The 144179-nt window shown below is 48.4% G+C and overlaps 1 protein-coding gene and 1 long non-coding RNA gene across 2 annotated transcripts; one reads left to right on the top strand and one right to left on the bottom strand.

The window, feature by feature from the left end:
- The first annotated feature begins 26597 nt into the window (after positions 1-26597).
- PARD6G (par-6 family cell polarity regulator gamma) lies at positions 26598-117763 on the top strand. The gene is made up of 3 exons (XM_027069255.2): positions 26598-26834; positions 52380-52602; positions 115042-117763. The coding sequence occupies exons 1-3, from the start codon at positions 26763-26765 to the stop codon at positions 115836-115838; spliced, it is 1092 nt and encodes a 363-aa protein (XP_026925056.1). The 5' UTR covers positions 26598-26762; the 3' UTR covers positions 115839-117763.
- A 15177-nt stretch (positions 117764-132940) lies between these two features.
- On the bottom strand, positions 132941-142494 carry LOC128312408 (uncharacterized). The gene is made up of 3 exons (XR_008291717.1): positions 141187-142494; positions 140341-140392; positions 132941-134502 (listed from the first exon to the last, which is right to left on the bottom strand). It is a non-coding gene; the product is annotated as an uncharacterized LOC128312408 (long non-coding RNA).
- Positions 142495-144179: the final 1685 nt, after the last annotated feature.

Genomic DNA, 144179 nt, shown 5'->3' with positions numbered 1-144179 from the left:
GACCAGTGGCTCATAGTGTTGTCTTCACTGGGAAACCAAACACTAATCCTGAACGGCACCGTCCCTTGTGCACTCAACTCAGCTTTTTGGGGAATCAGCTGGACATGTGTGTGTTCAGCGCCTGGAGCCTTGTGGGGCCTAACCCTAACCCTATCCTAGCTAAGGCTCTCTCCCCATAGAGATACAATAAGAAAGTCTGGCAACACCATGTGCCTGGGTTTAAAAAGTGGTGCAGGATCACTCAGCATAGAAACTGGAACCTCACCATGTTGTTTCCAAGGCCCAGCTGCGGCAGCCTGAAAAGATTCCTGAGGCCTACCTGACCAGTGCCTGATAGAGTTGTCTTACCTTGGACACAAAGACTGATCCTGACCAGCACCCTCCCTTGTGCCCTCCACACAGTCCCTCGGGGAGATAACTGCACTGCTCTGGGTTCAGCGTCTGGAGCTTCCTGGGACCTAACACTAACCCTAACAAGAACCCTCCACCGAACCCTAACCCTATCTCAACCCCTAAACTTACACGTGACCCGCACCAACACATGGGCCCTCACGTCAGCCCAAGAGGGAAAAGACGAGATGAGTCACTTCATACCTGGCGACGTCCCTGGTCCGAACACCAACCCTACATAAGTCTCTCTCCCCACGGGAACCCAACACCAGATTCTAACAACACCAGGAGCCTGGGGAGCAGAAGAAGTGGAGGATCACTCGACATAGAACCTGGAACATTACAATGTCATTTCCAAGGCGCGCCTTCACTGCCGGAAGAATTCCTGAGGCCTCCCAACCAGTGGCCCATACACTTGTCTTGCCTTGGAACCAAAAGACTAATCCTAATTGGCACCGTCCTTATACACTCAACTCAGCCCTTCAGGGAGACAACTGTACTACTGTGGGTTCAGTGCCAGGAGCCTCCTTGGTCATAACCCTAACCCTAACCCTAAAACTAACCCTAACCCTTACCCTAACACACGAGGACATGTTCTGAGAGAAGGTGCACTGATTAGCTGTCATTACCTGTGGAAGTGGGTTTTGGCAACAGCAGGTGTGAGTTTGTTGCTTTTAATTTTACTGTGTATGCTTTGTATCATCTGAATTCTTTTTCAAATGAAGAATATCGCTTTTTCTCTGATGTCCGAAGCCTAGGTATTTAGATTGCTTGTCCTCCTGAGGACAGCTAGAAAGGATGAGAAAACATAAAAGGTAGGCTCGGGCAGCACAAACAAACAGGTTGGGGAGCATCTGGATGGAGCTAGGCCCCTAGAAAACTGCCTGCAGCGCTGGGCTCAGCTTTTCCACTAGGCTCTGTGGCCCCTGGAGGCAACATATCCCAGGTGGGCAAATGTGGATGGGGAGCAGCATAGCCCAAATTTTGGATGGGACCCTCCTGGCCTGTCTGGTGCCCCTCTACACCTGTAGCCCAGCTCCCAGTACATCTCAGAGCCCCACAGATCATCCCGATCCCTGGAACTGAAATTACACCAGTAGTAGTAGTAGATACATCCTCTCTGCAGGAAACTGGTGTCATTCTTTTTGAGATTGTTGGAAATAGAGTTTCCAAATAAAGAATTCAGGCCACAGGCTCAGTAGGCATCAGGGGGAGGGAGGGAAAGTCCCCAAAGGAATGGGCAGGGGCTATAGCACCAGGTGAGGCTGTGTGCCCACTGGACTCACAGGAGAACACTCTCCACGCTGGGCTATGGAGTGTGGGGGGTCATGTAGGGTGGTTAGCTGGCCCAGAGCTTCCCAATGACTGGAAAACCTCATTCCCAACTCCTAGTCAATCACGTGCCCCTTACTTTTATCTGCACAGGTGACCAGAGGAAACCACTTTAGTCCACTAATGCATTAGCATCTTCAGGATGAGAAAAGTCAAGGGTTACAGTGAGAACAATAGCTGTGTTCCTACAAATCCTCAAGACAGTGTATTGATGAGCAAACACCTCACATGTGGGTGTGGTCAGTTCCTGCTGACCACACTGACTGTGAGCGCTCTCTAGAGCTGTGGGACAGGACTGAGGCTGTGCCCAGTGTCAGCCAGGCTCACAGTACCTAGGGCACATTACTATATTAACTACTGGGAAGAAGAGGTGGGGGACCCTCCTTGCCAATGCAGGAGCAGGTGCCACAGCCTGGCTCTGCCCACGACCCCTGCCCTTCCTGCTTCCTTCTCCCTCCAACCCAGTCCCATCTCTCAGTCCCTCTCTGTAACACCTGTACTGGCTCTTGCCCTGGCATGCACAGAATGCATGGCCAGTCAAGTCTGTGCCTCATGTAAGAGGCAGTCAGTATTGTTAAGGAGACAATGCAGGGTGCAGGGTACACCCCTAAGTGGGAAGGGTCCTCCACTGTTTTTGCTTCCTGGCAATTTCTAACCCCTTGAGCAGTACCAGGCTCACAGTGAGGGCTTAAAGAATTTTGTCGAATAGGTGAATGAATTATTAGATCAATTTACCTGGGTCATCAGCTCAGATGACATAAATTTACTAATTTTCATTTATATTTACTAATTAAACATTTGTTAATTAAAAATTACTACCCAAACCTTATTATCTCTTCACGTTGGAGTTTTAAACCCTCATGACATACTCCCAGTATTCAAAATAGTAACATCTGATTTGTGGACTTGAAATAGACTAGGAAATTCGATCCAATCTTTCTGCTGAAGACAAGTGGAAAAGCAGGGCCAATTATTTTTAAAGGCTGTCTGAAGGTATCAGAGAAGTGAGCAATTATGAGACAGATTCAAGAGGAAACAGACTAGCAGGGACATGAGCTTGGATTGGGGCACTTGTGGCCCGTACATGCTAAGTGGGTTAGCAGTGCCTCTGATGTCCTGGGGGATATGGGAGGGGAATATGGGGTGCCATCACCCAGGGGAACCCATGGTGATCTCCTGCATTTGGATTGGAACCCTGGGAGTAACATGAATTAGAGGTAAATGGGGGGAAAAAGCAAAGACAACCGAGCAGACTGCAGCCGGTGCTGAGACATCTGGGGGCTTAGAGATTCACAGTTTCTGAAGATAGAATTAGGTAATTTCCATTGTTAGTCAGCAAGGAGCTTCAAATTATTTCTAGAGGTAATTTTTAAGGCAATGTGTAGCCTGACATTCAAATCTAGCCTGACATGGGAGGAGACCAGATAACATTAACAAGAACCAGTAGAAAGAACCAACAATAGAAATGGGCTCACAGGGGATCAGAGATTAGAATTAGAATATGCAGGGATGCCTGGGTGGCTCAGTCAAATATGTGATTCTCGATTTTGGTTCAGGGCATGATCTAATGCTTGAGAGATCAAGACCCACAATTGTTACACAGTGAGTACACCACTGAATACACAATTTTCACACATTCAGTAACACACCCTAGCAGTGAGTGGTTGTGATAACCAGAAATTTTGCAGTGGGAATGAGCTGCCCGGTGTTTTTAGATGCAACATGAAGACATCTGTGATTCCTGCCAGGGGCAGGCCACAGGTCCTACTAATGTCACTGGGTTCTGTTGCCTGCACTGACACTTGAAGGAAATGCTTAATTTCAGTTAGAGGTTAGTGGGGGAGGGATGGTAATATATAGCTCTTTCTCCCCCATCCATTATATCTGGATAGACACTCCAAAGTCTCTCCAAATTAAGAATTGCTATTTTAGGGATGCCTTGGTGGCTCAGTCAGTTAAGCATCTGAATCCTGATTTTGGCTCAAGATTGGCTCTTTATCATGGGATCAAGCCCCACATCAAGCTCTGTGCTGAGCATGGAACCTGCTTGGATTCTTTCCCTCCCTCTGAACCTCTCTCCGGCTCACACTCTCTCTTTCTCAAAATAAATACACATTTTTAAAAAAGGAATTACCATTTTAAAGGGTATCTCCAGCCCTTATATACCCACTTAGCACAATGCTTATACAAAATCACTCCCAAACGTGTTTATTTTTTTATTATTGAAGAAGATGGGACTCTTAGTTGCAGGTGACAGAAGTTCAGCTCACAATCTCGGATCACTTACATCTAAAGGTGCTGCAGGTACAGCTAGATCCAGGGGCGAGATACCATTGTCAGGCTTCTTCCTCCCCTCTCTCTGATTGCCTCTGGTTCTGCTGGGGTGTTGGTCTCCCACTCCTGCCACAATCCACAATAATGACAAAAACTCTCTCTCACCATGCTGAGAGTCTCATGGAAGGACCACGGTTGGGTCTCATGTCCAACCCTTGAAATTATAACCCTGAACAAGATGGGGAGCCACAAACAGAACTGGGCCACCTAACTAAGCCTGTGGCAAGGTGTAGGAGCAGCACCCTGGCAAACAGATGGTTCCAGGCTGACAGAACCAGCACAGGTCCCACTGTGTTAAAGCCAGAGGACGAATGTTTAATCACAGTGCATTCCTTTAGTGACATGGTAATAAAGAGACCTGAAATACAGTGGCTTAATGAAGCTGGACATCTATTTATTTCTAATACAACATTGCCAGAGGTGGACAGGCAGACCATTGGAAGCATGACATCTGCAGGGAATAAGGGCATGCTCACAGATTCAGTGGGACAGGAAGTGGCACGCATCAGCTCTGCCACATACCATTGACCAGAAGTTAGTCATGGGGCCACTTGCAGCTGCCAGGGAGGCTGGGACATTCAATCATTAGCTGAGTGACCGGGAGCCCAGCTACAAGTAACTACACTAAGGAAGGGGAAATAGATCCGAGTGCACAATTAGGAACTGCCCCATACACACTTTAGTGTAATTAGTGCTGTAATAAACATACATGGAAAACTATGCGCCCACTAGAATTCTAGAGTTGACAATACCCCGTGCTGGCGAGGATGTGGAGCAGCTGGTGGGGGCGTGAAACGGCACGGCTGCTTTGGAAATCATTTCAGCAGCACCATTCGAGGCAGACAGGCCCATGCCCTCTAATCTGGAAGTCCCTCTTCCAGGTGTTTACCCACAAAACTGAGGGCACATGTTCACCAAAAGGCGTGTGCAAGAATGCTCGTAGCAGCTTTGTTGTAACCTCAAATTAAGAACCATCCAAGTGGACAACAGTAGAAAGACAAAGGAATCCCAGTGCATTCACATGGTGGACTACTACTCAGCAGCAGAAAAATGAAGGGCCCTGCAGATTGTGGAGGCTTCCTGCAAGCAGGAGAGGATCTGGCCGGCAGCCGTGTCCTGGGACAGGGGTGGGACTGCGACACGGCCAGCCTCTTCTTGGGTCCCCCACAGCTCCCCAGATGGACTCTATGGTCCATGGGACTCCTAAGGCTCCCATGGAGGAGGCCATGCAGCTGTGCCCACTTCTCTTGGGACACCCGCTCAGGTAGTGTCCATGTGACAAGCTGGATTCTGAAGGCACCCAGCAGAGGGACCACACAGGGAGATAGAGACAGAGACTGAGACTGAGAGAGAGAAACAGAGACAGGGCCTGACCTGAGTGCAGCCGGTTATTCAGAGGCCACGTTCCAGTCTCTGCAGCCTGGTCTTGGCCTATGGGCTGAGGGGCCTTGAGCTGAATCCCTGCAGAGTAGGGTGGCTGCCCCTGATGACCAGGGACACTGTGTTGTGTCTCGGGGGTCTGTTGGGGTGGCTGCACAGAGAATCATCTCAGATTGCTGGCGGTCCAGGGGCTGGTGCAGCAAAGAGAGCAGACCCATTGCCCAGCCCTCCACCCTCAGTCTGACTTCCCAGCATCTAGAAGCTTCTCTAGGGAGGGCAGGGCTGGCAAGAGAGCCGGAGGGATGGATGCTGCCAAGGGCAGCTGAGCTCAACCACTGAACTGGACTCGGCTGGAATCACCCACCGCTTCACCCAAACCACCAAAATGCCCAGATGAAAGCAACAGGCATGTATTGTTTTGCATGATTCTATATGTGGTAAGTGGGATCTGCTTATTTCCCTGGGCCCCAGCAGGCCTGAGTGGGGATGTCAGGGGCTCAGAACATGCCAGGATGTCCCCAGGCTCTCCCTGCAAGGGGTCTTGAATTCCAAGCTTCTCCACCCACTGGGGTCTCAGGCGGGTTCCCCTCCTCCCCATCTGAGGAGGTCAGTGTAGAGACCAGCACAAATGATGAACCTGCTGAGGCAGAATCTGCAACACATCTGGTTCACATCTGGTTTACCACAAGCGGATCTCCTGGATGGATGGGATGGGGGTACCCCTTCCTTCCCATCACCCACAGCTTAGCAGACAGAGGCTCACAGGTGGCTTCAGTCCTAGGAGGTGACAGTCCTGCCTCTTCTGTTGACCAACATCTACCTGGCTTGAAGTCCCTGGAGGGCAGGCAATAGCACATTTTGTACAGGACATCTTAAGTATAGAAGTGAGCACTGGAGACATTCTCAGGGGCCTGATGTTTGGACTTGGCACCTGTGCCCCTAAAATCTCCACAGAGATGATTGTTTTATTTTACTTGTTTTTAATTTTTTTAATGTTTACTTATTTTTGAGAGAGAGAGAGAGAGAGAGAGAGAGAATGCAAGCAGAAGAGGGGCAGAGAGAGAGGAAGACACAGAATCTGAAGCAGGCTCCAGGCTCTGAGCTATCAGCACAGAGCCCCATGCAGGGCTCAAAACCACAAACTGAGAGATCATGACCTGAGCCAAAGCCAGACGCTTAACCGACTGAGCCACCCAGCACCCCTGTTTTATTTTACTTTTAAAACTTAAAACATTTTAGTTAGAAATGCATTTATTTAGGGTGCCAGCACAGTGATGTGAGGCACACGTACCAGTGACATGATGGCTGGGGTCAAGCTCCGGACCTACCTTCTCTCTACTTGGCTACCTTTTGTGTGGGGTGACAGCACCTGAGGTCATGCACACTCAGTATAGGGCTGTCAGCTGGTTACCATACCAGGTGCCAGGTCTTTGGGCTTCCTCCTACATCACTGTCACTGTGTGCCCTGAGATCCACATGCCCCACCCCACACCATTCTGTGCTCAGCTTCTGCCTGTTCTTCAGATTCCACACTTAAGTGAGACCACACGGCCTTTTCTTTGTGTGTCTGGCTTATTTCACTCAGCATAACATCCTCCAGATCTGCCCATTCTTTTTTACAGCTGAGTAATATTCCTTTGTATATGCATCACTCATTGGATGGACACTTAACCTGCTTCGATGACTGGCCATTGTGAACAATGCTGCATGAACATGGATATGCAGAGATCTCTTCCAGACAGTGATTTCCTTTCCTTTAGGTAAATCCCCAGGAGTGGGATTACTGGACGATAGGGTGGTTCTACTTTTAACTTTTTTGAGGAAACTCCATACTGTTTTCCACAGTGGCTGCCCAGTTTGCATTTCCGCCAAGAGCACAGGGGGGTTCCTTTTTCTCCACATTCTCACCAATACTTGCTATTTTAAAACAATGGAGATTTAAACAGTGCCCTCATTGCCAGCAAAGAGCCAGGATGCACCCAGGGAGCTGGGTAGTGTTTAGGCCTGGGGGGGGGGCAGAATGTCCTGAAATTCATTGAGTGTGGCAAGCCTCTCCTGGCCACCTGCTTTCCCCAGAACTGAACAGCTGGATTGTAGGAATACTCAGCAGGAAGTTAGGGACAGGGGATGGAAAGGACGATGGAAAGGGAGGAAAGACACAGAGACAGGAAGTTGCTGGAGACCAGGTGCTGTGCAGAGGGGGGGACAACCAGGCTGGAAATAGGTCCCTGCAAGCTAGGCTGCCCCCAGAAAGTGGGTCAGAGACATGCTATCACAGTGCATTGGGTAAGAGCAGCACCTTCCCAACCACTGTGAACCTTTATGGGCAGTGGGGCCATTTGACATGTTGGAGTGTCTCAGGAGGACCCGCTCCAGGCCCTGAAACTGCAGACACTGTGATTGTTAGTAATGATTAATGCCAACAGCCTTTTGGTGTCCATGGGCATTTCCTCTGGCTACATGCACAGTAGCAATCACGTGTCCATCAGGTCTGACAGTCCCAAGCACATAAGGGGATGCAGCCCTCTGCTTGTCTCATGGACACCAGGAGAAAGGAGGAGGAGATCAGAGCAGGGACACCACTGAGGGCAGAGCAGCGCCTGCCTGGAGCCCCACAGCTGCCTACAGCCATGTGGAAGAATCATCTTGTCACCCATGCAGACCGTTCCTCCAGGGACATTAAGGGACAAGTCAGAAGTTCCACTCGTGGGCTCTTCCTGAGATAAACCTCCAGCAACATAGGATCCGAATCCAGAAAGATCCCAAGGGAAACTCTCTTCTTCATGTTTAACTTGGATGAGAGCTTCCCTGGCTTCTGTCGTGCAATGCAACCTCTCAGGCACGTCAGGACCTCAGCCACACCTGCTGCAGGCCTGGGTGCCCCTTCTTCCTCCCTGGGAGGGGGTGCCTGGGGTCCTTCCCTGAAAGAGCACTGGATCTCCCCATGAGCGCTAGGCTTGTCTCTTCCCTCCAACTGCAGCACCCTGTGACCGGGGACAAGGGGGTGCAAGACCACCCATCTCTAAGGGCACCCAACAGACCGGGTGGGGCCACTCAATGATGACAGAATCCAAAGGCAGAGAGAGGAGTGAAAGTGACACAAGAAAGTAATTCATTTCAGTGACGACAACACCAGGAAGATAGCAGACCGACATCTCAGAGACTATTTCCCAAGAGCTGAAAGCACATCCAGGTTGATGTAAAGAAAATATGAAACAGAGGCCCCAGGGTGCATGCAGGGGGTAGTGAAGGCAGGTGGGTGTGTGCAAGGAAGCAGTGGGCACATGCAGAGGGACAAGTGAGTGTGTGCAGGAAAGCCCGTGGGTGTGTGCAGGAGGGCAGGGGTGTGTGTGCAGTGGGGCAGTTGGGTGCATGCAGGAGGACAGGCGGGTGCATGTAGGTGGAGTAAAGGCAGCAGAGCGCATGCAGGGAGTAAGGGGGGCATCAGGAAGACAGGGGGTGTGTGGGTCCATGCAAGGGGGCAGGGGGTGCATGCAAGAGGGCAGGTGAGGGCATGCAGGGTGGCAAGGGGGCTGGCTGGGGGATGCAGGAAGAGTGGTGAGTGTGTACATGCAAAGGGACAGTGGAGCAAATGGATGCATGCGGGGGAACAAGTAGGTGCATGCAGAAAGTCAGGGGGCTGCGCACAGGTGGCAGGTGGGTGTGTACATAGGGTCAGGGGAACAGGTGGGTGTGTGCAGGTGGGCAGGGGTCAAGTGGGTGCATTCAGGGGGCAGGTGGATGAAGGCAGAGGGGCAGGGGGCAAGTCAGTTCATGCAGGGGCCAGTGGAGATGTATAGGGAGGCAGGGGGCAGATGATTGTGTGCAGGGGTGCAGGGGCATGTGGCTGTGTGCAGGTGGAGTGAAGGCAGGTGAGTGCATGCAGGGGGAATGAGGGCAGGTGGGTTCCTACATGAAGAGTGAAGGTGGGTGGGTGTGTGCTGGGAGACAGGTGGGTGTACGGTGGGGGGTAAGTGGGTGAATGCAGGGAGGCAGGGGGCCCGTGGGTGTGTGCAGAGAGGCATTTAGGTGCATGCAGGGGGGGCAGGGGGCAGGGGTGTGCGTGCAGGTGGAGTGAAGGCAGGTGAGTGCATGCACAGGGTCAGATGGGTATGTGCAGGGGGATAGGCAGGTGCATGCAGGGCATCAGTGGGTGCATGCACGGGAAGATGTGTGTGTGTACAGGGGGCACCAGGTGCATGCAGGGGGCCAGTGAGGCTGGTGGGTGCATGTATTGGGGAGTGAAGGCTGGTGGGTGTGTGTAGGGGGGCACTGAGGTCAGGCCCATCATTGTCCTGGGGTCTGTCCCAGGTGGGGTCTTGCTGGTTCAGGGCAGTCCTTGCTACTTGAGGGTGTAGTGTGGGTTCCAGCAGGGGATGCTTTGCCTGTGGGGTCTCTTGCCAGAGTTCAGAGGTGGCTGGGACAAATAATGAGTCAATTAGAGTACAGATCCCAGTCAGAGTGGAGGCAGTAAAATCCCCTCTGTTCTTCTTGGCATCTTCACTGTTGACACTCTACCCACCATGATGCCCCTTTGGGAAGGTAGTGTGGCAGTTTGTGTACCTGAATTGTGCAGGTGCAGGCCCGTGACTGAGCCTGTGTTGAATCATCCCTGAAAACACATGCAAGGATCCTCATAGAATGTGCACAGCCACTGTGAGCCACAGAGATATAAATAACAGTGGACATCTTCATGTGGTCCACAGGGACCAGTCCGCAGTGTGGCACCACCTCCCAGGGACACACAAGCCTTTCAAGGAGAACAGTGCAAATGTGCCCAGACACAGGAAGACACTGGCGTCAGTGATCCTGGCACATGACAACATTAAGGGGACTGGGCAGCTGGGAAAAAGGCACCTTTACTATCTCACAGTGTCCATGGGTGGGAGTCCTGGTGAGGCTGAGCTGGGTACCCTGAGACAAAGATGTGAGCTGGGGCTGCTGTCCCATCTGAACCCCCCACCAAGAGGCAGAACCTGTCTCCTTATTTAGGACTTTTCCACCTCTTATGTCTGAGGAAAGAATGGATTTGGGGCCCATGACCTGTTCAGAATAATTTATGAGGAACTCAGAAGTTCACCGTGATATTTTCAGGGCTGGGATGGTCCTGCAGAAGTGGATCCTGAGGACAAACCTAACCCTGGCCCACACAATCATCTGGCCCCTGAACCCAAACCCTAAGCCTGACACACACTGAATCATCACTCTCAATTCAGCCCTCCAGGGAGATCATTGCACTGCTGGCAGTTGAGTACCTGCTGCCTCCTGGGACCTAACCCAAACCCCAGCCATGGCTATTGCCCTAAGAGGGATCAGTCTGAGGTCTGAGATAAGAATGAAAGTGGGGACAAAGACCAGTGCAGAACATTTCAGCCAGGAACCCAGAATTTCACCATGACATTTTCAGAGACTGGATGGAGCTGCAGTAGTGGATCCTAAGCCCAAACCTACCCTGGTCCATCCCATCATCTGGCTCCTGAACCCAAACCCTAGGCCTGACCCACACCCTAACACCCACCCTCAACTCAACCCACCAGGGAAATCACTGCAGTGCTGGGAATTTGACTCCTGAAACCTCCTGAGACCTAAACTTAACCCTAGCTACACATAGCTCTGGCCCTCAGGAGACCCATCTCCTAGGTCTGAGAAAAGAATGGATAGGTGGACCATGAGTGGCCAAGGATTATTCAGCATGGAACCCAGAAAATCACCATGACATTTCCACAGTAGGGATAGAGCTGCACAAGGGGGATCCTGAGCCCAAACCTAACCCTGGCCTACCCATCATCTGACTCCTGAATCCAAAGCTTAAGCCTGACCTGTACCATCAACTCAACCCTCCAGGGAGATCACTGCACTGCTGGTGGTTCAGCCCCTGACATCTCCTGGGACCTAACCCTAACCCTGACCATGACTCAGGCCCTAGGGAGGCCAACCTCCTGGATCTGAGAAAAGAACAGATTTGGGACCCAAGAATGTCACAGAACTACTCAGCGTGGAATCCAGAAAGTTGCCAAAACATTTCAACAGCGGGGATGGAGCTGCACAAGGGTGATCCTGAACCAAAACCTAACCCTGGCCCACACAATCTTTTGGCTCCTGAACCCAAACCCTAAGCATGACCTGTACCCTACCATGTGCCCACAACTCAGCTCTCCAGGGAGATCACTGCACTGCTGGTGGTTCTGTTCCTGCCACCGCCTGGGACTTACCCTTAACCCTAGCCATGATCCTGGCCCTAAGAGAGCCCACCTCCTAGATCTGAGGAAGGACCAGATTTGTGGTCCATGACTGGTGCAGAAGTATTCAGCAAGCAACCCAGAAAATCACCATGCATTTCCACAGCAGGGATGGAGATGCACAAGGGGATCCTGAGCCAAAACCTAATCCAGGCCCACACCATCAGCTGGCCCTTGAACCCAAGCCTAAGCATGACCTGCACCCTAACAGGCGCCCTCAACACAACCCTTTGAGGAGATCACGGCCCACTTGGCCATTGGCCCCTGCCACCTTCTGGGACCTAACCCTAACCCCAGCCAAGGCTTGGCCCTAAGGGAGTTCCACCTCCTAGGTCTGGGGAAAGAATAGATTTGGGGACCATGATCTGCACAAAATTATTCAGTGAGGAACTCAGAAGTTCAACATGTCATTTTAATGGCCAAGATGGAGGTGCAGAAGGACATCCTGAGCCAAAACCAAACCCTGGTCCACAGAAGTGACTGGCCCCTGAACCCAATGCCTAAGCCTGACCCCCACCTTAACACCAAGTTCTAAACTTAACCCTCCAGGGAGATCATGGCACTACTGGTGGTTAGGCCCTTGCCACCTCCTGGGAACTAGCCCTAACCCTACCCATGGCTCTTGTCCTACAGAGGCCCATCTTATAGATCTAAAAAGTGATTTGGGGCCAATTACAGTCACAGCATATTTCAGCAAGGAACGCAGGATTTAACCATGACACTTCAAAGGCCAGGATGGAGCTGCAGTAGTGAATTCTGAGCCAAAACCCAACCCTAGCCCACAGGATTATCTGGCTCCTGAACCCAAACCATAAGCCTGACCTGCACACTGAAACGTACCTCAACTCAGCACTCCACGGAGATCACTGCAGTACTGGTTGTTCCACCTCTGACACCTTCTAGGACCTAGCCCTAATCCTCACCTTGGCTCTGACCCTAAGGGGACCGACCTCCTAGGTCTGAGAAAAGAATGGATTTGGAGCCGGTGGCCAACCCTGCCTTATTCAGCAAGGAAGCCAGGAGGTTGACATGACATTTCCAGGTTTGGACTGGAGCTGCTGAAGGGGATCCTGAGTCAAAACCTCACCCTGGAACACACCATCACCCTGAACCCTAACCCTAACCCCTAACTCCTAACCCCTAAACCCTACCTAACCCCAACTCTATTCCTAATCCCAATCGAATCTTTAATCTTAACCCCTCACCTCTTAGTCTAACTCTAACCTTAAACCCTAATCCCTAGCCCTAACCCTTGCCCTAAACCTACATCACACTTCTTCAATCCTCAAGGCTCCCAAGTGTCTCTTATAAAAGGATCATAAGGCCAGTCAATCAAGCTGTATCCTGGCAAGGCTCTCCTCTGTCCTCCAACTCAGCCTTTAAGGGAAACATGTATATATTTGTGTTGGTTCAGGCTTGGAAATGGGTAGATTCCATGTATCCACAACAGCCTGCTCCTGAGACCAGTCTTCTCCTGAACTTTTCTCTGTACAGATTCCCTGGGTAAATCCAACTGTGTGGGGTGTGCATGCACAGTACACACTGATCAGCCAGCCTTGTGCATCCAGGGCCCAACAAGCCAGTGGAGTTCAGGCTGTCCCCAACAAAGTGTATAAACATTTGAAAGGAGGGAGTTCACCCCCCAAAATCATTCCACAGTGGCAGATTTAAACTGGCATCAGTCAGTCCATATCCAGACTGACTGCATGCTGGGGATTCTGACTTCCACAGCAATCAGTGCTCCCAGTGTTTTATCAGAAACCCCAGCAAGTCTGTGGAGCCTGACACTCACAAGGCAGTGTAGCTTCCTCCAGCTCTGCCTTCGGGGGGAATATGTGCATTTGAGTAGGATAAGTCTAGGAATTGGGCAGATAGCAGGTGCCCCAAATAGACTACTGGAACACAGCCTCTCCCTACAGCTGCCCTGTCCCAGGTCCCTAGCTCTTTGGATCTGCCCACCTTTCATATGCACACTATAAACTGCCTCAGCCCAGTAAGGGCAGTCATAACCCTGTAGGTGTGTGGAACCAAGGCTAGTCTTGAACCACCTGCAGAGCCTCCTGGCTAAAGGTATACACCCCAGAATATTTTTCTCAGGCAGCAACTTTAGACAATAGTCAGACCCAATTTGGACTGGCTGCCTGATGGGGTTCCCAGCTGCCACAGCAATCAAGGACCCCAGGTGTCTCTTAGAAGAAAGCTAGGATTCCCTATCCCTAACCCTTAACCACATTTTGTTTATGCATTCACCATTGATGGGATTTTACACAGTTTCTACATTTTGGCTGTTATTAACATTGTTAAGTGTTCAAAGCTTGAGGCTTGGGTTCAGGGGTGGCATTGGGGGTTCTGGTTTCTGGTTCAAGGTTCAGGGCTAGGGGTTCAGACTGGGGTTTGGGTTCTGGATCCAGGGTTCAGGTTAGGGTCTAAATCTGAAATCTGTTTACTCTGTGTGTCATGAACTGGTTCAGAGTTAGGGTCCCAATAACTGCCCCCCGACAGTGTTCTGATGCTAGAGTCAGCCAGCTGCACAGAGGCTACCCTTTGTCTCAAACACACCCTTTGCAGAGAGGGATGAACCAGTGGCAAATTCAGGATCATTGTGTGATTCATAAAGGTGTGAAACGAAAACCAGGACTCGTGAAATATGAAACAAGAGACAACTCATGGACTCCATATTCTTCCACAATAACAAAACTAAGTCTGGCTCCCAATAGAATCTGGTAATGTTCCCCAGGAAGGACTATGGAACTCACTACAGGTAGCAAAAGAGGGCCCCCTCCCCTGGTTTAAATGATTTGTGGGGGAGTTGCCAACCTTCTTCATATGCAAATACTCATTAATATGCTGATAAAATGCAGGCAACATTGTAACACTTTGGAATACCTCTCATTGGAACACCAACTACAAGGAAGGCTAATAGAAGTAATAATAATATATCTACTATTAAACTCAACAAAGCACCCTTTATGGGCACTTTATGAGGATACCTATCCGTAAGACCTAACATCTCACCATAAGGAATCTACCCATTAAAATCTTCAGTGACAGGGCACCTGGGTGGCTCAGTTGGTTGAGGATCCCACTCTTGATCTCAGCTCAGGTCATGATCCCATAGTTGGTGGGATCAAACCCCACATCTGGCTCTGTGCGGACAGCTTGAAGCCTGCTTAGGATTCTCTCTCCCTCTCTCTCTGCCCCTCCCCTGCTCACGCTCTCCCCTTTTCTCTCTCTTAAAATAAAGAAATAAACTTTGAAATTTTAAAATCATCAGTGACAACAGCCTGCTGGCCCCTGTAACCACCCTATCTCTTACCTAGAGGCTTGTAATACACATTCCAACCGCTAGAGACACACTTCCCAGAAACTGAGAGGGATTTGCCCACTCCCCAGGGCTGAACAGGGACCTATGTCTTACAATCAGGATCCTAGGAAATTAACAACCCATAAAACAAAGTCACAGAAACCATGCCCATGCTTAATAAAAAGGGCAGACATCTCATCAGTCAGATGCTGCAGATAACTACCACTCTCAAGAAGTAACTCAAACGGTGGACACTAGATCTGTCCTCTTCCCAAGGTTGCAAGGTACACCATAGTCCAATACTCCATCCTTAGAACAATTCCTTTTATTGTCCTAGTCAGTCCTGCTTGCAGGCTCAAAAAGTGAGCCCTGCAAAAGCCAGGCACCTTCTTGAGAGCACTCAGCCTGTCATGTCTATTGAGGTTCGCAGATCCTTTCAGATGGATGGTGCCCTCTCCCTGACTTCTCTACCAGCAACAAAATACTTGGAACAAATCTGGCCATACTCCACTCAAGAGGCATATTCTTCATCTGTGAAATTATTTTTTATATTTATTTATTTTTTTTAATTTACATCCAAGTTGGTTAGCATATAGTGCAATCATGATTTCAGGAGTAGAATCCAGTGATTCATCCCCTACATGTAACACCCAGGGCTCATCCCAACAAGTGTCTTCCTTAATGCCATATTTAGCTCATCCCTCCACCTACAACCCCTCCAGCAACCCTCAGTTTGTTCTCTATGTTTAAGAGTCTCTTATGTTTGTCCCCCTCCCTGTTTTAATATAATTTTTGCTTCCCTTCCTTCTGTTCATTTGTTTTGTATCTTAAATTCCACATGAGTGAAGTCATATGGTATTTGTCTTTCTCTGACTAATTTCATTTAGCATAATATGTTCTATATGTTCTAGTTACAGCCATGCTGTTGCAAATGGCAAGACTTCATTCTTTTCGATTGCTGAGTAATACTCCATTGTGTGTGTGTGTGTGTGTGTGTGTGTGTGTGTGTGTCACATTCTATTTATCCATCATCCGTGAAACTGTTGACAGTGAAACACCACCGACCCTTCTGAATCTAGGTAAATTAGAGATCCAGGTTGGCCAGGGCTGTGAACCCCACCCCCTATTCTGCACAACCCTCTACCTGTGTGTTCCAGACCAATTTCCACTTTTTAATTCTCAGCCATTATCTCTATAGAATAGTTAATACTAAGCCAGCACCTTGGACCTACTCAATACCACAAATTAATATGCATTGCATCAACTGTGATGTATCCCCAAGCCATTATCACCATGGCAATGGGAAATGCCATCCCCACCGGCAAAGGTTCCTCTGAACAAGAGCCCTGTGAAGGCGCGCTCTATGCAGTGCAAAGGAAATATGCTACTCCCAGATTCTCCTGACATTTCTCAAGGAAAGGGTTTTTAGTGGTATTTCAACTCTAACTTGCCTTGTAATGGCACGTCCACATGTCTGCAACCCAATGGGAATTCACTTGCTTACACAGCGATGATGCTTAGAAATGGAGCTGTAAATGTGAATGTGTGAGTGTGAACATGTGTTTACTCTTTGTTAGCCACAGTATTCACATAGAATACAACACAATAGAACAACTTCTGTCTCACAGTAATGGCCACGTTATGTGGCTACATAATGAACATCAGAAGGAATCCACTTTCACAGAACAAACTTCATCTGGAAGAACTCCCAAATCCAAGACCCAGTGTCCAGGGCACTGAGGCTGAGGACACACAGAGGGACAGAGGCTCACCCTGCCCAGCAGGGTTTCCAAGTACACCTGCTATTCAGGAACAACAGATCCAGAATCCATTCATCCACCCATCATCCAGCCAGGCAGCCATGAAGGATATCTACCTGTACCAGAAAGAACAGAGAGATAACAAATGACAGCATGGTGTGGCATGTGTTACTACAGGGGACACTCAGGAGGACCAGGGTGTGCAGGGTCGGCCAGACCAGGGGTGGAGATTGGGAATGTTCCAGGAAGATGGGCAGTGCATGGCTACATGTGGCACTGTGACTGCGCATTCACCAGAAGATGACCAGGCTGGGGTGGTGGGCTGAGGGGATGACCAGGCACCAGGAAAAAGCAGGTGCTGCCCCAGCCCAAGACATTCAGGCAGCACCTCAGGCTCACCCAGGCCTGTACTGGCCCTCTGTTCCCCTGTCCTACCATCTGCCATGATGGCTCTGGGAAAACTGTCTCCTCATCCAACCCCCCTCCCTCACCTCACCCACCTCGGACCTTGCTGGACTCAGAGCACCAGAGAAGCCCAGAGAAGTCTTTGCAGTCAGAGGACCAAAGGCTACAATCTGCTCCCAGAGCTGGCCAGCCCTCTGGGGTCCCCAACACACCCCTGATGTTCCCTGATGGTATTGACAGAGATGCAGCTGGTGTCTGAGCTGTAGAGTCTGTTCATCTCACCTTCACTGAGAAGGGCTCTACCCATGATGCACACTTCGATTTATACTCTTTAAGAAACATTTTCCTAGAGACTTTTATCCCAAGGTGTCTTCAGTAAGGCAAAAGTTCAGTAATGAGACTTCTTTCAGCACCATTTCCTTTTACGTGACTCCTTAGATGAGTCCTTAAAGCAGGTTGTGCATAAAACGAGATGTGTAGTTTGCCATTTCTTTCAAGTTTGAGGCACCAAGGGCAAAGCACGCCTGATAGTTATTATTGTTGCTTTCACAGAATGCTGAGTTTTCCCGCCTTTATCTCCAGGCCCAAGGAGCGAAAAAAGGCCGGATGAATCTGCACACTTTGAAATGTGTGCAGGAATCTGAAAACCCAGGTTCCCACAGAAGTGAGCTAAATAAAGTTTAGGGACCTGGGTGACCAAAATGGGGGGAAGATAGCAAGTAACCAAAACAAAGTGTCACGGTGTCTGCAACCTTCTCTACCTGTTCAGAGTGAGCCACAGCTGATAGGAGGAAGCCACAGTGAACCTGGCTCCTCTTTTTGGGCTGTGCTCAGGCATAGCAGAAGCAGTGCTGAGCCAGTGCTGAGCCACTACTGAGTCAAGGGGAGAGGGAGCAGCCAGCCACAGGCAACACCTGCCAAGAACCTGTGGGATCAACTCCCGGCCCTCACCTGTGGTTTAACAATAGTTACAATTATTTGTGTTTTTACTGTGACCAGTCATGTGCTCAGTGCTTTGATTATATTCTCTCTTATTTGATTTTCTAAGCCACTTTATGGAGGTATGACTGACATACAAAAAGTGCTACGTAACAAATGTATGCAATAGACAAATACCATAAACATATCCATCACCTCCAAAAGTTTCCACTTGCACTATTTATTTATCATCATCGTCTCCACCATCATCTTCATCATTTGTGTATGTGGTACGAACACTTAACATATGATCCATCCTCTGAGAACATTTTAATTTTGCAACACATCCTCGTTAACTACAGCAACCATGCGGTACAGATCTCCAGGACTCATTCATCTTGCACACCGGACAACTTTGACAGGCACCTCTCCCTTTCCGTGGGAGTCTGGGACTGGGGGTTGGGGGTGAGGCAGGGAATAGTGTTTCAGGTCTTTACAGCTCCGATGTAGCAGAGGATTGGTGTCTTCCTAGTCTGTACAGATCCTCTGCACCTGGCCACGCCCCCTTGATGACACACCCTAAATCTCAGCCTGTCCCCCAGGCCCACCCATGGGTTGCAGAAAACCTTATTTCATGGACCTAAGAATACCCTACATATTCTCTTCTCCCTTCTTCCAATGACCCTCCTTGCTTCCCCACTGAAAAAGAGCTGGTGGATCCATTTCTGGGTTCTCTTTTCTGTTTCATTGATCTATGTGTCTGTTTTTGTGCCAATACTGTACTGGGCTCCCCTTCCTCCATATCCTTGTCAACATCTCTTGTTTCCTGAGTTGTTAATTTTAGCCACTCTGACCAGTGTGAGGTGGTATCTCAATGTGACTTTGATTTGTATTTCCCTGTTGATGAGTGATGTTGAACATCTTTTCATGTGTCTGTTGGCCATCTGGATGTCTTCTTTTGAAAAGTGTCTCTTCATGTCTTTTGCCCATTTCTTCACTGGATTTTTTTTTCGGGTGTTAAGTTTGGTAAGTTCTTTACAGATTTTTTATACTAATGCTTTATCCAATGTCATTTGCAAATATCTTCTCCCATTCCGTTGGTTGCCTTTTAGTTTTGTTGATTATTTCCTTTGCTATACAGAAGCTTTTTATCTTGATGAGATCCCAATAGTTCATTTTTGCTTTTATTTCCCTTGTCTTTGGAGACATGTCAAGTAAGAAGTTGTTGCAGCTGAAGTCAAAGAGCTTGTTGCCTATGCTCTCCTCAAGGATTTTGATGGTTTCCTGTCTCATATTTAGGTCTTCTATCCATTTTGAATTTATTTTTCTGTATGGTGTAAGAAAATGGTCCAGTTTCATTCTTTTGTATGTTGCTGTCCAGTTCTCCCAGGAACATTTGCTAAAGAGACTTTTTTTCCACTGGATACTCTTTCCTGCTTTGTCAAAGATCAGTTGGCCATACATTTGTGGGTCCATTAACAACTCAGGGAACAACAGATGTTGGTGAGGATGTGGAGAAAGGGGAACCCTCTCACACTGTTGGTGGGAAAGCAACTGGTGCAGCCACTCTGGAAAACAGTATGGAGGTTCCTCAAAAAATTAAAAATAGCACCCTACTATCCAGCAATAGCACTACTAGGAATCTATCCAAAGGATACAGGAGTGACGATGTGTAGGGGCACATGTACCCCAATATTTATAGCAGTGCTATCAACAATAGCCAAATTATGGCAACAGCCCAAATGTCCATCAACTGATTAATGGATCAAGATGTGGTATATGTGTATGTGTACACACACACACACACACACACACACACACACACAACAGAATACTACTCGGCGATGAAAAAGAATGAAATGTTGCGATTTGCAACAACATGGATGGAACTGGAGGGTATTATGCTAAGTGAACTAAGTCAGTCAGAAAAAGACATATATCGTATGTTTTCACTAGTATGTGGAATTTGAGACACTTAACAGAAGACCATAGGGGAAGGGAAGGAAACATAAATTACAGAGAGGGAGGCAAACCGTAAGAGACTCCGAAATACAGAGAACAAACTGAGGGTTGGTGAGATGGGGGCGGGGAAGTAGGGAAAATAGGAGATGGGCATTGAGGAGGGCACCTGTTGGGATGAGCACTGAGTGTTGTATGTCCGTGATGAATGACAGGAATCTACTCCTGAAGCCAAGACTACACTGTACACACGGTATGTTAGCTAACTTGACAATAAATTATTTAAAATTATTTAATTAATTAAATTTAAAAAGAAAGAAAGAGCTGGTGGAGAAAAGGTGAAGTCAGGCTATGCTAATAACGACACACATGTGGGGCCTCCTGCTTCAAGGAGGGCTGTTGACAGTGCTTACTACTTCACACATTTATTTATTCCTCATAACAACCTCAGGTAAGCAAGGGTCGCTATTACCTTCATTTCACACATGAGAGAGCCGAGGCAGAGTGCTGGAATAAAGTACCCAGCCTCACACACGATGAGTGGTCAGAGATGCAATACAACCCAGATGTTTTTAACCTGGGCCTCACCTAAAAGGAAGGTTCTGGTTCCAGCCCCCCATGAAATGTAGCCCCATCCCACCTCAGGTTTTAGGAGACACTGCTGGATCCTCATCTTAAATCCCTTCAAGATCAACAGGCTCTCAAATAATCTAAGTTGTCAAGTTACTTCAACCTCAGGCTACAAATCTGAAACACTGAAGACAGATTGGGAGAGCCCAGGACACAGAAGAGGAGGAAGCAGCCACCCAGCTGGAGAAGAGGGAGGGCTTGGGGAAGTGGGACACATGTAGCCAGGAAGGAAGAGCTTGTGGACCCTCTCGCTGCCCTGCCTCCACTCAAGCACAGACTCTTACCAAGTCCAAGGCTGCATCAGGACTCTCCTCAACAAATGTCTGCATAAGAAAAGAAACAAAATGCATAGTTCTGTTGTGAGTCAGAGAGACTGAGCTATGAGAGGCAGACACAAGCATCACCTGCACTCTGTCCAGCACATGCACATGCCCAGAGGTAGGTTCTCCACAAGTCATTTCAGGCATTTGTGGACAGTATCTGCTCTTCCCCAAGCCGAGGAAACTGAGACTCACAGAACTCAAGTCTCTGGACCAGGATCACATGCAGTCTGCAGACAGAAGGTGGGAAACACCAGTGTTCTGGGAGGTCCCCATTACTGATGGAGCCATGGCTGAACACGCTGGTCAAGAGCCAGACAGGATCCTTTTGCAAAGCTGCGAACCTGCACTGGGCTGCCACTCTATTAGGTGACTTATTACAAATATGCATACTCGTGGCAGACACTTCAAAAGTGCAAAAGAGAGAAAATAAAACTCCCCCGTGATTCCATCCCAAGATATACCCCACCATTAATCTACTGATGGGCCTCCTTCAGCCTCAGGCTGAGCTGCTCCGACCTGGAGTTTGGTCTGGAGTGGATGCCACATGCCACACACTATTCCTGGATCTCCTGGTGCACAGCTGAACAACACGCTGAGAGCCTAAGGGTGGGTGCCTGTGGCCGGGAGAGCCTTGGGAGGGTGTTGACTGGGAAAGGTCCTGGGCTTGGAGCATGGGTGTGAGTGTGTGTCTTCATCAGACCTCTGCTACTCGTCAGCCTCGCTGCTCAAGGATGGTCCACAGAGCAGCTGCTGCCTCACCGCTAATTGGCCTGATTTGTCTCTTTCTAGCCCAAACACCACAGCCCGCATTACCAGTGGGACTGACACCAAAGCTGCCAACACTAAAGTCAACAGCCACCTGCCCCAGCTTTTTAGACCCTGCCCCAGGGCAGAGAAGGAAGGGGTGGGGTGGAGGTACTGGGGTGGTCACTCAGAGAGTTAGGGAACTAATGAGCCCTCTATTCCTGACTTCTAAGGATGGGGCACCAGATCACCCAACATTGGTGGACAACAGAAGGTCCTCAAACTTGACCAAGCTAAAGGAGAGGATGGCCTGGGTTGGGGGATGGAAAAGGGATGGTCCAGGATCCTGAGCTTCTCCTGGAGGCCAGCATTACCACACACCCATGTTTGTCACTTTGGCACCATTGACATTCTGGGAAGGATCACAGGATCACAGTGGGGGATTTGCAGTGGGGGTTGTTCTATGCGTTGTAGGGTGTTTAGCTGCATCCTGGCCTCTACCTGCCATCAGCACACCCTCCAGACATTGCAAAGTACCCTTGCAGAGAGAGAGGGTAGGAATTCTGTTTAGAAACCCCTGAACTTATCCTGCTGCACAAACCCAGGCTCTGGGCAGCTCTTACGCCAGCCATGCATGCAGGACTCCCCTCCTAGCCTGGCACTCCAGGAGGTGAAGCAGGGTGGGTGGCCCTGGCTGGTTCTCTACTGCTTCACAGACTCTTCTCCATCACACTTGGAATTGACAAGATGTGTGGACAGCTGATTTAGTGACTCACACAAGGTTGACATTTCTCTCTTTGTTATCAGGGCCTTAAAAATAATTTATCACTGTGTGTTCCATTATTAAATACTAATGATTTTTCTGATGATGGTACCTTTAGTACTCAACTATTTAGAAGTTTGAGATTTGAGGGCCACCTGAGAGGCTCAGTTGTTTGAGCATCCAACTCTTGATTTTGGCTCAGGTCATGATCTCAGGGTTGTGAGATCGAGCCCCGCATCAGGCTCTGTGCTGAGTGTAGAGTCTGCTTAAGATTTTCTCTCTCTCCTGGGGCACCTGGGTGGCTCAGTGGGTTAGGTGTCCAACTTCAGCTCAGGTCATGATCTCATGGCCCCTGAGTTTAAGCCCCACATCGAGGTCGCTGCTGTCAGTACAGAGCCCGCTTCGGATCTTCTGTCCCCCTCTCTCACTCTGCCCCTCCCCTGCTTGCACTCTCTCTCTCAAAAATAAATAAATCTTAAGAAAAAAAAAAATTTTCTCTCCCCCCCCCCCCCGGCTGGTGTCTCCCTCTCTCTCTCTCTAAAAAGAAAAAAAAAAAAAAAAAAAAAAAAGGAAGAAATTTGAGATTTTTTAACTTTATTACTCATTCCATTGTGGATGCTAATGACTGCAAGGTCAGGCCTAGGGCTTTGGGGAACATATTTTCCTGGGTCTACAATGTTTCCTTTTTGATACTGGGGGACTTGGTCACCATTTTGGATGGATTGTCTGAAGCCAAACACGTGAGGAGGATTAGGCCCCTAGCTCTCCCACTTTTCTTTCTCAGCCTCTGTCTGAAACCAGCTGCTCACCCTGTACAAATGGTAAGGGTGTATCTCTGTGATCCAGGCTTCTGCCTCGGCCATGAGCTTCTCTCATGGCTGATACACTCACTCCTGGCACCGACTCTGCTCCAGGCCAGGCGGGAGACCCCTCGGAGCACTTGTATTGGCAGAGCACTTTTCAAGATTTCACAGTGGGACCCATCTGCCCCATTATGATACCAGGATACTGCCAGGAAGCTGCCAAGGCACCCGCTTCACATATAAAGAAACCTGAGGCCCAGGTAAGTGACATGCTCAAGTTCAGGTCCTTTGTGAGATGCCTGCACAACACACAGCGTAAAGACAAGGCCTACCGAAATTTCCAACACCTTTGCTGAGAGTCTCAATTAACTTCACCTAACTCTCTGAACACTTTACTGAGGCAGCTAGCTCCACGATCACAAACAGAACAGCAATTAGGAGTGTGCGTCCGGCCTGTGACTGGGGCATAGCACGAACCGTTTGGAGCCCACCTGCCCCAGCTAGAGAGAGCCCAACAATAGGGCTGCCCGCTGCTCCTGGGCTCCTGTGGTTGTGTGTCAGGCCAGGATCTGTGGGGAGATTTGCAATCATGCTGCTGGATTAAGAAGCTTTTCCATCTGAAGGTTTGGCCCAGCCACTTGGTTTTGACTATACCCGACCCACACACAGGCTTGAAGCCCAAAAGAATCACCTTCAAGTCCCCCCTGGAGACTCAGGCTCCGTCCACATACATGTCCTCCTGCTGACCATGCCCCTCAAGAACTGACAGAGCAATAGAAAACTACAAACAAGGACACACAAACCAGCAGAGGATCTTGTTCAAGTGCAGATTCTGCTTCAGTGGGGCTGAGGGGGGTATTGATGAGAAGCACCAGATGGGACAAATGTAGCTGGGCCACAGGCATGACAGAAATGATCTCACTTCCATCAAGGATGGAATTTTGTAGCTTCCAGCCCTCTCCCCATCTCCGAGCCCTGAGTAGGCCAGTTGGTGCCCTGAACCTGCCCACATCACCTAGAATGCTGCCCAACTCCTTCACCCCTTGTCCCCACTTCTTAAGAAATCTACGGGGTGCTCTCCCCCCAGCAAGATCACTGTTTGCTGACAGTGATGACCATTCTCGACAATCAGCAATGGCCACAGACCCACATTGCCATTTAGGGGATTTCTCTTAGAAAGTCAGCACCTCTGTGCACAGTTTGCTCTCTCAGCTGGCAGAGTGTGTATCTCTTTGGAATTCAACTTGGAATTTATTAAAATTTGAATTGATAACAAACCATTATATCAGGTCCTTTGTAGTTTTCACACCAGTGGACATCCTCAAACTTTTTTCTGGAATAGTCTTTTCCTCTTGGCATTTCTGCCTTAATTTGGAATCCTGTCTACATGACTGGACCCCTGGCCAGATTGGTGTCTTTTTTAAAAAGCAGGAACTATAACTCTATGCCTCTGCAATGTCCCTGTAATGCCCCTGGCATGTATGTAACAGGAGATCTTAGTGAAAGGAAGTAAAAATTAAATTCTAAGCGATACAGTTTGCCAATCTGTGTTAAAGGATTTAGATATATGTGTGCTCCGTGACATAGTCATTCCATTTTTTTGTAGTCAGTTCTAATGAAATAATTAGAAGTAAGTGAATTCAAGAAACACAGTATGTTATAAAAGCTAAACATTGAGAACATCTTGAATATCCAATAATGTAATGATTAAAAATTATGTCTATAGGGGCGCCTGGGGGGCTCAGTTGGTTAGGCATCTGAATCTTGATTTCGGCTCAGGTATGATCTCCCAGTTTATGGGATCGAGCCCCACTTCGGGCTCTGTGTTGGCAGCATTGAGCTTGCTTGGGATTCTCTCTCTCCCCCTCTCTCTGTCCCTCCCCTGCTCGAGCCCTCTCTCTCTCTCTCAAAAGAAATAAACATTTTTTAAAAATTATGTCTATATTTATATATGCAGCTCTTAAAAACCTTATTTAAGAACATTTAATGAATGTGTTTCTTACATAACATGAGGTGAAAAAAACAGGTTGCAAAACTGGTTAAACATCATGATCACAATTTTATAAAATATATAAATATATATTCAGAAAAAAACCCATAAATAATATATACCAAAAGGTTAATAGAATTGATTGCTGACCAGTATAATTGTAGGTGACCGTATTTTTTTTCTTTCAATTCTTGTATTCTCCAGATTTATTTTATAGTAATTTATAGTAATTTCATAATTGCATAACTTATAAATTACGATTATTTATGGTATACCATAATATAATAATATTTAACCTTATTTGTCCCGTTTTCTTAGCTCCATCACAAATTCCTGAAGGATGAGGATTTTGGTTTCCCGCTTCCAGAGGGAAGCTTCCAGCTCCTCTTCCAGAGCCCTCTAGAAAATAAGTACACAGTGACGGTGCTAACAACCGATTCCGTCTTTCTCCTAAGATACCCTTTTTTCCACTGGCCTTACGGAAGACTTCCTTTCCATCGGATAGGCCTAGAGGTGCTTCTGACCCTCTCCTTGCTTCTACCTGTGCTAAGTACGCCTTAGGAGTTTGCCTCCTTGCAGAACTTTCGCCTGGACCCATCTACTACCTGGCAGCTAGTACCGACAGGTGTGGCCCGAGGGAGTCAGTCAAGCCTCCACTGGTTCGCGCATCACCCAAGAAAATGACAAAAACCAACCCAAATCAACCCCTTTCCCTGGCCGCCCAGTGAAGGTAAACAGAATCATGGTGGAGGGGAGATGAAGGAGAAGTTGCGGGCGCCCAGGTGGGAGTGAGGCGCCCCGAGTTGGTCCAAGCTTCTTTTTCCTGCTCCGGTCGCTGCCACCTCCCGCGGAGCAGCGGCTTTGGGGGCTGGCCGCGGGGGCAGGTCCTCGGGGCGCCGGGCGGGACCAGGTTCCTCGGGACTCGTGGGGCGGGTCCTCGGGGAATGGGGCGGGGATTGGGGGGCGGGCCCTCGGGGCACGGGGCGGCACTAGGGTCCTTGAGAGTCGTGGGGCGGGTCTTCGGGGCGCGGGGTGGGCACGGGGGGGCGGGTCCTCGCGGCGCGTGGCGGGACGTGGGTCCTCGGGACTCGCGGAACGGGCCCTCGGGGGCGGGTCCTCTGGGCGCGGGTGAGACTGGGGCCCCCGGAGCTTTGGGGGCGGGCCCTGGGTGGGCGTGGGGTGGGGGGGAGTTGGCGGCTCCTCGGGAAGCGGGGCGGGCCCTCGGGGCTCGCGGGGCGGAGATTGGGGGCGGGTCCTCGGGGCGGCGCGCGCCGGCGTCCCCCCCGCTCCTCCCGCGCGCGGCCCCTGGAGTCCCGAGGCGCGCGGCCAGCCCAGCTCCGGCCGCCGCACTGAGAGCTGCGGGGCGGCCGAGCGCGCGCGGGCCGGGGCCGGGGCCGGGGCCGGGGCGGGGGGCGCCGCCCCCAGCGTCCTCTGCAGCCCCGGGAGCGAGGAGCCGAGGCGAGGACGAGGCTGAGTGGGGCCGGAACCATGAACCGGAGCTTCCACAAGTCTCAGACCCTGCGCTTCTACGACTGCAGCGCCGTGGAAGTCAAGAGCAAGGTAAGCCGGGCCCCCCTGCGAATGAATGGGCGCCCCCGGGGGGACTGGACGCTGCGGGAGGTACCGGGGCAGGCGACAACTTTGGAGTGCGGGGGTCCAGCCGCCTTTCCCGCCGCTGCACGGACACAAAGCCCGGCCGCCCGGCGGGTGCAGCTGGAGCCCGGCGGTAGGAGGGCCGCGCGGGCTCCGGACCCCCGCGGGAGCGGCTCTTTTGTTCCACGAGCGGGAGGCGACCCGGCGCGCCACACGGTGGAGGGGCGGCGTTTCCGGGGCGACCCGGGGGCTGCTCGGAGTGGGGTCGTGGGGGGGGGGGGGAGGTGCTGGGGGGCCCGGGCCGGGGGAGGGCCTGGCCGCGCCGCCTCCTTCGCTGCGGAGGAGGCTCGGGACTAACGAGGGGAGAGCGGCAGTGGGCCGGGAGAGAGCGGCAGTGGGCCGGGACCCCCCCCGCCCCTGGCCCAGGCTCTCTGGGCGCGCCCGGCCGGTGGCCCCTCCCGCTGTCCGCGCCCCGGCCCGAGCGTGCCCCAACTTGAGGGCTGCTGTGCGCGTTCGGGTAATTGGCTGATAGGATCTGGCGCTTCTGCCCTCTGCGGGGGCGGCTCATTCGCGGCTGACGCTTTTGTCTACGAGGGTCTTGTTGCAGTTGCTCAGGGTCCCGGAGGAGGGGGCTCCTCGGGCCCTAAGCTGCTGCCGCCTGGGGGTCGGCCCTCTCGCCCTTCCTCCACGCCTCCCCCCTCCTGTAAAGCGAGGCGGAGCAGCTTGACCGGTGGGAGAGGGGCAGGGCCGGAGGGTGGGCTCAGACCCCCATCTCCACACACACTTGGGCGCCGGGCGTTCGTGTCTAAGGAGCCGAGTCCAGTGCCCCCACTGTCCAGGCCGCCCCTGACCGCCAAGGGCGGAGGGGGTCCTTTGGTAAAGGGTTTACAGGGCGTCCGCCGAGGATGGGGGGCGGCTTCTCCGCAGTGAGCCAATGGAGTTTCGGGATTTCGTTTTCATCTTGAGGAGACTGTCTTTTTATGAACCCCTCACTTCTGTTAAGGTCGCACCCTTCCCCCGAATGCTAACTCTGTGACCCTCGCCCGGAACTCATCCCCTCTTTAGCCCAGGACTACCCCCAGCCTCCCAAATCAAGTGTGCCTGCTGCGGGGTGTGTGAGGGAAGAACCCACAGGCATGAGTGGGAGCTCCAAACAGTTGTGGGTTTCTTTAACTGGGTGGAGACAGCTGATTGGAGCTCCTGGACCACTACCATAGGCATTGAGCACATGTAGTGGTTCCTTTTTTTTTTTTTTTAAACTTTTTATTTTGAGATTATTTTGGATTCACAGGCAGTTGTGGGAGAGAATACAGACTCCCAAGAGGGTCACTTGTAGTGGCACAGTGTCATATCCAGGACCTGGTCATGTACCTCTGCTCTGTGCACGTCCCTGGGATTACCAGCAAGCACAGACAAGCCACAGAACACTTCCATCAAGGGTCCCTCCGGCTGCCCTTTTAGGGTGTTTGATTTCAGGTGTAAACTGACTAACACTAAACGCTTTTCCTAAATCACACGAGCCACATTTCCCATGCTCAGTAGCCATGTGCGCCTCACAGCTGCCTGATGACAAGCACAGCTCCAGAGGACCGATCTAGAAGGACAGATCTGGAGGAGAGGCCCTCACCAGGCCTTATCACACAGTTCTGGACTGCTGGTACAGGGCAGGCTACTGGGGGCCTGCCTTTGCCTCTCCTCCAGGACAGGAGTGAGAGGCTATGGGGGCTCTGGCTGCCCAGCCAGCTGTGTCAGACTGCCCTACCCCTTCTGGCTCCCCAGTTGCTGGCCCGTGCTCCAAGCTTGGGTTCAGGTTCAGATTCAGTGAATGTTCCCCTGGAGGTGAGTGGCAGAGCTGGAGTTTGGGTTGGATTTGGGAGCACCCCTGAAAGGGCCACACCAACCTGGGTGCAGGGAGTGCCTGCTGAGCTGGCTGTTGGACACACACACGTTCCATTTTGGATGACGTGGCTTGCCTTCTTGTCTGTCCAGAGAGTACACCTGGCTCTTCCTTCCGCGTATACCCTCCCACTGCCCCCCTTAGTGGTTAATACTTGATACCATGGCGCCCATCTCCGCAGGGAGCCTTTACTCCAGCTGCTCTTGTCAAAATACAGGAAGCAAAACTTGATGACAATGATGTCTTTATTCAGGTTAAACGTAGCGCCATAGCATCTCGGTTTGCGTGTGGGGAAAATGGTGCCGGGGCCTGAGTCCAGCTAGGTCTGCTACCTACTTCTCTTTTGAACTTTCAGGAAAGTCATTTAAACTTTCAGAGCCTTGGTTATTTCATCTGTAAAATGGGCATTGTTCCTGTTCTGCTTACTTCCCAGGACAAAAATGAGGTAATGAATGTGAAAGCACTTTGAAGACTTGAGGAGTTCCTGCAGTTGTAAATGTCAGTTCCTGCAGTTCAGAATACTGGGTATGAAATTGTGTGGCATTTCAGGATATTGGGTCTGAAATTCACCTCTCACCCTCTCAGAATTTTGGGCCATGTGCTACAGCTAGTCAATTCCCAAAGCCTTGACCTGGTGGCTCTCCCCCATCACAAACATTTCCACATACTTGTGATTGATCTGTTCCTCCCCAACCAACAGAATGTACTTCCTACTCCCCAGCCCTGGCAGTGGGACTGCCTTTTTGCCACTTGCTTTGACTTTTGCCTCTCCTCCCATGAGACCTGCAGTGTGGAGGGAGGAACTGTGCACAGGTCTGGGGGAGCATGTTCAGGCCCAAGGGAGCACATCTTGGAGCCTCGTAGGGGTAGCAAGAAGGCCAGTGTCTAGGGGAGGTGTCTGCAAGGGGCATAGGAGTTAGAGGATGTCTGAAGGAGCACAGTCACCCTCTGTCAGCAGTGTGCTCCCCCCGCACAAGCCCCTGCCTTCTAGTTGAAGACCCTGGTGCTAAAGGAGGCCCATCATTGTCCAGATACCCAGTCCCAGTCGGGCCTCGTTCACATTCTCTTAACCTGGTGGCCTGTCTGCCATGGTTATGTAGCTTTCCCCCACCTGAAGTGCTCTCTGAGAATCCACCCTGTGCACCAGCCCTTTCCTACAAAGCCCATCCAATGCCTTCACCGGGCCAAGCCCCCTCCAACTCCTGACCCCTTCTCATCTTATGGCCCTTGTCACAGTGTGGCACAAGGCGGTTGTTCACAATAGAGACCAAAGACTGTGTTTACAACTCAGGGGCATGTCATGTCCATTGTGTTTGGCGGAGATTCACTGCTAAGGGTTTTAATCCAGTGTTTGCTGCTTTGTTTAAATCATGTTGGAGATGGGGCGCCTGGGTGGCTCAGTCGGTTAAGCGTCCGACTTCGGCTCAGGTCACGATCTTGCAGTCCGTGAGTTTGAGCCCCGCATCGGGCTCTGGGCTGATGGCTCAGAGCCTGGAGCCTGCTTCCGATTCTGTGTCTCCCTCTCTCTCTGCCCCTCCCATTCATGCTCTGTCTCTCTCTGTCTCAAAAATAAATAAACGTTAAAAAAAAAAAATTAAAAAATAAAAAATTAAAAAAAAATCACGTTGGAGGCTTTTCTGGATTGTAAACAAATATGTTGTCATTATAGAAAATTTAAAAACTGTATCAGGCACAAAATGGGATAAGTCTCCCATCCAGAAATGAGCCACTGTTCAGTGTTGCTGTGTGTCTTCTTGACCCTTTATATGCATATGTAGCATCTTTATGCTACAGAATCAGGATCATATTTTACAGGCATGTCATTCTATAGCCTGCTTTCCCCCGTCAGTTTAACAGTGTGTTTTCTCGTGTCATTAGAATTTTCTTAAAAACATTCTTAAAACATATTTTAAAATTACTACTTAGTATTTATTTTATGTGTAAACCATAATTAATTTAACCAGTATCCTATTTGGGTCATTTCCAGTTGTTTTCTGTAATAAACGATGCCGTGAATAACATATATATTTAAAGTCTAAATAAACATTACCTACAGAGTATGTATAGATATGCTACATAAAAGGTATAAAGAACTGCTGATTTATTAAGTCTTATTGTTTCTTCAGGACAGATTCCTAGAGTGCAGTTGTTATGTTAAAAATATGCACATTTATAAGACTTTGAATATATATATGTATATATTGCTAAATTTTCTTGCAGAAAGTCTCTTCTGCAGATTTATATACTGTTTCACATCTGCCCACCCATCTCTGTCACCCCTCCCTCCCTCTAGCACTGGTATTTCCTCTTTTCTTTTCTTTCTTTCTTGCTTTTAGTTTATTTATTTATTTTGAGAGAGAGAGAGCACGAGTGGGAGAGGGAGACAGAGAGCTGAAATCCAGAGTTGGATACTTACCCGGCTAAGCCACCCAGGTGCCCCTGCCCCTAGCACTGGGCATTATTCTTTCCCAGGTAGATAAGTGGAACCCCATCCCATTGTTTTAATTTGTATCTTTGAATTATTGGTGAATTGAACGGTTTTATATTTGTGGGCTATTTGTCTATTTTTAGCTGCCTCTTTCTTTCCTACATGCTTTTTTTTTTTTCTGTTAGTCCTTATTCTTTATTGAATTATGGGAGCTGCTTGACAACAGATTTTCCCACCTGTGCTGAGGTAACAGTGTTTCGGCCCACAAGTTCCCTGGTCCCCAGACCTTATCTCTGGCTGAGGTTGTTGGCTGCCCGGTGCTGCAGGAACATGTCTTTCCATCTGGTGGGCTGGGGGCTGGGCCAGGCCCTCCCCATGGGGTGATTGGGCACTTGCCTGCAGCCAGCCAGTTAAGAACTGCCTGACACAGTTTGACTCACCTGTGTGTGTCAGCTACACCCTTTTAAGATTCCAGCTTTGTATGTGTGCACGTCTGTGTTCAAACAGGTTCGGTGACTTGATGTGGGAAGCTGCATCTGGAGGAGACTCTCACCAGGGACCCAGGTAGCAGATGTCAGTCTAGTGGGTGCCAGTGGTGTCCATGCCAACCTTTTGTGGGTCTCAGAGCCCTGTGAACTCTCCCAGAGGGTACTCCAACTAGTCAGGAGTTTGAGCCTTTTTCTAGGACCCATGGCATTTCAGATGGAGGGTTCTCCCAGTTTCAGGGAAGGAGTGTCAAGAATTGGAAGGTGCAGCTATTCAGGGTATCAGAAGCTCAAAGGTTTCTGAGTCATGTTTAAAATCAGTGAAAAAGGAGAGGCACCCCGACCCTTTCCCATGAAGGTGCTCCCCGGACCTTTAGAGGCAAGCAAGGAATGAGCTAGGAACGATGGCAGCAGAAGCCACCATGACAGTAGTCATTTAACAAGGGAGCATCAAGAGTTAGTGTAAGACTTGTTCAGCTGGCCGAGTACGTGTTTACTGGCTCACCACTTCCTCTTGGCAAATCTCTAGTCTTCTGTGAGCCTGGGGAGTGATGGGAGGTACTGTGAGCCTTTTTAGACCCTGCAGCTTTCCTCTGAAGCTACCCCTGGACACAGTAGGGGTATACAGATGGTCCAGGCTGGACACTCCCCTCTGTGTACAGGGTGCACTCAGAAGTATTTCTTCAAATTTGTTTAACTGCAGATACACACGCCAGACACTGTTCTAAATACACAATTGCCAATAATAGTTCCTTAAGTCCCATCACAGCCCTGCAAGATGGGTTCCGTTATCACCACCAGTATGTAAGAGAGAACACTGAGGCCCAGGGAGTTCCATGAAGCTGCCCAAGGTCAGAGACCCCCAGCAGTCTGGCTCCAGAGTGCATGCTCTTTGCCATGAACTGTCAGTGGCCACTGGGGGAGGAGGGGTCCTGATTTCTCTTCCTCTGACAAGCCCTGAAATCCAGGTCTGGGTATTGATGCAGGTGTTCCTAGCATGCCCTGTGCAGAATGAGACAGACCCCCTTGGGCTGTCTGGATCTAGAGCTTGTAAGGGTAAGCTCTTGTGCTTTTAGGGCAAGAAGTTCTATTTTTCTTACATCACCATTACAGGTTCTTATGGGATGGTCTCAAGGGAAGTTTTCTACTCAGTAGTTGTTCTGGAAAGTCTGATTCCACAATGTGTTGATATTTTATTTTATTTTATTTTATTTTATTTTATTTTATTTTATTTACTGAGCAACCACTATGTGCCAAGCATAGGGCTCATGATGGGCGTACAAAGATAGCTAAGACAAATGTTATCTCCTCCTTATAAAACTATGCTCCAGGGACGCCTGGGTGGCTCAGTAGGTTGAGCGTCCGACTTCGGCTCAGGTCAAGATCTCACAGTTCGGGAGTTCGAGCCCTGCGTTGGACTCTGTGCTGACAGCTCAGAGCCTGGAGGCTGCTTCAGATTCTGTCTCCCTCTCTCTCTGTTCCTCCCCCACTTGCACTCTGTCTCTCTCAAAAATAAATAAAGATTAAAAAAGAAAGAAAGAAAGAAAACTATGGTCCAATGAAGGTTTGGTCTGGCACGTGGGAAGATTAGGGTGGGGGTGGGGTGGAGGTCCTTCATTCTGATATCCCAAGTGTCACCAAATCACCACTTCCCATTTCCTTGAGCTCAGAGGCTTCCAGCGCATCCCAGCTGGCCTGTCAGCCCACCAACACCAGTCATGGTGGTCAGCCTCCAGGAACCACCCGCCTGCTTTCTAGCAGCAGCAGCAGCGTCAAAGTCTGCTATGGTTGCTTCGAGATAAGTCAGACCACCTTCTCCCTTCATTGCTTCCAGAAGCAGCTGGGCTCTGGCCTCCACTTTTCCTCATCTGGGGGCTCTCCTCTGCACTAGACCAGGAGGCCAGCTCCAAAAACTAGCTGCATTTCTCAGTGATCTGCTCCAAGGAGAAACTCGGCATCTAAAGTGTGAAAAGCAGTGTTTTGCACACAGGAGGTGCCCAAAAAATGTTGGCTGAGTTGAATTCAGATAAGGAACAGCTGGATTTTCCTGTTGGCTACTAGTCCAGAAGTTGTTAGGATACTTTAGAAAAGAACTACTTTTTGAGGTAGGTGACCAAAACTTGGCTCACTGATGGGATTATTCTCCGGGCACCTCTGAGAGGAACCTTGTCCCCTCCCTGCCAGTGCTGCAGGGGACAGCGTGGACAGAAGCGGGGAGAGGATGAGCTAAACAGAAAAGAGAAACTTTGAGAGTTGAAAGGAAATTGTTTTAAAAGTCCATGTTGATATTTCTGCTGTGTTGGTGTCTGCTAATTTCCTTAGTGTTTGATCACAGGCCGAGAGCCCCAGGGGGTGCAGCCCGTGGGCCCCTTTTCAGAGCCAGCTCTGTGTGCGTCTCCAGGAGCCAAGCTCATAGCCCTTCCTTGCAAGCTCCATTGGCCCTACATGCTTCCTCCTCCGGAGCTGCCGCGGGCAGCCCTGAGTTACCTACAGGTAGGGGTAACAGGCCCAGGACACTCTCTGTTACAGCTGTGACATCAGTTACCTTTGATGCCTTTTTTCCATGTCCCCTCATTTCAGTTCTTCCCAGGTTCTCAGGGTCCAGGGATGTGTGTCCCACACCCCATCACCCATCGCTCTGTCTCCTCCCAAGGCCGTGTTCCTCATTGGGGCTCTGAGCAGATGCTTGCCAGCAGGCTCCACTCCTCATCCCCAACCAGAGCACCTGCTCTGTATTTTAGGGTATGTGTGTTGCATTTTACTTGGGGGTAGAAAAAAAGCTTTTGCTGCTCACAGAGTTTGAAAACCACCCAGAGCCTCATGCATGGCCCAGCCCTGTTAAATTCTTGGTTTGTCTCCTCCCCCTGCTCCACAGGCTGACCTTCTTACAACCCGATCCCTTCCCACTCTTGCCCAGGCTTGAGGCTGAAATAGCTGCCTTTTCAGTTGGCTGTTCCAGACCTACTTAATGCGGCAGACTCTCTCCTTGTGACACTAAAATACACTAATCTCAGGCGTGCAGCTTAATGAAAGTTTGCATGCTTACACACCCAGGTGACCACTATGCAGATCACAATGTGGAACATTCCAGTATCCAGGAAGCTTCCCTCATACCCTGTCTAGTCAGCACCCACCCCCAGTGTAACCACCATCAGGGGCTCGGTCACTAACGATGAGTGTTCTGGTCCTGTGACGTAATGATACACTCCTGTATCCAGAGGGTACGTTGTGTGCATCAGTGGAGATTTTTTATGGGTGCCAAGTGTTGTGCTTCTGCCTGTGTTGATGGTGCCCAGAGCCGCGTGCATGTCCTTTGGTGGCTGTGTGCATGAGTGCCTCTTCAGTGCACTCATGCTCTCTGCTGGCCTTCGCGATACTGCTATGCTCGGTGCGGTGGGACACTGAGCTGCCCTGGTGGTCCTGCTGAGTCTAACCCACCACGCAGTGCGACTGTTCTCAGCTCTGGCCCTGGACTAGACTGGATTTAGGGGAGTGGCTGCTGTGGGACGTCTGAGCATTTGAGAGTCCCAAAGGCCTTGAACCACAACTTATTAAGTGTGTGTTGATTAATAAATTAAAATAAATCAGGAAGAGATTCTTTGTCGCAGAATTTATGTTTCTACCGCTGACTGGTGAAGGGACTCTGATACTTCTCCATGTGATTCTGTGGTTCCTTTTGCTGTTCTCATGCCTTTCTTGCCTTTCCTTCAGTCCACACCAGCTTCCATGGGCCCCTCGGTGGACCTGGCATTGTGCAAGAAGCTGAGACTCTGGGCGAACAAGGATGGGCCTGCGGGCTGCTCGACAGGTCACAGGGCATCTCATGCACAGGCTCTTCAGTGAGATGCATTGTCTCCTTTTTGAATAGTGTCTGATCTTCATGTGTAGAATGAAAACCCCACAAGCAGCCTCAGCTTGGTGGGCTGTGGACACCTGTGCAGGTCAGCGCTTTCAACCACCTTCACCCTGGGAGGTTTGCTGTGTTACCCGGAAGCTCTCCCTGATACACACCTGTGGATGTCGACAGATCACAGTGCAGCCACCGGTGGGGCTTTGTCTGCTCCTCCTAAAAGTCCTGCCCAGTGAGCAGGTGTATCTGTTCTCCGTGTTATCACATCGGTGTGCTTGCCGAAAGCTGGGTTAGGCGTCAGTGTACCAGGCAGGCCTCTCTTGGTATCTTTGCTTCTGAGGCAAGGTGAGGACAGACAGGGCACCCCTTTTGGGGGACGTGTGCTTTGTGGAAGGACCCCAAGGTCCCTGGGTAAGGGCTGTGGAAGAGAGAATTGTGAGGGACAGCTGAGAAAGGTGCCATGCTGGAAGGATGTGGAGGATAAAGTAACATCCATATCCTGTTTTCCACGGCACGGGGGCCTGAGCCACTGGCTCCCCACCCACAAGTCCTGACCTGACTTCCCCTGTTGGCCTGGGATAATGATGGGGTGTTGCTATGGGACAAAACAAACTTCTGTGCCTGTAGGATGTTCCCTCACGTGGGGCCGCAGGTGGCCCCAGCCTCAGGCCCATCAGCAGCTGTCCAGACCCAGGGGCACAGGCCCAAACCTCATAGGAACATGCTCCTGTCGACGGCAGGTGAGGCAGGGGCTCTGCTTCTCTGGGCAGATGCTGGCAGCACCGTCAGGGAGACACTCCCGGGTGAAACAGCATGTTGAGGAACACCCTTCGCTGTTCACGAGGTGCGGTGAGCTGCCCTGGGGTCCCCCTCACCACGCTTGGAGGCGCCTGTCCCATCCCCCATCTCCCAGGGGCGTGGCCCCATTGCCAGTCTGTCAGTGGTGCCTCTTCCCAGCCAAGGTGGCCGAGGACTCTCGTCATGGCGTTGCCAGAGATGAGCACGTGGCCATGAGAGTGGCCAAGGCTGTGCCGTTGAGGGTGCTGTGCATGTCCCCTCAGCTGGGTTTCTGGGAGGCACACAGTCTCTGGGCCCCCTCCCTGCACCAGGAGCCTGGCCAGCCTGGTGGGAGCATCTGCTGCTCAGGTCACATCACCTGGAGAGTCTAGGTGGCTATGACCCTCTCTGTTCAGTTGTGGCTTCCTTTCTTGAAGCATCAGCTGTGTGCTGTGCTTTCTGTCAGGGCTCCCGCTAGGTCTTCGACATAGATGTTTTCCTCAAAGCTCATGACACGGTTGCATGAACTGTCGTGGGGAGCACCCTTGGGGCTTGACCAACCTATTAAGTCAACTAAGCAAGGCCCGGGTATAAGTGGCAAAACCAGACCCTAAACCCTCAGTTGCTTCCCATCTGTTTCACATTGTTTCCTGATTCTATCTGCTGGAAAATAGACAACAGCGACCTGCCCGGATGTAGTCTGAAGTCACATCCTCTATCTCTCCACCTCCCTCCCCAGCACCTCCTGGACCCTGGCTCAGGGCTGTACTGCTTCCTGTGTGTCCCTCACGGGTCCTGTGAAACCCCCTCTCCCAACAGCCCCATGTCTGTTTGGTGCAGGGATAAACCTGATCCCACTTCCTCCTCTGGTACCCCATGGGATCTTCGCAGCTGTGGTCAGAGTAGTTGGTGACCACCCCAGTCCCTGGCGCACCTGAAGTGCCACAAAGCGGATGCCCCTTGAATTGCATGGCTAAGGGTGCACAGTGCCCACTGGGCTCTGAGCCTCCACCTGGAGCTGCGGGGTTCAGGTCATGCTCATGAGCACAGCTTTTCTCATACAGAATTATAAGGAGAGTGTTTCATCTGAAACATGGACCTGAGAGATAAGTGCCAGCCAGGGATGGAAGGGACAGGGCTGAGGAAGGTGGCTCCTCAGGAACTGGGAAGGTGGCTCAGCTGAGGAAGGATGTGTTGCTCTCAGTGGCCCACAGCATGTTTGGGTCTCTGAGAAGGGCTCCCCAGGATCAGCTGTGCGGGAACGCTATGCACCTTCTCCAGGCAACCTGGCCAATAGCAGCCGTTGGCTGGGATCACACTCTCAGGACAGCCCATGTATTTGTATTTGAGTCTCACAAAAACCCTATGAAGAATATATTTTTGTCCCTTTTTCACAAAGGAGGAAATATGCTCAGGGAAGTTTACATTATCCAGAGTCACACAGCCAGGAAACGTGAGTTGGGAATTTGAACCTGCAGAGCCTTGAACTTAATGACTCTGCCCTCCTGTCTGTTGTTGGACACATGGCCCAGATCTGGTGCCATCGCAACCCATCCCCATCCCTGGAAACTGCCCCTTTTTTGTGCATCGTGAGTTCATGTTGGGCTATGACTCTGCTTCCCTAGGGGGCCAGGGACCCAGGTCTCTGCCTGGGTGGCTCTCTGCTTCTGGTCCCAGAAAGGCAGGGTCAGATGGCCTCCACATCCTGCATGCTGTGGCCTAGGCAGACCTTCCAGTCGGCGGGCTCCCCCTTGCATAGCAGCCGGGGCAGCCTAGCTCTCTATCATGCTGCTCCGCCTGCAAGAGCCCCTCCTCATCCACACACTCAGTGGTTCAGGCATCCCTTCCCACTTGCGGGTCTGCTCCCAGTGCCCGAGCTTCCACATGGGGTTCTCACCACACCACTGGAGCTCTCTGGCTCTTTTCTGCATTCCCTCTGGTATTAGCCTCAGTTTCTCCATTTACTGGGCTCATGACTGAGGGCAGGGATTGAGTCCTTCCAGGTCTCAGTGTCCTGGCCTTTAAAAGGGGACTAATGACACCTCTGGATTTCTGTTAGGATTAAAAAGAGCTTGCACACAATGTGTGGCACTGATCATACCTCGTCTACCGTACTGGAAATCCCTGCCAGACAGAAACCATAGACCACGTTCCTAAATTTCTGTGTTCTCCACTCCTAGGCCCACCCTACACCTACATTTACCAGTGCCGGGTCCCTGGATGCAGATGGCACATGTGACCTGGAGATTATGTATGTGAGCAGAGGAGTGCATGCAACACCTGCAGCGCGCACACACACACACACACACACACACTCACTGAGGTGACCCAGGTACGCTGGGCTCTTGGTCCCCAGCAGCCTCACACAGGATGTGGTGCCTGTCTGAGCAGTTCTGCAGCTACTAGTGGCTGGGACGTCATTGCTCTGGATCAAGATGGGTGCATGGGGCACAGGAAGGGGCCTTGCTCCGCTGCCGGCTCCACCCCGTCTGACTCACAGGTCTGTGGCCTGATTTTAAACTGCCCTAACATGCCAGCCCAGGAAGTCATCCCATGGTGGGGTCCCACATTCTGACAGATGCCACATGAGGATAATGACCTGTGCTTCCTGATCATTTCCAAAAGGGGGGTCTTCCCACAGATTTCCATATGGCCTGCACGTGCATTCGTGCTCCTTGGCCCTGTCCCCAAATGGTCCAAGGTGTTGTCATTACCTTATGAAAGTATGCCGCTGAGATCCTTCACACCTGGGCTGCCTGGCTCCTTCAGTCTGTGCAGCAGGTGACCTGTTCCTATCCTCTCTTTACCTGAATGTTTCCTTTCCTCAAACACAGAGTTTCAATCAGGGCCTGTGTCCTACAGTTTCTTTGTTTGCATTTCCCAGTTTGTAATTACACATTTGCATGTGTGATTACTGTCCAACATCAGGCTTTCAAACAGCCATCAACCCAATGAAGACGCTCAACACTAGCACGGGGCGCCACCCATGTCCGGCATTCAGCAAAATTTTGTTCAGTGAACGAATATGTAAACAGATACCAAAACCCAGCACATAGCAGTGACTAGCAAGATGCTTACTGGGATGTTTGCAACCGTGCTTTTCACACTCGTGTGCACAGGAGTCGTCGCTGGGGGTCTAGTTAGAATTCAGGTTGTGACTCCCTAAGCCTGGGGCCTGAGTTGAAGGTCCCAGGTGACAGTCAGTGATGCTGCTCCTTCAAGGAACACACTTTCAGGAGTTTCTGAGCTCTGGATCCCTGGGCCCAGCCCCAGAGATGCTGGCTTCCTGGCCTCAGGTGTGCCAGACGTGCACAGCTCCCTGGGCTCTTCTGTTCACAGCCCTGGGCTGGGCCTTGCTGCCTTGTTTGTGCTGCGCCCCTAGGATCACACTAGATTCGGCTTTGCGTCGTTTTCTTTCACTGCCCACGTGGTTAAGGCTTCCTTGAGTCATTAAACCCACTAATACAGCATGTATCTGTTGGCTTAATTATATTTCATCCTGGGGATGTACTTTGTTTGGTGAACTTTTACAGTTAACATTTTATACTACTGTAAATATTTTTAAATGTTAATTTATTTTTGAGAGACAGAGTGCGAACAGGGAGAGAGAGAGGGAGAGACAGAGACAGACAGAATCTGAAGTAGGCTCCATGCTCAGAGCTGTCAGCACAGAGCCCCAGTGGGGCCCGAACCCACCCGAACCGTGAGATCATGACCTGAGCCCAAGTCGGATGCCCAACCGACTGAGCCACCCAAGCGCCCCCAAAACTACTGTATTTTGATGAACGTTTTCCTTGAAAATCTCTGTTTCTGATGACTTCCTGCGATTGCTCTCACCTGAGAGGCCTGGAGGCGGGGCCTCACTGGGAGGGGTTCAGGGGGTGCGGTCTCAGAGCCTGGTGGGCGGGGCCCGAGCTGGAGGCGGGGCGTCGGTGGAGCCCTGCAGTGACGCCTCGGAGGGAGCGGGCCTGGGACGCAGGGCCCCTAACGCTGGGCCGGGGGAGGCTCCGGGAGCTGCAGCGATAACCAGGGTAAAGTGAGTGTGGCATTTTAGGTCTGGGTTTGTCGTGCGTGAAAGGACAGAGTAGCCCCCCTGGATGCCCCTCGGGAGTATCTTTTATCCAAGATAAGTAACATCTTACGCTAGGAGTCCCGGGTGGGTCGGCCCCACGCCCCCGTCCTTGCATGTCCGAATGAGATTTAGTGGCTAGGACCCTCCGTGGCCCCTCAAGGTTAGGGCAGTTTCGAGATAACTGAGGAGTCTAGCCCTGAAGAATTTTTTTTAAGTAAAATACTGTTCTGTGGTAGTTGTATTAATACAGTGACCAGGAGTAGAAGCGGCAGCGGCAGGAGGGAACCTGCTCTGTGCTGGAGCTCAGAGAGGATGGGGGGCTTGTCCCAAGTCCTCTAGTCCAGGGCAGGAGGAGCAGGGGCCAACCCAGCCCGGACTTGGGGAAGAGACCCAGGTGGCCCTTGTGCCCTGATGGTCTGCACTCCTACATAACTCCCAGCAAATTGGAGAGCACACGTGGCCTTCTTAGCTTATTCTGGCCTTTCGCCCGTGGCACTTACCAACTTCTAACATATTCTATGACTTAGGCGCTCGTTATTTTTAGTTTGCTACCTGTCTTCCCTGCTGGAATTTAAGTTTCATAAGGACAGGCATTTCTTCTGTTTGGTCACTCCCTTCCCCAGTGTGTAGAAGTGCCTGTTGCGTAGAACCACTCCATACATTTTCACTGGATGATAAAAGCAGGGGCCATACATTACACTAGTTATTCAGTAAATGTATTTTGTACGACTACCGTATGCCAGGATGGGGGGTGGGGCAGGGGATGAAATGGAGACCATATTTTTCTTTTACAACTGTAAAGACCAGCACAGGAAAATATTTGCTTGGTGAATAAGTTCCTATTTGGTATTTTGGAGGAGTGAGTTCAAATAAAAGACACATGTCCCTTAGTATGACACTTTTGGAGAAGTATCCTGGTGATTTGGTGGTTCTTGGGGTCGCTGTCTGGTGAAAGGAAGCAGTGAAAGCTAATGATGCTTCTCAGACGTACTTCTCTTTTAGAGTCAGTTCTGCCCAAGGAAGGGGTATGAGCTGGGAAGCAGGTGGGACATGGCCGCAGAGCCTCGTGGGAGAGTGCGTCTGCCTGCAGCAAGTGTGTGGTGGGTGATGCATGGTCACTAGCGGAAGGCACAGCCTGGTGTCCACGAACCAAGGGCTCCCACCCAGGTTTATCCAGAGCGGAGGGCATGTGGTCAGAGAAACTGACTACCCTTCCTTCCTGGGAAAGTAATTTGGAAACCAGGCCTTTCTTTAAGAAACAGCTTCAGGCAGCCCTTGGGTGTGATTGAGACCCCATGACCTTTCCTGCCTTTAAAACTGGCCGTTATCATTGAGCCATCTGAAGCAGGGTCACAACCTGATTACCACAGAGAGTGTGTGTTACGTGGCTAAAGACCCCTCAGTTTGCCTGTTTACTCACCTGTTTGCAAATAGTCATTGGGACATTGTCTCCTTGGTTTTGACGGTGAAAACCTCACCCTTGTGTTGGGAGGGTTGGGGGGGACTGGCATTTGTCTTCAAATCTAACATACATGGGACAGGGCTGATGTGTGACATGGGACATGGTTTGTGACTTCATGCTTGTATCTCCTACTGCGTTCCTGTTTTGAGACTGTCAGTCAATGTCCACTTAAATTAAAATTCTAGAATTTTATTTTAAAACCAGTTGACAGAAGTTTAATTCATTAATTCAATGAAAATTTGTGTGTCTACTGTATATTAGGGACTCTACTAGTCTAGAACAAGCAGACCCCATGCTCCTGGGCTCGTACTCTAGTGTGAGCTATGGCAGTTTGCTGCCCTAACTCATATGGTAATTGCAAATTTGTAAAATAAATAACCAAATTTGTGGCTCCCTGGGGTTTGGGAGGTGCCTTAGAAGTGACCCAGTTACTAAGCAAATTTTAACTGGTAAAAACTCTACCTTAACACCTGGCTCCTGTGACCTTCCCTGGTGAGTCTGACGATACCCTGTCACGTCCCTGTCTGTGGGTACCTTACAAACCAGGAGCCAAGTGACTTAACCTTTCTCAGTTCAGGGGCATCTGAGAGTTAGAGATTCCTCCCTTACAAGACCATGAGCATCCAGAAAAAGAATGTTTTCAAAATATAGAAGATAAGTGGGGAAAAAAAAAAACCCTCCAGAGTTGACCAGTGTGGATAGCATGCTACCATTTATTTAGAAAAGAAGGAATATAGATATAGTTCACATGTGCCTTCACATGCAGAAAACACCTTTTGAAGGGCGCATACAACTGAAATCACCAGCTCCAGTGGGGGAGGGGCAGGGTGGCTGGGAGACTTTTTACTGAATACCTTTTGACTTTTGAGCTGTGTGATTCTACCCCTATTCAAACCATAAAGAAAAACACACCAAACAGTGTGTAGTTCGAGTTTTGTTCTGTTTTTTTTTTTTTAAGCATACATGTTGGAGAGGCCTCCACGAACATCCTGTCACACACTGCACAGATGTCTCAGTGCAGTGTCCCTGCATGTGACCCTCGTGAGCCAGCCCAGGTACTGAACTGACCCCAGAACTCTGGGCTCCACATGGCACCTCAAGTGTCATACCAGAAACTAGACCTCGATTTTCCTCTTTGCTAGGCTTGAGATTAAAAATGGTGAATGTGCATCTCCTGCCCCCACAAAACTGTTAGAAATACAAACGTGTGAGCTTTTAATCCTCAAGTGATAGAAACAGTGATTAATTGCCTCCCCTACAATCTTCGCAGCATGTGGGGACATCACATGGGGTTCAAGCCCTGAGTGCCCTCTTTAGCTAGAAAGACACTGTGTGAAGCGGCCTAGATGAGAAGAAAGTGCTAGGTTTGATTTCCTCCTCTTCTCTTTGACTTTAGCCCTCACAGAGGGGATGACCTTGTGCCACCTTGTGCCAGAGCTGCTTCTTAATCATCAGAAATGTGCCATCTTAGGGGCACCTGGGGGGCTCAGTCGGTTAAGTGTCAGACTCTTGGGTTTCAGCTCAGGCCATGTTCTCACACCTTTGTGAGTCCAAGTGCACTGAAAGTGCAGAGCCTACTTAGGGTTCTCTCTCTTTCCCTCTGTCTCTGCCTCTCCCCTGCTCACAGTCTCCTCTCTCTTCCTCTCTCTCTCTGAAAATAAATAAATAACTTAAAAAACATTTTTTTAATGTGACATTTTAGAGTTTTTACGTAAATGTTACCTGAGTGAGTGTAAGAGGAAATCTGGGAACCATGTTTTCAGTGGTAGGAAGAATGGTTTTTTCGGTTAGCTTGGAGTGGCAGCAGCTTAGCACTGCCCATGTAGAAAGGGATCAGAGTCAAGAAATGGAGTCTTATTTCCAACCTGGAACCAAGGATTTGTGTGGCCTTGGGCAAATCTCTCACCTTCTCTGAGACCCTCAGTGTGAACTCTTGGAAGGGCACTTCCCATGGGGAAGCTTAGGACTTAATTGTGTGCATGAAGACAGCTAACCCAAACAAGCCTTTTGTGCCCTGCAGTGTCCTACACAAAATAGATTTTTTTTTAAACATACGGGTAAGTGTAGAAAGACCTCATTAGGTATCAAGAAAATTTTTTTTACATTTTTAATATTTTTAACTTGGAAAATAAGAAATAATCATGTTAGTGGTAACAGATTATCCTTGGAGTCACATGACATTGGTTGATGAAAATAGATTTGTATTGCCAGAGCCTTGGGACTCCAAAAATATTATTCATATAAAGTTTTAGTTTCTGAATTGGACAAGAGGGACTGAGAGCCTTTTGCAGTTTGGGGCCAGGGTGGAGATGGGTGTGAGGGAAGGCAAGTTCTACCCTGCTCAGAGTGCCTGCCCTCTGTCCTTACCAATTCAACACTGTGGACCAACTTGAACTGGAAAAGCTTGCCCTACCAGCTTGGACTAAGTCTCAGGACCCAGCAGTAATGACAGGTGGCGGGGGGGGGGGGTGTCCCTGGGGGGTTCCCTGAGTTCTTAAGTTTTTATCTTCTAAATTGATGTGTGCTGACAACAGATGCTTGGACACTTGGTCCTTTAGCGTTTCCTGTATGCCTAGAGCAAAAGCAGAGCCTCCATTGTACTTGGCCAGTGTCACTCTCTGGGGTTTCCAAGTTTCTGAATACAGCTTCCAATCAGTCTTCAGTCGGCTATTTTAGAAAATTATTCTTTGAGGTGAAACCTTTTTAAAAAATAACAGCTCTGTAAGCTATAATTCATGTGAAATAAAATTCACAACTTTAAAGTACACATTCAGTGGTTTTTAGTATATTCACAGACTTGTGCAATCATTACCACTACCTAATTTTAAAGTATTTTCTTCACTCCAAAAATAAACCTCCTACCTCTTAGCAGCCATTCTCAATTCCTTCCTGTCCCCAGTCCCTGGTAACCACTAGTCTGTTTTCTCTGTGAATCTGCCTATTCCATACATTTCATACAAATACATCATACAGTACGTGGTCTTGTGTATCTGGCATCCTTCACTTAGCATGTTTTCAAGGTTCATCTTTGTTGTAGCATGTATCAATACTTCATTCTGGGGGACAACACAGGCCCGTTCCACTCACAAGAGCTTGGCACTATCCAGGGAAAGCCAGAGGCCCCACACACAGTGTTGCCACTTTGGACCTTAGTCTGGCTATGGGGTCAGTGAGCCTGATGGAGACCAAGTACACGCTGCCAGCAACTACAAATGTTGGAAGCAGGAAAATAAGCTGCCTCTGTAGTTGTCTCTTAATCAGAAGAAACAAATTACAAACAGGCAAAAGTATACTTTTCTGCCATTTACATATACCTCTGTAGTCACATTTAACAGTACTATTTATTCCAGTTAATATATAGTGGTCTTTTATTTCAGCCTCAAGGATAGCTTTAATATTTCTTGTAAGGCAGGCCTGCTGGTAACAGTTCTCCCAGTTTTTGTTTATTTTGGACTGTCTTGTTTCTCCTTCATTTTTTGAAGGGTAGTTGTGCTGGATATAGAATTTTCAGTTGGCATTGTGCCCCCAAACATGTTACCCCACAGCATTTTAGCCCCCGTGATTTCAGATGAGAAGTCAGTTATTCATATCATTGCAGATCTTTTATATAGGATGAATTGTTTTTCTTCTTTTAAGATTCTCTCTTTGTATTTGGGTTTTACAGTTTGACTAGAATGCATCTAGTTGTGTATCTCATTGAGTTTATGCTAATTGTAGTTTGTTGAACTTTTGGATATGTAGTTAAATTCATTACATTTGGGAAGTTTATACACATTGTTTCTCCAAATATTCTTTCTGCTTTTTTCTCTCTCCTGCTCTGGGACTTCCAGCTGTGTTTCTTTGGATGCATGGTAATACGCCACAGGTCTCTGAGGCTCTGCTTATTTTTCTTCATTCTTTTTTCTTTCTGCTCCCTAGACTATACAGTCTCAATTGATCTATCCTCATATTTTCTGATTCTTTCTTTAACCACCTCTGATTTTCTGTTGAGTCCCTCTAGGACATTTTTACTGTAGTTATTATATTCTTCAACTCTAGAATCTCAATCTGATTCTTTTTTTAAAAATGATTTCCAGGGCGCCTGGGTGGCTCAGTCAGTTGAGTGTCCGACTTCGGCTCAGGTCACGATCTCACGGTTCCTGGGTTCGAACCCCACATCAGGCTCTGTGCTAACAGCTCGGAACCTAAAGCCTGCTTCGGATTCTGTGTCTCCCTCTCTCTCTGCCCCTCCCCCACTCACGTTCTATCTCCCTCTCTCTCTCTCAAAAATAAGTAAACATTAAAAAAAAATTTTTTTAATGATCCCCATCTCTTTGTTTTTATTCTGTGTTTGGTTAGACATTGCTTTCATGATTTCCTTCAGATCTTTAGACTTGGTTTCCTTCACTTATTTGAACATAATTATAATAGCTGATCTAAAATCTTTGTCTCGTAAGTGCAGCATCTGGGCCCTTCATTGGCTGCTTACTTTCCTCTGCATGGAGGCCATTTTTTTTTCTGTTTCTTGATATATCTCATAAATTTGCTGAAAACTAGACATTTTAATTTTTTTTAATGTTTATTTCTTTGCTGCTTTTTGTTTGTTTAGTGACTTTCCTGGACAAATTCTGTAAAGTGTATTATTTGTTATGTGCGACCACTGTTAGCTTCATGGTCATCTGGTGATTGCACAGAGGTTTCCTTACGTGAGCTCAACCAGTAGGTCCCCCAGCCTCTGCTCGAGGCTCTGTGTGTGTGTCAGTTCCAGCTGCTTGTGCTCCACTTTAGCCTTCACTTCCTGACTCACAGAATCCCAGGTCAACCAGATAGAGATTCTATAGCCTTCTTGGGTCTCTCCTGATCATGCACACAGCACTGCATGTGTGTGTGGCCTTCTGTGTTTGTAGGAATTTCAGAGCTTTTCCCAGCCTCCTGTAGGTATCTTATTCCCCTCCATTTCTTTCACTGTGGTAAAATACACATGACATAAAATTTGCCACTTAACCATTTTACGTGTGCTCTTCAGTGTCACTAAGTACATTCACACGGTTGTGCAGCCGCCGCCTCCCCCCCCCCCCACCTCCATATCCAGAACTCTTTTCATCTTGTAAAACCAAAAGTCTGTCAGTTAAGCAATAACTTCCCAGTTCCTTGCAACTACCACCTGCTTTCTGTCTCCATGATCTGATGGCTCCCGGGACCTCCTACAAGTGGGACCACACAGCCTTCACCCTTCTGTTGCTGGCTCATTTCACACAGCACAGTCCTCCAGCTTCGTGCATGTTGCAGCAGGTGAAAGAACACCCTTCCGTTTTAAGGCTGAATGACACTCCATTGTATGGATATATACCAGTTGTACTTAGGAGTTCTCTGTGTATTCTGAGTATTATCCCTTTTTGCAGGCTGTTGTACTCTGTGGATAGTGTCTTCTGATGCGCAAAAGGTAGTTTTCATTAAGTCCAGTGTCTGTTTTTTCTTTTGTTACCTGTGCCTTTGGTGTCATATCCAGTAAATCACTACCAAACCCAGTGTCCTGAAGCTTTTGCACTATGTTTTTATTTAAGAATTCTGTAGTTTCAGGTTTTATATTTAGGTCATTTATCCATTTTGAGTGACTTTGGTAATGGTGTTGTTACATAAGAATCCAACTTCAGTATGATAAAAGCATTTTATTTAAATATATATATATATTAGCATGGGGTACTGACTTTATATTTTTACTTCCCTTTATATCAGGTTAAACAAGTTTCCTCTAAATGCAGACACGATTCGTTGGCATATAATTCTTGGTGTACTTACCAGAAATTGAAAAAGTGGTTCCAAGGATTGGGCAGTAAATATTGCAAGTCCAGTGGTTTCCAAGACTTTGCTTTCAACAGCGTTGAAAATTGTCCTAATTGTCAGCTAATAGATTATTAAAAATATTGTTAATGATAGACCACTCTATGATTATTTATTTTTGGCACATTACTTGGTAAGAGTCACAGAGCTGAGGTCTGGCATGCCTTCTGAGCCCTCAGTCCCATCAACTTACATTCACAGGGAGGAGAAGGAGCAAAAGAGCCAATGTTACTCTGACCTCATTTAGCAAAAACACTCCTCATGAAAGATTTTTTAGGTGTTTACTTAGGATGGTTAATAATTATTTATGAAAATGTGTAACTGTTTCAATCATGATTTAATCATTGTGATGACTTAGGCTACAAACTTTCTACTGTAAAAAATCTATTTATTTTATGTTACTGTATAGTTTTGGTCCATAACCCAGGCATTAAGTTCACCATCATAGCCAGTTTCTGAGCACACAGTTCACAGTATACAGTTTACATTCACACCGTTGTGCATACCGTCCAGTACTCTTTCCATCTTGCAAAATTAAAACTCCATACCACTGACACCAATATAGAAATATTCTCCACAAATAGAGCCTTGTGGCCATGTGAAAAAGAATGTTTAATTCAATTTATCTGATTTTCTTGCATAGAAGAGTGGCAGGGTACTCCAGCATAAATTATTATGATAAAATACTAGGCTTCAGTCCTCTTGGAGCAGTGTGATAGAAACAAGGGACCAAACAGAAAAAAAGCCCATGTGGAATTTCTGATTGTTATAACAGAGTTGGTTATTCTATTTTAAAATGCATGATGGTAACATCATATCACTATGGCATTTAGCTTTCATTGACTGTATTTAAAAGATCATCTGATAAAATATTTATTTTTAAAAGAAATACAGTATGCTGGAAATTATATCCCTTGCAACTATTTATTTTTGTTATGAAAAATTTAGATGCTAACTTAAAAATATGTTATCCTTTTTATAGTGGTAGTTTTTCAGAATTCCTCAGGAGGTATGTGACATTTGAAGACCACTGCATTAGTACATAGGGATCCCTATGCAAATGCCTGAACCAACTTTAAAGTTTTCTGGAGACCAGCCTGAAATGCCAAGCCTCGCTATAGGAGTTTGTTCCCGCGGCAAGGCTCATGACAAGGTAGTGACGGTTGAGCGTCAGACACTCACCTGCTGTCCCACATTCAAACCTGCAGAACTCCACAAAGGGAGGTGTCTGTTCGGGAGGCCGTCTCCTCAGTCCAGAACAGGTACAACTTCAAAGCTAAGTGCTCACTAAGGAAAGTTTTAAGAAAAACTGACATTATGGCACCTGCCCTAGGTTGGCAGGCAAGTTAGACAGCAGCCTCAATCTACTTTTTCCTCCTGTGCCCTGCTCACAGCCATAACATTTCCCCTTAGAAGGACCCAGATCCACAGAGTAAAGCAATCCACAGAGTAAAGCAACCCACAGAATGAGAGTGTTTCAAATTATATATTTGATCAGGGGAATGAGCCAGTTACAGAAAGACAAAAACGGATGATTCCACTCATATGAAGTACTTAGAGGAGTCATATTCATACAGACGGGCAGGTAGGTGGTGTCACCAGGGACTGGGGGAGGGGCTGGGAGTCCGTGTTTAATGGGGACGGACTCAGTTGCACAAGATACGAAGACACATGGATGGGGACAGCTACTCAGCAGTGTAAACTTTAGGGGCACCTGGGTGGCTGAGTCCGTCAAGCATCTGACTTCGACTCAGGCCACGATCTCATGGTTTGTGAGGTGGAGCCCCACATCCAGCTCTGTGCTGACAGCTCAGAGCCTGGAGTCTGCTTCGGATTCTGTGTCTCTCTTGTTGTCTGCCCTTCCCCTGCTTGCACTCTGTCTCTCTCTCTCTCTCAAAAATAAAAAAACATTAAAAAACATTTTTTTAATGGTAAACTTTATGTTATGTGTATTTTGCCATAATAAAAAAAATTAGGAAAAATGCTAATATCCCATTTCATACCTCTTTTTGCCAAACTTTGGGACTCATTCAACGTAAGAAGCATTGTTCACCATACTGCTGGATGGATTAACAAAGTCAGCCTCATTGTCAAATACAAATCAGACTTGCTTTCTGTCAGGAAGCAGTCTGGATTCATTTTCGTTTCCAATGCACACGTTAAGACGTATTTTGAAGAAGGGGCACCTGGGTGGCTCAGGTCATGATCCCAGGGTCCTGTTCATGAGCCCCGTGTCGGGCTCCATGTGGAGCCTGCTTAAGATTCTCTCTCAGTCTCCCTCTGCCCTCTCCTCTGCTCACTCACTCTTTCTCTCTCTCTAAAAAAAAGTTAAAAAAAAATTATAAAGACGTATTTTGAAGAAAACCACTAAAAGATTGGAGAAACAAATTAGACTAACCTTAGATTGACTGCCAAATGCAGGAGGGACGTGGCCCAGCATGGGCTGTTTCTCACTGCTCACCTAGGATGTGGCCTACTCCAGGGGGAGTGAGTCAGGAGAGGCAGCCGGTGTCCCTTAAATCAGAGTGAGTGCGTGGTGTCCAGTTTGGGGGAAGAATCAAGAACCGCACATGAAACTCAGAGGCATACGCTGATTTCATTGGACACCATTGAACTCTCCTTATGTGCTTAATGAAAAGAGGGTGCATACTGATAAGAACTAATTGCTCTGGAAGTTAGCTTGTATTAGATCTGAGATGGGAGAGATGACGGCTATTGTTGAAATGAAATGAATATTCATGATGTGACGACATAACCGAATCTGAAAAAAGATCACATTAAACTAATGTAGGCTTGAACTCTTGTGTCTTCAAAAGTTTTGTGGCCCCAGGATGTAAGCCTGTGTGTGAGAGATTGTGTGCTGCTCACCCTGGGCCAGCCAATGGTGCATGCTGGGATAAATATGGAGAAGAGGAGGAATGCTGACCTCTCAGCAATGCGGGAGGGATTTCTCGGTTTGCTGTGCTGTGTTCACAGGCCCCATCTCAAGATGGTCACCTCTGACAGCAGCAGAGTGGCGGGGGAGAGCCTTGCCTCGTGGCCCTCTGGGCTGAGCCCGGAGCCCCTCCTCCCCTGACCCAGTACGTGGGAGGAGGCCTTAGGGGTTGTGCTTGCCCATCGAAGGTGGCTTTTCTCGAACCAGTATTTCGGAATGTCCCACTGTCCTGCGTGCTGAAGTATTTTATTCCTGGGGCAATGTGGGATGGATGAGAGGTTTGTTTTGTTTTTTAAAAAGGGAAATGGAACAGCAGACTCTGGTTTTCAGAGATCTGTGGCCACGGAGATTTGGAGACTGATTCCCTTAAAACCAGTGGTTTTATGGTGTGGTCCCCAACCCAAGGGCATCAGCTTCTCCTGGGAACTTGTTAAAAATGCAAATTATGGGGCCCGCTCTCCAGATCAGCCCAGTCCAGACCTCTAGGGGCCTCCAGGTGATTCTGATGCCTGCCCACTTTGAGAACCACACAAACCCATATGGTTTGAGTTGATTTGCCCTTGACTAGCTGACATAATGTCTAGATGATGTAATGACTCGTATTGTATAAACATTAGACATTTCATTTTTGTGTATTTTGGAACCACTATAATTAGTTTTCAGTTGTGTTGAAGAGCACTGAATCTGTGCTGCCTGATGAATAAAGGTCTGTATTGCCAAGCGAGGGACAACAGCATGTCCTAATCCAGAAACCCTTAGGCCAAACAGAGGTGGTGTCCTCGGATCCCAGGATGGTTCAGCCCGTGGGAGGTGACCTAGGGTCCTTTCCTGGTAGAGAACTGTGCCAGGGCCAGGGTCTGTCAGGAAAGTTGGGCCCTGGGCATCTCCCAGAGCAGGCGGAGTGAGTACCGTCTTTTGAGAGAGAAACCTGCTCTGTGTTTTGGGCGGGACCAGGGCCCACGTTCGTGTCTCCCTGAGATTTGTGAAGCCTTCTTTTTACCACAGTCCTTCCTTCTTTCACTTTTGCTTCCACTTTTGATCCTTTGGTCTTTTAAAAATACAAGTCAGAGGCCCCTAGGTGGCTCAGTCCGTCAAGCATCTGACTCTTGATTTTTGCTCAGGTCATGATCTCGCGTGGGGCTCTGCACTGACAGCACAGAGCCTGCCTGGGATTCCCTCTCTCTTCCGCTCTCTCTGTCTGCCCCCCTGTCGCTCCTACGTTTGCTTTCTCTCATTCCCTCTGTCTCTCAGTAAATACATAATTTTCTTTTTTAAAAATCAAATGCAAATCATATCAAATCAGTTCCTTGCTTAAAATTGAAACTGTTCCAGGACCACCCATTGCCCTCAGGAAACATACAGAGCGTTCAGCTGGCCTTGCTTCCCTCCTGCCTATGAGTGTTTGCCCCTGTCTCGGGGCTGTGTGGACACCGCAAGCTGAGCCTGGACAGCCACCCCAAGTGAAGGCCCTCACTAAGCACAGGCTCCTGTTTCAATCTCGTCCACCATACTCATAATACTTTTTGACCTTGCTTTTTCTTCAGTAGCCTGAGCTCCAGCACCTGTCCTGTCCTCAGGACACAGGTCAGCGTTGAGTGAACTGATCCCCCACACTCCTGTCTCCCCTTTCCTTGTGTGTTTGCAGAAGCTCTATGAGGACAGGGACACAGTTCACCGCTGTGTCCGGGCCTCACGGAGGCTCAGGACGTGCTTGGCATGACGTGAACAAGCCTTATTTCGCGTCCTTTCCCTGCTACTTATGTCCCCCCTGTCTCTTGCATTGTAGTTTGGGGCTGAGTTCCGGAGATTTTCCTTAGACCGTCAAAAGCCAGGGAAGTTTGAAGACTTCTACAACCTGGTGGTTCACACGCACCACATCTCCAACACAGACGTGACCATTGGCTATGCAGATGTGCACGGCGACCTGCTGCCCATCAACAACGATGACAACTTCTGCAAGGCGGTCTCGAGCGCCAACCCCCTGCTCAGGGTCTTCATCCAGAAACGAGGTACCGGGGGCCGCTGCACCCATTTCAAACATGCAGTTTTCGGTTTTGTCTGTTGCTACAGAGCCATGCGATTCTCTTTTCTAGCCTGTGGTAGAAAAGAAGGTAACGTGTGTTTGGTCAACACCAGTTTATTAGAAGGTCTTCAAAATTTTAAATGCATTTTCAGTCTTAAAGAGTGTTGACTTCTGATTTTTAAAGACTGAGGAAGAAATACTATTGATGCTTTCATATTTTAATTGGATGCGAGTTCGCTAACAAAACGGCATTAGCCAGTAACCCAGGAATGAAACTTGTGGTTGCTAGTGTGTGTTTTCCACTGTCTTTTTAGGATTGGAAACTTATGCTAGCTTTAAATTATAACTTTGGCTAACTTTTAGCTCTGAGGGTCTAGCTTTGCTGTAACAGTATCATTTTATGGGAAAACCGGCTGCTAACGTAGGTTAATGGTTGGGAGGGCGTGTGCCCCGCTGTTGAGTCGAAGCTGGGCCTCGTGCTGGTCTCATCTCTACACTTGGGAGAATCTTCCCATTTCCAAATAAGATACTGAAGGAAAGAGACACCTGCAGGGAGGCATTTCCTGGCTGACTTGGTCGTGACTGGAACTTCTGTGCCCACAGCGAGCGCACAGACCGCCCGCAGGGGACACTTGCAGGGTGACTGCCGTGGCTCGCTGTGTTGGCTGCAGTGGCCTCAGTGGGGGCAGGAGAGCTGAGCAGAGACCGGGAGCGGCAGCCACAGTGTTCGGAACAGAAGGAGGCCGGGACGCTGGAGGCCGAGGCATATAGCCGGGCGCCTGGTTCTGAGGGCAGGCGGTGCCTCAGTCCCTGCTGCGGCATCACGTTGTCCCGAGGGGAGAAGGCGCACGTGCGGAGAGCTCAGGGTGTGCTGGCCGCTCTTCTTGTTTGTGCTGCTGGAAGGGAACAGCGGCGGACCCGCTGACCTCACCTTCTGCCTGGTTCTCTGGCACGAGATCAGACAGCTCTGCGTCTTCAGTCCCTGCTGAGCCTGGCTGTCCCGCTGATGGCACTGTCACTTCCTCGTAGTGGCTTTTGCTTCGTCCCCAGCCCTGCAGCGTTGCTCCGCTGCCTCCACGTGACCCCGGGCTCTGCCGCGTCCTCCTGCCGGCTGCTCTGGCCGCACCTGCGCCCGGCTGCCCCCCGCCTGGAGCCGCCCTCTGAGAGAGGCCCGCCCTCAGACCGCGCTACCCAGTCACCTCGTGTCCCCTCGGCCCGTTCTCTGCCCTGTTACTCTGCTTCTCTGTGCCTTACTTAGCGGCCGTTCTCAGGGCTCCTTGCTGGCCATCGGGGCCACGTCCCGCCGCTCCGCCCTGGCCATCCCGGGTCACAGTGCTTGCTCTCAGGGTGCGGGAGGGTGAGCAGTGGGTGCGGAGCACCGTGTAAACCGGAGATCTGCACGCGGGCTTTGTCATCCATCGGTCACAGAGGGAACGAGTGTTGTCTGTGCAGAGCTGAACTGGAGGTGCCACCGAGGGCGCACCTTTCCCTCAAAGTGCTGCTGACACCTGGCACCCCGTGCTGTGGACCCTCTGAAGCTGAGGTGACACAGGAAGCTCCGAGGTCTGTGTGCCCACGAGTGTGTCCACTTCCCAGGGGCGGCTCTGGCGGCGCTGCCTCTTTTCAGCTTGCTGGCTGAGGCCCTGTGTCCTGTCTTCATTGTTTACTTTCCCTCTGCCACTGCCCTGAGAGAAATAGCTCAAAGTTTAATTGGCTGGCTTAGGGTTTCTTCCCCCGCCCCGTAGTGTGTCACCTGCAACCCGTGCCTTTCTCTGTCACATGACAGAGACCTCTGTCAGGGACCCCAGTTCAGACCCTGCCTCTAGCACCTTCTCACTGACTCTGACCAGCTGATCCTTAATGTTCTTTCTGGTCTATAAAATGGGAGAGCAGCGCCTACCTCAGATAGTTGTCCTACTTGGGGCACCCGGGTGGCTCCGTCGGTTAAGCATTTGACTTCAGCTCGGGTCGACATCTCACAGTTCATGGGTTCGAGCCCTGCGTCGGACTCTGTGCTGACAGCTCGGAGCCTGGAGCCTGCTTCGGATTGTGTCTCCCTCTCTCTCTGCCCCTCCCCGACTCACACTCTGTCTGTCTGTCTCTCTCCCTCTCTCTCTCTCTCTCTCTTTCAAAAATAAATAAACATAAAAAATTAAAAACAAACAAATTATAGTTGCCATACTTAAATAGGAAAGGGCTCCTGGGGTGCCTGGGTGGCTCAGTCAGCTAAGCATCCAACTCTCTTTCAGCTCAGGTCATGATCTCCCGGTTTGTGAGTTCGAGCCCCACGGTGGGCTCTGTGCTGACAGCTCAGAGCCTGCCTGGGATTCATTCTCTCTCCCTCTCTCTCTGTCCCTGCTGTGTGCTCTCTCTCTCTGAAAATAAATAAAAGAAAAAAAGAAAGTACTCCTAATATTCACAGAGCTCAGCGCCTCGATTCCATCACTGGGGAAACGGGCTCTGCTCTCGCCATGCTCAGTGGACTCTTGCTGTAAATACTGCGTCCAGGTGGGAGAGGCGGGACAACTGTGTTGCTGTGGATGGTAGGAAGCAGGAGTCGTCCTGACACCCTCCATGTTCAGGACAGACTTGCTAACTGTGTGAAAGGCAGTGCCCATCTGCAGGCAGGGCATCGCTGAGGCTACCCTGGGAGGTGACACTCGGATCCCACGTTCTTTTCCTACAGCAGGTGTTCCGAGATGTCAGTCACAGTAATACTGTTTTCATGATTTTACTGCAGCCACCCTCACTCTGTCACTTACCTAATAACTTTCTATACCGTGGTGTATATTTTAGGAGAAATCTGTACTCCTATCACAAGTGAAGAGCCATCAGCCTTCTAACAGATGTTGAAGTAAACCCACAGTTATGTTTAGGAAACATACTTTGTCTGCCACTCATTAATCTCTTACCCCAAACCACACATGCACATCACAATGAAACTTCAGGCCAACCTCCCTTGTGAATACAGATGTGGAAACGCTTTGACAAAAATACCAGGATGTGGGAGTCCTATTCCCACACAGGAACTTATGCGTGACTGTTGACTGCCACGGTGTCCATGATGGCCAAAGGGTGCAAACGCCCCAGTGTGCGCAGACCGCGAGTGCACACAAGACGTGCGGTGGGACAGGGCTCAGTCGTAGACGGGACTGAGGGGACACAGCTCGCGGGAACCCTGGAAGGAGGGGCAGGTGAGAGTAGCCGGGTGTGCGGGCCGCTGTCGGAGGCGTGCGTTCAGTCTGTGCTCTGAGGTGCAGAGTCTGTGTCTGCAGAGTCGCTAAAACTTATTTGTTGCCCCAAAGCGATGCTCAACGCTCGGCGGCCACTTGCAGACGCGCGGGGCAGTGGAGGGTCGGCCACCAGTGCAGCGGGGTCCGCCTTCTCGCATCAGGTCTTCCGGCACACATGTGTCCTTGCCACAGTCTATTTACTGCCATGTTTCCCACTTTTGTGTGCTTATTCTTTTTTAATAATTGTGGCAAAATACATACAACGAAGCTTGCCACCGCTGTATACCCATCCGTCTCCACGATGCTTCTCATCCTGAAAAACCGAGCCATTCTGTCTTTTAGACCCTATGTCCCCGTTCTGCCCTCCCTCCAGCCCCTGGTGCCCACCACCCTACTTTCTACCTGTGTGACTGTGACCCCTCTAGGAGCCTCCTGGAAGTGGATTCCTGCAGTATTTGTGACTGGTTCACTTCACTGAGCGTTATGTCCTCAAGGTTCTTCTCAGGGGAGAGACTGCCAGCATTTCCTTCCTTTTCCAGGTTGAATGATACTCCATTTGAATAGGCCACATTTTGTTCATCATTCACCCATCAGTGGACATCTGGGTTTCTTCCATGTTTTAGCTGCTGTTAACATGAGACAAATATCTCTTTGAGACCCTGTTTTCAATTCTTTTGGGTATAGACTCTGTAGTGTAAATATTGCTGCTTCACATGGTCGTTCTACTCTTAAGTGTTTGAGAAACCGTCATACTGTTTTCCACAGCAGCTGCACCATTTTGCATTCCCACCAACAGCGCACAGGGTCCCAGTTTTTCCACACCCTCACCAGCACCTGTTGTTTTCTGGTTCTTTAAAAGTAGCCATCACAATGGGTGTGAGGTGGGATCTCGTACTCTTGATTTGCAGGTCCCTAATCATTAGTGATGTTGGTGTTTGCAGTGCTTCATGGGCACTTGTACGTCTTCTTTGGAGAGACATCCGTTCGGGTCCTTTGCCCATTTTTGCACAAGATTGCCTTTGGTTGTTGAGTTTCAGGGGCTCTTTTTGTTCTGGATGTTAATCCCTTGTCAGATATGGACTCACAAATATTTTCTCTCATTCTGTAGGTTGCCTTTATACTCTGCACATTGTCTTTTGATGTACAAAATTTCTAATTTGGAACAAAGTCAAATTTGTCTATTTTTTCTTTTGTGAACTGTGCCTTTTTATAACTGGCCGTGTGCTGGCCTGCCCTGAGACCTTAGTTCTCACACGGCCTCTAGTGACTGTCTCCTGTCCTGTCCTTGCATCTGCCCTACTCCCGGGAACAAGCAGCTCTTGCAGAAAAGGTCGGTGGTCCCCACCTCCCACAGCATTTGTCTGTCTGGGAACGTCTTGATCTCCCTCTTGCTTTGCGGCACAGTCTTGCTGGATATAGGAGTCACACGTGACAGGCCTGTCTTCATACACTGTTTTGAATGTGTTGTGCACTTTCTCTGAAACCCAAAGTTTCTGGTGAAAAATCTGCAGATAAGCTTACTGAGGGCCCCTTGGGTGTGATGATTCCCCTCTCTCTTGGTGCTTTCAAGATTCTTGGTCTTTTGAAAGTTTGGTTACAACTTGTCTCAGAGTGGGTCTGTCTGAGTTCATCTTATTTGGAGTTTGCTGAGCGTCTTGGATTTTATATTCATGTCTTTCTTAAAGTTAGGAAGATTTATAGCCATTGTTTCTTCAAATATTCTCTCTGCCCCTCTTTTCCTTTTGAGACTCCCACAGTGTGTGTGTCGGTCCTCTTGACAATGTCCTATGGGTCCCTCGGTCTCCGTTTTCTTCATTTACTTTCTATTCCACAGTGTTGATGATTTCCACTGTCGTGTCTTCAAGTTCACTGGCATTTCTTCTGTTTGTTCAAATCTGTTTTGAATCCCTCTAATCAATTTTTCATTTCAGTTATTGTACTTTTCAGCTCCAGAATTTCTTTGGGGTTTCTTTGCTGGTTTTCTCCTTCTTTACTGATATTTCCATTTTGTTCATACTTTTTTTTCATGATTTTATCCACATCTTCTAGTTCTTTCAGCATCTTTAAGACAGTTGCTTTAAAATCTCTCTAGTAGATCTGACACCGGGTCCTTTTTAGGGACAGATTCTGTTGAATTATCTTTTTCCTTTCAATGGGCCGAAGTCCCCTCTTTCTTTGTGTGCCTCGTGATTTGCTGAGCGCTGGACATTTGAATCTCATGATGCGGTTACTCTGGAAATCAGATTCTCCCCCTTCCCCAAGGTTTGCTGTTTCGTTGTTGTCGTTCTTTTCTTGATTGCAGGCTCTGTGCCGGGGGTCAACCTGAGGAGTCCATTTAATATCTTCCCCGGTCTTTTCTGAGCCTTTCCTTGGACATGTGCCGTCACTTCCTAATTTCCCCCAAATAGGCAGCTGTTTTTCAATGTCCTAGGCTTTAACGTGTGGCTCCCAAAAGGGGAAAAGTGGAAAACAAAAGGGGGATAAGAGGGCACTTATCCCCTTGAAGTCACTCGAGCTGGAGCTGGAGGGGTGACAGCAATGGCCGCCAGCCTCTGAGTCCGCACCTGTGTGGTCAGAGCATGGCCTCCTGCCGTTTGGGGGACAGGGTCCTTTTCGTCCACCTGGCTTCTGCGGGCTGCTCCAGAAACACGTGCCCGGCTGCCTGCCCCATGGCTGGGGCGCGGGACGGGTAGGTGCTGCTGTGCTACGAGCTGGAATGGACCAAAATCGACGACTTCTCCTGGACACGTGGCAGGCCTCGGGCAGAGTCCAGAGTTCCAAAGCAGTCCCATCACACAGGTTCCGCCCCTGCTGTTGTCATCTGGGGGGGAGAGATTCCCGGGGCCCCTGCTCTGCCATCTTCCCAGAATCCTCCTGTGCTTTTCTTGTGATTTCACTGTTGAAAATGACTCCATGCCTAGTGCAGGAGTGCTACTGAGTTTTCCTAAGTGCAAGAGGGATGTGATGTGCTGTACATAGAAAGTGCTCTTAGCTATGAGTTCAACATTAAGAATCAATAATATATACTAAATACATGTCTTTTTTTAATGTTTATTTATTTTTGAGAGAGAGAGAGTGGGGCGGGGGGGGGGGGGGACAGAGAGAGAGGGAGTCGGGATCTGAAGTGGCCCCTCTACTGACAGTCTCTGTGGGACTGAGTCACGAGCCATGAGATCATGACCTGAGCCAAAGTCAGATGCTTAACTGACTGAGCCCCTCAAGCACCCCACTAAATATATATCTTTAAATAGAAACACATATAGCAGAAGGTTTTATGTTGCTCAGTGGATGAAAACGTTGGTCAGAGGCTCACAGGAACCTAACCGTGTATTTTCCAAATAGCCATGTTTCAGTATTCAATAATTCAATGTTCACAGAGACTTTATAGAATATAACTACCATGTATAATGAGAGTCAACTGTATGAGAAGTCCATAGAGACAGAAACAGATTCGTGGTTGCTAGGGAGAAGGGAGTATTGGGAGGTTAGGGTTTCTTAACTGGACACTGAAATATTCTGTAATTCAATAGTGGTGTTGATTGCAGGCCTTTGTAAATATACTCATAACCATTGAATTGTAGTCCTTAAATGGGTGAACATTATGGTATGTAAGTTATTTTTCAATAAATTATATCTCAGTATCTCTCTTACAAAATTAAAAAGTATAAGACTCAAACCAGAGTCTCCTGAGTCTGAGCCTTGACCTTGGGTGACGTCATCTGGGCTCATCTTTAGCCTCTATTTCCAAAATTCAGCCATTTTCAATATGTGTAAAAACTTGGAGTTTTTAATTAATTTATTTACCATCAAAACTCCAGGCAGTGCTCAGGAACCTGCAGCTGGCCTCTATTTGGGGTCCGTTGGTAAACTTATGAGGTATGTAACTGGTCCTGCACAGCAGGGGTAGCAGGGCCTGCAACTTTGTTACAATAGAAATCATGGATATTCTCATATTGTGTGTTCATGTGCTTATTGTAGCCAGATATTTTGAATGTTACTTACTGTAAGCACTATTTTATTTTTTTTTTAAGTGTATTCACTCATTTTGGGAGAGAGAGGGAGGGAGTAGCAGAGAGAGAGAGAGAGAGAGAGAGGAGAGAGAGAGAGAGAGAGAATCCCAAGCAGGCTCTGGGCTGTCACTACAGAGTGCAATGCAGGGCTTGATCCCACAAACCTCGAGATCATGATCTGAGCCAAAACCAAGAGTTGGGCACTCAACTGACTGAGCTACCCAGGTGCCCTGTAATCGTTATTTGAAAACACTGGTATGGATTGTTATTCATTGTGTTAGTAAGAAAGCACATACAGTGTTATATCACATATTGGCTGTAGTATTTTGATCACTGTCTTCAAAGTAACTGATTTCCTTTATAAATACACGTATTTTACTTGATGCCTTTAAGAACATTATCCTGAGCAGCCATTTCCCAGCACCATCTCGCCGAGGGCCCTTGGAGCGTGCAGGGTTAGGAAGCCAGTTATGGAGAGTCTGCATTTGAGAGCTCAGATGACAGGCCAGGAATGACTTGGATTTTGTCCTCCCGGGACCCAGCCGGGGACATCTTCCTTAGGATGTTAGATGGCATTTCTGCCCAGGGGGACAAAGGACCATGCCTTTGGCCTTCACACATACAGGCTTCTCTCCTTCCGCGTTTAGTAGACTTCTGTAGTCCTCTGTCCAGCGCCGGACCCCTGCTAAACACTGCGGGGTCTCCCCTTGTATGCACAACAGACATCATCAGGCCTTTCACTTGAATGCTGTGCCCACTTAAGTAAGTTGCTGGAATCGAATTGTCCCAGGATCTGCGTACGTGGGCCACACACCCAGCCAGTGCTGGGGAGCCGATCTTCCCTGTCCCCTGCTCACTCCCCTGGTCATCCCCAAGGATGCAGGAACATTTCAGAAAGCTGGCCCAAACCAGAGAGAATACAGGACAAGACCAGCAAAGATACTCAGAGTATCTCTTTCTATTTTTAGCAGAATAAACAGGAAATGCAAACACTAACTTTTCACCACATATCCTTCAATAAATCCCTCCAACACCAGCTTCCCAGCCCTCTTGTTATTTAAGAGATGGGCCTTTTTGCCTCCCAGGCCCCAGCCTAGAACTGGAGGTGGAATCCTGATTGAGTATCCGTGGCTCTTCTGTCCCCAGGGTGAGGGGCCTCAGGGTGGCCTCAGGGTGTCACAGGGGGCTTGAGAAGACTTAATTATACCACAAGATTTTCAGCACAATTAGAATGCTCTGAAGTGTTTACTTGTAAAAGAAACATAAATACTGTGCGCTTCCCCGTATCTGTTCGCTGTTCTTGGTGTCGTGGTGTCCTTCTCAGTGCCTCGAATGAACAAGAGACATATGTTTGATTTATCACAAGTTGTGTGACTGGGGAGGGGGAGGGAGGGAGTTACCAGAAAAAGTAATTACGGGATGTTCTTCAAAGTAAAACATATAGAATCGCTGACAATTTGGTTACATGCACTGGAAGAATCTTAAAGTGTCAGGCTGTGTAAATCCTGCTTATAATTGCTTTTCTCAGATACTTCATTAAGTCCCAGAAGTTGTGTTCGGTTTTTAGGTTGGGGGTTCACTGCTTAGCAGGAAGCACTCAGGGTCTCTGATGTTTTAGGGTGCTACAATTCTCTTTCCTGAGACACTGCCCCGGGTCGGAGGCTGTGTGTGTTGAGGGCAGGGAAAAGCCTAGTTGTGCTGAAGTAACCTTGTCTGTGTCCCTGTGCTTGTAGGAACAGATGTAACACCCTCTGCTGTGGGAGCTTTTTCATGAGACATATTTGCTTCTTTAACTGCCACTGATTCCTGGAAGTTTGCATATTTGGAGAATTTCCTTTTTTTTTTTTTTTTTTTAATTGAAAGAAAAGGCAAACACTCTCCCGTGGCTCCACCGTGGGAACATTCAGAAAACAAAATGCCTGAAGCCCGCATTCACCCCTGGAGTGGGAGTGGAAGGGGGGAGAGAATGTGCTGATGTAGCTCATTAAAAAGAAAACAAAGCCAGAGCCACCCACCATCCAGAAGAATCCAGGGGCTGGTCCTGGGCAAACTAGCCATCTGTGCAGGCAGTCAGAAACCACGAGGTCATCGGCATCTCCTGGACACAGCTTGGTGCACCTGTGCCCCGGGGCTGCCCCTGCCCCCCAGCTGAGCCTGCGGGAAGGCGGGAAAGTGCCCCAGCCCAGTGAGCACCTTGAACATGGTGGTGACATGGAGGTGGGTTTGACCTTTTCTTGTTTGTTCCCTGGTCACATGTTTTTTTTTTTTTACATATTCAAGCCCAGGGTGTGTTTATAATTTGGACTCGTGCTGTTTAAAGTCCTAATATTATCATAAATATATCCTGTCATTAAACTCTTTGCAAGACTTTTTGTTTTTATTTTTTTTTTAATTTATTTTTTGCCTTTTCTTTTTATTTACTTTGAGAGAGACAGGGAAAGGGAGAATCCCGAGCAGGCTCTGTGCTGACTGTGCGGAGCCCGATGTGGGGTTCAATCTTACGAAACCATGAGATCATGACCCGAACCATAGTCAAGAGTCGGACTGAGCCGCCCAGTCACCCGTGTAAGACTGTTTTTAAAAGTCTTTTCGGGGCGCCTGGGTGGCGCAGTCGGTTAAGCGTCCGACTTCAGCCAGGTCACGATCTTGCGGTCCGTGAGTTCGAGCCCCGCGTCAGGCTCTGAGCTGATGGCTCAGAGCCTGGAGCCTGTTTCCGATATTGTGTCTCCCTCTCTCTCTGCCCCTCCCCCGTTCATGATCTGTCTTTCTCTGTCCCAAAAATAAATAAACGTTGAAAAAAAAATTTAAAAAAAAAGAAAATTGTTACCATTTAAAAAAAAAAGTCTTTTCTGCTTATAACATATTTGTAAAAGAAAATTCAAACAATGTGGAAATAAACAACTCCACCACCCCCAAGGTAACCACCGTTAGCATTTTGGTGACCCCTCCCAGATCACGTGGTATAGGTAAATAAGTTGGACATAGTTTTACATAAATAGGATCATAATAAACATACACTTTTAAATTAGTTTTAACTCACAGACATTGTTTTAAGCTAGTATTGTATTTTTTACTTTTTGTAGATGTATGTAGACACAAACTATCTTTTAATGGAGATGTATAAATGTATATATAAGTGTTATATCAATGTAACAAAACGTAACCAACCCCTTATTTTATATTTAAAACTTTTCCAAATTTTCATTCTTACAAACTGTGTTATGCGTTTTTACCTGTGTGTCCATCTGTCTCTTCCGGGAAAATTAGCCGAAATGTCTTGCTAGGTTAAAAAGCATATGTATTTTGAGCTAAGACACTGCCAGTGGAATTCTTTTTAGGAGGGCATTAGAATGACATTTGAATGGAATCTTCTTAAACACATCTTGGAAGACTGTCCTTGTGTGGCAGGAAGACTCATGAGCCTTGAATTTGCCCTCCTGAATGCTGCAGTGAAGGCCAGTGAGGGTCTCCCTAGAAGTGGGCTGTGGGCTGCTCTCCTGTTAGGACAGCAGCCGGCTTTGGACCCTGCAAGTCTGGGACCTCAGCTGCCGCCTTGTGGGCCTCTTATCCTGCTCTAAACAGCTGATATCTTACGTCCTGTGTGTAGGGAGCTCCTCTCAGCCTGGCCTTGCTGGGTGCAAGCTGCAGACCCCAGGGCTAAAGTTTAGGGTAGAGGCTGTGGTTTTTGCATGGGGACATGGTTCCTGCCGAAGCTTCCACAGAGGCCAGAGTACTGTTTGTCTGGAGGTGACCATCTCACTGTTTCTTTTCTGTCAGGGCAGAGTGGCTGGTCATATGATGAGTAACATGTTTATTTAAGCCAGTTCTCAAAGAGGACGAGGTCAGGGATTCCAGTTTGATGGGAAATAAGGCCAAGCATGGAGGCACAGCATGGGGCTTTCTTTCAACATTGAAGCCGACAGTCCTGAGCCAAGTGATTGGTTGTGAGGCTGCCTGTGTTAGCAGGATTTCTCTTTGAAACAAATCTTTTTAAACAAAAAGCAGCATACTCCTCAGATAATGTAACAGGGCTGTGTTTCTGTTTCCAGGGTGGGTTAGGGTTGTGTACCTTCACCTATTTTTAGAAGAAAGGGATTCGTCGGCCCTTTGGATGGCCTGCCTGGTAAGCCCCACACCCTACAGCCTGCACCTCCTGCGAGTGCCTGACTGTTTAGAAGCTGCTCAGAGCTGGGCGATCAGGTACTTCCCGTGGGAGGTGGAGCCCTGGTGCCCACCTGACCACACAGGCCTGCAGACTGGTCATTCCTTCCTGGATTCTCTAAACCCCACGCCTTCCTCAAGCACTGTGGCGAGCAAATTGGATAACGTTCCTGCCATTTGAGTCAGGTGTCTCCTGGGGGCGTGTAGGGGTATGTAGCAGAGCCCCAGAGATGGGCCTGGCCCCGCAGGGCCGTGCAGATGGAGTTGGGTGATGGAGAGCCATGGGCAGGGTTAGCAGGGTCTCTGTGGGACCTGACGGAAGTGTCGCTACAGGAGTTGGTTCGTGGGAAACCTGCCGCGCTGCCTTCCCTGAAGCCTGGTGGTAACTGCGCACCCCTGCGTGTCCTAGACCACATGCTCTGGGAGGCAGGGCCCCACCTGTTCGTCTTTGGAAGCGTCTCCCACAGTCAGGACCCAGGTTCAGTCAGGACCTGGTAGTCTGGAGTGGATGCTACTGTTTTGTTCAACATTGCCAAAGGCAGGCAGAATGAGAAATGCCAGCCCCCTTTGGGGTTGAGCTTTCTGGCCCTTGTTGGGGATGGGCAGACACAGGTGTCAGCATGGGGATTTTAGAGGGATGATCTAGCTTCTAGTACCTTCTGAAAGTCAGGTCCTTGCCAGTCCCTTTTGATCCTATTGATGGTACCTGGGGAGGTCAGCCAGCCCTATCTTGGCACCATAAATTATGGAGCCCTCCCCTGGGGATTCACTCATAATGGCTACAGAATTACCAGCTCTTTGCTAGTTTCCTCGTTCAGCTAAGACGATGTCTCAATAGGCCTCATCCCAGTTTGTGGTTGTGCTTCTGCTCCTCCATTTAGCACCCCGTTACTGAGCACCCACAGGTTGGACAGTTACAGGCTCACCTCACATACGGGCTCCTGCCCTCGAGGGACTGGGGAAGACAGTGACCACCCAGGTGAGTGTGCTGTGGGAGCCAGAACGGAAGGTCCCGGAGGTTTTTCATGAGGAGATGGCACCAGGCTAAGCACAATGGGCAGACTGAAAAGCGTGTGTGAGTTCATGGGAGAAGCAACAGGTTGTGGGGCTCAGTCTCGAAGCACCAGGCCGAAGTGAGCCTGGGAAGAGATGGTAGGAGAGGACCAGGGGGCCAGCGAGCACCAAGACGGTCTGTGATTGTTCCCTTGCCTGCCAACAGTGGGTGTGCACTAATGAGCTGGGACTAGAGTAGGAAGCCCCTGGCAGAGGACGCCGTCGGCTAAGAGACCCCACAGGACTGGCAGACAGGAGAAGACATGTAGGGAAAACGCCTAGAGTGATGTACAAGCTCTGTGACCAGTTGCACGTCTCAGATGACCTCAAGTTGAGATGGGTCTTAGCACGTGGCTGATTAAAACATCTTCTGTAGGTAAGGAGTAGTTGATAGGTATTAATCTTAAATTGTGCTCTCTTAAGCATCTTGCATTCGAACCATCTTTGCTGGAAAAGGGCACCGGGATCTGAACACATTGAAATTCTTCCTCTTAGCCACAGGCTAGCCCACTGAGTCTACACCTAAGTTGTGGTCTTAGTGTAACAAAGCTGGGGGCACTATTTATGTTCCTATTGTTAGTCATGTTGAACCCATCGAATGTCATTCCATCTGGAGGAAAATCTTTTTAGGAAGGAGTGAAGTTACTTAAGAGAGCCTACAGTTACCTTCGACCCTGGAGGGCCCAAGAGGCAAGGACGCCCCTGGGACAGGCTCTACCCGCTCTGTGTAGCCGTGTCTGTTTAAAAGGTTTTCTTGTTCCAGAGGGCAGGTGTGGGAGGCCAGGAGCCAGTGGAAGTCCAGGTGGACTCTCAAAAGCCCACGCTCCAGCTGAATCTGGCCTCAGCAGAATTCACAGGGAACAGAAGGGAGTCATCCCGCATGGGCAGCTGGACAGGAAAGGGGATGGTCTGTTTTAGAAAAATGGTTTCCAAAGCCCTGTGTGAAATTACTGTGGTGCCCCTCCATCCCAGGCCCTTGGACTCACAGCTCTGGAGATGTTTGCCTTTTCATTTGTTCCTTTTTTACTTTTCTTTCTCCATCACTTCCCAGACTTCACCGTTATGCCAGCCTCACCCCCTTCTCTGTGTCTGTGTGACTCCACTGGGTGGCCGTGCTGGAGAGAACACAGATGATTTACCTGCACTAGCTTGGAGTCCAGAGATATAAAAATTTCCACTGTGAACTTTTCTCTCCCAGAAGCGTAAGCAAGATTTGGATTTCCTCCTGCACAGTGGTCTGTCTTCCTGTTTTTGCCGGTATCTCTATTTTCCACCCTGTCCTGTGGGAAAATGATTCAGCACGGAGGCCACCGGCCACAGCACATCCCCTGGCACCCCAGGTCTTCTCCCGAGCCGTTGCGTAGCAGCCAACACATGCAGACAGAACTGGGACGAGGCTGACAGCTGGACTGGGGAACGCAGGCAGGATGCGGCCCCTGGCCCGCCAGCCCCACCACCAGGCTGGGAGACCGTGCAGGGGAGCATCACTACAGTGTGTATTAACCACTGATAGTGGAAAAACCTCCGTAACATAAAACTTACCATTTTAACAATTTTAAGTGTACAGTTCGGTAGGGTCAGGTGCGTTCCCACTGGTGCACGGTCGCCAGCCGTCTCCTGAACTTACATCCTCCACACTGAAACTGTACCCATTAAACCTGATGTGTTGGGTGAGTTCAGGTCAAGCTCCGGTCGGATACTTTCCCAGAACATATCCATGTATATCTGATGTACGTCTGTCATCTTGTTAAAAATTTCAAATCAGAGGGTAAGGAATTATACTTTTTCCAAAAGCACATTGTCACTTGCTGATGGGAATCACCACATCCCTGCAGAGAACCAGGCCTTCCCTGGGGGCTGCGTCTGTGGCCCAACCCTTCTCCCTCTGGCTGCTGGTGACCGCACCGGGACCCGGGGCTGGCAGGGATGGCCGTGCATGTTGTAAGTCTCAAGTTAAATTACCCCAGGAGGAAGCGCCTTCCAGACACTCTGGACATAGCAGGGCATGAGCCATGACTCAGAACAGTCGGTCACCCCATTCCTGTCTTCCGCTTGCTGGGGACCCTCTGACCTGTGGGGAGTCCAGGTTGGGAAGTCATCCCACGATGGCAGCCTCTGTGCTGCCTTTATGTGCTGGGACAGGAGACCGCTGATGGCCTGGGGCTTCTCTGTCAGTCCAGCAACAAAGAGCTGCAGATGTGCTTTCTCCTGGACATCTCTCATTCCGTGTCCCAGACACTGGGGCGGGGGGGGGGGGGGGGGGGTACATCGTGACAGCCCAGCTACACAGCTCCCTCCCTCCCTGTGGCTGATAAGCCTGGAGGCTCCACTGACAGACCTAAGAGCAGGAAGATGGTGAGGTTTGGGGCGGTGCCGCTGCTTTTCCAGACCCAAGTGCTGCTGCTCTAACCATCCTGCCTCCGCCCTGCCTTCCCCGGCATCACCAGACTGCCTGTGGCACCCCCTCCCTGGGTGTCGCCGGACCGCATGCGGCACCCCCTCCCTGGGTGTCTCTGGACTGTGTGCAGGGCCCCCAGGTGTCGCCGGGCCGCGTGCAGGGCCCCCTCCCCGGGTGTCGCTGGACCTCGTGCGGGGCCCCCGGGTGTCGCCAGACCACATGTGGGGCCGCCGGGTGTCGCCGGAACGCATGCAGGCCCCTGGGTGTTGCCAGACCGCGTGCGGCACACACCCCCCCCCCCCCCCCCCCGGCGTCGCTGGACTGCGTGCAGGGCCCCCGGCACAGCCTACCCTTCAGTGCATCCCAACAGCCGGCCCTCAGAGCAGTCTCCCCTCAGCCTTGGCCCGCCCTGGGCTGCAGTTGGGGTGGACATTTGGTTGAGGCCTCTCGGGGGGGGGGTCCCTGCCCATCCCCATGTGACTTCAGTGGAGAGGTCGGCCTCAGTGACCCCAAGAGAATAATTATCGATGCCGCTTATCTGCAGGAGCACGTGCCCTGCCACAGGACACTTTTTGTGTTGGTGTCTCCTGTAGAGTGCCCTCTCACCTTTGACCTGAGCACCACCCAGGGTTTTCCAGCTTCCCTCGGTGGTTGCACAGAGGTTCTTTGTGTGGTTAACACGGAGAATATAAAGCACACATTTTCGATGTTCAGGATCACCAGTGGGCGGAGTCAGAGGATTCGGGGTCTGGGAGACAGGTTGTCTGGGTGAAGAGGGGAACCCCCATGTGGGGGAAGTGTAACCTGGACTGTGTCTCTAAGGAACGAGTCTTCGGGGCGCCGCCGCCGCCCCCCCCCCCACCCCGGCCATTGCCCAGTGCACAGGCACGAAGGGTAGCAAACGCTAACAGAGCCTCCTGCTCCGTCGGGATCACAGGAATTTGAGGTTGCTGTAACGCTAAGGGGTTGTGTAGTCCAGCCCCATGACCTACAGGTGAGGACACGGGCCCTGCACGTGGTGCTGCAGATCTAAGGGGCTGCCGATTCCACAGGAGGCGTTGCTGGGGTTCCTGCTGACTGCCAGGTGCCTCTGAAGTTAAATCTGCCCTAAACCCTCACTGCTTTGCAGTCTTCATGCCCGGTGCTGCAGACCCAGATAATGCTCCCGTGCCCCCCTGCTGCCAGGGCTGTTCTCCAGATGCTTTGCCTGGCCTGGCCAGTGACTGCTGAGCATTCCTAGGACGGGTGTGGGTGGGGCGGAGGGGGGTGACAGGCTGCACACATGGTGTGTGTTTCACAGGCGTTTCTGAGTCTGTGTTACAGACAGGCACTCGTGAGCCCTATTTTCTGCACGTGGGCAGTGATTTTCTTGTGTGGGCTGCAGGGGCCAGTGAGGGTCCAGGGGCTGTGCGGTCATCACGGACGAATCAGGGCACCCTCGCCCACAGACCCCACAGCACCCTTCCCCCTGCCCACCACTCCCCCAGCCCGTAATGTGGGGCTGGGCTGTCTCTTTCACAAAGGAGAACCTGAGCCCCAGAGAGCTGCCAGGGTCCAACCTGTGCCTGGATCTGCCTGTCCAAAGCCTGTGCTCTTGTGTCTCCTCCCACGGCTGTAGTTGCGAAGAAAGCAAGCCCTGGGCACACGTACTGCCCGGCACATGGGTTAGAGTCTCCGTTTGCCTGAGGGGGAACGTCAGGAAATGGCCTAGGATGGCAAATTCCTTGGACGACAGCATCTGGAGGGTGAGCCAGCGTGCAGTGTGGCTCTCTGTCTGCCCACCAGGCGTGACCCCAGCCAGGACTTTCCTGGCCCAGATGGTTGTTGCTGCACTGGGCAGCTTCTTAGAAATGCCAGGAAGATGACGCGTTCCAGGGGTTTCAAGACATATTAAGTGGACAACACAGAGTTCAAAACTGCGTGTGCTACATTGCCCTCCGTAATGGAAGGCGACGGTAAGAATCTCTGTTCATATTTGCTTACATTTGCATAAATAGACTGCAGATAAATAAGCTAAATAAACTGCAAAAATCACAACGTTGGGTGGGGGTGGAGAGTGGCTCTGGGTTTGGGGGTTCTCTTTGGGTGATGAAATGTTCCGGAATCAGTTACATGGCTCTGTGAAGCACCAGAAACTTGATTTGCACACATTCAGCAGTGAACCCTGGTAGATAAATCACATACCGTGTGATGTCTCGGTCCAGCTGCTTAAAACATCTTCCTGAAGCAGCACCGCGTTTGGCTCGGAGCCTCCATCCAGTTATTTGACACTAGCTGAATTCTTGGCGTTTCGCCCCTTCGCTCCAGAAGGAGATGGAGGGGGGAGGGGCTCCCGTGAACCCTCGTGGCCCCAGGAAGGACTGGGGGCAGGGGCTGCACCCCGAGCATGGTGAGGAGGCGCCTCGCGTGTGCTGCTACAGCTCTCGCTGGTGTCCGTGCGCAGGAGATGTTAGTGCAGGAGCAGAAGACGGCAGAAGTTGGCGGTCTCCTTGGTGGGCTCAGAGGAACAGAGCCGTTGGCCCAGTGGCCCTCCCCTTAGGACGGGCTGCTCCTGCGGGACTGGGCCTTGGTGGAGTCAGGAACGGCCTCTCTGGGGCTTCTGCCATCCCCTCGGAGAGGAAGGAGGGTGGTCGGTCCAGCGCGCCAGCCAGGCCTGGGCTGTTAACGCCGGCGTGAGAACCACTGAAGGAGGTCCACTCTAAGTACAGGCTTTCCTGCCAGCGGTTATTTTCGGCTGTTTCGATTACAGTTGTCCTCTCCGGTAACTGCCATGATGTCCCATAAACACAGGCTGAAGCACAACGTGGCTGCAGGGCCAGGGCTGGGCGGGCAGACACGTGGATGGTCCCGCTCCTCCTGGAGGTGACAGTGACCCTGTGAGGCTTCAAGTAGAGACTCAGAGATTGAGCCAGTGAGTGGCAGCCATGGCCTCTGACTCGGTGGATGCTGTCACCGATGCACCCTCTGTGGGCACCTGAAACTGCTCTGCGAACTGGGGACGCGCAGCTGCAGCCAATCACCCAGCCCAGGCTCTCCGGGCCCCACCAGGCTTGACCGTAGGTTAGGCAAGCTGGCTTTCCCGAAATACCCACTGTCCATTGTGCCCTGGCAACTGCAGCGCAGAGCAACTGGCATGGATGCCGTCCTGCTTCTGAGACAGGCTCCCGAGAAGCTACGGGAAGTCAGTCGACGATTTTGTTGGGAATTGGGAGGGGTTCTCGTTTCTGCTTTCCCATCTCCTTTCTCCTACGCCACAAACAAGGCTTCAGTGTCCGGTGTGGAAGACAGAGGGCGCTTCTCCTTGGGAAGGGGAGGGGAGGGGACAGGACCCGAGTCTCTTTGGCCACCAGCAAGGTTGGGTGGGCCTGCTGAGGCGAGACCTGCTCCTGGTTGTTATTCACCACTGGGGATGCCAAGTGCAGACCGCGGGCCAGGACAGGCCAGTGTTCTTTGTCCCTGGTTGGAACGGAGGGTGCACAAACCATCGCTTCTGGGTCTCAGAAGGTGGCCCCAGAGGCCTGGGGGACACCAGCTCCATGTCCTGGTGCCCCCTCACTGTGCCGGTAATAGCTGGGCCCCTGGAGCCATGGGAGCACTCGTGCCCACTTCCCAGTGGTTCCTCAGTCCAGTTTGGGGACACAGGACGAAGCGGCGTCTGACTGCTTTACAGCAAAGACTTGGGAGGAGCAGGAACCCTCTAGAGTGCAAAGGGTTGACTGAGTCCACTTCTGGCTTGTGAAGTCTATTGTCTGAGATCAGCTCTGTGTTTCTGTTAGTCTCGCTCCCTTGGAAACACCCCTGTCCTCCACTTCCTGGGTTAGCCTTCGCCCTTCAAGGGGACCACAAGGAGAGTGAGCCCCAGCTTCTCAGCTCACCGGCCACGCCGCCCTGGGCAGTCCCCTTCATCTCTCTTGTAACCCAGCGTCCTTCCTGTCAGACTCAGAAATGTTCCTGGCATATCAGCTCCAGCTGCTGCCACCCTCCTTCCCCTTCCTGTGGCCCCTGGAGCAGGTGTGTGGAGCTGTGGGTGCAGGAGGTGGGGCACAGGTACCCCAGGACCTCCCTGAGAATGAGCTGCACCCCTCATCAAAGCTGGTCTTTGGGCCCCCCGTGTGCATGGTCCTCACACTGCCCATCACATGTGTTCTGTCTGCAGGACGACGTTCCTTCCACTCCGGAGCGAAACTTAAGAACCAGGCTTCACTGTTCTTAAGTTTCGCTCTGGAGTGGAAGGAACGTCGTCCTGCAGACAGAACGGTTCCATATTGAGCTCTCAGTGGGAGACACCTGCTGTGCAGAGCTGTGGGGACTGCCTACGTCCATGGGGGATACCATGAGAACTCTTTTTTTATTATTATTTAAATTCAAGTTAGTTAACATACAGTGCAATATTGGTTGCAGGAGTAGAATTTAGTGATTAATCACTTGCATACAGCACCCAGTGCTCATCACAAGTACCCTCCTTAATACCCGTCCCCTATCTAGCCCATCCCCCACCCACCTCCCTCCATCAACCCTCAGTTTGTTCTCTGTCATTAGCAGTCTCTTGTAATTTGTTTCTCTCTCCTCTTGTTTCCTCCCTTCCCATATGTTCATCTCTTTTCTTTCTTAAATTCCACACATGAGTGAAATCATATGGTATTGGTCTTTCTCTGATTGACTTATTTCACACAGTATAATACATTCTAACTCCATCCATGCCATTGCAAATAGCAAGATTTCATTCTTTTTATGGCTGAGTAGTATTCCAGTGTGTGTGTGTGTGTGTACGTGTGTGTACGTGTGTGTGTGTGTGTGTGTGTGTGTGTGTGTGTGTGTGTGTGTGTAAACACCACATCTTCATTATCCGTTCATCAGTCAATGGACATTTGGGCTCTCTCCATAGTTTGGCTATTGTTGATAATGCTGCTATACACATTGGGGTGCATATATCCCTTTAAGTCTGTATTTTTGTATCCTTTGGGTAAATACCTATAGTGCAATTGCAGGATCATAGGGTAGTCCTATTTTTAGTTTCTTGAGGAACCTCCATGCTGTTCTCCAGAGGGGCTGCCCCAGTTTGCATCCCTACCAAGAGTGAAGAAGTTTCCCCTTTCTCCTCATCCCCACCAACATCTGTTGTTCCTTGTGTTGTTAATTTTAGCCATTCTGACAGGTGTGAGGTGGTATCTCAATGTGGTTTTGATTTGTATTTCCCAGATGATGAGTGATGTTGAGCATCTTTTCATGTGCCTGTTAGCCATCTGGATGTCTTCTTTGGAAAAAAAGTCTATTTGTGTCTTCTGCCCATTTCTTAAATGGGTTACTTGCTTTTTGGGTGTTGAGTATAATAAGTTTTTATAGCTTTTGGATACTAACCCTTTGTCAGATATGTCATTTGCAAATATCTTCTCCCATTCTTAGGCTGCCTTTTAGTTGTGTTAATGTCTCCTTCATGGAGATAAAAGGCTCCTGTGCAGAAGTTTTTTATCTTGATGAGGTCCCAGTAGTTCATTTTTGTTTTGGTTTCTCCTGCCTCTGTCGATGTGTGTAGTAAGAAGTTGCTCAGGCTGAGGTCAAACAGGTTTTTGTCTGTGTTCTCCTCTAGGATTTTGATGGTTTCCTGTCCCACTTTTAAGACAAAATTCATCCATTTTGAATTTATTTTTGTGTATGGTGTAAGAAAGTGGTCCAGTGTCATTCTTCTGCACGTCACTATCCAGTCTTCCCAACACCATTTATTGAAGAGACTTTTTTCCATTGAATATTCTTTCTTGCTTTGTCAAAAATTAGTTGACCATCCAGTTGTGGGTCCATTTCTGGGTTTTCTATTCTGTTCCATTGATCTATGTGTCTGTTTTTGTGCAGGTGCCATACTGTCTTGATGACTACAGCTTGTGATATAGCTTGAAATCCGGAATCATGATGCCTCCAGTGTTGTTTTTCTTTTGAAGATTGCTCTGGCTATTCAAGGTTTTTTGTGGTTCTATACAAAATTTAAGATTGTTCTAGCTCTGCAAAAAATGCTTGTGCTATTTTGATAGGGATTGCATTAAATGTGTGTATTGCTTTGGGTAGTATTGGATGTATAGAATTTATAGTATTGAAGTATAGAATGCTTTCCCATGTCTTTGTGTCTTCTTCAATTTCTTGTATAAGTGTTCTATAGTTTTCAGAGTATAGATCTTTTACCTCTTTAGTTAGGCTTATTTATTCCTAGGTATCTTACTGGTTTTGGTGCAACTGCAAATAGGATTGATTCCTTAATATCTTTTTCTGCTGCTTCGTTATTAGTGTATAGAAATGCAAGATTTTTGCAGGTTGATTGTATATCCTGCAACTTTGCTGAATTCATGTATTAGGTCTAGCAATTTTTTGGTGGTGTCTTTCAGGTTTTCTACATAGAGCATCATGTCACCTGCAAATGGTGAAAGATTGACTTCTTCCTAGCCAGTTTGGATGCCTTTTACTTCTTTTTGTTGTCTGATTGCTAAAGCTAAGCCTTCCAGTACTGTGTTAAATAGTAATGGTAAGAATTGACATCCTTGTCTTATTCCTGACCATAAGGGAAAGGCTCTTAGTTTTTCCCCATCGAGGATGATACTAGCTGTTGATCTTTCAGATATGACCTTTATGATGTTGAGGTATGTCCCATCTATCCCTGCTTTGTTGACGGTTTTTATCAAGAAAGGAGGCTGTATTTTGCCAAATGCTTTTTCTGCATCTATTGACAGGATCAGATGGGTCTTATTATCCTTTCTTGTATTAATGTGGTGTATCACATTGATTGATTGATTTGTGAATAGTGAACCAGCCCTGCAGCCCAGGAATAAATCCCACTGAATCATGGAGAATTATTATTTTAATGTGCTCTTCAATTCGATTTGCTCCAATCTCGTTGAGAAATTTTGCATCCACGTCCAGGGGTATTGGCCTATAGTTCTCCTTTTGAGTGGGGTATTTGTCTGGTTTTGGAATCACGGTAATACTGGCTTCATAGAGTGAGTTTGGAAGCTTTCCTTCCATTTCTTTTTTTGGGACAGTTTGAGAAGAATAGGTATTAACTCTTCTTTAAATGTTTGGTAGAATTCCCCTGGGAAGCCATCTGGCCCAGGACTCCCGTTTTTTGGGAGACTTTTGATAACTGATTCCATTTCTTTGCTGCTTACGGGCCTGTTCAAATTTTGTATTTCTTCCTGTTTCAATTCTGGTAGTTTATATGTTTCTAGGAATTTGTCCATTTCTTCCTGATTGCCAAATTTGTTGACACATAATTTTACATAGTATATTCTTGTAATTGTATTTCTGTGGTTATAATCTCTCTTCTTTCATTCATGATTTTATCTATTTGAGTCCTTTCTCTTTTCTTTTTGATAAGTCTGGCCAGGCGTTTATTAATTTTGTTAATTCTTTCAAAGAACCAGCTCACAGCTTCATTGATCTGTTCTACTGGGTTTTGTTTGTTTGTGTGTTTTGTTTCTATATCATTTTTTTCTGCTCTAATCTTTATTATTCCCCTTCTTCTGCTGGCTTTAGGCATTATTTGCTGCTCCTTTTCTAGCTCCTTTAGGTTTAGAGCACAACTCTTAATTGGATTCCTGCTCAATTTCTTACGTTGGTTCTAAGACCAGAAAAGATAAGACATTGACCATGAGGTAGATTTTAGGGACTGGGGGTGAAATGCTTGTTAGCGCTCAATTACAGATGAGACTGAGCAGCTACCTGGGGTTAGAGGGTGAGTGTGCATGAGTGTGTGTGTCCTACTATAACCCAGAGTCTTTGGTTATGTGCCTGGAGTGATTTTGCTTCGGGATGGCATGACGTTCAGGTAACTTTGGCTCCAAATTTAGGGAGATAGGAAAGACAAAGTTAATTTACTTTCATTAATGTTAGTTTTTAATCCCTTCTACCTAATGTGTTAAAAGTCAAAACACCTTCTGAGGACATAATTGGCCATTCAAAATGGATTTGTAAGTAGATACCCAGTGGCTTAGGCACCTGTGTGCACCAGGGAATTCATTGCTCATACCAGCCAAGTGAATCAGCACTCACTAGACTTTTACTAGTTGAGGTAAATTACTGGCAAATATCCAGGCTGCCCACCTAAAGTGTACAGGACCTTCCAGATCATCATAGACTACGATTTTCTTTTCTTTCATTTAAAAAAAATTTTTTTTAATGTTTATTTATTTTTGAGAGAGAGAGAGCACGCGCAAGCAGGGGAGGAGCAGAGAGAGGAGGAGATACAGAATCTGAAGCAGGCTCCAGGCTTGGAGCTGTCAGCACAGAGCCTGACGTGGGGCTTGAACTCACGAACCGTGAGACCATGACCTGAGCCGAAGTCGGACACTCAACCAACTGAGCCCCCCAGGGGCCCCTACGATTTTCTAATAGTACTCCAGAAAGAACAGTTTCCTTGAGTCCAGAGCAGGACCTGGGAGGATAAGAGGGCCTGATGTAGATGCGTGCTCAGCCCTGTGTTGGATCCTGAGTGTCGGCAGGGCACTGGGAGGCACCGCATCCAAGCACAGATGATGAGGGGAAGCCCCAGAAAACAAGCCCAGACACCTGCTCCAGGTTTATCTCCGGGCTTGGCCTCTCTCCTCACCGTGCTGGAGATGGCTTGTCTGCTGAGGTCTTGGTTGTGCCTTTGCCAACTCAGAGGACTGGACGGGGGTCTTCCCCACCCAGGGGAGCGAGGCCCCCTGTCCACAGGTCGCAGGGAGGGAGGGTCTCGTCAGCCGAGTGAGGAAGGCGCAGGCTCTCAGGGCTGCCCGAGGTGGTGGCCGTCACTAAAGTGGTGGCTTGAGGGTGAAGGAGGCGCTTTCCTCGTTCCAGACTGGTGTCATCTGTCACCGTGGCACCTGAATCTCTGCCTCCATCCTGCCTCTCAGTTGCTTATCTGGTAAAGGTGCCATTACAGCTCATGAAACAATGTTGATGAAGTGCTGAGGCTCCTTGGTTCGTGTGAAGCATCACCGAAGCCACGCGAACACGGGCTTCGTTTCACCACTCTCCTCCCTTCCACGGACTGAAACCAACGGCAGATGTTTGTCACCACCCTGGGAATGCTGCTGCCTCTTCTGCAAAGCCCGAGGCTTCACTGCTGTTGCCTCCGAGACCTTCCCAGAAGCTGGGATAGAACTGTCTAGAATGGCCAAAAGTTCCAAGTTTGGACAAAGTAGGAGGAAAAGAGCCTTCCGCACAGTGGATGGCCGCCGTGGTCAGAAATGCACTACAAACCAGCACGGCTGTGATCACGGCACCTCAGAGGACTGGGGGTGGGTGGGGGAGGTCTGCAGTCGGCCAGGGCTTCCCAGGTGTGGCAGCCCCTGTCCCCCGCCATGAGACCCGCAGCCTGGGGACAGGCGTGGAAACGGAGATGTGAACACATCCAAGAAAGCGAGGCAGGCACTGGGTCGTGTGGTTTAATTCCCTGGCAGTGATTTTAGTCCACTTGGGAAGGAGAATAGATTAAAAGTCAGGAGACGGTTAGGATCTCTCACAACTCTTTTCCTTAGGAGGCGTTCTGAGACTGCAGCACCAGGGAAGCGTGTGCTGGTGGCCGGTGAGACCGAGTGCTTCTTGTTTCCTCCAGAGCTGGAAGGAACCATTTTATTTTGTAATGAAGTTTTTTGAACAAAGACTTTATTGAGATATAATTTATATATCACATAATTCACCCATTTCAAATGTGCAGTTCAGTGGTTTTTAAGGTGTTCACAAAATTGTGCCACCATGAACAAAATCAGCTTTAGAGTCTTTTCGTCACCCCAAAAAGAAAGTCTGCACCCATTAAGTTCTTTCTCCCCCAGCCACTGGGCTGGTCTCCATCTCTGTGGATCTGCCTGTCCTGGACATTTCACATAAGTGAACTCGTGCAGTACGTGGTGGTCCGTGACTGGCGTCTTTCACTCCACACCGTGTTCCCCAAAGGTAACCATGAATGACACTCCATCGTGTGGATGGGCCACGGTCCGTTCCATTCCTTCACTGATGGACACTTGAGTTGTTTCCCCTTTTGGCTGCTGTGAACATTTGTGTACAAGTCTCTGCACGCAGGGTTCCATTCAGTCTGGGGGTTCCTCGAAAGCATGAACAGGGAGTCACCACGTGACCCAGCAGCTCGCCTTGGGGGTGTCTCCCCCCTGGGCACCTCCCACGTCCTTTTCTCAGCTAAGTGCCCTGACTAGAACCTCCAGGGCAGCATCCCGTCCAGGAGCGGACGTCCTCGCCCTGCTCCTGACCTTCCTGATGGAGGCTTCACCTTTCACCATCCCCGTGACTATTGCCGTGGGCTCTTCGTGAATGCCTTCTATTGGGTTGAAGGTCTAATGTTTCTTTCTTACATCAGGGGTCAAATGCATCTGGGGAGGGTTCTTAATTTCATCTTGTTTGAGAAATAAAACGGACCAAGGAAAACAGAGCTACTGAGCACTAACATATTCACACACACACAAAAAAAAATCTATAAAATCAGGGTTTGAAGCTCTTTCTGTAGCGTCAACCTTCACTGAACACGCATCCCTGGAGTTAGAGTTTAGGTCTGTGTCTGTACAAGTGGCTTCTTTAACTGCTCGGCGCAGACGAGGATGTGTGAGTGGATCTCCTGACTTGGAGAATTTTAACTTCATGCCACAGCCTTTTGTACAGGATACTCTTTTCTCCCCATCCCACTTTTTCTTTTTTTTTTTTTTTTTCCTTCTTTCTTAAAAGAAGTGTAAGAAGTCATTGAGGTTGGTTTTGATATGGAAAGATCGTGCTGACTGGTTTACTAAATTCAGCTTTTGTGGCCTGAGGGCTGGTGGGGAGCTAAAGCCAAAGGAATGTCTGTAGAAGGAAGGAGGTTTTTCCCCCCGTTATTCATAGCACAGGGATGGAAACAAAGGATGAAACCATTCAAGGCCACACTGGAGGCCCTGCGGGAGCCAGGCCTGCGGCGTATGCCCTCGGGGACCAGTGAGAATTGTCTCAAGGGTGCTGGCAGTCTGTCAGTTGGTTGTTTTAGTTTTTACAAGAACCATTGGGAAGACCAGCATATTTTCCCCCCTCTGCTCTTTGTGTCTTTGCCCAGTGCTCAGTCATGGCTAGTTTCACTGAAGCTCCTCAGGTCTGGAGGTTCTCATTTCTTCGATGCCTCCTTCCGACAGTGAACTTGCGGGAGGATGCGGGCATGTGGGCCGGTCTCCAGGGAGGACCTCTGAGCCTCCCCTCTGCGCTGATGGCCGCTGGCTGGCCCCCAGGCTCGGGGGATCTCTGACCCATGGCTGGCGTGCTGCTCCAGCTTTCTGGCATGTGGTGCCCTCGACTACTGCACAATAGACTAAGGCTGTTTATCACCTCCCAGGTGATTTCAGGGTAATTGAGAAAAGTGTTGGATTAGCGCCCGTTTTTCCAGTGAAAGCTGTCTTTATGCAGTTTGTGTTCGTTCTGAGAACACATTGGCCAAAAACATTAATACCTTAGAGTGTGAATTAACTTTTAGTATGTATTTTCAGATATTATTAGAAATAAGTTTAGAGTTGAGGTATCAAAATGTGTCAAGATTGATCCCTCGGCCATTAACAAATAAACGTGTTTATTGTCAGTAGAAGCTGAGTTCTCTAAGATGGTTCCAGAGCCCAGAGCCACACGCAGCACCTGTCCTGGCTCCTTCAGGCCTTCCTTGAGTGCGACTGGGAACGGAAAGCAGGGCTGCTACTTGTCTGAGCCACCCAGCAGAGTGGCCAGGCGTTTTGGGAGAGGGACTCCGCAGTTCAGGGTCAAAGGCAATGTCACAATGTGGATGCAGGAGGACCTCGAGTACTTTGGGTGACGTAGCCAGTGTTATGCCCAGAATTCGTGATCCCCAAAGACCACTAGGGAGCCGAGTCCGATGCAAAAGCAAAGAGCCTTTATTCAAGCTAGCTCGAGCTCAATCCCCTACCTGCACCAACGCAGTGGTGAGATACCAGGGAAAGAGAGCGAGTTTCAAAAGGACAAAGGTTTTATTGGGGCCTGGGGGCAGTTGGTGAGGTAATGGCTATGGCCTCAGCCGATTGGCTGGGGAAGGGTCCGAGTCCTGTTAGGCAGGTGAGGGGGGTTACTCAAGGGGAGGAGGTGTGGTCAAGGTGAAGGACACAGAACAAGATGGAGTCGGCTGGCGTAGGCCCGCCCTTTCAGCCAGCAGATGGCAGAACACCCAGCCTCAGTTTCCCTCCTAGCACAGGTGAGGAGCAGAGAGGCAGATACAGGTGTGTGAGAGCTCTGGCTCACAGGGGCTTCCCACCGGCGATATGCACGTGGTCCCAGGATCTTGTTAGGGTGCAGGTTCCATCGAGCCAGGCCAGCTCTGATTTTGCTCGTCTCGCTCCCTGGGCAGCTTCACAGACCAGCCTGCACAGCAAGACCCTGCAGCGGCTCACACAGGGCCGGCTTGGTTCCACTGGGAGGGGTGACACCAGACCCCGTCAGAAAGGCCAGGAGTAGAAGACGGGTCCCAGTAGGGGCCACACTGTCATGAGAATGGCCCAGCCCTCCCCTGCCGGCCTCCCGTCCCAGCCTGCCATAGGCCCGGACCCAGACTACACGCCTTGTGTGGACGCTGGGGTAAGAGAAGGGTCACTTCTGCAGGCAGCTGTGTGGGCGCTCCGTGTCCCGAGTCAGAACCCAGGATGGCTGGGGGTGAGTTCCCACGGAGGCCCGGGCTCAGGTGTTCTGAAGGCTGCTTCCTACACCACCCCATGTGTTCCCGTGTACGCACTGCAGCTCCCAGAGACCCGGCCGGGGCAAGGACAGCCACATGCCCGTCACCTGCCCTCCCGGGGCTCCTCCATTGTGGGGATGTCATGCCTGCTCCCGCCCCAGGACCTGGTTTCTCCTGCTGACCGTAGCCTGGTCTTCTGGCCCGTTCCCTGTGTGTGGTCCACAATCCCTTCCAAGCCTGAGAAAGGCTCCCAAGTGCCAGGCTCTTGGGCAGTGGACAGACAAGCCCTCCTGAGGCTGCAGCCAGGAGACAGGAGCGCAGGTGGCCGCAGGGAGTAAGGGAGGGGGGCTGTCCAGATGTGGTTTAGGTCAGGGGCCCACCTGCACTGCACCCTCACAGTGGCCTAACCACACACAGACACCACAGGGCCACACTGGTTCTCTCGTTCGACCCATGTTTTCACACAGTGACTGTTACTCAGTTTCAGGCCTCTGGGCAGCCGGACTCTGCAGGGGGCCACCTGCCACGTGCTGGACATGTGTGCACATCAGGGGTTGTACCTCGGCACTGCCGACACCCCAGCCGCCTAACTCTGCTGTGGGGGCATCCTGCATGTGTGGCGTGCTTATCAGCACCCCAGCCCCCTCCCGCATGATGCCAGTAGCACCCCCAGTTATGACACCACGTGTCCCTTGGGGTCAGGAACCTCTGGGGTAAGTCATGACTGTTCCCTGGGTGTCCTTTTTGGTGCTGTGATGAGGAAGGGGCTGGGCTTACAGGCTGAGCGTCTTGCTTCCCCAGGAAAGGCCAGCCCCCCGCCCCCGACCCCGACCCCCCTGGCTCTCAGGCATGTGGAGCATGTGCTGACGTAATAGGCTGGAGCTAGACCAGTCTTGCTTCTTACAGAGATCAAGAGTTCCCACCATGCTGACTACCCCATCACTCTGGCATCATAGAGACAAATAGTTGTTGTTTTTCTTAATGTTTACTTATTTTTGAGAGAGAGAGAGACAGAGATAGAGATAGCATGAGTGGGGGAATGGGGAGGGGCAGAGAGAGAGGGGGACACAGAATCGGAAGCAGGCTCCAGGCTCCGAGCTGTCAGCACAGAGCCCGACGCGGGGCTCGAACTCACGAGCTGTGAGATCATGACCTGAGCCCAAGTCAGCCGCTTAACCGACTGAGCCACCCAGGCGCCCCAAGACAAGGAGTTTTAAAAATGAGCCGGTCCTTCCGGAAACTTCCAGGGGCCATTTGCATGCCCCAGCCCCTGGGGTGGTTTCCAGCTCTGCTGCAGGTTAGCATCACAGGGGAACTTTAGGAGAATAAGGACACCAAGTCCTGGGCCCACCCAGGGGCTGGCTCATGCCCACGATCGTGTTCATGATCAGTCAGGAGGGCCCAGCGTCCCTGCCTACTGTCCTGTCCCACACCCTACCGGGAACCTCCCTGCACAGGAGCAGGTCAGCAGGTCTGCCCAGGACTGTACCTCCCAGAGCAGAGCAGACTCAGAGCCTTGACTCTGGGGCCACCAAACTTGACTGTCCCTTGTCTTGAACATGACTTTGGACCCTGCCAGAGTCACGGCGTGCAGTCTGGTCAGACTTCTGCCTCCGTCCACAGGGAGGGGCCTGGTGGGCGCAGCTCTGCCAGCCAGGCCCCCACCTACTGCTGCTGTCTCATCAGTCTCTCCCAGAGTCCTTAGCTGGCTGCCAGGAAACCCGCCTGCACATCGGAGGCTTTGGCACAGCCTCACAGGTCGCAGACCATGGGAACATCCGTGTTAGAGCCTCACCCCTAACTGATGCGTGCGATCAGTAGGATCGTTTGGGATCTGTGTTGCCCCAATCATTTGCTCTCATGGGACGGCACTCCCCGTGGTAGCGATGACCACCAGGCTTCAGGGGTAGCCACGGACTATTCGGGGTAAGCCCTAGCATTGTTCTCTGCCCCGGCGCTCACTTATCCAATGAGAAGGTGCAGCCTTGGGGGTGAAGCGGCTGTGCCAAGCCCCAAGCACTGGGGGCACCCGTGCCCGTCTGCTGGCTGTCCCACGGCCAGCACAGGCCCCACTCCCAGCTGCTGGCTGGCCTTTCCCCCTTGGATCTGGCCGACGCCAGAAGCGCAGCCAGCCCAGCAGCTGAGACTGCATGCGGGGAGGCTCAGGGGCAGGAGGAGGCTCCAGGGCAGGGGAGGGGAAGCGTGGCATCGTTGGGGGACTCCACTCCCGTCCGCCCGCTGCAGTGGTGTTGGGGGGCCAGGACACAGCCCTGGCGGGGGAAGGAATTTCCCTGCACCGGCTGAGTGGGCAGGGGCGTGTTGCTGCAGTTCGAGGCATGTGGCCTCATTGTGAGGGATGATATCATCTTGCCCTGGCCTAGCTGTGTGTCTGAGGCTGCCCCTCTGAGACACACCTGAGTGATTTCAGCTCCCAGCGATTACCCAGTAAAAATGTTCCCCTCTAGTTACACAAATATGGCCGCGGTCATGCTTCCAGGCCCTCCCTTTAGAGGCTCGTGGGCTTGGTGCCGGGAGGTTTGGCGAGGAGTCCTCCTCCGGCTCCTGTGGGCTTGAGGCAGGAACGGCAAGTCCCAACTGGGGCTTTGTAATCAGCGCCCCCCCCCCCCCCACCGTCTCTGTGGCTTCCGCAAAAATGTAGGAAATCGGGTGGTTGATTCTTTCCCTTGACTCTGCACGTTCTTGATGAGTGGTCGGCCCAGATTGGATTTTCCTTCTCCCTTCTCGTTCTTCCCCTCCTTCCCAGCAGGAGGGGTAAGTGGCATAAACCCTTAAGGCTGTTTGGGAGTTAGGCAGGGTCGGGGCCAAGGTCAAGGGGAGAATTCGCTGCCCAGTGACTGGCCAGGCTCAGGGAAAGACACCTAAGGAAATCACGTTGAGTGCCCAGAGGCCCGGACACAGTGCCCCCCTCACCCCCTCACCCCTTTTGTCGTAGATCCACATCCTGTTTGAGCAGCACAGAAAAGTTAGCCCCCAGCATCATCCCACAGACCCTTGTCCGTGACTGACCTTTGCTCTCTGCCATGCGTGTTCTGCAGATGCAGACTCCCTTTGGTTTTCCAGGTGGGCGTGACCAGAGCTGTGCTGAAGGCGTTGCTCCTTCAGACTCTGAAAGCCCTCCCCCCGCACCTCCCACCCCCACAGTTCTGCTGCCCACCCCCCCTCCCTGGGGCGGCCCCAGAGCAGAGACAGCCCAGGAGTCTGTGTGCCTGTCGTGGGCAGGGTGAGGGCTGGCCACTAGGACACATGAGGAATCAGGCTGTTGGCTTGTCAGTTTCCCAGAAGACAGAGGCTCTGGAGAAGTCTTCCTGCCTTGAGTGCAGCCCTCAGGCCACAGCCGCGGTGACCACAGAGCTCACAGAGGACCAGAGTGGCTTGAGAGGCGGGAGTGCTGGTCCTTAGCCCTGGGCTGGCCTGGCATGCTCTGCTGGGTGGGGTTTTGTTGAGATGGCCGCAGTTGCTGGAGATCACGCAGAGATCCTGTGTACGCGGCCCGCATTCCCCGATGGCGACACTTTACACTGTGTGGCAAAATGTCACACGTTGACACGATCCGCCCATCCTGTTCAGGTCTCCCCGGCTTCCCACACGCAGTCACTTGTGTGCACTCATGCAGTTTTTAAGGGCAAATCTCAGCACTGCGATACCTGGTAAAATCAAACACACAAGGAAGCGTCCGTATTTACTGTCTATGGCAATATGTGCTGTTTCATGGGACTGATTTCCCCTGTGCTTGTTTCCTGTGTTTTTTAGGGCTCAGCGAAGGGCTCCTTACTTAAGCAGTGGCTCACCTGCGGCCTGTGTCTGACACCTGTCAGTACTTGCCCTTGCCTTGTGGCCAGGCCCTTAGGGCTGGGCAGTGTATGAGATTTGCATTCCCAAGGCAGGTGGGCCCCAGGGGAAGCCTGCAAGGCTGACTTGTGTTTTTATTTGTTCCCGTTTTTACGTCCGTCTCCACTCCCTTCTCCCGCTGCCCCGGCCGCAGTAACGGGCCCTTCCCTGAGTCCCAGAGCAGCCGCTTCCTCTATGGTCTGGGGCTTTGGGGGGTTTTGTTTTCGGTTTTGATGGGAGTAGGAAATATACTTTAAAAGTACGATAACTGGCTCTAAAAAACACTTCCATTTTCTAAATCCAGACTTAGGGTTAGCATGTGTCCAGGAGTCTCTTCTCACTGTGCTGGACTTTTCCAGGTGGAGACATCAGGAAAAATGTCTCCTCCTTGCACACACACTTGAAGTCTGGTCGAGCACCTGCTCTGATGTACTGCCTTTCCCGTCCCGCAGCACTGCTCCCTCCTGTTGGCCGTACTTCTGTTACTGATGCTTTCCAGGTAAAACATGAGTTCCACCAGCTTTAAGAAGGTGTCCCTTGGGTCCCACACATCCCTCCTGACCTGTCCCGACCTCTGTCTTCATTGTGACTCTTCTCCATTTTCTGGGCCATTCCTCCCCACGACCCTCAGAGTAAAACCACAAGCCTGCCCTTCCAAAGCATCTCCTCCAGGAAGCCTGTCAGGATTTACTGTTCTCTAGTCAGAGGACACAGTAGGTTGCTGGGGCTGCTGGGCAGTGGGGCCACTGGGTTCAGAGATGCTGCCTGTGGAGCCTTCGTACAAACAGGCTGACGAGGAGCTCGTCGTGTGTGTTGGCTCAAAGCTCAGCACCCTCACTTCCAGGTACACGTGGGTGTTCACTGGAGAGCGGTTTTGGGGGATCAGATGTTAAAATAGGGGCACATCCTTCCTGAGAGCCCTCGAACTTAGAGACAGCAGATTGCAGGAACAGGCTGTGAGCCGAGTGCACGTGCTGTGGACCGCATCGTTGACTGCAGATCTGCACAGTGAAGCCTCAACCCCAATGTGAGTGTCGTGAGGAGGCAATTAGGGTTAAATGAGGTCATGGGCGGGGCCTGGTCATCACAGAAGAGGAGGAGCACGGTCTTCCCCACCAGAGCTCCTCTGCTGGGCAGCAGGTCCACAAGGAATGGCATAAACCACCCAGCACGCCGTGTTTTGTTACCGCGGCTGGAGCTTACTAACAATGTGTTTCCAGTTCTGCAACAAAACAGTTATTAAGGTGTTACTTTATGTATTATCTGTATGCCATACTGTGATGGTTGATTTTATGTGTCAGCTTGAGCCTGAGGGATGCCAGGGTAGCCGGTAAAACATCACTTCTGGTGCATCTGTAAGGGCGTCTCCAGAGCAGACCAGCCGACTCTCTCTCTCTCTCCTTGAGCTGGAGCGACTTCTCCTGCCTCAGCCAGCCGAGCTCCTGGCTCTCTGGCTGGCCCTCCATAACGTCCTGAGCCAGTTCCTGTAGCAAAGCTCTTCTTCCACACGTGCTGTGCACGCCCCATCGGTTCTGAGAGCCCTGACTAGTGCACACATGTTTCCTTGCACGAAATGGTCTGGGGAAGCGTGTGCCAGACTGTGATCAGGAGGGGCAGGATTACCCGGGCGTTTTCCTTCTGTTTTGTGTATTTAATCCACTCGAGGTAGTCTGCCCCCAACACATGGAGTTGAATGTGCTGTCTGCATATTGTTTAGAGGAATGAACGCGTGAGAAACAAGGGAGCAGAGGGTAACGGGGGCTTTGCAGTGACACCTTCACTTCAGCAGAGGAGCAGTGCCCCCGGGTCTTCCTCTGCGTCCCACGTGGTGCAGCCACGGGAGCACCTGGGTGGCCCCATTACTTGGCGCTGTTGAAGGAAGCTGTCATTGGCCCCGAGGGCCAGAGGACCAAGGAGGAGACGGGTGGGAAGCTCTTGTCTGGGCCCCGCTTCCAGGAAGGGGTATTCTCAGCCAACTTGGCTTCTCGGGGCCTCAGGAAAGTCCCCTGGGAGTGGCTGTCTGGCCCACTGCGTCTGCCCCTAGTCTATGGACCTCAGGGATGCCAGGCTTGAGGGCTGGGCCCCAGCACACGGCTGCGCAGCCGCAGCAGGTCGGAGGATGGTTCAGGTGGTGAACTTCCAGCAGGCCTCTTTGGGTTTCGTGCTCCGGATCCCTGGGAGATGTGGGCACCGGCTCAGGAATGGCAGATAACTCGCCCTGGGCTGACAGGGCTGGACCATGGGCCGGGCTTCTTCCTGTGTCCTGAAACCACGAAACTAAGAAGATCAGGTTCAGTGACACACTTACCACTGACCTCAGTGTTCACATCAGTAACTGGGACCCCGAAATCAGCAGAGTGTTGGGAGCTGCCCAGGACTAAGGACACAGGAGCCCCAGCATCCTTCATGGTGTGCTTTGAAAGTCCAAAAGCCGTGGCAAGGTATTTCAGAACTAACTTTATTTTTACTTTGAGGTGCTTTCCAGAAAGGTCTGTTGTTTGAGGAAACTTCTAATGGAAAAGAACGAACATTGGTTTGTGCTTTCTCCCCCTTTTGCAGGTGGGTCAGGGACCAGTTCTTGTTGTCTTGGCCTGCGTCTCGCATTCTCCTCCACGATGGGCTTTTCCAGCAACCCAGAACAACGCATTTCCTAGCACACATCACACTCATGTGAATTTGGGGAAACTAGTAGCTGTACTTGTTGGTACTTAATCCCTTAACTCAGAACTTTCCACACTGCATAGTGGGTTTGTTCGTTTTTATGTCATGCTGGTTCCAGACAACTTCTGTACACGCCTGGTATTTGGGGTCGGACGTCCTTTCCGGGACAGACAGAGCTCACAGACCAGACCCCAAGCGCAGGGTGTTATTTGTGTTCCTGTTTTTTTGAACCTGGGCCACAGCTGCCTTACTTAGAAATGACCTTGGGGTCAAACAGGGACATGACTTTGGATGAGGTGATGGTTTCCTAAATATGACACCAAAAACAACAAAAGAAAAGACAGGTAAACTGGACTTCATCAGAATTTTAAGCTTTTGTGTCAAAAGATACTATCAAGAAAATGAAAAGAACCAACAGAATAGAAGGAAGGTATTTGCAAGTCATTTTTCAGAGACTTCTATCTAGAATATCAAAAGAACACTCACATCAGTATAAAAAGACAGCACAGGGCACCTGGATGGCCCAGTCGGTTGAGTGACTGACTTCGGCTCAGGTCACGATCTCGAGGTTCATGAGTTCGAGCCCCGCGTCTGTGCTGACAGCTCGGAGCCTGGAGCCACTTCGGATTCTGTGTCTCCCTCTCTCTGTGCCTTCCCCCTCTCGCTCTCTGTCTCTCTCTCTCTCTCAAAAATAAGTAAACGTTTAAAAAAAAAGTAAAAATAAAAAATAATGATAATAAAAAGACAGCCCAGATGAAAGTGGGCAAAGCATCTGGATGCACTTGTCTCCAGAGACGACACACGAGTGGCCAGTGAGCACAGGAAAAGGTGAAAGATGGATAAAAACAGATGTGGCAAAATCTTCAGGCGGTGCTGGTTGGTGGGAATATAAAATGGTGCAGCCATTGTGGAGAACGTGGAGAACAGTTTGGGGGTTTTCAGAAAGCTGGACATAGAGCTACCGTCTGGCCCAGCGATTCCACTCCTAGGGATACACCAAGAGAAATGAACACATGTCCACGCGGAAACTTGGACACCCGTGTCCACAGCAGCATTATTCACAACAGCCAAGAAGTAGGAGCAACCCAAGTGTCTGCCAGGGATACAAGGATAAACCAAATGTGGTCCGTCCGTACCACAGGATAGATGATCAACCATGAAAAGAAGTGAAACACTGGCACCCACTGCAATGTGCATGAACCTTGGGAACACCACGCAAAGTCAACGAAGTCAGACACAAAAGGCCACGTGTTGCGTGAGTCCACTTGCGTGGACACTCAGAACACTCGACTGACACAGAAAGGAGAATAGTACTTGTTAAGGATAGAGGGAAGAGGGCCCCGGATGTGCGTTTCTTTGGGGGTATGATGGACATGCTTTGGAATTAGATAGTTATGATGGTCCCACAACATTGTTACTATTCTAAAAACCACTGGATTGAACACTTTAAAGTGGTGTAAATGGTGAATTTTATGTTGTATGAATTGTATCTCAATAAAATAAAACTTCAAGGCAAATGCACAGGAATGCTGCACACGGGCCGGTGACACCCAAGTAAACAGCTGGACAGGTGCCTGTGTCCTGGAGCACTTGGTGCCCCGTGCTGACCTCCCCCACCCCCATGACTGGGGCAAGGGGTGTGGCAGGTCTTCCCCAGGGGATTCCAGGTGTGAGAAGAAAACATAATAAAGTACTGACAGTGATGACCCGGTAGAGGGGGTACAGCTCTATAGATTTTTAAATTTATATTTGCTTCCATCTTTTCCCATAGTGAATATGGGTCATTTGAGTTAATTCTTTTAGTAGAGGGAAGTAATAGCCCTAACCCAAACAAGAGGCTTCTCAAATGCTCTCCAAGGAAGTTTAAACCCTCTTCTGCTACTCCCTTCCCTGTGTCTCCTTGCCTTGGGCTTGGAGGGTGGGGGGAACATTCCAGAAACAGGACCCCAAAGTAAGTCAGGAATTTTATGCCCTAGGCTTCCTTTCTTCCTGTAGTGGTAGAAACAAAATGTTCTTTAAAATTACAGAAAATATTACCTAGGTGAAAACTAGCATTGTGTTTTTCGTCAAAAGAAAAGCTTGTTGTCAGTTTCTAGCCTCTCTGAAATCTCACGTGAGGAGAGTTTATTTTGGAAAAAATGTGGTTTAAAGTGAGCGGAAGGAGGGCTCAGGACTGGCGATCTCGGTGGTGGCTTTGGGTCTTGTGACAGCAGGATCCAAACTGCCTCCCTCCCCCTCAGCCCTGAGTGCCTGAAGGGCACACCTGCATCCCCACCTGGCGTCAGGTTCTTTCAGCTTCTCTGGGCAGACAGGTGTGTCTCAGCCCACCTGCCAGGGCCATTCGTGACCTGGGCATCCTCCTACCCTGCCGCGCACTGAGCAGATGGAGGATCCAGGGCTCCGCCCACCGCGAGGTGGGTCTCGAGCACATTGTTACTGCTAATAATAAAGAACTGAAGATTTCTAATGACACAGTTTACACAGAAGAGCGGATCCACAGATGCGATTATCATAAGCACTCGCTTGCTCTCTGCCGACTTCTGGGGAGGGGGTCAGCTGCCCTGAGGCTGCTGGGTTGGGGGACGGCGAGGCTCTCAATCTGGTCAGTCGCCTGCCCTGCCTGCCCAGCACCACCCCCTCCTAGGCTGAGGGGTGCATCCTGCTGCGAGAGAAGGTGATTGCTCAGGACCGAGCCCTGCCGAGCACCCAGTGCTCCTTTGTCAGCCCAGAACCAGTCCCTGGGGCGAGATGTGCTGACAGGACCACAGAGAGCCTATCTGGAAGGTGCCAGGGAGGCAGGACAGGCAGTCCAGCAGGCCTAGGGGGAGGGAGGCAAGAAGGAAGGAAGGGAGGGATGAAGGAGAGAGGGAGAGAAAGAGGAAAAAAAAAAAAAGAAAAGTGACAACAACCAAGTTTAGAAGATACCACTGTGCTACTTAGAAACAGATCCTGTAACTTGAGAAGTGAGAGTCCCCAAAAGCCAACTTTAGATCAGGGACCACTGTTCAGGAACAGAGGCACCCTCCCTGCCATGGGACATTGCAGCTCACCGAGAGGGGGGCCCCGCCTCCAGGGAGCTCTGTGGGTGACCTCAGGCCCCAGCCTCTTCCCGGCCTCTCCCTCAGAGCCTCCTGACAGCATCTGCCGGGGCCCTGCCAGGGCCAGCACCGTCTGCCCTGTCCTCAGTGTGGGTCCGCCTGCCCTTGTCCCACAGGTGGTCCTCGGTGACCTGGAACTTCCAGGTCTTTCCCTGATAGGGTCATTAGTAGATGAACTTTGACGGGTGCTGAGTGTCCGCGCAGAACCCTGTGAGTGTGCAGCCAAGAACTACAGGTGCCTCGGGGTGGGAACCCTTTGTGCTGGTCGTGTGATATCGTGCCTGTAAAGGACCGAAATGCGCGTTTGCCTTCAGAGATCGTCTTAGTTGCTCTGGAAAGGGGTCCTGGGACCACAGCTACAGGAGGGGCCCTGACTGGCCTAAGCCATGGGACGCCCAAGCCCTTGACTGAGGAGTGGGTTGAGAGGTCTGCAGGGAGCCCCCAGCAAGGAGGAGGAAGACAGGCTGACCTGTGAGCACCCAGCCCTGCAGTTTACAGCTGCCGAAGCCACACGTCCCCTGCGTCCTCTGAGCTGCTCGACACCAGAGTCCAGTAGACTCCGCCAGTCTTCTTACTGTGCATTCGCCTGGAGTCCTTTTGTAAAAATGCTTATTAAACTTGCTTTGAACGTGGGACCAGCCCCGATAAAAGCAACCGCAATGCCAGGACAGATGTTGGAGCACATAAATGCATGCTCCCAGGTGCCCTCCCGCCTGCACCTCTGGTGCACCTCCTCCCAGCAAGTGGGGAGGAGGAAGGAGAGTGCGGGGAGGGAATCAGCTGGTGGGCCAGGCGGAGCCTCTGACAGCGAGACCTGTGGTCCCGGGAGCACCCCCCTCTGTCCCGAGCTGCGGTGCGGGGCAGCACGAAGGTGGGCTCGGGGACCACCTGATGCCTCCGAAGCCGTGGACACCTTTGTAACGTGGCACAGTTGGTTTTGCAACCTAGGTGGCAGACATTTAAAATGTTGACATTTCCGGTATCTTTAAGAGTAAAATCTTGTTCTGACCTGTTTCTGATCCAGTAGTGTGGTTCCTCCAGAGTGTTCTGTGTGTCTGTCCAATTATGGAAGCGAGAGCTTCTCGGTCTTAACGACCCTTGGACAAGCTGGGACTGGAGGAGGCATTTTTACGCGGTGAAACTACTCTGTCCCCTCCCCTGCTGTCCCCTTCACTCTCCCCTGTTCTCCCCTCAGTCTCCCTCCTGTCCCCTCCCCCTCCCCTCCTTCCCTCTCTTCTTCCCCTTCCCCCTCTTTCCCCTCCCCCTCCACGCTCCCTCCTTTCACTTTTTCATTTCTAGATTTCCTTCACCCTGAAGCCAGCAGCCGCTTCCTTGCAGCACTTCCTGTAGGGTTTTGTCCCCAGGTGACTCTCCTAGATGACTGAGGTGGGACAGACTCAGTGGCTCATCTTGTGATCCTGATATCAAATTGGGCTGATCAGTGGCTCTTCTCTTCATGATGCCTTAAAGTTGAGGGAGAGAAAGAGACCCTCAACTCCTGGGATGAGAAGTGGAGTCTGCAGCAGTGAGGCAGGTGGGCGAAGCTCGTCTTCTGGTTCTGTAGGAGAAGCCATGGTTTCTGCATCTGCCTGAGCGTATGCATGGAGCACCCCATGGACACCCCCGCAGCCCTCACCCTGGCCAGCCCCTGCATGTCCACAGCATCTGTCAGGCATCACCGTGGCTGCCTCTTTGCAGAGTAGAGCAAGCATGTGCACAAGGCCACTACCATCATTGCAAATCAAACGTAGCATAGGTGGTGTTTTCTCACATTTGTGTACTTGTGTTGTCACTGTGAGACCCTGGTTGCCTGGGGATGTACAGGGCAGGGCACGCTTTCCAGCTGGAGGGACAGCCTGGACCTCCTGTTACACTCGCACCGAGAGCCCTTAGATGTGCTCACTGTCTGACCTGGCAAATCTGGTTCTGGGAATTCACCTTAAAGAAAAGATCAGAGGGGCACCTGGGCGGCTCAGTGGGTTAAGAGTCCGACTTGGGCTCAGGTCATGATGTCCTGTTTCGTGAGTCCGAGCCCTGCGTTGGGCTGACAGCTCAGAGCCTGGAGCTGCTTCAGATTCTGTGTCTCCCTCTGTCTCTGCCCCTCCCCCGCTTGCGCACATGCTCTCTGTCTCTCTCAAATATAAACAAACATTAAAAACAAAAACGATCAGCAATGTGCACAGCCACCTGACTCTTGTCTGTAAGACCTCAAAGTTTGGGTTAAATAAATTCAAGCAAATTTATACAGCGGAATCTTACGGAGTTTTTAAAAGTATCTCGAAGCAGAATATTTACTGACCAAATGTTTCCAAACCATGGCATTAATGGGAAAAGCATCACACTATACAGCAGTATAGTGTGTATTAGAAAATACAGCAGTGAGCGTGTATTATTTCTGAAATGAGAAGAAAAGGCATTAATTAAAGCACAGCCACCAGCAAAAGAGCAGCCGTACGGGACACAGGTGCCCTTTGCGACAAGAATGCTTCGCACTCTGGGGCTGGAGCCCCGGGTGTGACCTGTGCCGGCTGCCCCGAGGAGGTGTCTTCTATATGGGGGAGGGGGCTGTGATGGGTAGTTCACACTCCAGCTGCGCGGGGTCAGCGGGCCGTGAGGGTGGCGCACAGACAGGCACGTGAGTCCCACCCCAGAGCACCTGCTGCATTGACCGCTCCCAGGCCCTGGGACGCCAGCCCTGCAAAGGGGGCGCAGCCACACGGAGGCCAGTCTTGGTGCTGACGCGCCGGCCCTGCCTTTGGGCTCTTGGGGGCCGCGTGTCCCTCCTGTGGGGTGGCCCAGGCACCTTCCACCATCTCGGGGGCACGAAGCCCTCTCTCCTAAAGGGAAGAGGAGCCCGGCTCCGAGGCCACCAAACAAAACCCCTCTTCCCTGTTCTGTCCTTGATACAGATTGTCGGTGTTCCTGGTTCCAGAATAACCGAGGCTGCCTGGGACACACGTGCTGGTTGGCTAGAGCTTTGTTTTATTTTTGCCAGATAAGCAGCAAGACTGACAACATTCACTTTCCCCCTTACCCACTGCCCCGTCCTGATGACCGACGGGAGACCGTGTGCCACGGGTGTGCGTGTTCCCAGGTAGGAACGCACCGGGAGCCGTGGCCGCTGCTCTGCCATCGCCCGGAGCTGGTGGGCAAGATAGGCCCTGACGTCCCAACGAGTGGGGGGAAGCTGAAGCTAGGAAGCTGTCCGGCTGGCCCCTGGGCCGGTCTGCCCTCCTGGTCTGCTTCCCCAGGGGCTGTTCCCCGTCGCACCGCTGCTGTGGCCTGTCTGTCCCTGTAGACACTTCTAGTCCTGGAGTTGACTGGGCAGGGAACTACGTGTGGGACCGTGAGCTCCTGAGAGCAGGTGCCACCTGGCCAGTGTGCCTCCTGCAGACTCCAAAGGAGCTGTGAGCTGAGCAGACGGGTGGCCGGGAGTCAATGGCAACTATTTTACAGTTAAAAGCTCACGCATTTGATCACATTAATTCAATAAGCGGTTACTCTGTTTTGTAAATGTCAAGCTTTGACTTTCCTGTTAGCTCCTGTTTTTGCAAATTATGCCATAAATATTGAAGCATGCCCACAGGTGCTTCAGGACTGATGCTGGTGAGGAAGGGTGTACGGGTTCTGTGCTTGCAGAAGTATTTACTGAGGGCCTCTGGCGGACAGCTGCACCATGTGGGGGGGCTCGAGGCAGCTCCTTCCTTGGCCCCAAGGTAGCTGCTCAGTGTGACGGGTGAGGGGAGCAAGGCGCTTTCCTTGAGCGTCACCCCCCAGCCATCAGGTAGAAGAGGCATGCGGTGTGTCCCAAGTGCTGGGCAGCAGGAACCAGGGAGTGGCAGGGGGCAGCTGGGAACTTTCCAGGGCACCAGGGACGGAGGTCCCGCAGAAGAGACTGTGTTTGCAGCTTCTCCCCTTCGGGGGGAGGGTCTGGGCTCCGGGAGCCTAGTGCTGGCCGGCTTGCCAGCGTCCCAGCCAGGTCCGTCCCAGGTCAGGGAAACCACAGGCATGGGGTGAGAAGAGGGTCTTGCCTCTTTTTCAGGCCGACAAACTGCATCTTGTGCTCTGTCCCTTTGGCTCCTCATCCAGGTGAGACGCACAGGTGGCAGGCATCCGTGCTCCTTGGGGCTATAGGGACATGGGGCCCTGGTGGCCTCTGGGGGCCCAGACTGGCTCTAAAAGGGGAGCCAGCTCCAAAAGTGTTTCCGTGGCAGGACAGGAGACAGGCAGAACATGTGGTGACTTCTAGATCTGTCCGTCCCCTCCCCTCCTGTATCCTGGAGGGCTGCTGTGCCTTGTTTTAGAAGGAAGGGGCGCCTGGGTGACCCATTCGGTTGAGCGCCTGACTCTTGATCTCGTCTCAAGTCGTGATCTCACGGTTCATGAGTTTGAGCCCCACATGAGGCTCTCTGCCGACTGCAAAGCCTGCTTGGGATCCTCTCTCCCTCTCTCTGCCCCTTCCCCACTCGCTCGCTCTCATTCTCTCTCTCAAAATAAACAAACATTTTTTAAAACAGGAAGACAGGTCTTAAACTTCGCCCCAGTTTACAGAAGAAGTGTTTTCGGTTTCTCAGTGCTGCGTCGGCTGTGGACTCTCCCTCGTCACACCAGGGCCGCTCCTGGTGAGTGGAAAGTCTGGACCCTTTCCCACCCCTGGTGGTACATTGATTGACAATTGCTGCCGACTGCTGGCTTCTCTGGCCTCGATGCAGGCTGTGGGCTCTGTGAGGCAGACAGAGGCTGTGGGCACAGAGTGGGCAGGTGCTAGTGCGGGAGTGACCACCCCCTGGCTCCAGAGCAAACCAGGGTCTCCTGACGGATGCCCGGGGCTGAGAGCCCCAACACAGCCCTGCTGCTTCCCGGCTCTGGTGTTGGGGTGCGCACCAGCCCAGCTGGCCAGGGTAACTGTCTAGAGGCTGCGAGAGTGATGCCCACACCTTGTAGAGACTTCCAGACACTTCCTGTAGCTGGTCTGCAGCATTTAATTATTAATGCATAGTTTATTTTAAAGAAAATGGTTGGTTACACCAAGGGAATGGTTTGCTTTGCGTCTGAGTCCTAGAATGATTTTTAGCCTTTTATGTTTTCAGATGTTTTAAAAATTGATAGACTTCATTTTTTCAGAGCAGTTTTAGGTTCACAGAAAAATTGAGCAGAAAATACAGCAAATTCCCATATACCCCCACCCCACACACACTGTTTTTCCTACCAGAACATCTCGTATTAATGTGGTGCATTTGTTAGGGTTGATGAGCTGATGCCGTCTTTAACCAAAGCCCCTAATTTCCAGTAGGGTTTGCTCTCAGTGCTGTTCTGTGGGGTTTCCCAAACGCACAATGTCACGTATCCAACGTAACCCTACAGCCAGAGGAGTCTTGCTGCCCTGGAACCCTGTGCTCTGCCTGTTCGTCCCTCCCTCCCCCAGCCGCTCAGCCCCTGGTCGTCGTCTCCTATCTCCACGGTTCTGCCTTTTCCAGAGTGTCCGATGGCCGGAATCATCCAGACTGGCTTCTTCCACTTAGTGATGAGCACTCAAGGCTCATCCGCATCTGTTCATGGCTTGCTACTGTGTTTCCTTTCAGTGCTGAACAATATCGTCTACATGAACCACAGTTTATTAATCCATCCCCCTCTGCAGGACATCATGGTTGCTTCCAAGTTTTGGCAGTTCAGAATGAAGCTGCTATACATATCCTTGTGTAGGATTTTGTGTGGAAACAAGTTTTCAGTTATTTAGATAAAACCAAAGAGTGTGTTTGCTGGATTGTGTGGTGAGAATGTTTCGTTTCTTTAGAAACAGGCACACCATCTTCCACAGCTGGTTGTACCGTTCTGCATTCCTTGGCCTTTCTCGTCTTTCTCATTGCTCTGAGGGACTCCACCCCTGCCCCTCACTTCCCCCTCCTCCCCACGAGGGTCCGTCCCTCACCTAGCACCACGTGAGAACACTCTGTGGGCGAGTGGGAGAGGACCCCCACCTGGAACACGCTGGTCTGAGGACACCACCTCGTCAGGTGCTGCCCACTAGGCCTGGCCCTAACCCCACCTGCATCCCCCTTGTCACGGCCCCAGGGGTCCGCAGAAGTGAAGGAGCCATGGTGTAGTGCTACCTTAGTAACAGCTATTTTTGTCACGATCTTTCTGTAATAGCAACAGCAAATTAAGAAATAGTGTGCTGGTCTGCCAGTTAAAACAAGAATATTTCTAATTGTTTCATCAGAATTCTTCGACAACTGTATGCAGAGGGTGAAGCTCCTGCCCAGAGGTCGGCCATTAGCCCAGCGGCTCCAGCTTGTGTCCCAGTGGTGCCATTAGGTCACAGGGGTCCTGTCAGCCTTGCATGTTTCTGGGATTGTGCTTGACTCTCTTGGCCTGGCCTGGAGGGCTCGCCTGCTGGGTGTGCCTTCCGGGAGTCCGGTCGCTGGTCGGAAGCCCCCCCGTGCCCATCACCCACCTTCATCTGCATCGGGTCCTAAAAAGCTGTGACATCGTACGTTTTCAAACTAGAGAGGATTCTAAGAAGCGTTTTCTCACAGAGTTGTCCCCACGGTCATATATGTGTCTGACATGGGCTAAAACAGTTCCTGACTCTGATCCGGCCTCCTCACCCGGAGGGAGGCTGGGGAGGCTGGTAAAAACCTGCTCCTTGCCAAGTTTTTAGTGCCGTCTTCCCGACAGAACCCGTCTAACTGGACGTGGGCAGAGGGAGAGAGACGGCGGTGGGGAGGCAAGACGCCTGCTCCCACTTTTGTGCTCTGGCATCCTTGGGGAAGCGAGGCCAGCACCTCCTTCTCCTCCTGTTGGAGATATCTGAAAATAGAAGCAGAGAAAAAACATATAACTTAATTTGAGTAAAAATGTGTAATAGGAGGGGGGAGGTGGACTTTTGCCCGAATCTGTGGCCCACCCCCCCCCCTTAGTTGTTCACTTTGGAGAAAATATGAGATTTAACATAGTACTTGATACAAAGAAGCTGTGACAATTTTCGTCTTGTAAAAGTTATTTTAGGAACCAAAGTTGGAATCTTAGGAATGGGATATTCTTTGTAACAAAGTTTGTCCTTAAGATAGTTGAGAGTTTTTGACTAATAAAGTGCATATGCGATGGTTTATCCGTACAAGCGACAGGGAGCATCCGAGTGCTGTGCGGAGCTGGATGCAGAGGTGGGGGCGCCCGGGGACACGTCCTTCCCGGACACAGAGGGAGCTGTGTGCTTTGCTGCCTATGCCGTGGCTCGTCGGAAAGTGGAAGAAAGGTTTCTAGCCGTACCTGCCCTGGGCCCGTGGCTGCTGGGATAGGGGTTTGGAGCAAAGCGTGGCCAGCCCACTCCCCAGGAATCCCACGCTCGCTCTCCCTCTTCCTCACGAGGCCATCTGCACTTTTCCACGTTCGAACCACCCACTCTTTGACCGATGCCCAGAGACTCCTTCATCTCTGGTATTCCTTAGCTCAGCAGTTTCCTTGTTATTTGGAATCAGCCAATGATCCGAGGGCATCAGCCTCCCAAGGGCTGTGGGACTGCACCCCAAACCCCAGGGTCAGACTTGCACAAGTCCGGGGTCACTGGAAAACACTTCGTCCGCCCATTTACAAAGCAGGTCCTCGAAAATGCCCTGGACACCCTCATCCTGGGCCACGTTCTGGTCGTCCTCACCTCCAGCTACAAGTCCCAGCCGCACCCTGAGGAAGAAGGCAGGAGCCTCTGAGCCCAGGGAGCCTTGTGATGACAGACACTATGTGTCAGCCTGACTGGCCACAGATACCGGCAGCTCGTAAAACATCTCTCTGGGTGTGTTTGCCAGGGCGTTTCTGGAAGACGGAGTACAGCAGACCACCCTCTCCAGTGTCGATGGCCCTCATCCAGTCCCCAGTCCGTTGGGGACCTGACTAGCACAGGAAGGTGGAAGAAGGCAGATTCTCTTTTTGCACCTTCTCCTGCCCTGGGACAGCAGTGCTCTGGTTCTCGGGCTTTGGGGCTTGGTCCACCATTGGCTCTCCAGGGTCCCCAGCTTACAGATGCAGACCGTGGGATTTCTGTGTGAGCCAGTGTCTAATAAACCTCTCTCTATACACCCATACCCCCCACGCGCGCGCACACACACACACACACACACACACACACATACACATCCTATCAGTCTGTTCCTGGGCTGAGCGGCATGTGCAAGGGTGGGAGGCCGCACCTGCCAGATTCTCTGGGTACCATCATGGCTGCTGCCCATTGTAGAAGCCCGTCTCGGGATCCTGTCCCACCTCCCCGAGGAGCACCTCTCAGGTCTCTGAGCCTTTGCTCGCTGCCCACATGTTATGCCTACACGTGAGTTTCCCAGTGGATGAGGCGTTCCTGGGATGGAACCACAGAGGAAAACCCAGAATGGGGGAGGTCCTCTGCTCCTTGACACCCCATGAGGCCTCAGAGGCCCCTAGTGGTAGCAGTTTACTTCCTTTGTTTCGACTGCCCGGCTTCTGCTGAAAAGTAATAAGCATCCAGTGTGTCGACACTTCTGGCCACCTTTAGATTTGCCAAAACTTGCTTGAAGGTGCTGCTAAATAAACAAGGGTAGCTGAACATTCAGGGTTAGGGTCAGTGTTGGATGTTGAGTCTTGCCAGCATGGTGGGGGCCAGATGTTAGAGGCCCTGGTGTTGTGGGGTCCCTAAAGAAAGGACTGGTGTCGAGAAAGGACCCAAGTCAGCCCCTCTGGATCTGTGATGAAGAGAGCAAATCCCGAGGACCCAGTCTGGCCACAGACCGGTCAGGTCCTTCTGGCTGTGGATTTTCAAGCCTTGTGCCCATGGTCTGGGCCTGCACAGCCCTGCTCCTCCAGAGGTCACTGAGGACAGAGATGCATTTTGTAAATCGGCACATGTGTGGTGGCTGTAAGAAGCAAGAATTGGCTGAAAAGGGCCACTTGTGTAATCTCTACTGAAGACATTTAACAAAAAACTGAAAACATTATTTTGTTGTCAAATAAGAAACTGCCACTGAGAAGTTGTGTTTTCTTATCTGGCAACTAATTAAAACCCTCATGATGGAAGGGTGGTTCCAGGGTCGAGCCCCGGACAGGGAGGTTGTGAGTAATTGTTTACCATAGAAACTTGTTGGTCTTTAGATTGAAATGGGGGAGAGGTATGTGTAAGTACATGCATTTACTTTGATAGTTACTACCAGTGTTCAGTTTCAAATACTTATCTGGTACAGATAGAATATCCTATCATTTAAAACAGATTAACAATCTTAATGTTGAAACACAACAACGTACTATATGTTGTTCAAGGAAAAGTGTGAAAACCAAAATTGTGCACAAAAAAAGGATGATTAAGGAACTCAGAAACCACCACCTTCACGCTGATACGCTTTTTGCAGGAACGGATAGTGTTTCGAACGAAAAATTTGCATTATTTGGAAGTAGGGGCTGGCTTTTGTTAGAACAACTTTCTGACTTGTAGTCATGTAGATTTTTTGTCGTTGTTGTTTTACACATTTTTATTTACTTTTGAGAGAGAGACAGAACGTGAGCAGGGGAGGGGCAGAGAGAGAGGGAGACACAGAATCAGAAGCAGGCTCCAGGCTCCGAGCTGTTTTTTTAAACAAACCTAAGTCCAGACCTTTCCACCAAGAGTCTTCCCGGTGCCCCGCAGGCTGTGGAGGGGGGTCCGGTCAGCGGCACCCGACACACACCACTCCCCCCAGACCACACCGCCTCATTGGCAGACTGAAGCGGGGTTTCCCAGCCGGCACTGCCGGGCACGTGTTGTTTGGGGTGGGTGCAGCTGATAGCGGGAACACGGTAGTTAATGACCAGTGCCAACCTGACCGTATGGCTGCGGGGGCCGGGTGGTGCGGTATGGGGAGCACTGTTAGCAGGGCCGGCTTCGTCTCCGAGGAGGAGCACACGGGAAGAGTCAGCGTTTGTTTACAAGTCCAGATGGTGACAAAGTGGTAGCTTTGTCACTCAGGAAATAAGTGGAAGTGATAGATGATAATGTTTTCTGGCAGCTTCACAGAGGTTGACGATTCAACACCATTAGAAAAAGCATTCATTAAAATGTGAAGTTGGCCGGTACTGTACTTTACATTGTTGTCAGCTGGGTAAATGAGGCTCCTCTGTTAGCATCGAGCACCCCAGGACCCAGTGGGTTCATGCCCTCACTGTGGACCCAGTGCTCAGGCAGGATGCTCGTGGAGAACAATATGGACCCTACAAAAAGCACTTAAACATGAAAGCTACAAGCCATGTAGCCCTTTAGACAAGAAGAGAGAATATCACGGAGGGGATGCCCCTTGAAGTTTGACAGATTTCAAGTCCAAGGAAGAGAGAACATGTGTTGACCGTCGCTTAGACTTGGCATGGGGGCGTTGGGATGGCCCGGTGAGCACGTAAGGCAGATGGGGAGGAGAGGCCCCTGCAAAGCGGGAAGACATGCTTAGCAGGCTGGGCCACGGAGAACCAGAGGTGACCCGCAGAGCCCCGACAGGCCTGGAGCACAGATGGGGACACGTGAGGTGCCAGGGGCCCGGGACCCGGGAGAGAAGAGCCACGGACCAAGACTCAGTGGAGAAGGGCCAGGCGCCACTGGGGGTGGGTCCAGGACCTGGTTGGGGAGGGCCACAGGATGACTGAGTCCCCAGCAGACTGTGACAGGAAGACCATGCTCTTAATTTCATTGATTTTTCTCTGTTGTTCCAGCTTCATGGACTCCCTTCCTATCTGGATTATTTCCTTCTTTCTGTCTGTCCTGGGCTGCAAGGCATGGGGCCCAGAGGACTGACCGAGGCGCACCCGGCACCCCATCCCACCCCACCCCAAGTGCTGTCCTGGACTATGCTTTATTTTCACCCTGGTCGGGGTTGGTTTTGTCCCTTGGGGATTATTTAGAAGGGTGTTACCTCCGAGTGTTTGGAGGTTTTCCTGGGTTCTCTGTACCAATCTCTACTTTGACCTCAGGCACCAGAAACACCATCAGAAAACACACGGCTCAGGATTTCAGGCTGTAAGCACATGTTGAGGCCTGCGGTGGCAGAAGGTGGTCTGTCCCACGTGCGTCCCGTGGGCACTTGAACAGAGCGTGTGCTCTGCTGTGGGGGGCTGTTCTGGAAATGCCACCTGGGCCCTGCCGGTCACAGTGCCATGGGGTCTCCTGTTCTGCGGACCGTGTGTGGATCCCACCCGGTTGGTTCCACGCGCAGAGGTTGGCTCACACACGCTGCTGCTCTGTGGTGCTGCGTACACGCAAGAGTGTCTCAGGGGTCACCATTTTGTCATTGGGCGGCCACTCTACCCCGTGGCCCGATTCTTCTTTATCCTCACGCACGTGGTCGCGCTCCGTGTTCGTGTGCACTCTGACTTTTAGCCTGCCTGCCACGCACATCGGTACCCACGTGCAGCTCCTTACTACTGGCTGGAGGGCGTGGGCTCCACTGACCCCAGGGGACTGTCCACCTTAGCACTCGGGCACAGGGCAGATATCCAGGCCCCTCGTGGCCTCTGCTCACCAGGGCTCCTCACTCAGCCTTTGCTGTTGATTGTGCCTGCGTTTGTCTGTTGTGTTTGGATGGGGTGGGGCGGTCAGGGTCTAAAAGCTTCTCTTTCAAGCTGCCCCTTTCTGGCTCATGTTCGTTCTCATCTGGGACGGTTGGGATGTCTGAAGGGAACAGCACAGAACAGCTGGGGCTCAAGCCTCTCCTGCGCCCCGCCCCATCTGCCTTCCTGTCCCTCAGTGTCTCCTCACGTGGCTATCAAGTGCCAAGCCCAGGGTTTCGGTTGGACTCAGCAGGAGGGTGGGAGACGCACCCCCCGTCTTCCGGGAGCAGAAGTCTCTACACCTGCTTCTGCTGCTGTCTGGAGGCCTCGTCTGCCTTCGTGGCCCCGTTTCATTCTCCTCCTCTGTCCCCCAATGTCTGGGCTTACCCTGGAGCCTCCGTCTGGTCAGTCGTGCACACGCCCAGAGTGCCTGGTCACCCGTGGGCCCGGCCCTGGTGACACAGAGGCTGAGCCACGTCCAGGCCTGCGAGAGGGAATGTGCCATTAGAGTCGGGTAACCTGAGGCTTGAAGACAAGCCAGCTTGGGGGGAAGGGGGGGTCTGCTGCAGCTCTAGGTCTGTGGGCCAGTGGTGTGAACAGAGAGGGACTCAGGCCACGTCTGTCCTCCCACTCGGCCCCCACCTTCCCACCCCACCCCACCCCCCATGTTTGTGCGTAAGTCCTTCACACAGGGAGACGCATGTGTGGCCCAGAACCGGCCTGGTTCCCACCTCCCCCCACATCAGGCTGGCCAGTGTCCAGTTGAGGGCTTGGCCTCCGGAGCACCCAGGCCTGTCCCACCCCTCCCTGAATAAACAGCCTCAGGCGGGGCCCACCTTCAGGAAGGGGTGTGGGCCGTGGCCACCTGCAGCCAGGACCTGCCACAGGGGTTTGTCGGGAACGATGCCCTCAGAACAATGTTCGGATCTGTTACCCATGGAGACACTCCAAGGCCCCGGTCCAGGGAACTGCCGTTTCCGGCGTGGGCTCCACCTGGAGTCGGCCTACGCTGAGGGGGAGCTGCTCATGGGAGCAGATGCCTTTGTTGGGGTTCCGCTTTTCGTCTGGGGGGCCCACTCCGTCCCCGACGCTGGGCCGCATCCCAGCGGCAGCTTCGCACCCCGTGGGCCCGCAGACACAGCTCCCTCCCAGCGGCAGACTCACCGTCCCACCCTGCTACGCCAGAGGATGCCCGGCCGGTGCTCTGCCCAAGGCGTCTCCCGAACAGTTTTATCCCAAGTCCCGTCTGTGTCTCTCTCCTACCAGTTCCTGGTTCCCTCGGGGCAGGGGCTCCTGACCCTGGAAGGACTTCAGGGAGCACTTGCTGCCACGTGAGGTTCAGAGCCTCCAGCAGCAGCGGGAAGCAGGAACCCTTCCGCACGATAAGGGAACAAAAGCAGCCGCGGGTGAGAATCGCAAGATCCATTTCGATGAAATCGCAAAAGCACAGACAAGCGGTGGTCACGTCTGCAGAGGAGTGCAGGACGTATTCGGGTGTCACAAACACAATTTTAAAAGTTGCCTTTTCTCAAAAATCCTGGGATCCTTGCGATAGCCGTGCGGATAAGAAATGGCAAGAACTCGCTGAGGTGTGATCGATTGACTGATAGGCTCACACCTGGGAGGGGGCTCCTGGAACTAAGAGAAGAATTGCACATTTTGGAGTTTCGCATTGGAGAGAGAGTGGCGATGGGCACTCCCAGGTGCTCTGCCAGCGGCGCCCACGACGGCTGTGGACCACTGTCCTCCTGTCTCCCCCCAGCGCTCCCACTCGTGCTTCCTGGCGCTCATCTCCGTCTAATCAGTCAGTCTTCGGTCCCGCGAATGAGGAAGGGCCAGTGTTGACACGCAGACTGTCTCGTGGGTGCCCGTGAGTGTTCTCACTGCCACCGCTGCAGGGGCCTCTGGCAGGTGTGAAGATGTCCGAGATACAGCCAACTCCCTGGGATCAGGCGCGGGCAACACGGACACACGCGTGGGGCCAACTGCTCCGCAGACCCCTTTCATCTGGTCCCAGAAGCACTTTCCTCGCGGAGCCGCAGAGGCTGGATGCGTGCGTGCAAGTGTGTGTTTACCGAAAAGAGAGGAAAGAACAACAAAACGATGTCCTTCTGATGAGAGGAGACGCTTCCTTCAGGGCTCCCAAAGGCCACCTGCCTGTTTCCTTCCTCTGCTTTCAACTTTTGAAAATGTTACTTTAAGTCAAGCTCCTGACAGGGTCTCCCTGGTTGATGAACGAATGTGTTTGGCCTCAGTCACATGCCACCACGGCCCACGTAGGGTAGAGCATCCCACGCACCCGGGCCACGTCACGGGCCGGAGCGTCCTGACTTCACCTGAGGCCCCTGGGACACCAGGAAGGAGTGTGGAGGGTGCACGGCCGTGCCCGAGGCTTCCTCCACCTCCGCAAACACCTGCAGGACTGTCCGAAGGAACAGCCTTTTCCTACTTAAGGCGCTGCCTCCTGCACTCCCTGCTTGTCTCGTCCTGTCATCTACTAACCAAAAATAAGGAAGAATGACTCACTTTCTCTACCGAGTACTAAACACATCTTCAGTTACACTGCTGGTTGGCAAACACTTCATTCCTGGGTGCTCATTTCTGATTAAGCTAGGAAAGGAACGGAGTCTCTGATTTAGAAGTGCAAGAGAGGGGTGCCTGGGGGGCTCAGGCAGTTAAGCGTCCGACTTCGGCTGGGGTCATGATCTCACAGCTCTTGAGTTCGAGCCCCATGTCGGGCTCTGTGCTGACAGCTCGGAGTCTGGAGCCTCCTTTGGATTCTGTGTCTCCCTCTCTCTCTGACCCTACCCTGCTCCAGCTGTCTCTCATAAATGAATAAATGTTAAAAAAAAAAAAAAAATTTAAATTTACAAGTGCAAAAGAGGAAATACATAGAACATTTTTAGGAACTCAACAGGACTTCAAGGAGTCCTTGTGGCCAGCTTCCTGTCCCCAGGAAAGTTCCTGGCACCTGGAGCGCCCCCCACCCCAGGTTGGCGGTGGGAACACAGAGGCATGACCTTGGCCGGTGGGGGACGCCCTGCACTACAGAGGGGCGCTCCCATGAGGGTGCCCCTGGAGCCAGGGCAGCCAGAGCGCACATCTCACTCACTAGCAGGCCCAGGGCTTCCCCTTCCCAGCACGGATTGTTTCGTGTTTTCGTATAATACAGCGCACGTCTGTCCCTGGCCATGTTTTTAAATGGCACAGAGTTTTTAAAATTTGCATGAAGTCCAGTTTGTCTTTTTTCTTCTGTTGCCTCTGCCTTTGGTGTCAAATCCAATAAATCATCAGGTATTATGAAGCTTTTCTCCTGTGTTTTCTCCTAAATTTTATAGTGCGAGGTCTTATATTGAGGTCTTTGATCCTTTTTTTAGTTAATTTTTGTGTATGGCATTCAGTAGGCGTCCAAATTCATTCTTTTGCGTGTGGCTATCCAGTTTTCCCAGCCCCGTTTGCTGAGAAGACACTGCTTTCTCCACTGACCGTATCTGGGAGGCTTACTTATGGTCTATTCTATTCCATTGGTCTATCTGTCTTTATCCCAGTGCTACACCTTTTTGATTACTATAGCTCTGTGGTTAGTTTTAAAATCAGGAAGTGTAACTCTTCCAGTCTTGTTCTTCATTTTCAGGATTATTTTGGCTGTTTGGGATTTCTTGAGATTCAATATGAATTTTAGAATGGGTTTTACTGTTTCTGAAAAAAAAAAAAAAGCCATTCGGTTTTAATAAGAATTCCAATGCATCTATAGAGCACTTAGGGTAATATTGACATTTAACAATAAGTCTCCCCATCCATGATCATGGGATGTGTTTCCATTTATTTAGGTCTTTTTAAAAATATTTTTGAGGAGGGGAGAGGGGCAGAGGGAGAGAAAGAGAGAGAATCTTAAGCAGGCTCCATGCTCAGCAGAGAGCCTGACATGGGACTTGATCCCGTGACCCTGAGATAATGACCTGAGCTGAAATCAAGAGTCAGACGCCCAACCGACTGAGCCACCCAGGTGCCCCCTGGCCCGTTTATTTATGTCTTAATTTCTTTCAGCAGTGTTCTGTACTTTTCATTGTGCAAGGCTTCACCTCCTTGGCTAAGCTAATTCCTAAGTATTTTATTCTTTTTGAGGCTGTCAGATGGGATTGTGTTTGTAGTCTCCTTTTCAGATCATTCACTGCTCGTTTATGGAAGATGCTTTTTTGTGTGTTGATTTGTATCCTGCTACTTTGCAGAATTAGCTTATTGGAGCTAACAGCTTTTTCATGGAGTCTTTAGCATTTTCCACATTTAAGATCAGATCATCTGCAAAGAGAGATGGTTTTACTTCTTCCTTTCCAATTTGAATGTGTTTTATTTCTTTTTCTTGCCTAACTGCTCTGGCTAGGACTTCCAGTACTGTGTTGAACAGAAGTCATGGAAGCAGCAGTCTATGCCTTCTTCCTGCTCTTAGAGGACAAGCTTTTTTTTCCACCATTGAGTATTATGTTTGCTATGATTTTTTCATATGTAGATTTTCTTATGTGGAGGCGGTTTGCTTTTAGTCCTATTTTGTTGAGTGTTTTTATAATGAAAGTGTGTTGTATTTTGTCAAATGCTTTTTCTGCATCAAGATGATCATGTGTTTCTCCCTTCGTTTTTTTAAACGAAATGCAAAACAAAATGGAAACGACGACAGCTCGGATTGAAGAGGCAGAGGAGAGAATAGGTGAACTAGAAGATAAAGTTATGGAAAAAGAGGAAGCTGAGAGAAAGATAAAAAAAATCCAGGAGTATGAGGGGAAAATTAGAGAACTACGTGATACACTAAAAAGAAATAATATACGCATAATTGGTATCCCAGAGGAGGAAGAGAGAGGGAAAGGTGCTGAAGGGGTACTTGAAGAAATTATAGCTGAGAACTTCCCTGAACTGGGGAAGGAAAAAGGCATTGAAATCCAAGAGGCACAGAGAACTCCCTTCAGACGTAACTTGAATCGATCTTCTGCACGACATATCATAGTGAAACTGGCAAAATACAAGGATAAAGAGAAAATTCTGAAAGCAGCAAGGGGTAAACGTGCCCTCACATATAAAGGGAGACCTATAAGACTCGTGACTGATCTCTCTTTTGTTTTTCCCTTCGTTTTGTTGATATGGTACGTCACATTGATTTTTGTATGTTGACTCACCCTTGCATTCCAGGGGAGAGTCCCACTTGTCATGGTGTATAATCCTCTTAATATACTGCTAAACTTTGTTTGCAAGTATTTTGTTGAGTATTTTTGCATCAGTGAGCATAAGGAATATTGGTCTGTGGGCTTTTTTCCATTGTGCTGTCTTTGTCTGGCTTTGGTATCAGGGTAACGCTAGCCTTAGAATTAGTTTGGAACTATTCTCTCTTCTTCAAATTTTTGGAAAAGTTGGAGAAAGATTGGTATTATTTCCTCTTTAATGTTTGGCAGAATTCATCAGTAAAGCCATCAGGTCCAGGACTGTTCTTTGTTGAGAAAGCATTGATCACTGATTCAATCTCCTTACTATTTATAGATCTATTCCGATTTTGTATTTCTTCATGATTCAGCCTTGGTAGGTTTTATGATTCTAGAAGTTTATCCATCTAGGTGACCCAACTTGTTGGCATGCAATTGCTCCTAGTACTTTCTTAAAATCTATTTCATTTCTGTAGAAATGGTAGCGGTGTCCCCACTTTAATTTCTGATTTTAGTAATTAGTCTTTTTTTTAAGTTTATTTATTTTTGAGAGAGAGAGAGCGTGCGTGCATGCGTGTGCAAGTGGGAGAGGGGCAGAGAGAGAGGGAGACACAGAACCTAAAGCAGCCTCCAGGCTCCAAGCTGTCAGCACAGAGCCCTTATGCAGGGCTCAAACCTTTGGCAAGGTCATGATCTGAGCCAAAGTTGGATGCTTAACTGACTGAGCCACCCAGGCGCCCCAAGTCTTCTCTTTTTCTTAGTCCATTTAACGTTTTGTCAATATTATTGGTCTTTTTGAAGAAGTAACCTTTTCTGTCATTGATTTTCTCTATTGTTTTTATATCCTGTACCGCATATATCTCTAATCATTATTATTTCCTTCCTTCTGCTTTGAGCGTAATTTGTTCTTATTTTTCTAGTGCTTTAAGTTGTAAAGTTAGGTTGTTGATTTGAGATCTTTCCTGATATTAACATAAGCATTTATAGGTATAAATTTCCTTCTTAGGATTGCTTTTGCTACATCCCTTGAGTTTTGGTTGTGTTTTTGTTTTCATTCATCCCTAAGTATTTTCTCATTTCCTTGTGATTTGTTCTTTGAGCCATTGGTTGTTACAAAGTGTTGTTTAGTTTTTACATTGTAGTGAATTTTCTAGTTTTCTTTATGTTACTGATTTCTGCCTCCTCATGCTGTGGTCAGGGAATATACTTTGTATGATATCTATCTTTTAAAATCTGTTGAAACTTAATTTGTGGCTTAACATTTGGTCTATTATGGAAAATGTCCCAGGTGCACTTGAGGAAATCAAGTATCGTCTTCTTGTTGGGTGGAATGTTCTGTATGTATCTCTCAGGTCTAGTTGGCTTATTGTGTTATGTCCTCTGTTTGCCCACTTATCTTGTCTGGTTTTTGTGTCCCTTATTATGAGAGGGGTATTGGAGTCACCAGCTGTTATCTTAGAACTGTTTCCACCTTCAGTTGTGTCAGGCTTTGCTGCCTATCTTTTGATGGTCTGTTACTAGGTGTGTAAATGTTTGTAATTGTTTTATCTTCTTGCTCTATTGATCCCTTTATTAATATGTAATATCCTTTGTCTTGTGTAACTTTTTTTTTTTAATGTTTGTTTATTTTTGAGACAGAGAGAGACAGAACATGAACGGGGGAGGGGCAGAGAGAGAGGGAGACACAGAATCTGAAACAGGCTCCAGGCTCCGAGCGGTCAGCACAGAGCCCGACGCGGGGCTCGAACTCACGGACCGCGAGATCATGACCTGAGCCGAAGTCAGACGCTTAACCGACTGAGCCACCCAGGTGCTCCTTGTGTAACCTTTTTTATTTAAAGTCTGTTTTGTCTGATATTAGTAGAACCACGCCTGCTTTTTCATGGAAACTTTTTCCTTTCACTTTCCTGTTTGTGTCACTGGGTCACAAGAGAGTCTCTTGTCAAGACAGCATATTGTTGGATCATGTGTTTTTATTCATTCTGCCAGCCTGCATTTTCATTTGAGGGCCTAATTCATTTGCATATAAAGGAACTACTGATAAGAAGGGACTTACTTCTGTCCCTGTGCTCTTGGTTTTCTATATGCCCCTTTGCTTTTTTTGTCCCTCATGGCTTGCATTCCTCTCTTCTTTTGTGTTAATTTTTTTGTAGTGAAATGTTTAAATCCCTTCTTAATGTCCTTTGTGTCAATTCTATAGTAATTTTCTTGGTGGTTACAGCTAACTTCCGAAGGATCTAATGTAATTGATAGAAGCAGACATTCGGTAACAGCACGGCAGCTCCAAACACAATGCTCTGTTGTTGGTGCCACAAAATTACATTATACATGTGTGCCCCAAAACACAAACTGATAATCCTTGTAAACACGTAAGTCGTCTATGTTGTGTAGATGACAAAATTTGGCGTTACAAACCAAAGTTACAATAATACCAGCTTTTAGACAAATAATTCTTATCCTTTAAATATATTAGTTTCTTAAATCATGTAGAAACAAAAAGAGCACCTACAGACTATTGTGATAATAGTCTATTATACAACAAGTTATATATTGTTATAATAATGCTAGCTTTTATAATAGTCCTTGTATTTACCTTCATTCAGATCTTTATTTCTCACACAGCTTCAAGTTACTGTCTAGTTGTCCTTCACTTCACCTGAAAGACTCCCTTGAACATGTCTTGCCAGGCAGGTCTAGTGATACAAACTTTCTCAGCTTTCATATATCTGGGAGTGTGAATTTCTCCCTCACTTTGCAAAGGCAGTTTGCTGGATATAGGATTCTTGATTGACAGTTATTTTCTTCTAATACTTTGAATGTATCAGCCCCCTGCCTCCTGGCCTCCAGTTCCTGATGAGAAATGTTAATGATAGACTGATAATCTGATAAGGGTCCCTGGTGACTCATTTCTTGCTGCTTTCAAGAGTCTCTCTGTCTTTATAAAGTGGATTATAATGTGTCTACATGTGGGTCTGTTTGAGTTCATCTTAGAGTTCATTGAGTTTATTAGATGTTTATATTCATGCATTTCATCAAATGTGGAAGTTTTCAGGCATTATTTCTTCAGCTGTTCCCTGGGCCACATTCTCTTCTTCCAAGACTCCCATGATGCATGTGTTGGTTCCCTAAATGGTGTCCCAAAGTTTCTTCAGGCTCTATTCACTATTCTTCAAGCATTTTTTCTTTCTGTTGCTTAGACACGCTAACTTTCATTGTCTTATATTCAAGTTCACTGATTCCTTCTGCCTATTCATATCTGACAATGATTTTTTTCATTTTGATTATTATACTCTTCAGCCGCAGAATTTCTATTTGGTAACATTTTAGGTTTTCTGCCTCTCTATCAATATTTCCATTTTGTTGATATATCATCTTCTTACTTCCTCCAAATCTTCCTTTAGTTTCTTGAGCATTTTTAAGGCTGGTTTTTTTTTCTAATTTTAGTAAGTTGCATTGTAATATTTTCAGGTGTATGGTAGTGGTTCAACAATTATATACATTATTAAATGGTCACTACAGTAAGTGTAATTACCATCTGTTACCAAAAAAGTTATCAGTATTATTGACTATATTCCCTATGCTGTACTTTTCATCACTGACTTGTTTATTTTATAACTGGAGGTTTGTACCTCTTATCCCCTTCACCTGTTTCATTCTGTCCCCTAACCCTCCTCCCTCTGGCAGCCACCAGTTTTTTCTCTGTATTCAGGAGTCTGTTTCTGGTTTTGCTGTTGTTATTTTTATTTATTTTGTTTTTTTAGATTCTGCATGCAAGTGAACTCATCCAATATTTGTGTCTCTCTGACACAATTTCACTTAGCATAATGCAGTCAAGGTCCATCCACATTGTTACAAATGGCAAGACTTCACTCTTTATGATTGAATAATGTACATATATGTACATATATATGTACATATATTGTACATGTATGTACCACATCTTCTTTATCCAACAGTGAACACTTGGGTTGCTTCCATATCTTGGCTATTGTAATCAATGCTGCAATAAACATATGAGTGCCTATATCTTTTCAAATTACTGTTTTTGCTAATTTTTGTATATGGTATAAGATAATAGTCTAGTTTCATTCTTTTCCATATGGTTGTCCAGTTTTCATGGCCTATTTATTCAAGAGTGTCCTTCCCCCAATGTATATTCTTGTCTCTTTTGTCGTAAGTTAATTGACCATATATGTGTGAGTTTATTTCTAGGCTGTCTATGCTGTTCTATTGGTCTGTCATCTATTCTTTTTAATTGTTTTTAATTTTTTAATGTTTATTTATTTTTGAGAGAGGGGGGCAGAGAGAGAGAGAGGGAGACACAGAATCCGAAGCAGGATCCAGGCTCTGCGCTGTCAGCACAGAGCCCGAGGTGGGGCTCAAACCCACAAACCATGAGATCATGACCTGAGCCGAAGTCAGATGCCTATCCAACTGAGCCACCCAGGCACCCCACTTTTTAATTTTTTTAATGTTTACTTATTTGAGAGAGAGAGAAAGTGTGAGCGGAGGAGGGACAGACAGGAGAGAGAGAGAGAGAGAGAGAGAGAGAGAGAATCCCAAGCAGGCTCTGCTCTGTCAGAGAAGAACCCGATGTGGGGCTCAGTCTCACGAACCATGAGATCAGGACCCGAGCTGAAATCAAGAGTTGGACGCTGGACCGACTGAGCCACCCAGGTGCCCCGGTCTATTGTCTGTTCTTATGCCAATGCCATACAGTTTTGTTTACTACAGCTTTGTAATCTAGTTTGAAACCAGGGAGCATGATACCTCCAGCTTTGTTGTTTCTCAAGATTGCTTTGGCTGTGTGGGGTCTTTTGTGGTTCCGTACAAATTTTAGGGTTGTTTGTTCTATTTCTGTGAAAAACGCCATTGGCATTTTGATAGGGATTTCAGTGAATCTGTAGATTGCTTTAGGTAATATGGACATTTTAACAATATTAATTCTTCCGGTCAGTGAGCATGGAATATCTTTCCATTTACTTGTGTCTTCTTCAGTTTCTTTTGTAAGTGTCTTAGAGTTTTCAGTTCATAGATCTTTCACTTCCTTGGTTAGGTTTATGCCTAGATGTTTTATTATTTTTGTTGCAATTGTAAATGGGATTGTTTTCTTAATTTTCCTTTCTGCTAGTGTGTTATTAGTTATTATACACAATAGATTTCTGTATATTGATTTTGTATCCTACAACTTTACTGAATTCATTTATTCTAATAGTTTTTTGGTGGAGTCTTTAGGGTTTTCTGTATGTAATCTTATCATCTGCGAGTAGTGACAGTTTTACTTCTTCCTTCCCAATTTGGATGCCCCTTGTTTCTTTCTCTTGTCTGACTGTTCCACCTGCAACTTCTAATACCATTTTGAATAAAACTGGTGAGTAAACATCATTGACTTGTTTCTGATCTCAGGGGAAAAGATGCCAGCGTTTCACTATTGACTATGATGTAAGCTATAGGTTATCATACATGGCCTTTATTATGTTGAGGTATGTTTCCTCTACACCCACTTTGTTGAGAGTTTTTATCATAAGCAGATGTTGAATTTTGTCAAATGCTTTTTCTTCATTAAGATGATCACATTTTGTTAATGTGGTCATCACACTGATTGATTTGCAGATATTGAACCTTCCATGCATCCCTGAAATATATCCCACCTGATCCTTCTAATGTAGCATTGAATTTAGTTTGCTAATATGTTGTTGAGGATTTTCACATCTATGTTCATCAGAGACATGGCCTCATTTTCTTTTTTTGGAGTGTCCTTGGTTTTGAGTTGCATGTCATGGTAATGCTGGCCTTGAAGAATGAATTCTAAAATTTTCCTTCCTCTTCTAGTTTTTGAAATAGCTTGAGAAGCACAGGCATTAACTCTTCTTTAAATGTTTAGTGGCGGGGTGCCCAGGTGGCTCAATCGGTTGAGCTTCCACCTCTGGATCTTGTCTCACGTCATGGTCCCAGGGTCATGGGATCGAGCCCCACATTGGGCTCCATGCTCAGCTTGGAGCCTGGGATTTTCTTTCTCCCCTCTTCCTTGCTCATACTGTCTTTCTCTCTAACATAAAATAATAAGATAAAATATTAAATTAAATATAAAATATTTGGTAGAATTCACCTGTGCCAGAGTTTTCTGATTACCAATTCAATTTTGTTACTAGTAATCTGTTCAGATTTTCTATTTCTTCCTGATTCAGTCTTGGAAGATTGTATGTTTCTAGGAATTTATTGCTTCTAGGTTGTCCAATTTGTTGGTGTATAATTTTTCATGGTAATTTCTTATAATCCTTTGGATTTCTGTGATGTCAGTTTTAAATTCTCTCATTTATAATTTTATTTACTTGAGTTCTTTTTTTCTTGATAAGTCTGGCTAAAGGTTTATCAGTTTTGCTTACCTTATCAAAGAACAGCTCTTCGTTTCATTGGTCGTTTATATTGTTTTTTGGTCTCTATTTATTTTTGCCCTGGTCTTTTTTGTTTCCTTCCTTGTGCTAACTTTGGGCTTTATTCTTATTATAGTCTTTTTCAGGTGTAAGGTCAGATTGTTTGGGACTTTTTTTGTTTCTTGAGGTAGGCCTATGTTGCTATAAACTTCCCTCTTAGAACTGTTTTTGCTGCATCCTAAAAAAACTATTGTGTTTCCATTTTCATTTGTCTCCAGGAAATTTTTTTTATTTCCTCTTTGATTTCTTTGTTGCTCTCCTGGAATTAGGCTTTACTGATTTTCAAAGCTTCCAGGGTTAAGCCTTGCTGATTTTTAAGGCTACATATTATGGGAACTCATCTTCCTGGTGCAGGTTCCCAGGACCACGGATGCCATGCCCATTGGGCTTGATCCCCTTATTCCTCAGGGAGTGTGATATCCTCTCTGCATCTGTGATTCCCTTCTCACATGCCAGGGGTTTGTTTCCTGACTCAGTCTTTGCCCCTCCTGTCCTTCTTGGTGTGGCTTTTTCTTTCTGTCCTTGGCTGTGGAAGAGCCACTGTACTAGCTTCAGGTTGTTCTCAGATTGAGTTGCATTACATGTAGGGGATGCCTGGGTGTATTCAGTGTGTCTGTGGGAGGAGGTGAGCTCAGAATCCTCCTATTCCATCATCTTCCCCATGGTCTCAAGGCAATTGTGTTAAAGTCTCTCAAGTAGATCTGACACTGGGTCCTTTTTAGGGACAGATTCTGTTGAATTATCTTTTTTCTTTCAATGGGCCGAAGTCTCCTCTTTCTTTGTGTGCCTCGTGATTTGCTGAGCGCTGGACATTTGAATCTCATGATGCGGTTACTCTGGAAATCAGATTCTCCCCCTTGCCCAAGGTTTGCTGTTTTGTTGTCGTCGTTCTTTTCATGGTTACAGGCTTTGTGCCGGGGGTCAACCTGAGGTGTCCATTTAATGTCTTCCCCGGTCTTTTCTGAGCCTTTCCTTGGACATGTGCCGTCGCTTCCTAACTTCCCCCAAATAGGCAGCTGTTTTTCAATGTCCTAGTCTTTAACGTGTGGCTCCCAAAAGGGGAAAAGTGGAAAACAAAAGGGGGATAAGAGGGCACTTATCCCCTTGAAGTCACTCGAGCTGGAGCTGGAGGGGTGACAGCAATGGCCGCCAGCCTCTGAGTCCGCACCTGTGTGGTCAGAGCATGGCCTCCTGCCGTTTGGGGGACAGGGTCCTTTTCGTCCACCTGGCTTCTGCGGGCTGCTCCAGAAACACGTGCCCGGCTGCCTGCCCCATGGCTGGGGCGCGGGACGGGTAGGTGCTGCTGTGCTACGAGCTGGAATGGACCAAAATCGACGACTTCTCCCGGACACGTGGCAGGCCTCGGGCAGAGTCCAGAGTTCCAAAGCAGTCCCATCACACAGGTTCCGCCCCTGCTGTTGTCATCTGGGGGGGGAGAGATTCCCGGGGCCCCTGCTCTGCCGTCTTCCCAGAATGTAATCAGGCACTTTTAAGCCTTCCAGCCATTGTTAATTCTCTTTATTGTAGTCTCATTCCTGCCTCTTCACCTTGCAGTCATGTTGGTTGTGTGGGGGTGGTTTTGGAGAGTTCCAGAGAGCTAATTGTAGGGACGCGATTGGACTTAACGATATGGCCAGCCCAACTGATGCCAGATGGCTGTGGGCTCTGAAAGTTACTCCAGCGTATCATCCTAGAGGTTGAGACTTTCCAGAAAAGTGAAGTCCTATACATATGGGCGAGACTTGTAGGGAATTAGCTGAAAGATGTGATGTGATGGTGGTGCCCACTGCCTCAGAGTTCTGTGGGGTCCCAGGGCACATCCGAGGAGCAGCCCACAGGTAAGCGGCAGAGAGCCGGACCCCACGGGCAGCCCCAGCCCTCAGGCGTCGCAGTGCTGTCCGGTGCCTCCCCCTCCCATGCCCCGCCGCCCTCCTGACCGCCTCCCCCTCCCGGTGCCCCCCTCCCCCCACCCCTGTCCTGACCGCCTCCCCCTCCCGGTGCCCCCTCTCTCCCCACCCCCGTCCTGACCACCTCCCCCTCCCGTTGCCCCCTGTCCTGACCAGCCACCCTCTCCAGTGCCTCCCCCTCCCGGTGCCGCCCCCATCCTGACCAGTACCTCCCCCCATCCTGACCGCCACCCCCTCTGCTGTTTCAGAGGAGGCCGAGCACTGCAGCTTCGGGGCCGGTGGCTCTCTATCCCGCCGGAGGAAGGCGCTGGCGCTGCGCGAGGACGGCCCCCGCCGGCGCGCACACCTGCACATCGGCCTGCCGCACGACTTCCGCCCCGTGTCCTCCATCATCGACGTGGACATCCTGCCCGAGACACACCGCCGCGTGAGGCTGTACAGGCACGGCTGCCAGAAGCCGCTGGGCTTCTACATCCGCGACGGCACGAGCGTGCGCGTGGCCCCGCAGGGCCTGGAGAAGGTGCCGGGCATCTTCATCTCGCGCATGGTGCCCGGCGGCCTGGCCGAGAGCACCGGGCTGCTGGCCGTGGACGACGAGGTCCTGGAGGTGAACGGCATCGAGGTGGCCGGGAAGACGCTGGACCAGGTCACGGACATGATGATCGCCAACAGCCACAACCTCATCGTCACGGTCAAGCCGGCCAACCAGAGGAACAACGTGGTGCGCGGCAGCCGCGCGTCGGGCAGCTCGGGCCGCTCCTCAGACAGCGCGGCCAGCCGCCACAGCCTGCCCGCCGCGCCCGCGCTGCTGCACCTGCAGCCCGACGACGCGGACAGCGACGACGAGCCCGACGTGGTGCTCGAGGGCGTGCTGGAGCCGCGGCCCGCGCCCAGGCCGCCGCCCCCGGGCAGCCAGGCGCGGGTCAACGGCGCGGGCCCGGCGCACAGGCTGCTCAGCTCCCTGCGCGCCGACCCTCGCCACAGCCTGGCCCTGCCGCTGCCCCCTGGCGCCGTGGAGGAGCACGGCCCGGCCGTGACGCTGTAGGGCCGCCGCGCCCCCTGGAGGCGCTGGTAACCGCGGGTCCCGGGTGCGAGTGGGGACAGGCACTGTGCACTTCGGGCCCCTTGTTGTTGTTTTTATTTATCCCACCCTCTTGGCCCACACCCCGCGTGTGTTCCAGCTGACGGATAGAAAATACAGATACTATTTTTATAGACTTCTCCACGGAACAGAAAATGCACACGCGTGCAGTCAGTGCTCAGCCGGGGGCAGGTCCCAGCACTTTCGTAAATAAAGTGGCAGAGAGGGTCTGACCAGGTGCAGAAAATACTTCGTTTTGAAAATACTTTTATAAATGAAACTTTAAAATTCCTTTTGAAACATAGATTCGTGTCTTTAATGTGACCCGTGCAAAAACCACCTGTGACGTCAGCACTGTTGTGAGCGCGCGCCCCGGCTGCCCTGCAGACTCCGCTCGCCGGCAGGAATGAGGGAGGAAGGTGGCAGCCAGAGCCTGGCTTTGAAGAGTCAGTGCGCCCGAGCCTGTAACAGGTATGACCAGTGACAATGAATTTCAGACAGCAAGCGGGTGCCGGACCCCCACACATCCCAGGGGAAAAGCTCACGTGGATCACGGCACCTGCGGGGGCTCAGCCTCTGGGCGGGGCGAACTTAGCCCTGCGGGGTTGGAAGGTACTGGAAGGTAAGTCTCAGCAATACTTTCGCGACCAAAAGCCATCATTAACTCAGAGATAAAAACTAGTCTTTTCCTGGGGTTTGAGTCTGAGGGCAATTTTTGAAATATTTTCAGTGGAAATGATGGATAAGCCCACCACACACCCCTGGCAGGCCTCTGAAAGCTCACAGCCATTTGGATGTGTAGTTTCTGTTATCTTTGTTTTAAATTCACAAGTCACGTGGAACTTACTGATTTTTAACACAGATTAAATTCATTATCACTTCCCTTTGATCTTCCAGCAATATTTATATATTTAGTAATTTTATAGGTTTATTCATGTTTGATCCAATATTATATGAAGTGTATTTTGTTTCAATCCAATGTGGAGGAGAAAATGTTACACTTATACTCTGAGAACTAAACTTTGACCAAATAAAGCTTTCATATAAATACAAGTAAAAATATTTTTTTAGGATGCCTTTCTTGGGAGAGTATACGGCTGCTTCTCCTGTGGTCCAGCACCCCCTGCTGGTCAGCCACAGAACTGTCCTGACTTCATGGATGTCAGGCTGCTAACAGATTGAAAACAGTATCTCAACATCTTCATTTTTCTTAAGTGTAAAAACAAATAATTTTTCCTTTGGAAACTATTTATTAGGCAGAAATAGCTTTTATTGAGCAGTTGTGGTTTCCTGCAGCTATGTTTGATTTTGTTATTTGTGTGCCAGGATCACTGTTGGTTGTGTTCCTAAGCACAGGGAAGACCAGAGATGCTCTCCCGTTGAGGTAGAGGGTGAGAGTCCAAATACATCTAAATTTATGGGCTCCAGTGAGCTGTATGAGCATCTTTTCTGGCATCCAAGCAGTCAGAAGTGGGTTTTTTTTTACTACGATAAGTATTATAGAACCAAAAGTCTAATGCTAGTTACTATCACAAATGAAATGTTCTTTTGCTGAGTTATTGCTGGTTTTTTAATATCTTGTTGAGTAACTGGTCTGTCACCAAGAAGGAAAGTTATATTTCTTAACGTGTTTTAAATTAAGCAAATGTGAATAATTTTTTAGGGAAAGAAGAAAAAAACCTACCACTCCGAGATTTGTATGCTGTTGTTTATAATATTAGGAGTTCTGAATTTCTTGGAACAGCTGCTTGAGTGTATTTTTGTACCCAGATCTTTACTTCTGCCATTTTCTTCTTAAACAAACAAACAAACAAAAAAAACTATGTTGTATTACACATTAAAGTTTTGTTGGTTTTATATATCAAAGAATAAAAACTTTTTCTCTGCAATTAATGATACTTTTCACTTGTGTTCTAAATATTGGAGAAACGACCTGTTAATGCCAAGCAGAGAGAGGCTTACCTCAGAATGGAGCACCTCCAGTATGTACCCAGTGCCTATCTTGTGCCATATTTTTTCACTTCATCTTCATACGTGTTCCATGAATCTGTACATGTTCCATTAATCTTCATACATGTTCCATGAGGCGAGTAACATTATCCCTTTTACAGATGACAAAATGGGCTGAAGCTCAAGCAGGTTGTGGGTCATTGCAGATAACCAAGTTGTAGTTGATGGGAGACAGATGTGTTTTAGGTCTAGAAAGTTCTTTTTAAGTCCTTTTGAAAAAAAGATTTTCCAAATGCTTACTATACAGCGTTTCTTGAATATACCCAGGTTTGCAAAATTGCCATTCATTCTGACATTGCTAAGCATAGTGCAGAGGAACGTGATCTACGCACTCAGCCATCACAGATATCACGGTGATAGCAGCGGGCACCGAGAATTCCCAGAAGAAATGTGCTTTCTACAAGCGTTCATCAACATAACCCTTTCAATGACACGGAGCTGTGGCAACCCTGTCCCAGTTCATAGTTGAGGAAACTCTGGACGGTCACCCCCACAGTCAGAAGAGACGGGGCTAAGCTGGTCACAAAGGTGGAGAGGCGGGTGCACACGCCTGGCTGTGCGGCTGGTGCACATCTGCCCGACCGATCGTCCATCCACACCAAGCCCAGGGCATATGGTGCTCAGAGGAGTCAGCCTTTCAGCAGGTGATGAGACTGTCCAGTGAATCAAAGCTTATGTAGCATTTTGCAGTATTATACAAAGTGATCACACATGGGGAGTGGGTGTCATGGCAAGTTGAAAAATGCTGAGAGTCAAAAAATCCACGGGCGCCTGCGTGGCTCAGTCGCTTAAGCATCTGACTTGGGCTCAGGTCACAATCTCGCAGCTCCCGTGGGTTTGAGCCCAACGTCGGGCTCTGTGCTGACAGCTCAGAGCCTTGGAGCCTGCTTCAGATTCGGTGTCTCCTTCTGCCCCTCCCCCGCTTGTGCATGCTTGTTCTCTCAAAAATAAACATTAAAATTTTTTTTTAAATCCAGTTTAGCTAAAATCTGAGGTAAGTCTTCCAACAGAAGGCCATAAGTTATTCTCACGTCTCCGTCAAATGCTTTTAGAAGTTCTGATGCATCTCTCGGGCCCTCATCTCCAAGATGACCAAGGAAAGGAGTAACAGTCATGGCAGAAAGGCCCACGGCTGCATGTAGCATATCCGCTGTTCCAGCTGTGCCCGTCGCAGGCCCAGAACAAAGCCATTAAGAAGTTAATTACTCAGGGGCGCCTGGGTGGCTCAGTCCTTAGGCGCCCGACTCTTGGTTTCAGTTCAGGTCATGATCTCACACTTTGTGAGATCAAGCCCCACATGGGGCTCCACCCTGACAGTGCAGAGCCTGCTTGGGATTCTCTCCCGCCACCCCCGCATCTCTCTGCCCCTCCCTGGCTCTGCGCATGCTCTCTCTCAAAATAAACATTTAAAAAAAAAAAAGTTCATTACTTGGAACACAGTAGAGGCCACCGCCACCAGGGACATTTTGGAAGTGAGTCTTCGACGCCTGTGTGGTTCCGAGCACATGTGAAACTACGTTACATTGTGAGCTTGCCATTCATGGCAAGGGATCCGGGAGCTCCTGAGGCACCGAGGACAGAACTCCCCCACCCTGATTCAGGCCCTCAGGTGCTGCCCCAGGACCCCCATCAAAGCCTGTGTCAGGAGCTAAGTCCTTAAGGACTGAAGAAAAACTGTCTCTGGAAAAAAGTAAAATGGAGATTGCCCTTTAAAAATATATAAACGAATGAACGAACGAAAGCGCTGATGCAAGTATGAGCCAAATATGGTGGGAACATCCCTGGTAGTCCTTGCATGAAAAGAAATAGGCACGAGGATGGGTGGTACCAGGCTATTCTGCTGGAGAAAACGTACTCATGACAGGAATTCGTGTGCTGAGGTTTCGTAGCAACACTAAACATCAGTCACATGCTCTGAAAGTTCAACTTAAAATTACATAATAAGGCTGAACTAGCAGCCAGTTCCTCAAAACACAAAAATATTTAATGAATCCCTAAATTCTACACCTGAAACTAATACTACACTCTATCGTAACTGCAATTTAAATAAAAACTTGAAAAAAATTTAATATGTATTGTTCCTATTGCAAATATGAACCTGCTTAGCTGATTTCCAACTTGTAGGAAGATAAGGTACGCGGTGTAAACTTAGGGACTTCCCATTTGACGCAGGCTGGAGGGCTCTCCCACATCTCGAGCATCGATTGCAGTGGTGTGTCAGAATCAGCCAGAGTTGACTGCCCCCCCCACCCCCCCGCCACAGAGGCCTGAATTCAGGAGATCTGTGGGTAGGGCTTGAAATTTTTCATTTCTAACAAGTTCCCAGGTAATGTGGAACCTGCCAGTCCAGAAGTCACACCTTGAGAACCACTGGCTAATACCCCCAAAAATTACTGCCTAGAGAGTGATAGGATGTGCCTCAAAGCAAATGACCTTAATGACCAAGGCCCATCCAACAAGCATCAGGATCTTCCTCTGGTACATGCTGGCGCTGAGACCCTCATGTAACACCAGGTAACCTGCACACATACTTCCTGACGTGCAGAACCACTTCCTGTGCATCACCGTCCATTCCCCACCACTCTCTGGTGCCATACCCGTGTACCTGCTCTTCCTGCCTCTAATGTTGGATTCCTGGGTGCTCCTTATCCCTGAAGACACCCCCGTCAATATGCAAGTTCTTTTTCCTTTCCTCACCTTGTTTTCTTCTCCTTTATCTTCATAAAAAGAGAACTTTTGGGGATTGAGAACTTTTCATTACTGAACCACGTTTCCAAGGAATGGAATAAACTCATTATGTTAATACAGAACAAAATGATTCAACGTTGGTCTCTCCAGCCCAGGAAACAAGTGCCATCTTCCAAACCCTTCCCCAGAGAGCTTTGAAAGTGAACACATTATTTCTTGACCTGAACCCTCTTGACCTCAAGCTAATCTGCCAGGGGAGGGAGGGACTTTGCAGCCAGCACTGCCGGAGGGAGCAAATGTCTGTCATCCCAGGATGGTGACCTTTGCTTTCAAGCTGCGGTTGTTTTTTCCTCTCTACAGATGCTTAATTTTTATTCATAATGCTGTGCACTGCCACAAGTCCCTAGTTGACCATGTGGCCCTACACGGACCCTCATAACACCTCCAAGGAAAGTGGGAAACATGCCCTCGTTCCGTGCTAAGTCCGGGCACTCAGTCGCATGTGGCCAAGTTCATGCTCCTGCACTGCACCCGAGTGGCACGGATGTAGTGCCATAGACACAGTCCCCCTGCACCTGACTTTCCCGGCACCTCTTTAGGCGTTCAGGCGGAAGCCCGGGAATGCCACGAGACCTCTGAAGCTTTTACGGAAGGTTCACACCAGCTATCTTCATATACCAAACCGAAGTCTCTACCCTCAGAGCCTCCTCTTGTGCCCTTGTCTTCAAGTGGACGGAGCAGAACCATCCCCAAAGCGCTCCAGAAAGTGCGAGTCACAGAAACACACCCCCTGTGGAAAGACAGCTGCGAGGACACCTACACGGGTCAGCGCAGAAACAGAATGTCCGGCGTGGACACACAAAAGCACACATACTATGAGCCAAAACCAGTTGTCTGGGAATGAGGTGGCACACGGTTCCTTTCTGACTTCTTGAGCTTTTCAGAAAAATGCAAGCAATCCATTCTGAAGTCGAAAAAATATATAAATTCTCTCACTTAAAAAAATTAAAAAGTAAATGGAGCAAATGAGGGTAACAGAGATAAACCTGGGACCCCGCCCTGGGACTGCCACGTGCTCAAAGGACCCCGAGTGTCCTGACTCCTTTGAAGCCTCTGAAAGTTTCCTGAGAGACCGTGGGATTATGTGCTGGTTTTTTTAAACTTTTTGTTCTGATTATGAAAATTATATATGCTCATTCTGGAAATTCTGAAAAATAGCATGTGTATAAAGAAGAAAACTACCCACAGGAATCCGAGCAAACGGTGTTGATGTTTCAGTGCTTCCATGGCAGTCATCAGCTATAACTCAAGAGATGCTGGATAAATACTTGAGATACTGCCCAGCGATGTGCATCTTTCTCGGGTAACATAGCACAAGAATTTTCCTACGGCAATAAATTGTTCCAAAACAGTATTTTTACTTGCTGCAAAATGGGAAATATATCTAAATTAAGTTGGCCATTTTCCTGATAGATACCGGGTTATTTACAGTTCATATTACAAAAAAGTACGGGAGCTATATACATAAATCTTAGCTTAGGTTTCTGATTATTTCCCTAGGACAGATTGCCAGAAATGAAATCACTGTAGCAAAGGGTATGAATACCCTCGGAGTTTCAAAAAAAACAACAAGAATCTCACAGAAAAGTTACAAGTACAGCCAAAAGAGCTGGAGTGTGCTACCAAAGGCATGCCCCAGGACTGTCAGTGACAACGTCCTACAAACAAGGACATCTCCTGCCCCAGTACAGCCATCGAAACCCAGACTCTGACTCACCCCTCCCATGGACACGCCGGACCCACAGCTACATACGGACCAGGTTCCTCTCCTCTGACAACCAGCTGAGCAGCTGCTGCATATCCAGAAACAAGAAAAGAGCCACATCATGGCGGGTGGCAGAGGCTAAGACTTGGTTTCACTGTAAATCCACCCCCGGCACAGCAACCCACAATCGGGAGGGAACTCACAAACCCAGACCTCCCGGAGCAGCAAAGCGTTCTACCCCACATCAGACACCCCAACTTTTAAGACCTGCACCTGAGGAACAAGCCCTCAAAACATCCGGCTTTGAAAAGCAATGGAGCAGGTAACCGGGAGACCCAGAGGGCTATAGCAGCCTGAGAAATACCTCTTAAAAGGCTTGCATAGACTCCCCACCCCAGGGCCAGTGCAGAAGCAGCTGTTTGAAAAGTGGCCAGACTTTATGTCAGAGGTCCATTTACTAATCTGAAAGCATCGGCCCCAGGAGCCCGGCCTGTTGGCCTATTTCCCAAGGACAGAGGCCCTGGCAGGCGCCATTTTTATGCTCTCCCTCTTCCACTCTCCACAATAACAGTATCTCCCACAGAAAGCTTTTACAGGCATCTGGTGCCCCAGTTTTTGCAGCTGCAGCCAAGGAACACCCCTCAAAATTCTGGTTCTGGAGGTCAGGGGGCTTGTGTTCTGGGGTCCCACGGGACTGTAACAATCAGAGAGACACTTGTTGGCAGAATACTGTCCTGAGGTCACCACACAGACGGCAGCCTGAAACATACGTCCGTCTCTGAGAAAGTGGCAGACCAGTGTGGCACACACCTAGAGGCCATGGAGGTGCTCTCAGGGAGCACAGGCCAGGGGACACCACCCTTCTGCTCCCCCTCTACCTCTGTCCCTCACTGGGGTCTCCCGGGAATGAGCTTACACCTTTCTGGCACCCCAAGTTTTGCACTTGCTGCCAGGGACCACCTCTTCATCACCTGGCTTTGTGCTAAGTAGTGGGGCTTTGTGCTCATGGGTCCCCTAGGCCTGTGACCAGTGCAGAAAGAGTTCTCAAACGGCCACCACTCCCAGGCCAGAGCAAGAGACAACAGAGCCAGGAGTTCAGTTCTTTGGAGAAAGAGGGCTGTAAGCTGTCATCGATCCTGCAGCCCGAGGAGCAGGCTTCTGATTAAACACACATCTAAGGCTTGACTGGAAAGCCTTCCAGAGCCCTTGGAAGGTGGTTTTACCTTCATCCCTCTGCCATGCTCCAGGCTGCCAGCATCCCTCAGAGGGGAGCTCTTACACATGCCTGGTGCCCTAGTTCTCACATCGGGTGTCCTAGTCTTTGTGGCTGCCACCCCAGAACACCTCCTTGAATGACTCTGGTGGCCAGGAGGCTTGCGTTCCTGGGTCCCATGGGACTGTAAAAGGCAGCTAGTTCTTGGTAGGCTGCCACCCCCATGGCACCGCAGACTGGAACACATCCCTAGTCTCCCTGTAAAAGAGGCCTATTTGCTTGTCCTGGAACTTCAGCCTCACGGGCAAGCTTCAGGTTTGGCACACATCTAGAAGCTACAGAGATGCTCTCAGGGAACACAGGCCTGGGGACCTCCAGATCACCTGTTCTGTGGCCAAAAGGGCTTATGCTCGTGGTCCCTCAGGACTGTATATATTTGCATACTTTGAAATCTGCTACCTGAGTGTATAGCTTCCAATCAGCCCAAATCTACATGCTGACTGAGACTCCACCCACTGGGACACTAACAGGCCTTGCACACTCAACAACTGGGAGCTATTAAAATGGGCTGCTTGGACGATCACAAAGGTTTGAGAGACAACCAAGAGCTACAGTAAGTTTAAGCAGTAAGGTTCATCTACACAAGATGATTCCTTCAAAACTGGAAAAGATGGCTGTTACAGCTAATCCATAGAAACACAAAGAGAGAAACAAACAAAATGAGGAAACAGGAATATATTCCAAACAGAAGAACAACATAAAACCTCAGAAAATAACCTCAATGAAATGGAGATAAGTAGTTTACCTCACGAAGAATTCAAAGTAATGGTCACAAAGATGCTCTCCAAACTTGAGAGAAGCATGGATGAATACAGTGAGAAGTTCAATAAAGAGATAGAAAATATAAGTACCAAACAGAAGTCACTGGATGAAGAATACAATAACTGAACTTAAAAATACATTAGAGGTGGGGTATTTGGGTGGCTCAGTTCGTTAAGCGTCTGACTCTTGATTTCAGCTCAGGTCATAATCTCACAGTTCATGATATCAAGCCCGCATCAGGCTCCACACTAATAGCACCAAGCTTGCTTGGGATTCTCTCTCTCCTTCTCTGTATGCCTCTCCCCTACTCATGCTCATTCTCTCTCTCTCTCCCTCTCTCTCTCAAAATAAATAAACACAAAAAATACATTAGAGGGGTTCAACAATAGACTAAATGAAGCAAAGAAAGAATCAATGAACTCAAGTACAGGGCAGTGGAACTCACCCAATCAGAGCAGCAAAAAGAAAAAAGAATGAAAAAAAAAAAAAAAAAGTAAAGATAGCTTAAGGGGTTATAGGACAACATCAAATGGACTAACACCCACATGATAGGACTCCCAGAAGGAGAAGAGAGAGAGAAAGGGGCAGAAAATTATTTGAAGAAATAGTGATTGAAAGCCTTCCTGACTGGGGAAAGAAGCACATCCAGATCCAAGAGAGCCTAGAGAGTTCCAAATAAGATGAACCCAAAGAGACCCACTGAGATGCATTATAATTAAAATGTCAAAAGTTAAAGACAGAGAATCTTCAAAGCAGCAAGTAAAACAACTTGTTCGGTACAAGGGAATGCCCACAAGACTCAGCAGATTTTGTAGCAGAAACTCTGTAGGTCAAAAGGGAGTAACACAAAACATTCAAAACGCTTCCAATCAAGAACTTCCAATCAAGATTACTCTACCCAGCAGAGTTATCATTCAGAATTGAGGGAAAGAGAGAGTTTTCCAGACAGCAAAAGCTAAAGGAGTTCATTACCACTAAACCACACTTACATGAAATGTTAAAGGGATGTTGTTAAGCTGAAAAGAAAGGGTGCTAATTAGTAACAAAACACATGAAAGCATAAATCTCATTGGTAAAGGTAAATATATAGTAATGGTAGGTAATTACTTATAGCTGGTATGAAGGTTAAAAGACAAAAGTAGTAAAAATAACTATAACGACAGGGGCGGCTGGGTGGCTCAGTCTGTTAAGCATCTACTTTCAACTTTGGTTCAAGTCATGATCTCACGCTTCTTGAGTTCAATCCCTGGGTCGGGCTTTCTGCTGTCAGCACAGAACCTGCTTCAGATCCTCTGTCCCCCCTACCCCCTCCACTTGCACTCTATCTCTCAAAAATGAGTCAACATTAAAAAAATAACTATAATGACATAATTAGCTAAGGAATACACAAGATAAAAAGAAGTAAAATGTGACCTCAAAATGTGGTAGGGAGTAAAAATGTACAGCTTTAGAATGTGTGCATACTTAAATTACTTTCAACTTAAAATAAACTGTTATAAATATAGATTGTTATATGTAAGCCTCATAATAACCACAAAGCAAAAACCTGTAGTAGATACAAAAAAGATAAAGAGAAAGAAATCTAAACACTCCACTACAGAAAAGTCATCAAACCACAAAGAGAGAAAGAGAAGAGGAAACAGAGGAACAACAAAACAGCCAAGAAACAATTAACAAAATAGCAGTAAATACACACCTATAGATAATTACATTAAATATTACATTAAATGTAAATGGACTAAATTCTCCAATCAAAAGACATAGAGTGGCTAAATTTAAAAAAAAATTCACTTGACAGAAGTATGGGCCCAAGTGCAACACAAGTCACGTACAAGAATGTTTGTAGCAGTAATTGCTAATAGTCCGAAACCAAAAGCACAAAATGCCCAAATAAATAATGGACAAATAAATAATAAGTATTCTTATGAGGGAATATTTGCAGGAATAAAAACAAACCACAGCTATGTACTGCAACATAAATGAATGTCCAAGCATAATGTTGAACCAAAAAACCTAAACACAAAGAAACATACTGAATTATTTCATTTATGTAAAGGTCATCAAGTACTAATTGACAGTAATTATCACTGAGGAGCAGGGCAGGGGGGTGTCTGAGAGGCAGCATGAGGATTTCTGGGGATCTGGTCACATTCTCTTTCTTGTGTTTGGCATATTCATTTTGTAAAAATTTATTGCGCTGTGCATTTGTGGTGTGCTTTTTTGTATTTGTGTTATATTTCAATAAACAGATAAAAAATCATTTTAATGGTTAAAAAAAATCCAGGACCCATCTATATGCTGCCTACAAGAGATTCACATTAGATATAAGGACACACAGAGATTGAATATGACGGGATGGAATAATGCAAATGAAAACCAAAAGAAAGCTGTGGTAGCTATACCTTGATCAGAAAAAAATAGACTTTAAAGCACACTGTAATAAGAGACAAAGACGAGCATTACATAATGATAAAGGGGTCAAGCCAATAAAAAGGTATAACGTTTGTAAATACTTATGCACCCAACATAGAGGCTCCTAAACATATACCACAAACATTAACAGATTTAAAGGGAGAAATAGACAGCAATACAATAATAGTAGAAATATCTAATACCAAATTTTAATCAATGAATATATCATCCAGTTAGAAAATCAATAAGGAAACATCAGTCTTAGATGGAACATTAGACCAGATATATACAAAGCATTCCATCTGAAGGCAGCAAAACACACATTCTTCTCAAGTGCTCAGGAAACATTCTCCAGGATAGACCACGTGTTAGGCCACAAAACAAGTCTGAATAAATGTGAGAAGACTGAAATCATATCAAACATCTTTTCTGACCACACTGGTACAAAACTAGTAATCAATCACGAGAGGAAACTATAAAATTCAAAAATGCTACTGAAAAACCAGTCAATGAAGAAATCAACAACTTGAGATAAATGAAAATGGAAATACAACATGCCAAAATTTATGGGATGCAGCAAAGCAGTTCCAAGAGGAAAGTTCATAGCAATACATGCCTACCTCAAAAAAAAAAAAAAAAAAAAACAAGGAAAGTCTCAACAACCTAACTTTATACCTCAAGGAACTAGAAAAAGAACAAAGCCTGAAGTTAGTAGAATGAAGGAAATTATAAAGATCAGTGCAGATGTAAATGAAATATATTAAAAGGACAATAGAAAAGATCAATGAAACAGAACTGGATATTTGAAAAAGTAAACAAAATTGGCAAACCTTTAGCTAGACTCCCCAAGAAAAAGAGAGAGGGCTCAAGTAAATGAAATCAGAAATAACAAGAGATGTTAAAACTGATACCACAGAAATACAAAGGATCAAAGAGATGACTATGAAAAATTATATGCAAACAAATGGGACAACCTAGAAGAAACGAATAAGTTCCTAGAAATATACAATTTTCCAAGACTTAACGAAGAAGAAATGAAAAATCCAAATAGTCCAGTTACTAGTAAAGAGATTGAATTAGTAATCAAAAATCTCCCAACAAACAAAATTCCAGAACCAGATGGTTTCATTGGTGAATTATACCAAACATTGAAGAAACTCATACAAATATTTCTCAAACTCTTTAAAAAAACAGCAGAGGAGAGCAAACTTGCAAATTCTTTTCACAAGGCCACCACTACCTTGATACCAAAACCAGACAAGGACACCAGAAGAAAATTACAGGCCAATATCACTGATGAAGATAGATGTAAAAATCCTCAGCAAAATATTAGCAAACTGAATTCAACAATACATTAAAAGGATCATACACCATGATCAAGTGGGATTTATTCCAAGGATGCAAGGGGAGTTCAACATCTTCGAATCAATCAATGTGATACATCACATTAACAAAATGAAGGATAAAAATTATATGATTATATTAATAATGCAGAAAACGCACTCAACAAAATTTAACATCCATTTATGATTAAAAACCTAACAAAGTAGATAAGAAGGGAATGTGACTCAACATTTTTTTAAAAACCATATATGACAAGCCCACAACTAGCATCATACTCAACAATGAAAAGCTAAAAGCTTTTCCTCTAAGATCAGGAACAGGATGGATGCCCACCCTCACCACTTTTATTCAATGTAGTATCAGAAGTCCTACCCACAACAATAAGGCAAGAAAAATAAAAGGTATGCAAATTGGAAAGAACAAATGTAAAGCTGTCACTATTTGCAGATGACATTATATTATATATAGAAAACCCTAAAGACTCCACACACAGAAACTGTTAGAACTAATAAATGAATTCAGTAAAGTTGTAGGATACAAAATCAATATGCAGAAATCTATTGTGTTTGTATACAGTAATAACACACTAGCAAAAAGGAAAATTAATAAAACAACTCCATGTTTAACCAAGGAAGTGAAAAATCTATGCATTGAAAACTATAAGACATTGATGAAAGAAATTGAAGAACAAATAAATGGAAAGATATTCCATGCTCACTGACCAGAAGAATTAATATTGTTAAAATGTCCATATTATCTAAAGCCATCTACAGATTCACTGAAATCTCTATCAAAATGCCAATGGCATTTTTCACAGAAATAGAACAACGAACCCTAAAATTTATGGAACCATAAAAGACCCCAAATAGCCAAAGCAATCTTGAGAAAGAACAAAGCTGGAGGTATCATCCTCCCTGATTTCAAACTAGATTACAAAGCTATAGTAAACAAAACTTAATGGTATTGGCATTAGAATAGACATATAGACCAATAGAATAGAATAGAGAGCCCAGAAATAAATCCACACATATATAGTCAATTATTTATGACAAAAGAGAAAGAATATATACTGGGAAAAGATACTCTTCAATAAATAAGCCATGAAAACTGTACAGCCATATGCAAAAGGATGAAACTAGACTGCTATCTTATACCATATACAAAAATTAACTCCAAATGATAAGCTCTCTGACATCAGTTTTGGTTATGAGTTTTTGGATCTGACTCCAAAAGAAAAGGCAACAAAAACAAAAATAAACAAGTGGGACAACATCAAACTAAAAAGCTTCCGCACGGCAAAAAAAAATCATCAACAAAACCAAAAGGCAACTTACTGAATGGAAGAATATATTTGTAAATCATATATCTGACAAGGGATTAATAACTGAGATAGATAACACACACAGCTTGATCAATGGCAGAAAAAATCTGATTATATTTTAAAATTTTTTTTTAATTTTTTTTTAATATTTATTTCTGAGACAGAGAGAGACAGAGCATGAGTGGGGGAGGGGCAGAGAGAGAGGAGACACAGAATCTGAAGCAGGCTCCAGGCTCTGAGCTGTCAGCACAGAGCCCGACGCAGGGCCCAAACTCACAAACCTTGAGATCACGACCTGAACCGAAGTCAGTCACTCAACCGACTGAGCCACTCAGGTGCCCCATATTAAAAAAAAAATTAAATAAAAAAAAAAATCTTACTTAAAACTGGGCAGAGGATCTACATAGACATTCTTCAAAGAAGACACAGAGATGGCCAAGAGGTACATGAAAAGATGCTCAACATCACTCATCATCAGGAAAATGCAAATCAAAACCATAATTAAATATCAGTTCACACCTGTTAGAATAACTATTATCAAAAATAAAATAAACAAGTGTCGGTGAGGATGTGAGAAAAAGGGAAACCTCGTGCACTTTTGGAAGGAATGTAAATTGGTGCAGCCACTACGGAAACGGTATGGAGGGTCCTTAAAAAATTTTAAATATAACTACCATATGACCCAGTAATTCCACTTCTGGGTATTTATCCAAAGAAAATGAAAACACTAGTTCAAAAAGATATATGCATTACCATGTTCATTGCAGCATTATTTTCAATAGCCAAGATATGGAAACAATCTCAGTGCCCATTGATGAATAAATGGATAAAGAAAATGTGGTATACCCTATCAAAATACTAACAGCATTTTACACAGAACTAGAGCAAATAATCCTAAAATTTGTGTGGAACCACAAAGAACCTGAATAGCCAAAGCAATCTTGAAAAAGAAGAATAAAACCAAAAGTATCACAATCCCAGATATCAAGATATACTACAAAGCTGTAGTAATTAGAACAGTATGGTACTGGCACAAAGATAAACACATAGATCAACAGAAATGAATAGAAAGCCCAGAAATACACCCACATTTATATGGTCAATTAACCTTCAACAAAGAAGAATATGCAATGGGAAAAAGTCTCTTCAACAAATAGTGTTGGGAAAACTAGATGGCTACATGTAAAAGAATGAAACTGGACCACCTTTTTTGCACCATACACAAAAATAAACTCAAAATGAATTGAAGACCTAAATGTGAGACCTGAAACCTTAAAAAGAGAGGGAGGGAGGGAGGGAGGGAGGGAGACAGAGAGAGAGAGAGAAGAGAGCACAGGCAGTGATTTCTCTGACATTGGCCATAGCAACATTTTTCTAGATAGATCTCCTGAGGCAAGGGAAACAAAAGCAAAAATAAACTATTGGGACTACATAAAAACAAAAAGCTTCTGCACAGCAAAGGAAACAACCAACAAAACTAAAAGCCTAGTGAACAGAAGACACTTGCAAATGACATATCCAATAAAGGGTTAGTATCCAAAATATAACTTATATAAAACTCAACACCCAAAAAATAATCCAATTTAAAAATAAGAAGATGTGGGGGTACCTGGATGGCTCAGTTGGTTAAGCGTCCAACTCTTGATTTTGGTTCAGGTCATGATCTCACAGTTTCATGAGTTCAAGCCCTGCATGGGCTCTGTTCAGACAGCATGGAGCCTGCTTGAGATTCTGCCTCTTTCTCTGCCTCTCCCCCACTCACATTCTCTCTCAAAATAAAAATAAAAAAAAAAAAAATTCAGCCATGAACAGACATTTCTCCAAAGAAGACATACAGATGGACAACAGATACATAAAAAAATGATCAACGTCACTCATCATCAGGAAAATACAAATCAAAACCACAGTGAGATATTACCCCACACCTGTCAGAATGGCTAAAATCAAGAAGACAAGAAACAACAAGTGTTGGCGAGGATGTGGAAAAATTGGAACCCTCATGCACTGTTGGTGGGAATGCAAACTGGTCCAGCCACTGTGGAATATAGAGGTTCCTCAAAATATTAAAAATGAATCACCATACAACCTAGTAATTCCACTACTGGGTATTTACCCAAAGAAAACAAAAACACTAATTAGAAAAGGCATTTGCACCCCTATGTTGATTGCAGCATTATTTACAACAGCCAAATTACAGAAGCAGCCCAAATGTCCATTGATAGAAAAAGATATGGTGTGTATGTGTGTGTGTGTGTGTGCATGTGCGTAATGGAATATTACTCAGCCATAAAAAAGAATTAATCTTGCCATTTGCAACAACTTGGATGGATGTAGACAGTATAAACCTAGGTGAAGTAAGTCAGAGAAAGACAAATACCATACGATTTCACATATGTGGAATTTAAGAAACCAAACAGAAAAGAGACAAACCAAAGACAGACCACAGAGAGAACAACAGTATATATCTCTCTTGAATATAGAGAACAAACTGATGGTTACCAGAGGGGAAGAGGGTGGGTGAAATGGGTGAAGGGGATTAAGAGAACACTTACTATGATGAGCACTGATATATGGAATTGTTGGATCACTACATTGTACATCTGAAACTAATATACCACTGTATGTTAACCATATTGGGATTAAAATAAAAAGAGAGAGATGAGATTAAAAAAGAAAAGAATACATGGTATACACACACAATGTAATATCATTCAGCCATTTGAAACAACATGGATGGATCTTGAAGGCATTATAGTAAGTGAAATAAGTCAGGGAAAGACAAATACGGTATGATCTCACTTATATGTGGAATTAAAAACAACAATAAAAACCAAGCTCTTTGATACAGAGAACAGACTGGTGGCTGCAGGGGTGAAGAACGGGAAAAATGGGTAAAGGGGGTTCAAAGGTAAAAAGTTCCAGTTATAAAAGAATTATAATTTATTATAAAAAAATCCCAGTTATAAAATAATTGTCATGGTGATATACACCAAGAGGACTATAGTTAATAATACCATATTTGTATATTTGAAAGTTGCTAAGAGAGTAGATCTTAAAAATTCTTATCACAAGAAGAAAAAATTGTGACTATGTGGGGTGAGAGATGTTAACTAGATTTATTTTTGTGATCATTTCACAATATATGCAAATATTGAATCATAATGTTGTGCACCTGAAACTAATGTTACATGTCCATTATGCCCTCAATTTTAAAAATAAATAAATAGAAAGTAAATGAGAATACAGATATCCTGGCTCCCTGGATTTTTCCATTAATTAATAAAATCTCCTATGAGAACCAAAAAAAAAAAAAAAATCTGTATGTTGATACACTATCATCTAACCCTTGACCCCACTCCTGCTTTGTCAATTGCCTTGATAATGCCCCTTTACAATAAAAGCACCACTTCAGGGGCACCTGGGTGGTTCAGTTGGTCAAGCGCCCGATTTCAGCTCAGGTCATGATCTTGCGGCTCATGAGTTTGAGCCCCACATAGGTCTCTGTGCTGACAGCTCGGAGCCTGGAGCCTGCTTCGGATTCTGTGTCTCCCTCTCTCTCTGCCCCTCCCCACCTCAAAAATAAATAAACGCTAAAACATTTTTTTAAAAGCGCAAGTTCAGAATCCAGTCAGTTGTCTTCACTCTCCCTCAGTGACACGGTTCTCAGTCCTTCCTTGATTTTCATGACCTTGACACCTCTGCAGGCTACAAGCCAGTTATTTTGTAATTTGGTTTTGTCTGAAAAAACCTCACAGCTAGTTTCAGGCAACGGCCCTTTGGCAGGAGTAATCACAGAAGCAATGCTGTGCTCATGGAACATTCCAGCACGCAGCACCCCACTTGTCTGTCTACCACAGATGATGTCCATTCCCTCTGACCACTTCACCCCAGTGGCATCTTCAGGGCTTCCCCACTGTGAAGCTTTCTTTCGTCCTTTGTAATTATTAAGTATTTTGTAAGGAGGTACTTTGAGACTATGGAACACTGCATTCCCCATCAAATTTCCAAGTAATCTGTTTGTTTATATTAGTACGGACGCCTATTTTATTCAATTCATTGTAAGTCTTTACTGTCATTATTTTGGTGTCAGAATGCCTCAGATTTGGCTAGTGAGAGTCTCTTCAAACTGGCTTCTGTGTCTTTTTTACATTCCCTCATTATTCTTGAAGCATATTCTTGCTTTCTGGTTCAACTAGATGTTTCATTGCATCTCCTATTTTTCCTGCCTCAGACCTGAAGCCAACCTCTCCCCACCCCCAGCCCCCAAGGCATTCTGATTTCTTCTGTGGAGAATGGTGTTTAAAAGCCAAGATCTGGGCTGTAGGTGTGCTTACTGCCCTGGGGTGCCACTATCAGGCCTCCCAGGACAGAACTGGGGGTTACTGCATGTGTGTGCAGTAATAACACACAAGGGTACACGTGAGCAAAGAGAGCTTCCGGGCCCCCTCTACACACAGGCTTGACAGCCCATGCCAAGCCACTGTCACCATCCCCGTTCCCACACATTGCCACCCTCTGCTGATGTGGGCTTCACGCCCCTCCATCCCCTCTTACCCAGCTTGGGCTTTCCAGGTACTGACCTCCCATCACCCTGCTTGCACTGGCAATGACCGGTCTCACGTCCTGCCCGCCCCCCTTCATGCGTTCCTTTCTTGCCCTGTTCCAGGCATGCAGTCCCTGCTTCCCCCACCCATGTGGAGCTGGGCTGAGTCCTGCCACAGTTTAGGACTAAGAGGGAAGGAAAGGGGAAGAGGAAGGCTGTTTGAAGTTCTAGATACATGCATACATATATACTGCCATATTGCTGTTACCAAATTTATTTTCTTACCAAAATTACAGAAAGAATCTCTCAGCTTGTCAGACTCTGACCCCACATCCTGAAGTCGATTCTCCACCACTGAGCTTCCCAGTGGGTCTCCCACACAGCCATTCCTCCAAAGCCACTGCACGCCACTCCTCGCTTGAAGCAGACCCTCCTTACCTCCTCCTGTTTCCCTCCTCCTCTGGGAAGCCTCGTCTGCCATTCCCATTCCAGTCTTCCCTCTCCTTGCTCCTGCAAGAGAGACAGACCACAGCGTTAAGGCTCAGAGTGGAGAGCTCCAGGAGGGCACAAACCCCATTTCATTCACTTTTCATCCCCACCAGCCATTAGGGACATGCACGTAATAGGACCCAGTGGGTATAGACGGAGAATAAATAAGCGATGGCTGCAACATTTCAGGAAAGAGGCAGGAGACATCATGAGTCACCATCCCATCTCTGCAGGCAGCTTAGCAAGCGGGACTGCAGCCAGCAGCCAGTTACATTCAAAGTTGCTAGATGTGGTGCTGAGAGGTTCCTTTATTCAAGAATTATTAAGTATGTGTCTAGACAGAAACTGTCCGTTTGCTGTCTTCTGGCCCCTTACCTGTCCCAGTGCAATCTCCACCTGGGGGCCAGTGGGGACAGGGACAGGCCATGGGGGTGTCTCCATCTCTCTGACCTCAAGTTACTGTGTGGGGTTTACACCTGCAGTTTTTTCTGCTCAATAAATGTAAGCAGTGAGGGAAAGAGATACGTTTCAAGAAGGCTTTCATGAGGCTGGTGGTGGCGGGATGTGTTGCTCCTTCAACTCAAGTTTCATAGGTAGTAAAAACAGTGAAGTAATTGTGTATCCTAGAACTTCACTGTCGGGGGTTATCAGCAACCAACCAGATGACCTACTTTTTTGATTCTTGAACTTCAAGCTTCGAAACTTCTGCATCATCTAGGAGCACCTTACTTCAACACTGACAGCAACAACTCCATGTACAATGGTTTAATGGGGCAAAGGGACTCACTTTTTTTCAATTGGTAATGCTGTTAGATGGCACACCACTTATATTTTGAGAACTAGATAAATGTACATTCTAGAAAATTTATAAAATGAAAAAATACAAAGAAGCTAGGCTCACCACCCAGGTGTGGCTAGGGCTTTATCGCACATCATTCACTGATGACCCTTTTACTTCATAGTTGAGCCATACTGGACCTGTACATTCAGTGTTAATTAAAGCGATTAAGTACAATATTTGTATACCCATGTTCATGGTAGCATGATGCACAATAGCGAAATCATGGAAGTAGCCTAACTAATTTAATATCACTGAGCCTAGCCTTTAATATCACCTAGACTAATTTAATATCACTGAGCTGTGCAATTAAAAATTGTTAAGATGGTAGTTTTTATGTGTGCTCTACCACAATAAAAATAATTGGGAGGAGAGAGGAGCTAAGATGGCAGAGTAGTAAGAGGATGCTAGGCTTGCCTCTTCCCTGAACACAGCTGGATAAATACCAAATCATCCTGAACAGCCAAAAATTGATCTGGGGACTGACAGAACACATTGCACAACTAGAGGGAGAGAAGAAGCCACACCATAGAAAGCAGGAGGTACGGAGATGTGATTTGGGGGAGAAAAGGATCACAGGTGCTACAGAAGGCCTTGGCCATGGAGAGGTGGGGGAGGGAAGGGAAGGGGCAGAGGCAGGGGGAAGAGGAGGAGGAGGAAGAGGGAGAGGGAGAGGGAAAACACTTCTCCAAAGCCATTGACCAGGAAACTGAAAGGGACTGTTTTTTTGTGAATTTTAACAACCAATGGGGCTCAAAGACTGGACTTTTAGAGGTCCATGTGATGCTCGGCGTGGAGCCCTGAGGGCATTACAGTGCTCCTGTGGAGAAAGAGGGCAGAAGCTCGGGAGCACAAGGTATGATCTAAGGATCCCTTGAGATGCACAAGAGAGATGGTTCCCCCTTCTTGGAGCACATCTGGGCAAGGTGGCATTGCCTCTCCAGGGACAAAAGAGCTGGCAGGCACCATTACCATCCCCTGCTCCTCAGCATAGGTGTAGAGACACCTGCTGAGAGTAGCTAACCTGAACACTGGCTCTTTGTTGCACTTTACTCCAAAACCAGTACTCCTGCACTTTGGTGCAACTGCCCTTCTGAGACAAACCTGCATCAGTCCTAACACAGTAAAACCCTCCCCCAGTGGACCATCGTGGATCTCTGCCATACCAGGTTCCTAAAGCTTCGAGTTTTAAAACTCAGCCAGCCTTCCTGGGATAGAACACAGGTGTACTGAGCTTCCAGGTGGGCAGACAGCCCAGACACAGTCAGGGTGAAGGCAGGGATCTGAGGGATGCCCAGGACACAGGAGAAGAGATAGTCTGCTCTTCTGGGAGGGCTTCCCAGACAGCAGCAGGTGCAAACTTCCCTCTCCAGGATGAGGGAGAGGGATTGCACCATTTCTCTCCCCTGCCCCTCAGTGTAAACTAATTTCAGTAAGCAGCACAATGCCAACAGTGGCAGCCTAAATTGCTTACACCAAGTCCTGCCCCATGTTCTGCAGGTGCTGCTTTTTGGCTCACACTTGTCTAAGAACCAGAGCAGCAGGCCCTTCCCCAGAAGACCAGCACAGAACCACTGAACACACAAAGTCTACTGACCACAGAGTGCTGCAAAGTTTCAGCTCTAGTGGAAATAGCATCAGGTCTCTTTTAACATGCAGACCAAAGCACACCAAGTTAAAACTTGCCACACTCCAGAAAAGGTCCAAAAACTCCCCACTGCAGGCAAGGAGAAACTCTACATGGACTCACCTGAGGGAAGGAACAGCCAAAACATAGCAGCAGAGTGCATGCAGCACACATCAGAGACACACCCTGAAGCACAAGGCCATAGACAGTATATGACCTCTTATTTATAAAGCCACTACTCTCAGGAGCAGGAATTATAACAGGCTTTCCTAACACAAAGAAGAAGGCCAAGATGGAGGAACTCATCCCAAAAGAAAGAGCAAGAAAAGGTCATAACCAGGGATCTACTCGAAACAAATATAAGTAATATGCTTGATCCAGAATTTAAAAAAATAAGCATGAGGATACTAGCTGGTCTCAGGAAAAGCATAGAAGACACCAGGAAGTCCCTTACCACAGAGATAAAAGACCTAAAAACTAGTCAGGCCAAAATCAAAAAATGCTATAACCAAGATGCAAAACCAACTGTATATACTCACAAGAAGGATGGAAGAAGCAAAGGAATGAATAAGTGCTATAGACAGTAAAATTATGGGAAATAATAAAACTGAAAACAAGAGGGAAAGAAAAATATTGGATCACAAATGTAGACTTAGGGAACTCCAGTGGCTCCATAAAGTGTAGTAACATTCATATCATAGGAGTCCCAGAAGAGAAAGGAAAAGAGGCAGGTTTATTTGATGAAATTATAGTTGAAATATTCCCTAATCTAGGGAAGAAAATAGATGTCCAAATCCAGAAGGTACAGAGAACTCCCATCAAAATCAGGCTAACACCAAGATACATCATAGTTAAATTTTCAAAATATAGAGAGAAAGAAAAACCATCAGCAAGACAAAAAAAGTCCCTATCATACAAGGGAAGACAAGTAAGATTAGCAGCAGATCTCTCCAAAGATATTTGACAGGCCAGAAGGGAGTGGCATGATATATTCAGCATGCTGAATGGGAAGAATATGCAGCCAAGAATACTCTATCAAGCAAGACTGTCATTCAGAATAGAAGGAGAGATAAAGAGTTTCCCAAACAAAAACTAAAGGAGTCTGTGACCACTAAACCAGCCCTGCAGGAAATATTAAAGGGGACTCTTTGAATGGGAAAGAAAGACCAAAAGCAACAGAGACTAGAAAGAAACAGAGAAAATCTCCAGAAACAATGATAAAACAAGTAATACAATGGCACTACATTCATATCTGTCAATAATCACTCTGAACGTAAATGGACAAAATGCTCCAATCAAAAGACATAGGGTATCATAATGGATTAAAAAAAAATCCCTGTATATGCTACCTACAAGAGACTCATTTTAGACCTAAAGACACCTGCAGATTGAAAGTGAGGGGATGGAAAAACATTTATCATGCTAATGGATGTCAAAAGAAAGCTGGAATAGCAATACTTATATCAGACAAACCAGATTTTAAACCAAAGACTGTAACGAGACATGAAGAAGGGCACCGTATCATAATAAAGGGATCTATCCAACAAGAAGACTTATGCCCCCAACTTGAGAACACCCAAATATGTAAAAACAATTAATAATAAACATAAAGAAACTCATTAATAATACAATAATAGTAGGGGACTTTAACACCCCACTTACATCAATGGACAGACCATCTAAGCAGAAAAGAAAACAATGTATTTGAATGACACACAGGACCAGATGGGCCTCACAGGTATATTCAGAACATTCCATCCTAAAACAGCAGAGTACACATTCCTTTCAAGTGCACATGGAACATTCTCCAGAATAGATCACATACTGGGTCACAAATCAGCCCTCAAAAAAGTACAAAAAGACTGAGATCATACCATGCATACTGAAAGAACAAATACTGTTAAAATGTCTATCCCACCCAAAGCAATCCACACATTTAAGGTAATCTCTATAAAAATACCACCAGCATTTTTCACAGAGCTACAACAAACAATCCTAAAATTTGTATGGAACCATACAAAAGCTCAAATAGCCAAAGCAATCTTAAAAAAGAAAGGCAAAGCTGGAGGCATCAGAATTCTTGACTTCAAGTTATCAAGACAGTATGGTATTGGCACAAAAACAGATACATAGATCAATGGAACAGAATAGAAAGCCCAGAAATGGACCCACAACCATACAGTCAACTAATCTTTTACAAAGCAGGAAAGAATATCCAATTGGAAAAAAAAAAGTCTCTTCAACAAATGGTGTTGGGAAAACTGGACAGCAACATGCAGAAGAATGAAACTGTACCACTTTCTTACACCATACACAAGAGTAAATTCAAAATGGATGAAAGACCTAAATGTGAGACAGGAAACTATCAAAATCCTAGAGAAGAACATAGGCAATAATCTCTTTGACATTGGCCATAGCAACCTCTTACTAGGTATGTCTCCTGAGGCAAGGGAAACAAAAGCAAAAATGAACTATTGGGACTTCATAGAGATAAAAAGCTTCTGCACAAGAGCTTTTTATCTCCATGAAGTAAACATTAACAAAACTAAAAGGCAGCCTACAGACTGGGAGAAGATATTTGCAAACGACCTATCTGATAAAGGGTTAGTATCCAAAATCTATAAAGAGCTTATCAAACTCAATGCCCAAAAAACAACCCAGTTAAAAAATGGGCAAAGACATGAATAGACATTTTTCCAAAGAAGACATCCAGATGGCTAACAGACATATGAAAAGACGTTCAACATCGCTCACAATTAGGGAAATACAAATCAAAACCACCATGAGATACCACCTCACACCTGTCAGAATGGCTAACATTAACAACTCAGGCAACAACAGACGTTGGCAAGGATGCAGAGAAAGGGGAACCCTCTTGCACTGCTGGTGGGAATGCAAACTGGTGCAGCCGCCCTGGAGAACAGTATGGAGGTTCCTCAAAAGGTTAAAAATAGAACTACCCTACAACCCAGTAACTGCACTACTAGGTACTGACCTAAAGAATACAAAAATACAGATTCGAAGGGGTATATGCACCCCAATGAACACAATATACATATGTGTGTGTATGTACACACACACACACACATATACACATATACACACACAATGGAATATTACTCAGCCATCAAAAAGAATGAAATCTTGCCCTTTGCAATAACGTGGAGCTAGAGAGTATTATGCTAAGCAAAATAAGTCAGTCAGAGAAAGACAAATACCACATGATTTCACTTATATGTGGAATTTAAGAAACAAAACAGATGAACATGGGGGGAAGAAAAGAGAAAGAGGCAAATCATAAAACAGACTTTAACAATAGAGAACAAACTGGGGGCTGATGGAGGGAGGTTGGTGGGGGATGGGCTGGATGGGGGGGATTAAAAAGGACACTTACTGGGATGAGCACTGGGTGCTGTATGTAAGTGATGAATCACTGAATTCTGCTCCTGAAATCAATAATTAACTGACGTTAACTGGAATTTAAATTAAAACTTGAATAAGAAAAGTTAACTGACTTAACTGACGTGTCTGTCGAGGCTCTGTTTAGAATGCCTGTGTGCAACCATTCTTTTGAGCACACCTGTCCTGTTTCCCTATGGCCTGATGACACTTGAGGACCAAGAGTATGTGGAGCAATAAATCCTTTGGGGGGCGCCTGGGTGGCTCAGTTGGTTAAGCGTCCGACTTCAGCTCAGGTCATGATCTCGCGGTCTGAGTTTGAGCCCCGCATCAGGCTCTGTGCTGACAACTCAGAGCCTGGAGCCTGTTTCAGATTCTGTGTCTCCCTCTCTCTCTGACCCTCCCCTGTTCGTGCTCTGTCTCTCTCTGTCTCAAAAATAAATAAACGTTAAAAAAAATTTTAATAAATCCTTTAGGAGTCTGTTTTTGAATGGACCTTATAGGCCACATGACAGTTTTTTGAACATATCCCAATTACACTAATTTCTTGGCAATGTATCAGGCTGGTCCTTACTTGCAAGAAACAAAAATGACTAGCTGATGTAAGCATGGTTTGGAGTGTTTCCAGTGGGAAAGGGGGCAAGCAATAACTTGAATATGTTGCTTTCTAACTGGATACGAACTTCAGTACCCAAAGGAGGAGCACAGAATGAACACCACCCCTTCCAGCAAAGACAGAACCTTTGCACCACTTATATTCTAAAGGCTGTAAAAGCGGAGACTCTTGCTCTGCGCCTCAGCACAAGCTCAGCGGGGTCCACAATTGCATATAAGCACCTACCTTGGAAGAGTGGTCACGGTATCACAGGAAAGGTGCCCCAGCTGCCCCGAGGTTCTCTCCTGCCACACAGGGCAATGCCCGTATGGAGGTTCTCTCCGAAGGGGGCTGCGTGTGTGAACTTCCTCTGAACCTGAAATGAGGTGAGGCCCCGACATGAAAGCAGGCGGGCCTGGGCTGTGTACCGGCCCTCGTTTGTATCCTCAGACACGACTGAGTCCCGAGCTCTGCACACCTCTGCACACTTTTTCAAGTATGTCCTGAGCTGGGGACAATACAGGATCCATCCTTTTCGAACACGGGAACATTTGCTGATGTCGGGATTACAGGCAGGGATTCTGCAGTCACATTTGCAACAGCTTCAACAGGCTGTTGTGATTTGTTAGACTTCCAGATTGCCCCGGCTTTGGAAGGATCTCTTTCTCTCTTTCCTTATCTTTCTGTGACCTTCTCTCCTGTAGTTTCCTACCCTCCCTGGGGGGACAACATCCTTAGAGGGCATGAAAGCCAACACAGGTTGACTCACTTGCCTGGTTTCCTTCATCCGGAGAAATCATACCAATTTAAAGCAACAGGCCATGTTATTCCTACACCAGGAACAGTGTTCAGGTGTGACTTAACCCCTCCCTCAGGCTCCTTCCAGCAGGGGAATCAGTGAGCTCGTGCAGCAGCACCTTGGCAGCCTCAGCTTCTCCCCATTTCTCCTTTAGTTCATTTGTTACAAGGCGAAAACATCGTTTTTTAAAGACCTGTCATCATTATGACATAGCTTATGCTAGGAAACAAGGCAATAGTTCCAATTTAAATCTGGCTCTACCACCCACTGTCCCATACGACCTAAGAAAAGTCACTTAATCCTCTGGGCCACTTTGCTCATTTGTACAAAGAAAAGCCTAATGTGCCTCTTGCACAGGATTGACAACACTCAGATGGGCACAGACTGCAGGTGCTATACAAATGCAGAATATATACTCTCAGGAACCATAGTCTATTGAAATACCAAAAAAAAAAAAAAAAAAAAAAATCACACCCATTCCTCACCGGATTTCCAGAAAGTTGCCTTTAAAGTAGTCTCCCTAATCACCATACAGTATAAGTAATAAAAATGCTCTCCCTACCACCCAGAAAGACAAGCTTAGGAAGGTAGGTTTCTTAGCCAGTCAACAGGGAATAGGTATTCAATTCTAGCTCAGGTTATGATGCAGGCAGTGGTGAGGTGTGTCCACCTGGGCATGCTCCCTCTGCCACCATTATTTAAGTTGTCGGGAACGACGGGACGACTGCAGGGAGAGATACTTGGATGGCCGTATGTGCCCGCCTCTGTCAGCAACTGCATCACACATTTGGCATGGCACCACAGCATACGATAAAGATGTTTTCAGTCTGTACACTTTAATTACACTTTACTACACGTTGGAAAGTACAGCCCTTGCTCCACTCTCCCTGTCGGGCATACAAATAGCGGTAATGGAAACAAGAAAAAAGAAGTTAGTCAAATTGAATTAATGGCTACTTCTAGGAAGCAACTTCTATCAACTTAAAAACATAAGCATTCCATGTGAAAAGTTTTGCTATTCAAACTATCAAGCTAATAACCAATGCTATTCTTTGTACAGCCATTAAAAACTTTTTAACGATTCCATTCATAAATTAAATGTACAAATTTAGTTCATCCTAAAGTAATATTTATCACAGACCAAAGCCTTTGATAGGAGTCTGGAAGATCTATAGAATTGATGAGCTTGTGGGTGTGTGAGACATGCTGTGTTTGGGTTAGATCTCAAACACTGCTGTGATTTAAACACTAAGACGTAGTTGTATATTTAAATTAAAACGATTTGGATTTTAAGCTAGCTGAATACTTAGATTCCAACTGAATTTGCAACAGATAAAAGAAAGCTATTTGATCTATTTACTTTCTTTTCACTTCAGGCTATTAGCACTTGGCAAAGAGTCAAATGTTAGAAGATAAATCTCCAGGAGCCTCCAGTGATGAGGGATGGGGTCACTAGAACTCTCTTGGTGCAACGTTACTGACTTTGATTTTAGAAACCTAGAATATGTAATATAGTAGTGAAGACCATGCTAATCTAAACTTATGAAGTCAGAGGAACTTAACTTACTCTTTTTAGATTTTGGACTTGCAGTAACTGCACATCTTGAAATGAGGCGGATATAGAAAACCTTGATGGAAGACATTCTTAACGGCTCAAATGGAAAACTCACAAGCAATGTGTTCAATAGCTGAAGCACTTCATCTTGTTTCATTTGGTCTCAAGCTGCCTTTGTATTTTTGTTACCATCTTTCTACTACCAGACACATCATCTAAATTGACGTATCTTTGAGGGGCAGACACATGTATATAGCATAGACTCAGGGAAACTGGGTCCAAAAACACTTCATTGTTGAGGAAGAAAGAGTTGCACTATTACACCCATAGTGAAATATTTATAAAATACTGTATTGTTGCTGATAATCTTAGAGGATGCCCACAAATAGAGCTTTAATAGTGAGAAAACACTATTAGAATATAACATTACCAAATGAAGGGTAGCTGCTTAATTTTTTAAATAAATATTAAATTTTAAAAAGAAAAATCACTCTGACACTCTCTTCCTGCACATGGCTTATCATCACAGCCAGAGGGACCTGACTATTGAGGGTGCAGGTGTAAAGAAAGGAACCTCTCAAGACTTTTATGCTAACCTAAGTAGTCTGAGTTATGTGATGCAACCAAATGACTGGGATTGAGGTAGACTTTATGTTGGAAAGCAAAAACACTGTTACGGGGTGGGGGGGAAGTTGGCTGGCTCAGTTTGGTAGAACATGTACCTCTTGAACTCAGGATTGTGAGTTCAAGACCCATGTTGGGCATGGAGCCTACTTTAAAAAAAAAAAAAAAAAAAAAAGACTGTTATGGTTACCCTCGAGAATATACCGTGTTCCAAACTCTTTGAATCTGCCTGTCTAGTCTTTTTTGTGTAGACATTGGCAA

Source organism: Acinonyx jubatus, chromosome D3 (genome assembly GCF_027475565.1).
Source record: "Acinonyx jubatus isolate Ajub_Pintada_27869175 chromosome D3, VMU_Ajub_asm_v1.0, whole genome shotgun sequence".
Taxonomy (NCBI): Eukaryota; Metazoa; Chordata; class Mammalia; order Carnivora; family Felidae; genus Acinonyx; species Acinonyx jubatus.
This window is presented reverse-complemented; position numbering and strand designations above follow the sequence as displayed.

Bases quoted from the DNA above. Each gene is read 5' to 3' on its own strand.
- PARD6G (XM_027069255.2), top strand. From the start codon at position 26,763: ATGAACCGGAGCTTCCACAAGTCTCAGACCCTGCGCTTCTACGACTGC. The intron at 26,835-52,379 runs GTAAGCCGGGCC...CTTGCATTGTAG, and splicing joins CCGTGGAAGTCAAGAGCAAG to TTTGGGGCTGAGTTCCGGAG. The intron at 52,603-115,041 runs GTACCGGGGGCC...CTGCTGTTTCAG, and splicing joins GGTCTTCATCCAGAAACGAG to AGGAGGCCGAGCACTGCAGC.